Here is a 144179-nt window from a genome sequence, read left to right as displayed (position 1 = left end):
AAAATGGAAAATTCAGAGATTTCACATCTAGAGCCACCTGGGCTCTATCCGCCCCGTTGGCCAGTAGCCTCCCCTGTGAGGGCGCAGGAGGGACACAGACGCTTGTCTCTCTCCAGTGAAGGTGGACAACTCCTCTTCGGGGACTGCAAGAAAATGACTAGTCTCAGACCGTATTTCTGAAATGTCATCATCATGTTTAGCAGTAAATCATGGCTACTGGAAGCTGGAAAGCAGAGCCCCCGCATGAGGTGTTATAAATGATCTTCTTTGCAGTAGCAGTGGAATACTTAGGGCTGATTTTGTTTTCTTCACTGCATTTATTTGCACAGGCTGCAGACTTGAGTGATGGAAGAATTGATGCAGATGTTCCATGTATTCTCAGGTGACTCTTCCCCTGAAGGGGCTTGTGACTCACTTCTAGATGACAGTGATGTTCCATGTGATGCCCGTATGAGATCCCACTCATCAGGTGAGCACTAGAGAGACTCCTCCGTGCTGCATGGAATAAGAAAGCTGCTGTCTCATGAGATGGCCTGAGAGGACCATGGGGCAGGGACCATGCATGGGCAGCCTCTGGAGCAGTGATTTTCAACCAGTGTTCCAGTACTGGCCTACTGCAGTCTATGAAACTCAGGTCTATGAAACTCAGGTCAACTGGTGTGCAGCAAGAGGATCTTAGGAAAAGTTCAAAGCACAGTAAGTATATTCCTTTTTTGTTGTTTTTTTTTACTTTTTTTTTTTGATCAACAACATTTAAGTGTGCCTCAGACATTGAACTATAGCTTCAAGTGTACCGTGAGATAAAAAAAAAAAAAATGTTGCAAAACACTGCTCTCAATGCTTAGAGGGGTCCCCAGCTAACAGCCAGCAATATAACAGGGACTTCAGTCCTACAACTGCAAGGGACTTAATTCTGCCAAGAATCTGAGAAAGCCCAGAAGAGGGTCTTTTCCAAGTTAAGCCTCTGATGAGACCACAGCCCTGCTGACACCCAACTGCAGCCTGGTGAGACCTGAGCAGAGGCCCAGTTGTCCTGAACATCTGACCTGCTGAGAACACACTCTGAGGTGACAGACGTGTGTTGTGTTAAGTCCTAAGCTTGCAGTGATTTGTTATGCAGCAACAGATAAGTAGTATGTGTACAGGGAGCTCCCTCTCTTTTGAGAACCTGTGAGCCAAATTCTCCCATGAGTGTTGCAGACACCTCTTGTTAAGAGGGCGGTGGTCCTTAAATACGCATTGCCCACCATATCAGATCCTACAGTACATGGAGGGAGGCAGGCAGCCTGGCAGCCACAAAACGTCAGTGATGTTCAGCACCAACTTTAGAAAAGGCCACTCTGTGATGACGGTGGAGCAAGGCCAAATAAAGACCCCTCATTAGGCCCATCTACAATCATCAAAAATAAGAACATCATCAAAACCACAAATATCCCTGTGGGTATTCCCTGTCCTGGCTAATGTGAGTAACCACTGCTCTTTTACCAACTATAGCATCAGCCTCACTCCATTCTTCTCACCTTGTAGACAGAAGTGTTTAGACGCTCAATCACAGCATCACCTCCACTTCCAGGCAGGACCCAATCCCAAGCATGTCCTGTTCCTCTGCACCTCCCAAGATTACCCCACGGAAGCCCTTCAACACCTTCCCAACACCCTCTTCCTGAGGTGCCCTGTGGTCCCTTCCTGTCATGAATCAATGGACCCCGCTTCACCGGACTACAGGTATGCTCCTGGTCCTCTCCAGATGACAGAACTGATGACTAGGACCAAAATAATTTACATGTGTTCCAGGTCTAGCCTAAACATTGGTAAAACATTCATTTTAAATTAGCCCCATACCAGAGATTTCACAAAATGAGATCAAAATCCAGGACATGGTCGTAAGCAGTTCAGCCACATTCCTCCAAGATGTGTGCTGTTGTCATTGTGTCTGGAATGAACCATGAACTAAAAGTCTTCAAAAATCAAGAAATCACTCCGTGTACCATATTTATATGCAATATATCCCATAATTACTGTAAACTATAAAGCAGGACAGAGCAATAGTGCATTTTAGAAAGGTTTGGGTCAAACAAGAAGGAAGAGTGTTTCACCATGATTATAATTGCCAAAGCCTTCTGGTAGACTTGGATCTTACTGCATTAATCAGAAGCAGTGGACAGGCTTTTAACTTCATGGCACCTGTCATTCCCCAGCCTGGTTCTCTGAAGTGCTCACACACCGCAGCTGCATCATCAGTGAAATGCCTCCTCTGTCGCTGCTCTGGGCTGATCACACACGTTCCAGCACTGCCCCAGGCCAGCCTGCCCCGGACGTTGCCTTTAAGCTAACTGCTGAACTGCCCCTGCTGCTTCCCTCATTCCTGTGTACCTCCAGCTTCCTGGCCCCACACTATCATTAGTTTGTGTGAGATTTTAGGCCTTGAGACTGAAGGCTCAGAACCTCTCACTGATGGGAGAGAGAGAGGAGGGAAGCAGGGAAGGAACTTGCCACACCTGTGAGGAAGAAGCTGCTCATTTGCACAGGTGCAGTGGGAAAGCAGGGCTGACCCAGTGGAGGGTCACCTATACTGTCATGAAAACACATTTGAAAGGTGGTTCCAAACCTGTGTTCAGTCAAGATGTAAAAACTGCCGGTGGCTCCTGCAGTGATCACAGGGATGGAAAGACTCTCTTTTACTTTGCAAAGAAGAAATAGGTCTCTTCACAACACCAGGTGGAAGCAGAATTCTGGAATCATGCTTTGAGAATGCCTTTCCTTAATTAAACGTTCTAAGGCATTCTAGCTGATATAATTTGGGTCTTCAGAAAATTTATCAGAATTATCCAAATAATATTTTTTAAAATTTATAAAATCGTGTAAGGTTGGCTTGGTTACTTAGGGTCTTTTCTGATTCTATACAAAGTATAGAACTGTTTTCTAGATCCCAAATGGCGTTTTAATGGGAATTGTATTGAATCTGTAAATCGCTTTGGGTAGTGTAACCATTGTAACAATGTTAATTCTGTCTGTCCATGAGCATGGTATAGTCTTCCATCTGTTTATATCTGCTGCCGTTTCCTTCCTCCGTGTTTCAGAATTTTCCCTACTGGGATCTTTGTTAAATATATTTCTAGGTATTTTGTTTTCTTTGTTGCCACTGAGAAAGGTATCATGTCCTATATCTTTTACTAGATCCTCAGCTTAATTGTTCTTGGCATATGTGAAAGCTAATGATTTGTTTACATTTATTTTGTAGCCTGAGACTTTACTGAGTTTATTTATCCATTCCAGGAATATCCTGATTTAATCTTTGGGGTTTTTTAGATATAGGATCATGTCCTTGGTAAAGACCAATAATTTGACCACTTCTTCCCCCATCTGGATACCCTTGATTTCCTTCTCTTACCTAATTGCTCTGGCTAGGACTTCCAGCACTATGTTGAACAGAAGCAGAGATAGTGGGTAACCTTGTCTGGTTCCAGTTTTAAACAGGAATTCCTTACATTTTCCCATGTTCAATATGTTATTGGTGTGGATTTGTCATATACGGCCTTTACAATTTTGAGGTTAGTCCCATCGATGGGACTAATTTTTTTAAAAAGCAAGGAGAACATTTCATTAGCCATGTAGACCTGCTTTCACTCAGCCTGTGGCAAAAGAGTAGAGAGAAATTAACACACGAGCACTGAGATGATGACCATGACCAGTCTGTCCCCATTCGGCACCTCTTAGTCAGTCAGGTCCATTATGCACAGAAGTAACTCGTCACAACGCAAGTCCTTTTGGCCCCATTTAACAGACATGTCAATAAAGATCTTCCCCAGAAGTTTTCTGTTCAAGGCCACAGTAAGTGGCTGTGTCCTGAAAGTCTCAGTACTGGATGACAGCACACGGCCCTAGTATTTCTAAAAAGCTGGTCCCTTACTTGCTGTTCTGCTCACTGCTGTGCTGTGCTGGGTTTGCACACAGTGCACATGTAAGTCACATGCTGACGTAACTGATGTAAATCAGCTTTTGCATTCTGTGTTTGTGTTTCTATCCCAAAGAAAAAGAAATCTATCCCTAGAAAACTGCCTTCCTTGAAAGTCCAAATTGTTGTACAAAAGCCCTCCCTGCCCTTCTCTGACTTCCCACAACACACGATATCCTTTTCCGGGGAATATAAAGAACCCCCAAACCCAACTTTTGCTTGCTCTTTCCCCGTGACTCCGCAGACAAGCTTCCTATGTCTGTATGCTGAGGCCCCTAGTAAGCCAGTACTGCTATGCCAGGTGCCTTTTGCAGAACTGTTGTCTCCCCTGGGAGTGACCAGCTCTGTTCATAGCAAATCCCCTTCTGAACCCCCAAGTTGGTATTCAAGTTTCCCCTCCTTGGTGAAACTGTGCCTTCGTGACAGTGAGCAGCGGGGAGCACCCTCCCTGGTGAAGGGTGTCCCTGACCAGCAGGTGAACACCTGGAAGGCAGGGAGCACACTCCTCGGTCCCTGCTACCCTCACCAGCACCTGGCCTGGAGGCCACGCTCAGTTCACACTTGCTCACCGAGGAAAAATAAAATCAGGTAGGAGTATGTTGGTTTCTAATATGAACCCTTTCTAGGGAGATGTTTCCATGAGAAAATCATGCATTTTACTCTAATAACATATGGGAGTTTCATTAAACAGAGTGGGAAATAAGAATGTTCCCTCAGAAAAAAATTAGAAAGACTTTTAAATAAATGAATTGGAAACATAAAACCTGGCAGGAACAAGAATTTTTTTTTCTTCTTTTCTAAATTAGTACCACTTGGTTCAAGGACAATAGGTCATCTTCATCAAGTTTAAAATTTATTAGATTCTTTTTGCTTTTCTAAAATTTTACATCCATGACTTAAACGTACTTCATGAAAAAAATTACACTGTTCTCTTTACATTGCTATTTACCAACGAGAAACAAGGTGCTTTACAAACAACTGTGTACTGTGCAGGATTCCTGTTAAAGGAGTCAATATGCTTACCCCCAGTGGGGGGTCAGGAAATCTGAAATACAAATGAAAACAAATTGTGGGCACACAATGCCTGCATCACCTAGCTGATATCAGGGCATAGAGGATCTAATATTGCCTTCCAGGGGTGACTGTGTAAACTTTATTTCCCCAACCACTATTCCCAAGGGTTTGTTTCAGTTAAATGATTATGAATTAAACCCTGGTTGTGAATCAATTTTAACATGTACTGTGGAAACAGTGATAATCCGTGGCTCTCAGGATTTATGACCTACACGTTAAAGAACACTGGGCAGCTTAAGAGATAAAAAGCAAACAAACAAATATCCCAAAAGACAGCACAAGGCAGTGTGAGAGTAAGTGCCTGACTCAGATGTGCTCTGAACCCCGAGGAGCCGACAGGACCCAGCAGATACTCTGAGCCAGATGAATTCCGGGCATCATGGAAGGAGTGGACCTGAGCAGGAAGCCCGAGGAGACAGGATTCGGGTGGAAGGAGGGCGGTGTCTGCACAACGGTGCAGCCTAGGGGGCCTAAGATGGCGCAACTGGGGGGCTGAGAGCCCCTTTAAGGTACTGATCGGTAATTAAGCTTCAAGGATGCGCAGCAAACGGGGGGAAGTGGTTAAGCCCATCCATCCTATGGTGCTGGGGATTGTCTTGTAGGTTATCTTAGTGACAGAAGTTTAAAGGCAAGAGAACAATTTAAAAAAAAAAAAAAAAAGCCTGCTTTGGGAGCAGAAACATGCTGAAGCTCTGTGGGATGAGAGGAGATCCCCGTGGTGGGTTAGCTGGAGATGCTGGGGGTACATGAGAGGGGATGTAGCCTGGTGTGTTCAAAGGGAGGCAGTGTGGGTGTAAAGGAAGAAAAATTCAAAGAAAGCCAGAAAAGCACAGTGGAGTAAGAGCTGGTAGGACAGAGAGGTATAGGGAGGACCGGTCAGAAGTGGTCAGAAGTCCACATGGCGCAGGCAGAGCAGCATGTCAGGACGGAGAGGTGCCGGGAGGACCGGTCAGAAGTGGTCAGAAGTCCACATGGCGCAGGCAGAGCAGCATGTCCAGACGGAGAGGTGCAGGGAGGACCGGTCAGCCGTCCACATGGCTCAGGCAGAGCAGCAGGTCAGGACAGAGGGATGCAGGGAGGACCGGTCAGCAGTCCACATGGCGCAGGCAGAGCAGCAGGTCAGGACAGAGGGATGCAGGGAGGACCGGTCAGCAGTCCACATGGCGCAGGCAGAGCAGCATGTCCAGACGGAGAGGTGCGGGGAGGACCGGTCAGCAGTCCACATGGCGCAGGCAGAGCAGCATGTCCAGACGGAGAGGTGCAGGGAGAACCGGTCAGCCGTCCACATGGCTCAGGCAGAGCAGCAGCTCAGGACAGAGGGATGCAGGGAGGACCGGTCAGCAGTCCACATGGCTCAGGCAGAGCAGCAGCTCAGGACAGAGGGATGCAGGGAGGACCGGTCAGCAGTCCACATGGCGCAGGCAGAGCAGCATGTCCAGACGGAGAGGTGCAGGGAGGACCGGTCAGCCGTCCACATGGCTCAGGCAGAGCAGCAGGTCAGGACAGAGGGATGCAGGGAGGACCGGTCAGCAGTCCACATGGCGCAGGCAGAGCAGCATGTCCAGACGGAGAGGTGCAGGGAGGACCGGTCAGCAGTCCACATGGCTCAGGCAGAGCAGCAGGTCAGGACAGAGGGATGCAGGGAGGACCGGTCAGCAGTCCACATGGCACAGGCAGAGCAGCACGTCGGGATGGAGAGGTGCAGGGAGGACCGGTCAGCAGTCCACATGGCACAGGCAGAGCAGCACGTCGGGACGGAGAGGTGTGGGGAGGACTGGTCAGCAGTCCACCTGGCACAGGCAGAGCAGCATGTCCAGACGGAGAGGTGCGGGGAGGACCGGTCAGCAGTCCACATGGCGCAGGCAGAGCAGCACGTCGGGACGGAGAGGTGCGGGGAGGACCGGTCAGCAGTCCACATGGCTCAGGCAGAGCAGCAGGTCAGGACAGAGGGATGCAGGGAGGACCGGTCAGCAGTCCACATGGCGCAGGCAGAGCAGCATGTCCAGACGGAGAGGTGCAGGGAGGACCGGTCTGCAGTGCACATGGCGCAGGCTGAGCAGCACGTCGGGACAGAGGGATGCAGGGAGGACCGGTCAGCAGTCCACATGGCACAGGCAGAGCAGCACGTCGGGACGGAGAGGTGCGGGGAGGACCGGTCAGCAGTCCACCTGGCACAGGCAGAGAAGCATGTCCAGACGGAGAGGTGCGGGGAGGACCGGTCAGCAGTCCACATGGCGCAGGCAGAGCAGCACGTCGGGACGGAGAGGTGCGGGGAGGACCGGTCAGCAGTCCACATGGCTCAGGCAGAGCAGCAGGTCAGGACAGAGGGATGCAGGGAGGACCGGTCAGCAGTCCACATGGCGCAGGCAGAGCAGCATGTCCAGACGGAGAGGTGCAGGGAGGACCGGTCTGCAGTGCACATGGCGCAGGCTGAGCAGCACGTCGGGACAGAGGGATGCAGGGAGGACCGGTCAGCAGTCCACATGGCGCAGGCAGAGCAGCACGTCGGGACAGATGGATGCAGGGAGGACCGGTCAGCAGTCCACATGGCGCAGGCAGAGCAGCACGTCGGGACGGAGAGGTGCCGGGAGGACCGGTCAGCAGTCCACATGGCTCAGGCAGGGCAGCACATCGGGACGGAGAGGTGCGGGGAGGACCAGTCTGCAGTCCACATGGCGCAGGCAGAGCAGCACGTCGGGACGGAGAGGTGCGGGGAGGACCGGTCAGCAGTCCACATGGCGCAGGCAGAGCAGCACGTCGGGACGGAGAGGTGCGGGGAGGACCGGTCAGCAGTCCACATGGCGCAGGCAGAGCAGCACGTCGGGACGGAGAGGTGCGGGGAGGACCGGTCAGCAGTCCACATGGTATTTGCACATCTTCCAAAGCAACAGGACAAAGAAAGTGGCTGTATGGAGACCAGGTAGGCAGTGGCATGATTCAGCAGCTACTTTATTTTTATTATTATTTTTTAAAATTATTTTTTATTAAACCATAACTTTGTACATTGATGCATAAATGTAAAGATGCATAAATGCTTTGATATACCATGTGAAATGCTTACATTGAACTTAGTAACACATCAGCTACTTTAAACAGAAAGGCCTGTAATGCAGATTGCAGGCTTCCCAGAGGGTCAAAAGGAGCTGGCAGAGCGGTCTGTCAGCCCCGGAGCTCCAGGCCTAACCCTGGAAGATCCAAAGAGGAAAGATTATTCCAAGCACCAGACACAAGGAAAACGGAGGCCGGTGAATGTGGTCAATGTGGCTTTATTCCACCTGCACGAAGGTGGGGCCGAACCAGGAAAGGAATTCCACACGTGGGTAATGTTGGATGGGGATCTAAAGGGTCGGGGAGGGCAGCAATTGGGATATAAAGGGTGGGGGGGCAGCAATTGGCAGCATTCCTATTCCTGGGAGGGACATGAGTCTGACCCTGCCTGGGCAGGTCTATTTGGGCTGGTACACCTGATTCTATTGGAAGGCCTTTCTGAAAAGCTGGGTTTCCCCTACAAAGAGCAAGCTGGGGACTCAGGAGGCCAGCACTGGAATGGTGGCATCGTAGCTGCATTCCAGGCCCCAGGAAACTGCTTCTGGAGGAACTGGAAGGGAGGGATGGACAATGGGCCCCCACCCTTGGGTCCCTCACATTCATCATCCAAAATGGCCAGGGCAGCAGCAGAGTAAGCACAGCTTACTTCCGCCTGGTCACTCCCTTGCCACACTGTCTGCTTCTCACTGCTCTGAAGTTCACTTACAACCACAGCCCTGGGGGCTGGAATGGAATGTGAGGAATGTTGTCCCCACCTCTGACCTTGGGGAAGGCGCCTCAGGAAGAGGTTAGCATGGAGGTGGCGCCCCAGTTGGCCACAGTGCAGGGATCCATGTGGCCAGCTGTCCACACACCATTCCTCACCGAAGCTGCCACTGGACTGAACAGCAAATGCTCCTGCCCAACCCGAGGGATTTCTTCTTCACACAAATGAAAAGTAGCTCCATCTTCTCTGCAAAAGGAGATGAGGGAAAAATACCGTTCCATAGCACTGCCTTTTAATGCTTAACAAGACACATGCAGGTTTTGTTTGAATTTAGAGATATAAATTTTAAAAAAGAAGCTGAAAGAAATATGAAGTACAAAGGGTATTCTTAAGCAGCTCTTTTTGGTTAGATGGTTCCAAGCCTTAAGAACAGTTTGAACTGTTTTAAGCTTCCTTGGTTGCCTTAATACCCTTTAGTTAAGCATAATACTGAAGTCCCTGCCTACTGGGAAGCATGGAGCCTGTTCCACCTGCATCGATGTAAATATACAATGATGTGGGGAGAGCGAGGGAGGGAGAGAGAGAGCTGTGCACACGAGCAGGCTCTGTGTTCACAAACAGGCAGGGAGCCTGGATCCTGCTCTCCAAAGAACTCGAGTGCCACCCAGGAGTGCTCAGAGGAATCCCATCCCGACTGGTGAGTCACCTCTAATAACCTCATCTACCTCATCAAGCTGGATCAATCTGAGCTATTTCTTTGGTGTCTTGGCACTATCTCAGTTTGTAGGGCTGTTTTTCTATACCATCCTAGGATTTTCCTGAACTAGGAGAGCAATCCAAGGCCTGGTCTTCCATCACAATAGATGTTATTGCCCCACCACAATTGTAACTTCTGCAACCTAAGGACTGTGTGAAGACATTAACCAAACAAAGTGAAAAGAGAAAAGAGACAAAGCAGGCTAATGCAGCTCTCACGGAATAAGGAAGACATCGTAAATGTTACCACAGCCCTCACTTTCACACGTGCTCACAAAGCCATAGCTCTTGCGTATTATTTTTGTAATAATTATATGGATAATCTATATTTCTTTTTCCACTTCAAAAACACTTCAGCTATTTACTAGGGAAATAAAATGTTCGTTCTTGATGGGCCTGAGCTCTCTGAGGTCCTCCCTATAAAGAATTGCTGTAGTCACCAGTTAACGTTTTTTGCCATTGGTTTGGCAGTGCTGCGAGACATCCCTGACTATGCTGCCTTTAAACAAGTGAAGTTCAAAGTTGGGGGAGCAGGAAGCAAACATTGTGAGTGGATTATTGGGCATAACAAGGAAGGGAGCCACCTGTGCCCACTTCCAGCTGTCTGAAGCTTGCATATCTGGGCATTGGGAAAATAGTACCCAACATTGAAATACTGGTCGCCATTTCAAAGCACACACTGCCATCTCCAGGATCTCATCCCGCCTCACCTGGTGTCTCCTGAGGGAGGTCCTGTCAGGAAACAGGTCATCCCACTGTTATTTAAGGCCAGCTGCCTGAGTGTTGAAGTTGGTAGCAAAGCTACAGAATGGGGATGAGGCCACTGCCTCACTTCTCTTGCTATAAAACGAGTCATTAGGTCAGAAGCGAGGGTTTGGGGGACGCCATGCTATTAACTAAAGTGTTCCCTTCCTGGTGCCATCTGGAGCAGCATTTCCTGCCCAAAGTACGTGTCTGTTCTGGGAAGGACAAACCACTTTTACTTCCACCAGGAAGGGGGTCTGACGCGATCACCCTCCTCTGGGTGTCGGTCTGAACTCCCACAGAATGACACTGTCTCTGACACTCAGATTTGTCCACTCCTGGCAGGAAAAGCCCTGTGCTGGGCTGGGCCAGCTCCACCCTCAGGATGGGAAGCCCACGTTGTCAGACGAATCTTTACCTTCATCTGTGACGCCATGGCCATCGCGCTCCTGCGTTCTCTGGGGAAAGGCAGGCTGGCCTTCACAGGCTGGTCACCTGTCTGCTTGGTCCCTGGGAAACGTCTCCAATATTAGCACCCTTTGGAGAGCATTTGTACGGGACACATAGGTCTGTGCTTGTCTCTTTTCTTCAGACCCTTGTCACCAGTTTTCTAATCTTACTCCTTTCAGGTCCACAACTACCACCGTCTTCCTGTGAATCAGTTAGGAGCTGCACCTCTGGGCAGGTTCCTTAGGGAGAAATGAGACGCGGTCTTATTGCTCCAATTCTGCCCATGGGAGGTTTGATGTCTGCAATAAACTGAGCCAGTGTGGTTCCCCCTAGGATGGTAAGACAACTAAGTTTCCTAAGGTGACAAGGGGATGGAGAGTAAGAGTGCCGATGTCTAACAAAAGTAAAGGAGTCCACAACATCTGATGTATTTTGCCAAACTATTGTCACTTTTACCTTGGTTTAACATTTTTGTGACCCATTACAAAACACATTACCCAGATTCTTGGGTAATGAAGCATGAACAAATTAATTACATTAATTAGTGAATTAATTAAATATACACTAATTATAGCATGTTATAATTATTTTGATGAGTAAATCTTCTCTCCCTGGGTCGGATTCTATACCTTGAAGGCATGTGGGGAATCTCATTACCGGTCTAGAGGCAGGGCAGGAGGTTAAGTTCACCGTAGGAAAACTGGCTTTCCTTACAGGGTAACTCAGCCGGGCGATGGTAGGATGGGCCTCAGCAGACAGAGGAGGAGGAGCTTCTGCCAGCAGAGCGAGGGCCTCTCCCCACTCCCGTTCCTCTGTTCTCACTCTGCAGCAAACACGCTCCAGCATTTGATGAAGACACCCGGTGACGCTCTGAATTCAGCCTCGACTTCCATTCAGCCAAGTGCTCTATGACTCCATCTGGAATTTGTAGCCAGGTCAGGCCTGCAGCTACAAGGGACAAGCAATAGCCAAGGACCTAGAGCCTTGTCATCTGGTGTGCCTGGAGTTGAGAATGACATTTTCTGTCTCCGAGTTCTTCAGCCTGGCCACTGGCAGACAACCCACTTGCGGTGATCTTGCAGCAGCCGCTGGGGCCACTGTCTTGCCTTCAAAAAGCTTTTTATTTCTAGCAACTTTAGGTGATAACTGAACCGCTGTTTTCTGCGTTGTGCCATGCACACCCCCTTTCTCATTTTCTACTGGTGATTAGATCCTTATTCACCCCAAATCCAGCCAGTCCTACAGGAGGCTTATCCTTGGGGGGCTGTTGCCTACAACTACTTTGGCTACCAAATTCCATATTAGTGGGCATTACATTGCAGGAAATAAAAACAGGCACAGACAGACAAATACTGCATATAAGTGAGCTTATATGTGGAATCTAAAAACGTCAATCTCGTAGACACAGAGGCTGCAGGAGAAGAAGGGAGGTGGGAGAGGGGAGGTATTAATCAAAGGGCATGAAGTTCAGTTAGATGGAGGGGTAAGTCCGAGACAGCTGTTTTATATTTCAAAATTGCTAATAGATTTTTAATGTTCTCTCTACAAAAAAATAGTAAGTTGGTGAAGTGATGGATATATTAATTAGCTGGACTTAGTCTTTCTACTTTGTATACATAAATCAGAATATTTCACTGTACCCCATAAATACACAACCTTACTATTTTTCAACTAAAAATTATTAATTCCATTAATTAAAAAAAAATCCTATTCTAGGGCGGCGCCTGTAGCTCAAAGGAGTAGGGCGCCGGCCCCATATGCCAGAGGTGGCGGGTTCAAACCCAGCCCCGGCCAAAAACTGCAAAAAAAAAAAAATCCTACTTTAACCATGTTAGGTAGAAAGGGATTTAAAATCTTGTGTCCACAGACTTGCTAGACCCTGGGTTGGAAAGGGGACTCCAGAAAGAACTCCAGAAAACTGCAGACCCAAGTACATCCCAGGCTGCTTCCTGTGCCCCGTGGGGAGGTGTGGAGTCAGAGGGCAAGTGTGGTCTGGTGTCTTCAGCTCCTCCTCTCCCAGCTGGACAAAGGAGTCCCAGCCATCACACTCTGTAACGATCTTGACAGCTGGAACACTAGTGTGATATCCTGGAGCCCTGCGGGGGTCGGTAGGGGCGCAGGGCCCTCTTACACAGTCAAAGACCCCCAAACATACCTTTCCCTTGCTTGCTTCTTTCTCCCACAATTTTTGTGAGTGCATTGAATTGGCATTTACCTCACATTTGATGCTCTAGCTATGAACTTTGGCCAGGTGTGGTGGTCACTGTCCAGACCCTCTGGTCCACAAAAGATGCACCAGAGAAACGATTAAGGATGGAGTTTCCCGTCATCTCTCTCGGCCTCATCAAGCCAGGTTTAAATAGCAGAGACCACATCCTGTTTTAATTCAACTCAATGTTTCCTTGAGTAGGATTGGATTTTATTCACCGTATGTCATTTTTCTTTCATATGTAGAGGTTTGCAACTTCAGTGCCACTGGAGAAGAAGTGCATTTTCTTCTCTGATGGTTTGTCTCTACAATTTGATTTCACTGCCATTACTTAAGTTTCGGTGTCTTAGTGATAATTACTATAATCTAAACAACTAATCTCCAGCTGGGTAGTGAACTAAATGAGTGCCAAGCAAACGATTACTCAGTGAAGGTCAGATCCTTTGCTTTTGATATGATATTCACATAAAGCTCCTTAAATAAGTGCCCAGGTATAAAGCAATCATTTTTCCAATGACACTGTCCCACTAGATACACTGTGGCCCCTGCTTTCTGACGACTCCAATGCGGACACTCAAAGGGTCAGGGCCTCTGCAACCTGCCCAGGGTTCTCTGCCACCGGGGGTCAAGGCACACGGAGCTTGGTCACCTCCAAGTCCCAGCACATGCCATAGTGCCTGGTGTGTAGGAGCTTAACAGCTCTACAAAACACTCTCCACGATTGAATAAAGTAAAGGCTGGGCCTTTGCAGTACCTCCCAAGTCCAGTTTCCTTTCACTGTCTCCACCACTCAGACAGCTGTATTTCTGTCCTTTATACAAGGTGGAACCTGAAATTGAAAGGTACAGTCACCGACAGTGTCCACTGTAGTGGTCACAGGAAGTAGAGGAGCCAGGGCTGAGTCTTCCCCTGTCCCATAGGGGTGACAGACGCCATCTGGGTTTGGGGGCCCTGTCTGTTCATACAGCTCACAGGACAGGGCTAGGGTGTTCCCGTTTGGCAGGCCATGTGAGCCAGACCCAAGCTTCTCTAAGCTGCAGGGACTGGTAGGAAGTGAGCCAAACAGAGCAAAATATGGGAGTTTCCTGGTGGCAACTGGTGTGTGAGAGAGGGGTCCGGACCAGGGAGTTCTAACTTCCAACACATAACTGTGAAACAGGACTCAGAAGCCAGGGTAGCTCCTTCCTGGTGTGTGAGAGAGGGGTCTGAACCAGAGAGTTCTAACTTCCAACACATAACTGTGAAGCAGGATTCAGAAACCAGGGTAGTTCCCGCCTGGTGTCTGAGAGAGGGCTCTGGACCAGGGAGTTCTAACTTCCATCACATAACTGTGAACCAGGACTCAGAAGCCATGGTAGCTCCCGCCTGGTGTGTGAGAGAGGGTTCCGGACCAGGCTTCCATTGCATAACTGTGAAACAGGATTCAGAAGCCAGAACTACCAAGACCTGGATCTGACAAGTTACACGAGTCAATAAATTTCTTTAAAATAAAATGAGGTTGAATTCTCTCATTCTTACAGCTGAGGTATTTATTTTTTTTTCTTTTTGAGACAATCAGACTCTGTTGCCCAGTGTAGAGTGCTGTAGGGTCATAGCTCACAGCAACCTCAAACTCCTGGGTTCAATTAATCCTCCTGCCTCAGACTCCCAAACACCTGGGACTACATGCTCCTATGACCACACTGGGATAATTTTTCTATTTTTGATAGAGATGGGGGTCTCACTCTTGATTAGGTTACTGGTCTCAAATTCCTGAGCTCAAAGGATCCTCCCATCTTGACCCCTCAAAGTTCTGGGATTACCGGTATGAGCCATTGAACCTGGCCACAACTGAAGTATTTCAAAGTGATAAAACTACCTGACTGAAGGAGACCCTCTAATCCAAACTTCCCATGATTGTCCACACTTTTGAAAGGAGGAAGGAAGCATTGTCACACTGTCTCCCTTCCTCTTCCCCTCCTACATCTTTGAATTCTTAGCTAGTTCTTGAAAGCAAGGATGGATCTGACAGCCTGCAGCTTACACCTTCAGAGCTTGACTGGAACTGCATGTGCCTTCGCAAAATTTCTTCACGTCTTATTTCTAAATTTGCAAAGAGATCTTCACCTATGAAGACAGGATGATTAAGTTTGCGAGCGTGCCACCGGGCACTTACAGCAGCAGCAGTGTACAAACAGCTGGGTAAGGGTTGATCACCTGGGTATACGAGTGTCTCACAGCTGGGTGTATGTCCACATGTGACAGTGTTTTGCTTAGTGGAAGACACGTTTCTGTTTCTGTCGTAGGAATGTCACCACTTAAATTAGGGCCATGGGAATGTCAGCGCTTAAATTAGGGCCATGAACAAATGTCAAATTTCTTGTTAAACTCGCAAGAGTGGAAGTGAAATCAGGGACATGCTAGTCCATTATGGGGATAATGCCATGAGGAAAATGGCAGTGGACAAATGGCTTAGACATTTTTCTGAGGGGAGAGAAAGCATCACTGATGAAGCAAGAGACCAAGGAAATATTGATGGAGAAATAGTTATAAAAATCTTGAATCAAAAATCCTGGCTTGAAAAGGGTGTGTGCAAAACTGATTCCAAAGGAGCTCACTGATGGACAAAAGTGAAGGGAGTGGAAGATTGCCAGGACCGTTTGGAGAGGCGAGACGACGTTCCGGGCTGTTATTACCAGTGATGAAACTTGGGCGTACAAACGACCCTGAAATAAAGTGTCAGCATGCACCAGGGAAGTCAGCTAATTCTCCATGACCACAAAAGTCCTGTGAGTCCAAATCAGGAGTCAAAATAACATGGCTAACCTTTTTTGATATGAGAGGTATTATTCATTATGAATTTGTATCAGCTGGACAGTTAACCAAGTTTACTACTTGGAAGTGCTGAAAACTGTGTGGAAAAGTTACATGAAAACAATCTGAACTTTTCACCAACAACTCATGGCCCTTGCATGACAAGAATGCACCAGCTCACACTGCACTGTGCGGGAGTTTTTAGCCAGGAAACAACTGTATTGAAACACCCTCCCTACTCACCTGATATGGCCCTCAATGGCTTTTGTCTTTACCCAAAGATAATGTCTTTACCCTACTGAAGGAAAGACATTTTGATGACGTTTAGGACATCAAGGGTAATGCAATGATAGCTCTGATGGCCATTCCAGGAAAAGAGTTGCAAAATTGCTTTGAAGGGTGGACTAAACTCTGGTATCAGTGCCTAACTTCCCAAGTGTGATATCAAAGCTGACCATGATGGTATTCAGCAATGCTGTGTATAGAACTTTCTGTAGGATGAGTTTGCTAACTTAACTGTCAGACCTTGTATATGTAAAATTTCTTCTCAATACCCATAAAATCCCTTACCAGATAGAAAAATTTTTAATAGCAATTCAGAATATAACAACCAGTTTAATAAGACAGCTCTAAGAAACATTTGGGGTCAGACTTTTTTTTTTTTCTTTTGCAATGGAGAACATTAAGCTCTGGTACATGTTGAATAATTGTCTAAAAGTCTTGAAACTTCCAACCACATATCTGGAATGTATTGTTAGAGTTTAGCATGAGTTGTCTTTATGGAAAGACTTAAGGATGAGGCCACAAGAAAATTTCTGGCTAAAGAAGTTGCTCCAGTTTTGATATAGTTTGTATGTTTGCTCTCTCCAAATCTTATGTGGAAATTTCATCTCCAGTGTTGTGGAGGGGCACCTGGTGGGCAGTCGTGGGGCTGAAGGATTCCTCAGGAATGGGTTGGTGCCCTCCCATTCCTGAGGAATGGAGGGCATGAGTTGTCAGTCTGGAGGGCATGAGTTGTCAGTCTGCTAGTTCAGGGAGAGCTGGTTGCTTAAAGAGCCATCCCTCCTCCCTGTCCGTCTCTCACCATGTGACCTACCTGCCTCCCTTCACTTTCCACCTTGATTGGACACTCCCGGAAGCCATCACCAGAAGCAGATGCTGGTACAAGGATTCTCCCAAGGCCCGCGGGATCACTGAACAAATAAACTTCTTTTCTTTGTAAATCACCCCATCTCAGGTCTTCCTTTACAGTAGCACAAAACAAGCTAAGATAGGTTTGAAATTTTGTTCCCTCCAAAACTCAAGTTGAATCTTGATCCCCAGTGTAACAGTATCAAGAGGTGGGATCTTCTAGAGGCGACAGGTCATGAGGGCTCTGCTCTCATGAATGGATTCATCTGCCTGTGGATTAACAGATTAATGGATCATGGAGAGCTAGGGTAGCTGCACTGAAACCACACTGGTCCTCGCTCCTCCTTTCTCCTAACACCACTGCCAGGCCTGGGGCCAAGCTCCCGTCCTCCGTGGCCTGGATCATAATCTTGCACGTATGTGGTCCTTTGGTACCAGTATGTGATGTTTTTAATGTAAATCAGATAACATCACTCTGTTTCTTAAAACGCTTCAGAGCCCCCAAAACATTTCTTCTCTGGCTTACTCCTGCCTGTGCCCACTCCCTCCCCTCAGTCAGTCAGTAGGGAGCAGCTCCAAGTGCACAACTGTGACAAAGTCACTTGACCTGGACACTTTCCAGTATTACCTCCACTACCTGCACAAGTTTGCCCTTGGTTTTTTTGTTGTCATAGTTTTTGTCAATTCCACTTTGATGTTTTAGCAGTCTACACTCATCAAAATCTTGCAGAGGGTACAAAGAGTTCTTATATCCCCAGTACCCCACACCTGCAGGTCCCCGCCCCCATCACCACCAGGCCACAGTGCTGCCTTGCTGTAACTGACAAACTTACACTGACACATGAGCGTCTCCCAGGCCCACACTCTACACAGGGGTGCACTGGCTGCTGTACGTCACAGGGGTTTTGGCAAATGTCCTGACATTTACCCACCATGCACAGTAGTTGTCCTGAAGAGCCCTGAGCTCGGCCTGCTCACCCTCCCCTCCCCAATGCCTTGGCAACCACTGAGCTCTCTACCATCAGTGTTGCCTTTTCCAGAAGGTCATATAGTTGGAATCACACACAACGCAACTCTTCCAGATGGGCTTTTTCACTTACTAACAAGCATTTGAAATTCTTCCATGACTTCTCATGGGCTGATGACTCATTTCTTCTTTTTAAAAATTGATAACTAATAATGTGCATATTCCTGGGGTACACAGTGTGTCTTGATGCTCACAATGTGCAGTGACCACCTTGGAGGAGCCAGCACATCTATCATCTCGGATGCTTTTACTGCTTTGTGCTGGGAACATTCAATGCCCCTTTCTAGCTCTTGGAAAGTATGTAGTATGTTATTGTTAACTGCAGTCACCCTCAAGTGTAGAGAACACTTTCTTTTTAGCGGAAAAGGTCCCTTCCGTGATTCCCTGCATATCCCAGGTGCCTCAGCCTCTCACCTTGTTCCTTATAAGTTTTGGCAATTCTGAATAAAAGTGCTCAAATACACACATGCAGGATTTTGTGTAACGTAAGTTTTCAACGCATTTGGGTGAAGACCAAGGAGCACTATAACTGGACGCTTAGCTTCAAATCTCCCTGGGTTCTACTTTCATTCATTTATTCATTTTCTCAGCTCATGGTTCTCTCACCAATCATGTCTTGAGTAATTGCCACATATGACGCATGATCTGTGTGCCAAGGGCATGCTGTATAGAAAGGTCCCCACATCCTGGGGGCTGTCCGACTCAGGGACACTAGGTGGTGATGGGGATAAGGAGACAGGAAGCTGGCAGAGGACAGAAGCTGATGAGAAGGGCTACTTCAGACTGGCTTATCAGGTAGGCCTGGGCCTCTGGGCTGGTCAGCACTGGTAGCACTGGAGCAGAGCTAGGAAGGACATGAGAGAGGCCACCAGATCTTGGGGAGAAGAGAATAAGTCTGAATGAAGGTTGAACCCTGAGGAGACCCTGGGGAGGGAGAGGCCTGCCAGGCACAGGAGTGGGATGAGAACAGGAATGCACAGCTCTTCCAGGGTGAGATCCTACTCTTTGCTGGTACAAAGAGGACTCTAATCTGACCTGTGTCTGAAGGCGTCCTTTAGTTTTAACGTGTGTGATAGACGTTGGGCAGGAGGGTAGGAGAGGATGGTACACACGATGAGGAGTGGCAGGGCTGCACAGGTGCTGGCAGTGGTGGGGAGGCGGCCTGGGCTTTGGGCCCCAACAAGCAGCAGAGCAGGGTGCGTGTAGGAGTGTGCTGGACGGAGACACCCCTTGAGGGATCCGGGAGCCCACCACCTGGGAAAGCCTCACCACCAATGGGAGGACACGGAGAACACCCACCCACAGGACTCAAGGCTGCTTAGCTGTGGGGAGGGGTAAGGACGAACAGAGGACTGAGAATGACATAAAAGAAAACAAAACATTAGACACACAAAGCAGCAGCAAGGTGACTGCCCAGAGAGCCTGGACTAGGGGACTGGTCAGACATAGTTCCTGGGATGGCAAGAGGGTGTCACCTGTATGACAAGCCCAATCCTGCAGAGTGGTGGAGGGAGCAGTGCTCTGTGAAGGGTGAGAGCTGGGTCCGGGCACACACCCTGCATACATGCCCAGCCCACCCCCTTTGTCCCAGGGCTGGTGGGAGTGTGGCTCAGCCTCAAACTCCTCCCATTGCTCTCCTGCAGTCATCCTGTGGTTCCCTGGGAGTCAACCCCAGGCACGTGTCCAACTCTAAGTGCTTCACACTGTGGCCCCCTTGTTGGCCTCAAGTGAAGGGAAAACACGCCCCCCTCCCCTACTTCTTCTTGGGGGTAGGTGGGACACACCTTTGCCAGCTTCCCTGAAAAAATCCCCTCCTCAACTCTCTTCCACCTCTGCACGTGTTGCCTGTAAGCACTTGCCTCCTTTGTCTTTCAATCCTGGATGCCACAGGAAGCGTCTCACGTGACAAGCTGTTACAGGTGCCAAAGGTCTTCCCTTGCAGAGGACTACTTCAGTGTAACAGTCTTTTACAATTCTGCTTTAGGGCAGCGCCTGTGGCTCAGTCGGTAAGGCGCCGGCCCCATATACCGAGGGTGGCGGGTTCAAACCCGGCCCTGGCCAAACTGCAACCAAAAAATAGCCGGGCATTGTGGCGGGCACCTGTAGTCCCAGCTACACGGGAGGCTGAGGCAAGAGAATCGCTTAAGCCCATGAGTTGGAGGTTGCTGTGAGCTGTGTGAGGCCACGGCACTCTACCGAGGGCCATAAAGTGAGACTCTGTCTCTACAAAAAAAAAAAAAAAGAAAAAGAATTTAAGATAAAATTCTGCTTTAACAATCATGTCAGCTTTACATTCTAGTCTAACTATGAACAGTTTGCTTGAAAACACATGTGGTTTTTTTGTTTGGTTTCTGAGTAAAATCAATGCCTGGGGAGATGCAATATTTACCCTCTGGCTTCACATCAGTTTGAGGGGAAAATCTGAGCCTGCAAGCAAATTGCTGACCCTTAGGGACAAGTCTAAGCACCACCCCCAAAATCTAGAGTATCACAGAAAACTGAAGCAAGCACAGTGGACGTGGGTGGCAGAAGGCAAGGTGGTTCCTGCAAGATGCACTTGACCATAGCCTGCTCTAGATGATGGGCTTTTCCTTCCCCTAAGGAGAGTCTGATATGTCCCAAATTCAGTTAGAAATTCCACTTATGTAGAAAACAGACAGGGAAAGACAGACATCTTGTGGGCATATGATAGCATTACATTATAGGCCCGCAAATGAATACACTGCTATTTAATAGTATCACTGAATTACAGGTTGTTTTAAGAGTCACAAACTACGTGGTGAAACATCTCCTTGGTTTCTAAAACAAAGAATACATAGTTAATTTTTCTTATGGGTAAATGCATCAAATGAAGGACATACAAGAACTTCCAAAGAACAAACAGCTTTCTACTTTGAGTTCTCCCCAGTTTATATAATAGACCAAAGCTATTAGTTCTTTTGGTGGAACCCTATGTTAATAAATTAAATCATCAGGTACCTCTCAAGTATGTTATATTCCAAAGCTGTAGCTTTAAGACCTTACCAAACATCTGGAAGGTAATGAGGGACCTGGACAAGAACTGAGAGCTTTTTGATGGGATCCTCTCAACAGCTGACTAGACTCCACAGGTGCAGGAAATCCCAAGACCAGAGGGTGGAAGACACTCCTCCAGTCATGGGGAACTCAGGTAGAAAGACAGCTTTTCTTTGAAGTCTGAAAAGAAAAAAATTTTCTTAAAAAACTCTTTTCTTTCTATAAGTAGGCTGAAGACATAGTTATCTATTAAAAAACTCTTTTCTTTCTCTAAGTAGGCTGAAGATATAGTTATCTATTTTCCAAAATAGATAACACCATCAAAAAAATTATTAATACTCTAAGAGTAGTGAATTCAATGGATTGGGACTGTCCTTGTAACTTTTTACTTCAACTATAGTTAATCCTCTTATAGAAAACACCAGCACAACAGGACACTTGCTTGAGAACTTACAGATAGACATGCAGTTCCAAAGCCACTGCTCATCACATTCTGCAGTCTAGACATTATGTTCCCATCACAGTGACAAAATAGGCTTGTCCTATCATCTGAGAAAGAGGAAAATGTGAAATTATTCACTAAGAATAATTTTTACATTTTAAAAACGTTCTTTAAAAAACAGAAAGTAGCAAATAGGTGGCAGAGACTTGTGCCTGTAAAGCCTAAAGTACTTACCACATGGCCCTTTACAGAAAGTCTGGCCATCCCTTCATTAAATATAAACAAGACTTACTTTTAATGTTTTCAGAGCTGACTTTGAAAAAGGGAGAAAAAAGTGCACTTTCATTTTTGAAGGGAAATACTTACGCTTTCCTACCTTCAATCAGTTGCTGCAAATTTGATCATGCTGACATTCACTTCGCATCTTGCACAGCTCTTTGCAGTTTTAAAAGGAAGACTCAGCTCTAAGACATAACAATCACTATTATCCAAATCTAAATGTGGTGTTATTAAAAATTACGCAGGCGCCTATGGCTCAAGGAGTAGGGCACAGGCTCCATATACCAGAGGTGGTGGGTTCAAACCTGGCCCTGGCCAAAAACTGAAGAAAAAAACATTAGTCAGTATTAAGGGACAGAAAAAAAGGTATGTGTTACTTAGGGATGTGGAGATGGATATATGGGGAGGAGCCAGCAGTGACAATGCCACATTCCACAATAATGTTTTGTTTTTTGTGGCTATGGTTGGATGTAGACTTGTAGGGGTGTCCAACCTGTGGCCTATGGGCCATGTGCAGATTATTTGAGGCCTGTTTTGCTTACCTATGGTGTTGCATGTTGTAAAAATGATGCACAGACCTTTTTTTGCTCATCAGCTTTCGTTAGTGTTTGTGTATTTAATGTGTGACCCAATATAACTCTTCTTTTTCCAATGTGTGGCAGAGAAAAAAACAGGTTGGACACCTTTGATAGAAGGAGAGAAAGCTGGTGATTTCTCCACTATGAGACTTTGGTAAAAAAAAAAAAAAAAATTTCATTTAAACAACTTTAGATAAAAAGTTTAGATAAAAGGGAGGTCACTATGAGGTTGAATTTGTCTGGGAAGTCATCAACATCCATACAGGTCAGCTACCTTTCTCTTTACAGGGTCACATGGTCTGTCTTTCAAAGCATATAGCTGCCCTCCTGTGTATCTGTTCACTTTGCTTTTCTCCTTAAACCCTACTCTTGTTTTCTGCCCACTTTTCTCTGAGAGCCCAGAATTCTACATGGTTGTATCCTACCCAGGGCCTGTCCTCAGGTACAGGCTTGTCTTGCTTGGGTGTCAGTGGTAGGAAATCTAGCTGTGGCAGCTACCTGATTCCTCCACTGAACAAGTGGAAGAGTGTTTAAGCAAGGCTAAGTGTGCGAAATCTGGAGAAGAAACCCCAGGGAAAAATACAAAGTGCCCTTTGGGAAGGGTTTTCAGTTGAAGAGGCTGGGAAGGCCTGAGCATTTACTTAACACATGCAATGCTCACGCTGAAGGCTAAGAAATTTGGATTTTATGAACCAGACGATGGCAAGCCACCAGATGCCAAGCAATGTACTGATGGCAACTGGCTGTGATTATGCAAAAGATTATCCTGGTGATGATGGATAAGGTGGTGGCTGGAGATGGGAAAAACTTTGGTTAAGGCGTCAGATTAGGGCCTGAATTTATCTAGTAACTAGGGTCAGGGTGAGAACTCTTTTCTTTTTTCCCGTTTCCACTCACTCCCAAGAGGTATCAAAACAGGATTTGATAGTGGCGGGATAATGATCGAGTGGGTGACGACGTCCACAGCTGGGCCTAGGAAACCACCGCTCGGACTCACAAGTGGTCCAAAGCAGAAGCGCAGAGACCAGTAGCAGCAAGGCCGCTATCAGGCACTGAGACCCACAGGACACCGCCTAAGACAAGCTTCGACCTCCGCCTGGCGCGCGGTGTAGGGTAACTGCGGATCCCGCTCCTCCTGCTCCTGGTCCGGGACGGGGTGCAGGACTGTTTCGCTCCTTCTTATTATAAATCGCACACTTTCCTGTCCGGGACACGGGGTCCTTTTACTTCAGTAGGCGCGTAGAGTGACGTCATCAGCTGGTCACCTCCCCCTAGCTGACGCGTTCAGGTGGCTATGGAAAGCCCGTCCTGTAGCAAACGGACAGTAATAGGTTAAATCTTAACCAGTGGGAGGACTGAACTTCCGTTGACTTTATTCCACTTGGCTTTTCCTTCGCGGACACCGCCTCTCCCGCAGCTCCACTCTCTATTTTGTTCAGGCAGCACTGTAGGCAGCCCCACACCGCGGCGAGGGGCGGGGCGAGGCAGGGCGGGGCGGGGGCCTGGCTGAGCCGCGTCGCGCTCGGGGGCCGCGCCGGGTAGCCTTCTTTTTAGTGCCCGAGGCAGCTCTGGCTCGGAGAGCCTTTTGCCCACCTCACGGGGACCTCTGTGCACGGATGGACCCGCCCGGATCCGGCGGGAAGCGGCCTGGCAGGCGGCGGCCCCGGCGGTATCAGCAGAGAGAGGACAGGGCCGAAGCCGCGGGTCCTTGAGACGTGCATGCCCACCGGGCCCGGCGGCAGCACCATGATGCCGGGGGAGACACACTCTGCGGCTCCCGGGACGGCTGCAGACCTCTCGCGATGTCAGGGCTGTGCCTCCCTGCAGCAGGTGCGGCATCTCCCGGAGGCCGAGGGTGCAGTGGCGACTGGGCCGGTCATCCAGGGGTGCGGGGCTGAGGGGTCTCGCGGCTGCGCTTTAGCGCGGTGCCTCCACTTCGCAGTTGAAGCGTTCTCTCCCTCTTCTCGCTCGCTTTTCTCCCATAGTTGTTTTTGGGACGACTTCCTTTCCTTTCATTAGGCTTGGAACCCGTAATTCATTTACTGGGACGCGATGGTGGTGGGGGCCGAAGGGAGCGTGTTCTGGAGGACCCCCTCCCTCTTTACCCAGCCTCAGAGTTCCCTAGGACTGACTTCTAGGTTAGTAAGCGGTAGGTGAAGCCTTGAGGGTAGTTACCGCTCCAAGGATAAGGCTTTGATTTGATTGTCTGGCCCTTCCTAAGTATTTGTGCTTTGAAGGCGGGACCTTATGTGACATGTGGTTTGTCCGTGTCTGTAGACTCCAAGGCTTTGGGGAGGCATTTCTGCTCACATCTGATGAATCCTTCCAAGGCTAATTTTTTAAGTAAGTCAAGTAATTGTTTAAGTCAAATAGCATGTCAGTGTGATTAATCAGTTGTTCTGTACAGAAAGGGAGTTGTTAGAGTCTGGCTGCAGGTTTTATGAAGTTATTTGGGAAATATTCCTCATTTCTAGGGACTCTGTTAGCTGTTTGATGTGGTGAGTCTCATTTCACTCCCTATTATCACTGTCTCCAGTGATAAAATGGAACTCACCACTGCCATAGCTACCTCAAGTAATTATCACCTTTTGCCTCGTGTTCTAAGTACTGTGGACACCGTGGTGTACAAAATAGATGAGATCTGCTATCATAATATGTATGCATGTAAATATGACTTTAGAAGATTTTAAGGGTTAGGAAGTTGGAAGGTCTTGTCTCTTGGCGGGAGCGGTCAGGTAGAGTGTTTTTTTTTTTTTCAGACAGTGTCACTTGGTCACCCTTGGTAGAGTGCTGTGGCATCTTAGCTCACAGGAACCTCAAACTCTTGGGTTCAAGTGATCCTCTTGCATCCCAAGCAGCTGGGACTATGGGTGCCCGCCACAATGCCCGGCTATTTTTTAGAGATGGGGTCTCACTCTGGCTCAGGCTGGTCTTTAACCTGTGTACTCAAGAAGTCCACCAGCTTCAGCCTCCCAAGTGCTGGAATTACAGGTGAGAGCCACACAGCGCCTAGCCTAGGTAGAGTGTTTTTGAGTTGATAGCATTCAGAGAGGCATTGAAAAGTGGAAAGTTGCCTGTGGTGAGAAGCATCATGCTGTTTTTGATGAGCAGAATGATGTGGTTGGCATGAGCATAGTGCAGAGGGAAGATGGTTGATTGAATGAGACCAGAAGAGAGGTCAGGCTAGGCAAGCCATGGAGAGAAGCTCAGTTTTTATTTTAAGAGTGTTGTCAATGAACTGGTTCTAAACATTTTAAATATTGGAGGCAGGAGAGGGAGGAAATGTGTTGCCACTCTAGGTAGAAAGGGCTGATAGTCAAATCATTGTTTTTATTGAGCTGCATTGTGTAGGTGTCTTAGAATGTGCTGCTGCTCCCCCCCCCAAAAAAAAAAATCCAGGAACATGAGTAGAATTCTCCTGAATCTTCAAGAAATTGCATTTATTCTCTGAGCCGGTTCAATCAGTTAGCAAGTGTTAATTGATCATTTGCTATGTTTAGGTATTGCAGTTCCTTGGGGGGGGGGGACAAAAAGACAATTCTTGACTTCTTGGAGCTTCCATTTTAGGATGGTGTCAGTCTGAAGAAAATGAGGAAGTTATGTTAGAAGGTAGCAAATATATTGGTGATAAATTGAGGAAAGATGGGAAGGAATGAATGGATGAGGGATGGGCTGGGGGCTGTTGGAATTTAGATATGGAGCCCTGGAATGGTCAAGGGTGAGAGAAGGAGCTCTGTTAATATCTTGGGGGAAAAGCATCCCATACAGAGGGAACATCAAGTGTGGAGAACAGCAGTGGGAGCTGGATCAGTGTGCTTGGGAGGCGCAAGAAGGCCAGCTGAGGTTGGAGTGGAGTGGAGTGAATATTGGGAGTTGAATGAGATCACAAAGGTAAAAGGTGGCATTTGTAGGCTGTTGTTAGGGTTTGGGCTTCTCTGATTGAAATGGGGAGTCATCGAAGGCTTCTGTACAGGAGAACTATTGATGTGAATTATGCTTTTGAGTCATGCATCTGATCTTTTTTCAAAAACCTGGTCTAGCTTGTCTTATTTGAAAGTAGCAACTACATCTTTCTGGTTGCTTAGCCCCCAAACTAGATATTATTTTTAGTGCTGTTTTTTTCTCTCACAAATTGTATCTAATCTGTCAGCTGGTTCCGATGGCTCTACCTTCATTACTCACTTGCTTCCACCCTGGTGTGAATGCAGAAACTACTGCATTAGCCTCTTCAGGAGTCTCCTCCTTTCTACCTTGCCACATTCTCACTGTTGGTTCTGAAACAGAACCTATTCGTATTAAATCTCTCTGTATTCCAATTAAATCTCTAGATCCAGGGATCAGCAAACTTTTGCTGTAAGGGGCAAGATTATAAATATTTAGGCTTTAGGGGCTTAGTTACAATGATTGAACTCTGCCATTTTAGCATAAACGCAGCTATGGACATTTTGTAAAGGACTGAGTGCAGCTGTGTTCCAATGAATCTTTGTTTATAAAAACTGGAGGAGGGGCTTTGTTTGTAGAGCTCCTTTGGGTCAGTATACTCCATTGCATTTGGCTTTTCCGTGGCTTGGCATTGGAATGCCTTTAGGGGAGAAGAGTGGTCAGTTGTGAGTGGAGTCTTAAGAGCAATTGTGTAATTTTGCAAAGTATGGCTGGAAAAACAGGTTCCTGGCAGTTCAGAGGTTACCATCTTGAGTAGTAACCCATTCATAGGTATTAAACTTATGTCAGTGTTACGAAGTAGCAAAGGTCTTTCATAGTTGCCACGCTAGAGTAGGGCTTATAGTGCATGTAACAGTTGGTGGTAAGCAGGACCAAATTGGAAGGGTACAAATAGGTACAGTAAATTATTTTACAGTGTACACTATTGATAATAAAAGTTTGAACTAATTAAAGCTTTTTGGGAATGGAATAGAGAAGAAAAAGCTTCTGAATATGAAAAACGACAGAGAGCGGATGAATTCCATGTCAGGGAAATGAAAGGTCCAAAGATTTAAAACTTGAATGACCACGAGAACTGAAACCAAGGTGGAGGGGAAGCTGGAAATGTGGCACTGAATGACACCAGATCTGGGGATTTTCAGCCATTTTCAAATTTACTGTTTGTGAAGCATGGTGCCTCTGTAGGACACTTCCAGGGTAAGGAGGCAGCCAGGTTAGATGGACGCTATGTTCATTTGAAGAATTTTATTTGGGGGAGGGAAGATGGGGGTAGGAGATTGGTGGGGGGAGGGTAAATGCCCTCTCATTTAGAACAAACTTGAAACACTGATGTGCTGGTTCATGGGAATACATGCCATCACTAGAGTCGGTGAAGAAGAGACAGCTGGTGGGTGAGTGGCCTTTGATGAAGGTGAACATGGTGTGGTGAGAAAAAGATAAAGAGTGAGAGTTAAACAGGAGCTGTGTCAGAGGGAAGCCGGAGTGGAAAGATTGAGAATTGAGGAAAAGAGTTCTGTCAGCCAATTAGATGGAAAAGCACCTTTAGGAAAGAATTTTCTGCATGTATTACAACCACAGCAAGTACTGTACTTTGATTAAACTTGTGTGACTAACGAGTTTAGATACAGAGAGAAGATTCCTGCTTTAAGGTTGTTTTTTTGTTGTTATTGTTGGGTCACCCCTGCTCTCAAGATAGAGTCTCTATCACCAGGGCTTGAGTGCAGTGGTGCAGTCAGCTCACTGCAACTTCAAACTCCTGGGCTCAAGTGATTGTCAGCCTCCTGAGTCGCTGGGACTATGCCATGCGTGGCTAAATTTTTTTTAATGTCTTTTTACAGTTGGAGTCTTGTTGTGTTGCCCAGGCTGGTCTCTTAATTCCTGGCCTCAAATGATCCTCCCATTTTGGCCTCCCAAAGGGCTAGGTTAACAGGTGTGAGCCACCGCACCTGCCCCTGCTCTGTAGTTTTAGTGCACCGAAACTCATTGATCTGTGTAAAGTTTATGAGCAATACAGGAGTCTTTCCAATAGGAGACAGCAGTCGGAGGTGCTGTGACTATTCTGAACCATAACATTTGCCCAGCTGGGCTCTGTCCTGAATTGGGCAGTGGTTTGCTTGCACTGAAAACCTTCCTTTTGTGTGTTACTCCCCCTACTCTTTTTCCTTCAGTAGTAGAAGAGACAAGAGCAGCTTTGCTGAGATCTTCACCTGGTATGGAAGTGCATAGACTGACGGCACTTTGTGCATTTTTTGGCACTCACCAGTCACCTGGTCTCTGCTTCCTCACCCTCAGTGATGACGGTATCCCATCACTGATCTGTGGCACGGTGTTCGTGTGGGCTGCAGAGCTTTGGTAGCTGCATTGACCAGTGTGCGGCTTTTCTCTGGTGGTGTTATACACAGTTAAGTAAATCTTAAGTTGCATGATTTTAATCAAGCGAGTCACGCTGACATGTCACTTTATCCTTGAGAAGGAGAGTCCCCCTTTTGCCCAGCTTCACTACATTGCAGAATAGCTGGATTCTCTTGGGGATCCAGATGGGAGCTTGAAACACCTGGTTGTGCTGTTCAACTCTAGATTAAATTCAACAAATTTGGTGTTTGGCTGTGCTTGGGACAGATTTGAGCCAACTATTCAGGGGTGGGCCACATGAATTCTTTGAGGACTGTTTTGCTTATCTGTGGTGTTAGATATCATGAAAAGTATGCACAGACCTTTTCTTTTGCTCATTGGCTTTTGTTAGTGTTTATATATGATGGGTGGCCCAAGACAACTCTTACTCTTCCAAGTATGGCAGAAAAGGAAAAAGGTTAGACACTCTTCAGATTTATGCTGGATTCCCATTTATAATCGTCAGTGGTTTAAACTTTGTCTTTTGAGACTTAAAACATTTTCCCCCAGATATACTGATATAAATGGTCCTAATATAAGGAATGTTCACAAAAGTTGTAATGTATTCATTTACTAAACATATTTACTGAGCATCAGTGTGTATGTGATGCCATGCTGTGTTTTGAAACACAGTCATGAACAGAAGAGACATGGAGCTCATCCTCTCTGAGGTTACAGTTGAGTGAAAAAATAGCCACAGCCTTAAATAGAATGTAATGAGTATCACGGTGGGCCACAGACCTGCTCAGGGAGCGTGTAGAAGGGACAACTGTGTGGGACTTTCTGTGACCTCTGGAAGAAGTGATCTGTGTTTCATTAGAAGTGATTCTAAATTGAGGCCTGAAAGATGATTTGCAATTAACTAACATGAACGAGATGGAGAGAGTGTTGTAGACATAGGGAATAACTTGTGGGAAGAGTTGTAGGGGAGAAGGCTGCTGAGCACAAAGAGGTAGGGCTGATGGGGGCGAGGCTCCAGAGGCTGGGATTTGCTTTTGTGTGACCCAGAAGCCACTCGGCTGGTTTTCTGGGGGTGAGTGTGCCTGGGGCATAGTTGGAGTGGGGTGGACATCCCCATTTTGCTGCTCTGGTACAGTATGCACTATGCCAGAGGTTTTAACAGCTGGCAGGACACACTCATCTCCCCTGGAGATCAGTATAGGCTTTGACTGATTTTTAAATAAGAGCGATTAATTAACTGCAAGCCAGGAGAGACCGTGCTTTATCAGAGAGGGGGTCAAGCCAAACAATTGGTCACATTTCCCTCAGCAAGGCAATAAATGTGATTGGTGTGGTTTTTAAAAACAATTGTTTTGAAATAATTTCAGACTTACAAGAAAGTTGTCGGAGTAATATACGTAATTGTGCTATTCACAGATTTACAAATTGTGAACATGTTATTGCATTTGCTTCATCATGTGTGGCCACCCTGAGTCTCCAGAGAATATGCCTCTAAACATGCACACTGCCCAACGCAATCGCCCACAGCCCTCCTCATCGGGACCTTCACGTTGGTGCAGTACTTCTGTCTAATCCATGCACCTGTCCGGGAATAGCCTTTTCCTATATTGTTGAGGGTCCTGTTAGGAATATATGTCATATTTTATTGTCAAGTCTCTTCAACCTCCTTCATTTAGCCTTTGTTCATGTTTGTGAAAATTTCAAGAGGTGTCCAACTTGTGGCTCAAATGCTGATTTTGTGAGGACTTTTTTTGCTTATCTGTGGTGTCAGATTTTACAGAAAGTGTGCATGGACCTTTTTTTTTCCCCCTAACACCTTTCCCTAGTGTTTGTTTATTTAATGTATGACCCAAGACAATTCTTCTCATGTTTAGCAGAGGTAGAAAAGCTTGGAGACCTCTGGTAACAGTAGAGCCTTCTGTTCCCAAGGGAGTGTTTGGCAGCATCTGGACATCCGACGATGTTTTGGGCTGCCACAGTGTCGGCAGTCCCCAAGACCACGGCCACAGTCCCTACTCATGGACTTAGTATATAGTTACCCTCCTGAGTGTATTTACTCATAGTGAAAGGGCATAAACCAACGCAGTAAAGGAAAAAGGCAGGTGGTGCCAACTCCAGGGGTTCCGAGAGTCTCTTCCGGTGGAGACACACGGGACATGCCGATTGCTCCAGCCGTGTGGTATGACAACACTTGTGAAGCATTGTCTGCCAAGGAAGCTCACTGGAGACTCTGTATTTCAGGTGTTTTCTTGGCGGCTGGTCATAGAGGCACTCTCTCCCTAACATGTACCAAAATTCCAGACTCTTAAGTGGAAAGCAGGTGTTCAGTGTAAACCAGTGTGAACCTTAGTGCATGGTTTAGGCACATGGAGCCACTTTGATCAGTTTGGGGAATGATGGACGTACTCTCTGGAAGTCTAAGTTCCCAAATGCCAGTCAAGGGCCCATCTTACCAGCAGGTCTTGCTGTCCTCTGGCCTGCTTTGTTAATTCTTTGCTGCACACACCAGTTGAGGCTGCAGTCATTTTATGGCCAGATGGTGGAGGCCAGGAATGCTGCAGAACATTTTGTCTTGCTGCTCAGAATGTTAGTGGGGCTTAAGTTGACAAACTTCTTGCTCCTATTTATTTACTTAACTTTTCAAGCTGTCTTCTTATCCCATTATCATCTGTGCATTTACTTATTTGCTATGTTATCTATATATTTTACTTATTTACTTAGTACAACCATTTTCCCAGCTACAGTGGCCATCTGTTCCATCTCCCCCTCTCAGCCCGTAGGCCTACTGACTTGACCCTTGCCCTGTGTGTTCAGCCCATGTTGATTCCATTTTCCTAAGAAAGGAAGGTGACATGGGCAGCACTATTCACAGGGACAGTTCCAGAGGCTACTGTGTAAGTAAAATCAGAATGGTCTGCTTTAGGAAAGGAGTGAATGGGAATAAACCATCTTGAGTGAGAGAATGGGCTACTCTGGGAAATCACCCAGAAGGCAAAGAAAAACAAGAGGTGATAGGAAAAGAAACAAGAGTTCGTTGAGAATATATTTAGGCAATATAATAGAAGATCCAAAAGAGGCCTGTAATAATCGAGGAAATGACTCTCAATATTTCCTAGTGAGGAAAACCCCCTTGAGCTTCCTTCCTTCCTTGGAACCTGGACACATGCAGGAATGTATATGGGTCAGAAGAGCCTCCGCGCCCCCCACGTGGGTGTACCCTGCTGACATTCACAATTCCAAGGTTTATTATTTCGAGAGCTGGCTTCCAACCAACCTAAGTGACATATGAACCTGATTGGAGTTGAAAAAGATAGGGTATTACAATATCTGACCAGTGATACTACAGTCTCTGCCCAAATTTGAGATGATGTGTAGCTGGGCCTCAGGAAGTAATGTCAGGTAGGGACTGGAGTGTTGTGGATAACTAAGAAGGGTTCTTTGTTTCCTTTGTTTTTCTGTATAATGCTATGTGTTGTGATTTTTTTTTAATTTTTATTTTCATCAGAGTTAAATATGAGTATAGTTTAAGGAGACAGCTAGATAGATACACAAAATTTGTTAAGTCAGCTGGTAGGCAGCCCCTCCAGCTCCATCCTTCGCCTGTGTCCCAAGAGTCAGCCATTTCTAACTGCACACATTGTGTGTTTTACAGTTAGCTTTCTTACAGTTAAATAGTGCGCTGACTTTGGAAGGCGATGACTGCCCCACACTTCATACCTGAGCATGCTCCCTCTGTCCCCATCTTCAGCCTGGTTAGGATTTTAGTTAGCTTGATATGTATATGATTCAGAGCTAATCTCTGGTGTAAATTATTACTTTGCCTTTCCTGCATGGTTTCTTGTTTTCCCTGATTAATGATTATATCTTTAGTTCAGCTTTTCATCCTGAACATGTTAATGAGTTCTTACTCTGTGCCAGGGACTGGAGAGAGTACTTGACATAGCTCATCCTACTTAATCCTGGTAGCATGCCAGTTATTTAACCTCTTTGTGTTTTAGTTGCCCTATCTATAAAATTGGAAATAGTACTGAGGCAGAGAAAGGTTAAATAAATTTGCCCAAGGTCCCTCCCAGAAAGTGGAGTAGGATGTGTGTGACTGGAGCCTGAAGTGTCTTTGATGTTTCTGGTGTGGCACTTGCTGTTACAGAGTGACATCTGGAAGCGAGGTGGTGAGGTCAGGTAAAATAGCAGAGCACTCAGAATGGGGACAAAAGAGGAAGAGTCACTTCTATTTAAAAAGGAATAATTTATTATTTTTCTAACCAGAAACATCTTTATTTTAGTCTTCAAAGAAAAATTCTTTTCTTCTTTTTCCAAGATAATAATGATTAACTTAAATGGGAAACTTTGCTTTATAGGATCTAAAAAAAAATCTAAAAAAAACTTTTTTTTTTTGTCATTATAAGTCAACACAGAATCTAGCATAGGAGTAAATCAAGGAAACCCATTTATACCTCAGATCCTTCTCCAGAAACCAGCATTGTTATATCATTTCCATTTAGCAGAGTTGGATTTAATTTAGTCATGCTTCCTTCTGGTGTGGTTTCAAACTCAGGGACATCTTCTAGTACAATACTAACAAAGTCATCAAATTCTACAAGAGGACCAGCAGTTTCTTTATTGCTCTTCATGCATTTGTCCACAACCCTGTAGCGCAGCAACTGCCATGGGCCACTAAAAAGTAATAATTGTGTGATTGAAAAGCCCCAGACTACATTCTCTTGCACTCTTCTGCTAGTTAGGTATAAATATCCTTTAATGTTTTCATTCCCACCACATAGCCCGTTATCCTCTTCTCAAGGGAAAGCGTTCCCTCCTGAGCCCTGGGCCTGTCTGGTCTGTGCGCAGCAGCCTGCCTACCTGACCTTTCCACCCGGATCAGCAGCCTGCCTACCTGACCTTTCCACCCGGATCTTCTGTTGCCTGTCACCCTCTCTCTTGGTTTACTCTCTTCTTCAAAAGGAGCATGTTCACGTCCTTGAGTACCTCCCTGAGAAAGCACGTCTGGAAAATAAGTTCTTGGAGACCTTGCACACTTGAAAATATTTATCATAAATAGTTTCACCTTGGAATTCATTTTCCTTCAAAAATTTGAAGGTTTGCTTTCTTTAATTCTCAGTGTTGCTGTCGGAATCTGAAGCCATTCTGTGCTTCACTTGGTTGTCTGTCTGGATTAATATAGAATCTTTCCTTTATCTGTAATGTTCTGAAATTTTGTGGTGGTTTTCAAAGTTTAGATCCTGTCTGAATCTGTATGCTGGGCACTTTCAGTTTAGACAATTCTGGCTTCAGCTCTGGGAACTTTGAATATTGGTGCGTGCATATTGATTTTGTCTCCATCTTTTCTTCTCTCTGGAATTCTTATTCTTGGGGACATGTGTGAGACTCTTGAACTGACACTCTCATTTTTATTTTTCTTCCTTAGGTCTGTTTTGTTTAAGCTTCATTTTGGGGGGTTCTTTCAACTTACTGTCAAATCTTTGGAGCCCTTTTTTTGTACTTTAGCCATAACAGCATTCCTGTTTTTAATTTAGCTGTAACAGCATTGTTAAAACATAATTCACATGTAATAAAATTCCCCCTTTCAATGTGTATAATTCAGCACATTTGCAACCATCTCCATTACCTAGTTGTCAAATGTTTTCATCCCCTTCTCTTCCCCACCTTCAGAGCCCTTACTAATTGCCAGCCATTTCCTGTCTCTCCTGTTTTCCTCCAGCCCCTGGCAACCATGGTCTTCTTTCTGTCTCTGTGGATTTGCCTGTTACGGACGTTTGTACGAGGGGAATCCTGGACTAGATGTGGCCTGTTGCAACTGGCTTCTTTCGCTCAGCCCGATGTTCTGAAGGCCCAGCTGTGTGGCAGCCTGTATCACATGTATCATCCACCCCTTTTCATTGTCAAATAACATCCTGCTGTATGACTATGATATTTTGTTAATCCATTCATCCCTTGATGACCATTTAGTTTAATCCAATTTTGGCTAGTTTGAATAATGCTGCTACGAATATCAGTGTACAAGTTTGGCATGGAGGTGGGTTTTCAGTTCTCTCGAGTATATTCCTAGGAGTGGGGCTGCTAGAGCATGTGGTAACTCTATCTCACATTTTGAGGAACTGCCAACTATTTTCCGCAGCAGCTGTACCATTTCACATGCCCACCAGCAATGGTCTCTCCACGTCCTACCCACACTTGTTGTTGTCTGTCTTTTTAATTTTATCCATCCTTGTGGGTGTTTCTTAAAATCACTTTCTAAGAGTTCCAAACATTCCTTTTAAAATTAAGCTCTTGTTTCATGAATATGACATCATTTATCTCAGATCATATTAATAAATATTTTTGAAGTTTTATTCTCATCTTTTGTTTGCTTCAAGTTGCTTTTGCTTGTTTTGGTCTCCCTCTCTGACCCTGCACCTCTGTGTCTCGTGTGTGGAAACTTCTTATTGTCCATGTTAGGAGTGTGTGGCTCATCTGCTGAGGTGTGAGGCTGCAGTCTAGTTGGGCCAGTTAGTGTTCAGAGAAAGTCCAGTGTCATTATCTCTATAGATCTTATCTCAGGGGTGGTTTCCATTCTCCTGCCTGGAGGACAAAGGGACTATACTGTTCGGAGGGAGCTAAATGGAGAGAGTCAGGCAGCCAGTCTCAGATCAGTGTGCATAGTTTTACCTAATACACACACATCGTGCACCTAACCCAAGTGTTGCTGGTATTCCCATCAGAGACCTTCTTCAAAAAAGGAACCTTCTGCTGAATGGGGGACAAGTGATTTCTCCAAGATGTAGTGGGTAATTGGTGACTGGGATTACTACGTGTATGTTTATCAGAAAGTTTCCAACTAATGCTTACTTTAGTTCCATCCCCTTTAACCTTTCTCTCAAAAGAACCCGTGTCAGTGATTCCTAAGCCTGTTGAAGTTTTGCAGTGTAAATCGAGTTGGTTCTCATTTTTCCCCACTATTGGATTTCCTGGGTGCTAAATATTATGCTTTCAAAACTGCTTTCCAGTTTCCATTTGTCTTTTATCCTATTCTCATCCTTGTTGGTGTAGCCTTTGGGGAGAACAAAAATTCTTTGGTGTAGTTTCAGCTGGTTTTAGGGAGGAAATAAAAGCGGTTACATGTATCCACCCTTTCTGCCTAGGAATCTGGGTTAGGTCTCACTCTAATCCAGTATTACCTCATCTTAAGCTGATCGTATCTGCAAAGATCCAATCTCTACATAAGGTCTGAAATGCTGAGGGTTAAAACTTCAGCATGTTTTCTGTGGAGCAGAGCAAACAGTGTAGGCATACCACTTCTAAACGTACATGAAGAAGAAAGAAAAAACAAGTAGGGTAGTGAGACGCTGAATCCAGCAGTGTATTTAAATAGAATTAAAATAGCAGTCAGTGATTTTTTTTTTTTTTTTTTTTTTTTTTTTTTGTGGTTTTTGGCCGGGGCTGGGTTTGAACCCACCACCTCCGGCATATGGGACGGGCACCCTACTCCTTGAGCCACAGGCGCCACCCGCAGTCAGTGATTTTTATCTCCAGGAATGAAAGGTGCTTTAATATTAGAAAATCCATTACTCTAACCCACTGGAATACAAGTGGAATACAAAGAAAAGGAGAAAAATACACATTTAAACTAAATAAATATGTATGTATATTTATTTGATAAAATTTAATACTCATACATGATAAAATCGTTTAGTAAAAATGTGTAGAAAGTTTCATAACACGATTAAGGGTATCAAACAATACGCTCGAGTTCAGCCATCTTGATTAATTGCAATTTGAGACACATCCGAGAGAAAATGTGGATAAAATATTTAACAATGCTGGGTTAGCTTTGCAAATATTTTATTTAGCCCTTTTGCATTGATGTTCATCAGTATGTCAATGAGCAAGTCTACTGTAATTAAGAAGTTAAAAATGAGGAATATTTCTGCATACTCATAAGGACCAATTAGAAAATATACAGAAAAATAGCAGCATACAGATGGTGTTTGTGCTGATGATAAAAACAACATGACCTTGGAAGAGAATCTAATGGGGGATATAGAAAACTAGCATAGAGGGAAAATAGAAACTTACTATAATACACATTTTGATTTTCTTATATGCTGCCAAAATGCTCTTTAGATACTACACATATAGTTTGAATTTTCTTTTGGGCATATTGTCTATTCCAGATTCTTCATCTGTGAATTGACAGTTTATATTTTTTACTTTTTAAAACTAATTATCTGTACTTCTCAAATTGTTTTGTGAGAGTAATTTATATATTATGGGTTATTTCCTTTATATTTCGTAAATATAAGACTGTTACATTCCTAGTATTGAGTATGTAAAAGTTAAAATTTTGACATCGCTAAATGTGATGCCTCAACACACTTGTGCTTTGGTGTATAATTTAAAAATCCTTGCCTGCCTTGAAGTAGTAAAGGTATTATCCTGTTTTTTGCCTGATAGTATTAAAACTTTATCACTGTAGGCTGTATAATTTATTTTGTATATAATGAAAGATTTGTTTTAGATATGGAAAGCCAAACACACAAATGTTATTGGCTAGTCCATTGTTGTTTTTTTGATTTATGACGGTTTTTAAGAGTCTCTGTATCGTAGTGTACATGAAACTAAATAATAAGAGTTAAAGATATATAAATACAAGACATTAAGAGCATGAAGTACTAGAACATCTTGGGGTGATGTTTTCTTTTGCCATCTTGGGGTGAGATGGAACCTTCTAAATTTTATGTCAGGAAACAGGTTTTTGAAAAGACATATTGAACTGTATAAATTTTAAAAACTTTTGCAGGCATGCGTGGGTTTATTTTAAGGATCAGTTGACAAACATGGATATATTTGTAACATTTGGTGAGAGGTTATTGTGTCTCAAATATAAGAAAAGTGCAACTAGAAGTGTATAATTGAGCAAATGATGTTAACAGGCCAATAATAAAAGTAAAAACATGAATAGCAAGAGGAGATGAAGGTTTCTCAATATCACTAATACATATTAATGAAAAGTATCTTTAAGATCATCAAAGATTCCAACTGTCACTCATGGAGAGAGCCGGTAGGAACCTGGGAGCTGTGCATGAGCATGGCTGACCTCCAGAGTGCAGCCTGCCGCTAAGTACTTGCATTAAACATCTCAGTACACACTCTGGTCCAGCAATGCCACTATTTGGACTTTATTCAAAGGAAAAATAGAAATGTTGTACAAAGGAATGGGCCAGAAAATTCATTGTATCTTCTTAGTAAAGACTGAAAAGGGACCTAAGTATCCATCAGCAGAGAACTGGCAAATTTAGTACATCCAAATGTATTTACATATGTGGTGACAGTTCTGAAAGGTAATGAAAAATTTAAGAATGATTTTTAACAGGTAGCAGGACTCTAGGGGAACCTGCAATTTTTACTCTCTATATTTTAGGTGTAGATTTTTAAATGCATATATTACACACATAACTACAACAGTGCAGAGATTGTCATAAATGGAAATATTATAATTATCAAAATCATTTGCATTATCTAGAAAAATACATTTTGGGAATAATCCATGAAAATTCAGCATAACTGGATGATGTTATTAATTAATACTTGCATTTGGTGTGAAAGGGCTATTGTGGTTATGTTTAAAGGTAAGTTCTTATTTCTGAAGTATTCATTGATGAAAGAAAGGAGAGATCAGTGAGAAGAAGTCAGTTAATGTAAAGAAAAATCAGCTTATTTTTAAACCTTACGGATATTTGAACAATATGGCTAATGGTGTTTCCCCTTTCGTGTCAGTAGCATTAATTTAGAGCTAAGTCTGTGGTTGGTCCCTACAGTGTAATACAAAGCTTTGTAAAATGAATTCTTTTTGCTTAATCTTGGCACCATTGTAATATTCCTACTCATCTCTCCCCATTTTATTTCATTTTATTTTTGCTATTTTTTTACAATCTGTGTGTCTTTTGGGGGGTAGTTTTAAAACTACCCAGAAACAATGCAGAATCAGTTAACTAAAATAGTTGATGTGACTAAGTGCACACAGTAAAAGAATCTTCACAGTTCCTTGCTGTTAGAGGAAGTAGTACCATCAGATCAGGAGCCAGGTTTAGAGAGGAGCAGAAATTCGGCTCAGATCATCTGTTTATATACAGTAGATGTGGAAGATTTATGTAGTTTAATGTAGTGGGCCCACACGTTTATATTTCATAGATGCTACAGAATATAATTACATTTAATTGTGATAAAGACATAAACAGCTGACTGTACCTTTTTGTATTTCAGAATCTGAATGAATATGTTGAAGCATTAATTACCTTGAAACAAAAAATTATCAATACGGAGTAAGTATATTTGCATTTGTTTGGCAGAATTTTGTAAACCTGACAAACTGGCTGCAGGGTGGTTTTAGGCCCCTGAAATGCAGTGTGGAGGCTTGGGTGGCGCTGACTATAACCAGAGTGCCTGTGAGCCTCTTCAGTGGTGGGAACCTTTGGTTTTTGGTTCATAAGCCTTTAAAATGAGGCTCATGAGTTGGCAGGAAGTAATTTCAGCTACAATGGAATTTTTTTAAAAGCTTTTTTCAGTGTTCAAAACCTTAGCTTTAGGGCTTGACCTCATATTTCCTCATGGTATTTTCATAACCATGTGTAGAATTTAATTTCTTTAAAAAATTTGTAATAATCTCATATATTTATAGGCAAAGGTATTACTCAGATCAAAAAGATTTTAAATTAAGAGCTTATATATCAGTATGATGCTTTTGAGGAATTTAGGGTGATATATATTAATTTAGCATAAATTTGTTTTAGGAAATCCAGGAAGAGAGGGTGCCTTGCATGTTTTGAAATATGATTTTAACATGGACTATTTTCTAGATAAAAAAGTAACCTAATTCTTCTTTTCTTTGTTATAGTAATTTGTTAACAGAATATCAGAAGAAATGTGATGATATCCTTTTACTGGATTTTTCTGTTGAATTTAGAATTAACTTATATCTTAATTCCTAAAAGATATGTGAGAATCGTTTTTTATACCTATCTTTTGGAAGTCGTAATTTATAGCTTAAGTAGGGAATGCTTCTCCCAAGCACAGTAAACTGCTAGTCCACTATTAATGGATGTTTAATAATAAGTTTTAAAACGAGGGGATCTAACTGTCTCTTTTATGCTTTTGTTTTTGATTTTGATTTTCTTAAGATCTTATAAGCTTTTTAAATGAGGTTTTTTTTTTTCTCACTTGTAAAGACTGCTGTAATTTAGGATGAATATGGTATAGTTCTTGACCTTGAGAAGCTTACCTTCTAATAGAGGAGGATCTAGATATGTTTTTTAGGAACAGGCATATGCTGTATTATGGTATAATCATAGAAACTCATAAGAGATGAAACTTAAAGAAATTATATTTTGCTACTTTAGAATAATTTGCTGGCAGTATGAGATGGAAAAATAAGTTTATCAGATTGTATAAATTATAAAACTGCGGGCTTGGGCGGCGCCTGTGGCTCAAAGTGGTAGGACGCCGGTCCCATATGCCGAAGGTGGCAGGTTCAAACCCAGCCCTGGCCAAAAAAAAAAAACCCACAAAAAGAAAAAAAAAAAGAATAAAACTGCGGGCTTGCGTAGATTTTATAATGTCTCTGTATTTCTTTTCTAATTGTAACAAACTATACAAGTGATCCCTAAAAGTATAGTCTTTGTTTTCTAATTGTAAAGTATAGGTATATATGGTTTTTGTAAGTACATAACTTGCTGGAATTATTCTCTGGACTAGTTGATAAATGAAGGATGTGTTGTTTGGGGATTCTGATATATATATAAAGAAATCAAGGTATTTTTCTATTAGTTGCATATTGATTTGTCTTTATTTTTGTAATTTAATTCTAATTAATATATTCAAATAATTTTTCTTTAGAGAAATAAATGTTTTAGCTTTTGATAGATGTTATGGTAAAGGAGTAACTCAGTAAAAAGACTTAGTTTTGTGTTAATACGTGGAACTTTGAACATCAGTTGTTAGGATGTTTTTATGATCTTTCTTGTGTGCACATTGAATATTGATTACTAATGGTAATTGTAATTATTGTATACTTCCGGACACATATCAAAAGATATAATTCTCAGAGTTTTCTTTAATAAGTATACAGCTGCAGTTTGCAAGAAGGTAAGCCAGCCTGTTTTCACAGTTGATGATACCACCTGTTTGAGTAGTTGGGTTGAGGTACACATTTATCAGAGCAGATTTTTAAGTGAATTCAAATGAAATGTATGTAGGATTGACCCGTAATATAGAATGTTGCTCAAGTCCCAATAGTGTATTTTTGAAGCAGCTTCAATTGCCCGGGGGGGTCCTTCTCATAAAAAACTCGCCTAACCGTGGTATATGTACACCATGGAATACTATGGTGTACATATACCAGCCTTATATGGTGTACCATATCTCCAGCCTTAAAGAAAGATGGAGACTTTACCTCTTTCATGTTTACATGGATGGAGCTGGAACATATTCTTCTTAGTAAAGTGTCTCAAGAATGGAAGAAAAAGTACCCAATGTACTCACCCTTATTATGAAACTAATGTAGGACCTTCACATGAAAGCTATAACCCAGTTATAACCTAAGAATAGGGACAAAGGGGAAAGGGAGGGGACGGAGGGGGCAGGGAGGGGAAAGGAGGGGGATTAATGGGATTACACCTGCGGTGCATCTTACAAGGGTATATGTGAATCCTAGTAAATGTGGAATGTAAATGTCTTAGCAAAATAAGAAAATGCTACAAAAGCTATGTTAACTAATGTGATGAAAATGTGTCAAACGATCTGTGAACCAAGTGTATGGTGCCCCACGATCATACTAATGTACACAGCTATGGTTTAATAAAAATAAATAAATTAAAAAAAATGTTGCTTTGATGCATATGAAAAGAAGATTTGTGTTTTCCTACTATCAAATTGTTCAAATGAATTTATTACTAAGGTCTTAAATTACAACCTGGTTTTTCACTTTTCAATAACTTTTACTGACAGCATTGCCATTCAGATGATTTAAATGATTTAAAACAGGCTTACTTAAAATGTTGGCAGTATTTCATACTCTGATTACATCTGTCACTTAGAAGAAGACAAAACATGGTTATAAACTAGATCACTAAATTGCCTGCACTTATTTTGAATAAATGGGGATGAGTTCAAAATTGGGAGAGCCAAGCTGTTTTTGGCAGATGATCCTCTAAGGAGCCCTTCAGCAGTCTGAGCATCTCCTGTACTCGTTTTCAAGTTGTGTTTTGGTATGTGTGTATCCGAATAGACTAAATAGACTACAATGCCTAAGAAATGTAAAGAAATATGATGATTATAGAGAGAATATATTTAAAAAGAGAGATTTTTCCCATTTTTTTGTTCTGTTAGAAAATCTAAAATTATCTGTATATATATTTAATAATGCATGATAGATACTTTTACATAATGTTAATACACTGTTCCTTTCTAGAGAGAATACCACTCTGCATCACCAAGTGGAACAGATGCTTCAGAAAATTTCTCCTCTGCAGAAATGTCAGGAAGAGCTGGGATCTTTAAAAGCAGAGCTAGAAGAGAAAAAGGTACCTGAAATTATTTTTCTGAAAAGCCTTATAATCAATACATTAGGATCAGCCCATTCACTGTAATTGGGATAAGGGGAGCTTTTATATGGTTAAAAAAAGGAAATAAATATTCGTCAAATATTCTAAGTGTATTTCTATCCTTGTCCTGAATGAATTGGTTCTTGGCTTCGTCTTGCCAATGATTGTGAGCTTTGCAATACTGTGTTAGCTGCTGTGCTTTGGGGGAGGATCAAGATGACTTGAGAAAACTTACAGTTGTGAACTTTTATGTTTTTATGTATCCTGCATTAATTGTTTTTTCATATTTCTTTTGCATGAAGTGTAAAATAACATGCAAAAATTTAAATCTTAAAGGTAGGGGAATTCTTCGGTGGCTCTGGTCCAGCCCTGGAGAACACAGTGGTAAATGAAGCACTCAGGCAGGGCCTCTGCCTTGGTCTGCATGAAGGAGCCCTTTGCAGAGCCTGCTCTGTCCGTGCCTTAAGCAGTGTCTATATGCTTTTACCTCCGTAACCCTGCCAACTTAGTTTGATTCTTTCTTGTAATCATGTTTGGTCCCTTGCAGTTTCTCATTGTCTATGAGGAGACAAAACGAGAGTCTTTCAATAATATACCACAGGATCCTATAAGAAAGTGTTCAGGTTAGAGGTTATTTCTTGTGCTTTGGAGGGCGATGTGTTTGATCTTTTTGGGTGATGCTTACAAGCTGAGATGGATGCTGGGAGAAGATGTCCACTTCAGATATGAAAACTGATAAATGTATCTTTACATGGAGGCTCTTCTTTTCAAATTGTAGTAAAATAATTTGTTTAAAATGCTATAAAATTGATTTTCTACATAAATTTGGTTTATTTCTTACAGAAATCTTAGAAGAAAATTCATCACCTTTATAGATAGAAACATCTGAAGTCCATAAATTTAGGTGGTTTGAGGGAGACAGGCTGTAGCCACCCAGAAATGATTCTCACTTCTGGGGCTCCTCTGAGGAGAATGTCTGTGCTTTTCAGTCTTCCTCAGACTGTGCCGTTTTAGTAGTTACATGTAGCTGTGTCAGGTCTTTGATAGTACATGTTTACTTTCCTATTTATATAGAAATTGTTAGATATTCATGTTGTCAAAGTTAATCAAAATATTCAGTTATATCCACTCTGATTCTACAATCTCTTCAGCTATATTTGAGAGGAAACATGAGCACTGGAGTCGATCCTTAATGATAATTAGAGTTATACCTTAATAATAAACCCACATTAGTCAGTCACTGTCACTTTGGAAGAATAAGACAACCTGTCAAACCTCCAACTCATTTGTAGAAAAGAGTTGGTAAAGCTTCTCTCTCAGAAATATCACATACATAATAGAACTCTCAATAATAGTGTCCTTCCTGTTTCATTAGTGTTTTGTTCTCCAGTATTGTTAAGTATAATGATTTGTTCTATATTTTCCATGGCTGTACAGATAAATAATATTTATTAAGCTCTAAAATTTATTTAGGTTACATTGATTTTAATTGGTTTAGAGAAAAATATTAGCTATCTGATGTTTAAACCAACTATTAGGAAGATTTAGAATTATTGAAAAATGAATATATTGTTTTAGGTTTTATAGTTTTTGTTTGATTATAGTGTTAGTAATATTGCTTCTATTAAGAATATGATTACATACATGAAAATGTTCAGTGAATTATGCTTGGATTTCCTGCCTAATGTATTTGGTTAATTTCACACTGTTGAAGGTTATCAAGATCAAAACAAGTTATGGCTAATAGTTAGTGACTTTCAGTTTCATAATATTTATCTCTTTCTTTTTTAGAGTTCTCTAAAGCTGTATCAGGATACTCATCAGGAATATGCTCGGGTAAAAGAAGAATGCTTAAAAACTGATGCTCAGTAAGTGGTTTTAAAGTTACTCTAGAAATAGGGTTTTCATTTTTGAAAATGGGTTATCTTTAACTTGATCCCAGGAGTTTGAAGCCAGTCCCAGTGACAGAGCCAGACCCTGACTCAAAAAAAGAAAAAACAGTTGATAATCTTTAAACCAGTAGTATTTCTTTTTTATCTGTCTTTGGATATTTTGCCATAATTGGCTGTGTAATTTTGAATTAATCTCTAAACCTCGGTTTTCCACAGCTTTAAATTATTATACCTACTTTGAAGGGCGACAAAGAAGATTAAATAAATTGTCATACATTAAAGGGATGCACAAAGAACTTCATACAAGTTCTCATGTATATATGCACGCGCATGTGTCTCTGTGTGTCAAAACAGTTATTGACTCCTTTCTTTTTTGTACCAGAACTTTAATAGATACCACATGGAATGGGTGTCTTTTTACCATTAATAAAAAGGGCTGTTCAAAAGCACCTTCTTGATTTTGAAGTTTGATACTGTATGTATATTATTCACAAAAGAATACATGTGAGCTATATATGTAGTAGTTGAATGTGGTTGTGATACAGCTGTGACTCGAGTCATTTGCCTTCTTCAGCTCTCAGAAATCTACTTTAAAGCAAGTGCAGTTCTCCAGCCACTGCCCTCCATAAAGTGGTGCTGTGAACACAACACCATTTGTACTCCTGAAAAGTAACAATGACTCATTAGATGCTGGACTGGCTTTTGGAGACCATCTGGACACATCTGCTAGGCTCATCAATAACGCCAGTGCAGTTTATGGGAGGTCTCAGATGTGCTTATAGCAGAGCCTAGAAAGGTGCATAGCATGTGTTTCAAATGGAAAGGACAAATGGTTTTAATTCACCGTAGAGACACTGCACACTGAACAGTGTGTTACTCTTTCTTAGGTTTATACCATCAGAACAATTGCAATTTTAGTTGTCGACATGGAATATTAGTTGTGACTGACAATTTATTTGTTGTGTAAATCTTAGTTATTAAAAAAAAGTACAAATGTACCACATGTAATATTGCATTTTTTCTGTTAGATTATTTTTTTGCCATTTAACTTTGAAGATTTTATTTTTAGGAAGAAGAAACTAGAAGCTAAGGTGAAGAAGCTGGAAGGTAATTGGCAGTATTGTCACCTGGCTAATGGGGTCATTGGTCATTATGCAGATCGTTGGTAACTGTGAAGTTGTACTACTTGATTGTGGTTGAGTTGTCATGTTTTCTGATGGCACATCCATGGGTGACTTCATTACGGGGTTTGTTAGAAAGAAGTATGTACATGGGTCATCATGCAAGTTTTGAGACACACAAAAATCAAGAAACATAAAATCTGCACAGATGGAAACGAATGAAGCCCTCCCAGCAACACCAATAAGCTGAGCAAGGTGAAATTTGCACAGGTGAATCAGAAAGGGATGCTGTTGGCTGTCTTTCTTGGAAGTGAAATAATGGACCATAACACAGTCTGTCTCAAAACTTTCCAAGTGACCTGTGTAACTCTCCTTTCAGTCACCAGGTAGTTACATAGAGATGGAGTGGGGCAAATCCCTGAGACATTACTGCCCTGAAGTAGTAGAGCACCCGTACTTTTGCTGTAAAAGCAGCAATTAATGAAAGGATTTAATTTTGAAAGTTGAATCTCATGAATATTCTTACTGTTTTCTAATAAAATGTTATAGTTAGTAGAAAAGGTTACTGTGCTTAGTATCAAGATAATGGGTATATTTATACAGTTATAACACACCCATAGAGAGGTCTCTGTGTGATTCTTTACATTGGGGATTGTCTGATTTGTACCTGATCCTCCACATACCCACGGTCTTGTCAGGGTCTTCTAGTCTACAGTGACAAGGCAGAGTGCAGAGGGGCCACACGAATCTGTGACGTCTGTGCCTTTCAGCTCATAGCCCTTTCTGAGTCCTGAATCCCTAGAAATCCAACTCGGGATCTTTCATTTGCTTTTTCTTCCCTTTGTTGTGTGGTTGGGACATGGACATAATGTCAGGTAGAGACAGCAGGGCCCACCAGCTCCCTCCTGTCCGTGGTCCTCCTGTGCTCCAGCCTGGACAGCAACATTCTTCACCTGCTGTGGGTTTCCGCCCCTCGGTACTGCTGGTGCTGTGCCTCAGAGCTGCTTTAGTGTCATTTAGAGTGTGCAGTAAGAGTTTAAATTTAGAATAGTAGTTGTTAAAAGTATCTCCAGTCACTAATTTTATGTATATTGAGCCAAATAGTTTAGACTTAAACTCTGTAAATACATTGGTAAGAATTTTTCCTTGAATGTGATTGTTGCATTACCTTGTAGTACGTAGTACAACATTACTCTGTTCTTTCTGAGTGTTTCTTTGCTGGATGTGTTTACGTATTTGAGAAAATGTTTCTAAAGAGCCCTAAGATGCCTGTGAGACGATATGCAACGTTTAGAATAGACTCTGTGTGGAGCAAAAATGTGGCCTTTATTTTTCACATAATAGAAATATATTTTTCTTGTAAATGATAAGGCATAATAAAAGTAAAGAAATACTTGAACTGTTAGAGGAATCAGGAGAGAATTGTTACTAAGGTGTTTTAGGGGATTTTACCAGCATATTGCTGTAAAGCTAATACTAGTCACATACTTCACAGTGTGTCTGAACCGCATAGTGCTTTCCAACCAAAAACTGGATAAAGGTGCTGAAGGGTCAGAGAAGAGCTGTAAAAATAAGTAAAAAGAGGATGCCTAGCTAAAGTATTAGGAATGATGGTTAGTTAACTTGGAGAGTTCCAGGGACAAAAGTAGTGTCTACAGCATAACAGGCATTGAGAAGATCTCTTGCCACCTCCGGCAGGTAAAGACAATGGTGTGAACTGTCTCCTGAGGTGGAATCACAGTTCTAAACCTTCCCACTTTAAGGTTGCTGTTTATTGAGCTGGGAAGAACACGAGGTACCATAGCACCTCTCTCTCATGCATTGGGGTCTTGTCTGACTGGAAGGGTTTGGAATTGCTGAGCCTAGTGTGGCAAGGCTTCATAAAGACCATTCTAATTCTTTGGTTTTATAAATGACAGTGAAAAAGAAGTGTTCCTGCATTCAGCCCTGCTTGATAAAATATGAAAGAGCAGTAACTTTGTATAAATTTTTATTCAAAATTTTAAGAAATGAGAAAAACTTGTAATAGATTAGATTTTGAGTATTTTATTAACCATAGTAATAAAGTTAGTGAATTGTTTTTCTCTCTTTGTTGCTTTATTTCAATTTTTAAATGAAGAGGCTGCTGTCAAGCAAATTCAGGACTTCAAGCAACTGAGAAATGAAAAGAAAATACTTGAAAAGGAATTTAAGAAGACACAGGTACTACACAAAAGCAATGTACACACATCTTAACTTCTGGCTTCAGGGCTCCTGTCGTGTAATAACTGAGTAGGAGCCAGGCCTGAGCACCTGCAGAAGCAGTCCCGGTTGCCTGTTAAGTTGCCCTCTTTATATTTGGTGCAGAGTGACTATATTTCTTATCCAGCACAAACACTAGTAGTGTTTTGTTTTCCACAGGAAAGGCTTGATGAATTTTCTAAACAGAAAAATGAAAAGGGTGAGTATTTAGTTAATATTTACATAAAAATTATTTTGACAAAAAGTTTTTTTTTTCCTTACCTATTTTTCCCCTCATGTTTTTAGAGTTGAGACATATTGGAACACAAATTTCAAGTGATTCATATGGCAGCATAGATAAAAGTGAGTATGTTACAGCTTTTGTTCGAATGTTGTAGATCACTTTCAGTGGTCTGGGAGGTTGCATGTTTTTCCTACATGTAATTATGAAAATGCCAGGGCTTATTCTGTGTTTTCATTAGATCTAAATATATGATTAGCTTATTGTCTTATAAAATAATACAGTGAATGAAAGCATCAAAGCAATGTTGTTGGGAAAGGAAAACTAGAGAGATAATTTCTGTACCGTTTAATTTTAATCAGAGTTGATTTTCTTGCCAGGTTATAATTTATTAACATATTAAATTTCCTAGGTGCCAAATATATAAAAAGTGTTGAAGTTAAATAGGAAAATTGTAGCACCAAAGTCCTGTAGTATATTTTCAGAAGATAGAAGAATTTAGGGAAGACTCACAGTTTAAAAGAAAAGTAAACTGCTAATAATGGCACAAGGGAAGTACCCAAGTTTACATGCACTTCTTATTACAGAGTGACTCACAGATGGGAAGGCCTAACTCGAGAAGATGAAAAATTGCAGTTTTCTTTTTTTTTTTTTTTTTTTACATTTTTTTTTGTAGAGACAGAGTCTCACTGTACCACCCTCGGGTAGAGTGCCGTGGCGTCACACGGCTCACAGCAACCTCTAACTCTTGGGCTTACGCGATTCTCTTGCCTCAGCCTCCCGAGCAGCTGGGACTACAGGCACCCGCCACAACGCCCGGCTATTTTTTTGTTGCAGTTTGGCCGGGGCTGGGTTTGAACCCGCCACCCTCGGCATATGGGGCCGGCGCCCTACTCACTGAGCCACAGGCGCCGCCCTGCAGTTTTCTTTTTAATACTTCCATTTGTTATGTGACCCTTGGCCACTTACACTTTCCTTTTTGTGTGTTTTTGTTATTCCTCTTAAAAATGGAGATTATGAATTTGAATTTCCACTCTACCTTTCAAGATTTTAAGGGGGGATAAATTTTAAAAGTTTAATATGTAAGTAATAATAATTCATATCACTATGTGTCGTTTTTCTCTAAGTGGAAATGATTTAAAACATTTAACTTGGTTGTATGCAAGTGTATAGTGTCTCTTAAGTCACCATTACCTTTTTATTTCATTTTTAAATCTTTTTTTTTTTTTTAGTTTAATTCAGTGCACAAGTTTATGTTTTCCTTGGCTCTAATAGTTCACATCTCTCAGCTGCCTGGGCACTGATTGCTCAGTCCCTTATCACTATCACTAATACATGATTCCACGTGCTTTCTACTATGTATGGAAAGTGGGGCTTTGAGATTGCTGAGACGAATAGAAGACCTGATGACTTTGGCCTTCCCTGCCAACAGTCAGCTGCTGAGTTGAATTGTCTTCTTCTTTGGACTGACAGATCCTCTCAGGATTCAGCGGCTTGCAGGCCTGACTCTACCCCGCTCATGGCTGCTCTCTATCCCTGCATTCTGTGTGATGTTTTTCAAAGAACTTGTTACTGTCTCAAGAAAAATAGTTTTCTGTTTAGTTTTTATCTACCATCATGATGAGGGCAGGGATATTGTTTGCTGTGTATTTTACTTCTTCTAAATAAATAAGTGAAGTCCTTAGGCATCTGCTGATGGTTTAGGTGTGGACCTTGATGGGTTCGATACCTAATTCTTAAGTGTATGGTTAGCATTCTTCTTCGTTAATTATTGACTTCTGGAAGAGGTTTGCAAGATAGGCACTAAAAAATATCAGATCAAAATGTACAAAATGTGCAAAATGGCTACTTTGCCTTTTCTTCATTTCAAATTCTAATAAAATTTACCAAAAATATAGCTAAATACATAGTTTAAAAGTTTCCCATCTGTAGAGGAAGTTAATGAGGAAGACACACAGGAGATGGTTCAGCTGGTGACATTACGCATAAATGCACAGAAAATGGCAGCACTGAAAAACCAGAATTTTCAAATCAAGGTTGGCAGGGTAAGGAGCAGGACATTAGTGTCTGCCAGGTAATTGATTAAAGGCCGAAGATTAGGACAGCCTGCTGCTTTCAGAAATGGTTTCTGGCCTTTGCCCATAGACTGGCCCAAGTTTAGTTTTCCAAAATGTTAGCTATTACATGGGAAGTACCCAGAGTAGCTGTGGATGGATAGCCCTTCCTGTCCTCAGAAAATACAGTGTTTATATACTCCATGTAAACCCCCCAGTTATGTTCACTTGCCACTGCTTCCTCTTCCAAGGCAGGCTTCTATAGGTTTAGGAAACCAGAATGTGTGTTTATTGCCAAAGGAATAAGACTAAAAATGTAAGCTGAAGAAATATACTTTGGCAACCAAATATGTTCTGCCTCAGTGCAGCTACAACGTAGGGAAAAGCAGGGGCAAGAACGGCATCAGGTGCAAGAAGACCGTGGGAACAGCCCTCGGTCATGAATGAGGAGAAGATGCTAATCACATTAGTGCTCTTGGGGAAATGAAGGAACAGATCCATAGGCTGCGGCTATGGAACCGACCACTTCGGAGTCTTGCAAATTAAAAATGCAATCTCAGTACTGTGAACCCAGTGGGAAAGAATAATTGTCAGATGGACAAATAGAAGATCATTTCATTTAACCAAGAGGTTAAATTTTAGATGCCTCTGAGGAAATGTTGCAAATTGACAGACAAAAGAAAGGTCCTGGAGATATTTAAGATTTGGAAGTTAGAGTCAGGTGTCTCACTGTTAAGGACCTCTCAGAGGAGAGAAGATGTAAAAAGTTATGGAAGGAAACATCCCTGAACAGAAAACACGCAGAATATTCATATTTGTAGGGCTTGTCAAGCATTTAGTGTGGTTTTTGTGTATAGTCTCCATCTCTGACGTGTTCAGGAGAAGTATATGTAAAATCAAATGAAACAGAAAGTTTGAATATAGAACGATGGATACAAATATTTCAAGCAGTGCTAAAAAAGCAAGTGTGTAAGGCAAAAATTAATTCAAATGTAGAAATGAATGTCCATGATTAAATTGTTGGTGAAAGGTACAGTTCACCAAGATACTCTATTATGTGCCTAAAGGAATGAAACCGCGTCAACCAAAACCCTTGGAAGTTTTAGGGAGAGAGCGCATCATGCAAAGAAGCTTCAGTGTTGCTCAGAAAGAAAGAGTGAAAGCAGGTGAGATGGAATGGAAATCACAATTCCAAGATCCACATAGAACTTTTTGTAAACCACATACCTAGAGTTGTTTAAAACATTTTTCAAACATATATAATAGTGAACTAGTAGATAACAAGTCTATGATTTAATATAATATTAATAAAAATCCCCCTCCCTCTACAAAAACAAAACGTATAAAATTTACCTGGTAACTAAACACACATAAACCTCTCGGGTAACAGAGAAAATGAAAAGTAAACTACTAAACTGTTGTGGAAATAAACAACAGGGTGGTTATCTTTTAAGACCTTCCAGATGTAGCCAATTTCTTTGATACTCAGTTTTTTTTATGTTGCCATAAGTGATCATTTTAGAAAGGAAGAAATACAGAAAGTGATATGCTTAACTTAAGAAAGGAATCGATGAAGGCGCAAGTAGAAGTTAACTGAAATGGGAAGTACAGCAGTTGATTTGGGACCATTAAAGCTGATAGCTGTTGTCTTTGCTGTGCTAATGAAACCAACTCTCAGGCAAGGGTGCCCTCTAAAGGAAGGATGAAAATCCCAACAGCATCAGGACTGAGAAAGCTATAAAACTATTATGGAGAAATTTCTTAGTTCACAAGTTCATATTTAAATGTGAGGAGATAGACAAAATAGACCTTTTTCTAGGAAAACGTGCTCAAATGGACTTAGAATAGTTGCTAAAAATTTAACACATGATAAATCCAGATGGTTTATGTACAAGCTCTATAAAGCCATCAGCGAAAAACTGGTGTCTTTATGTTTCAGAATTTAGAAAATAAGAAATGGTTTCACCTTATTCCTATTGGAATAAATAGAAGCAAATAATTTGCACTCAAGAAAGTTGAAAAGTATAGTCAGTAGGGTCAGAAACAAGGTAAGCATGGTTTTTGTTACTTTCATCGCTTACATACTGGAGGCCCTTACATACTGGAGTGCAGCAAAATAAACACGAAAGGGGAGGAGCTGTAAACATTAACAAGGAAGAATGATTATTTTAGATTATATAACTAATGCAGAGAATCACGAAGACATGAACTGTGAACTTACATAATGTGACATTATTAACCTGTTAGAAGTGGAGTAAGAGCAGCCCATTCTCCATGGGTTGAACCTGCAAGGGTCCCTGGGAAACACCTGCCAGCAGTGTGTATCCTCTGTGAGAGGGCCGAGACATCCTGAAGAGCATTAAAGAAGAACCAAATACATAAGAATTATGGGAAGACTCAGACTAAAAGATGTAAATTTTCCCCTAATATATTTATAAATATAGAGAGTCGCTCAAAAATCCCATTGAGCTTTTCTGTAGAAAAGGAAAAGCAGATGGTGAAAGCTTACTGGAAACCATACTCGTTTGGAACAGTACAATTTTTTTTAAAAGAAAAGAAACTGAGCCAAGATTATGCCCTAACAGATACTACAAGATAATTGTAAGCCTCTCACGGCTAAAGAAGTGTGATGTTGATACAAAAACTGGCAATGGAGTAGAAAAGAGATGTCATAATGCTTAAGTCCAGAAATACTCAGAAATGCCCTTGGGTTTGATAAAAGGTAGCATTCATTTCAAAGGATTAAGGAAAGATGTGATTAAATTTAATGAGATTTTCCCATCAGAACATAAAGCCACACTGAACACTGAAGATTTTTTTTTTTTTCTCCTTTGTTTGGAATGGATAGTTTTTTCTTTTTTTTTTTTCTTTTTTTGGTCAGATCGGAAGTACTGAGTTATCAATTAGAATAGACATAGCTCTGGTTAATAGCCTCCATAAGAATGGATAAGTAACTTTTTTTCTTTTTTTTTAAGGTTCCTTGTTTGCTGCTTTGGGTATACGTAATAAGCAGGGATCCTGGTCAGGTCACTTAAGCAAAGGGGATTACATTATTTGGAAGCAGGCTTTTGGGTAGGTTAAATCACAATGTAGATAAGCTCTGTGATCGCTGAACTTAAAAGTGGTGTGCCTTACACACAGTTATGATCAGGAGGTTGGTTTGGCTCAGGAGAGGTTGGGAATGTCCAGCCTTTCAGACTTAATGTTAACCCGCCCTCTACATTTGTCCTGGTCCTTTTCTGTGGACTTCAGTTTTTACAGTAGTGCAATTTGCCAGCTTAAATAGGGCTGACCTGTTTCAAAATCTGAGTCCCTTTGGTTTAAAAGGTTGGTCTTTGTAACCTCTCTTGAACTAGATGAAATATTTCACTAATTTTAAAAAATGCATAAAGTTAATTTAAAAACTTAAGTTTAAGGAAACTGTAATAGAACTTGGAGGTGACCTGAAATTTACTTAATATTTAAAGCTGCTTTTAGTCGAAGTTTAATCAGTGTTGGTTGTCTTTTTGGACACATTTCACCATAAGCTATTCATATTTATATTCTCTTGAATATTTTTTGCTTTGGAAAGTTTTTTTTTTTTTTAATTTGGGTACTTAAAAAAGCTTTAAAACCATAGTTTAATATCTTAATGTTATATTAATTTCGTTAGAACTGTTTTAGTTACAACTTCCCTGGGCCTTTCAACTTGAATTAGTGGTTCTTAACCATTTTAGGAATCCAGACTCCTTAAAAAAATTGTAAAAATTCCTTTGGAAAGCATGTACCTCTCTCTTAGCGTGTGCGTGTGGTTATCCACCCTCTCCACGTGTTACACACACACGTTTCATCTTCCACCTCATTTCTGTTGATGGATTTTCTATGACTTGTGAACCCCACCAGGTTAATTACTGCGTGGTCAACTCTTGCTAACAGCCTCATGTAACGGTGGGGTGCTTCTCTTCTTTTCTTATAGAACCCGTAGAGCCCCAATTCCTTATTGTATTGGTCATTCACGGCTTCCTTCCCACTCCGTACTTTAGGGAGGAAATGCTATGTGGGCCAGAGATTAATTTGTCTAAAATGTTTCAGTCTTTCCATTAATGAATGGTTGAGTTTGGGGAAGATGTTTAAGTTACCTAGTTTTCTAAGTCCCTAATAAACCGTGACTTACAGAGGTACATTTTAGCCTTGTGTATATTGATCCAAACAATATGTCTTTAATGTTTTATTCTTTTTCACAGGAAAAGTGAAACTGCTTCTGAAGGAACTCTGGCTCTGTGTGAACACAACCCATAGACTACCTGGTGAGGGCAGCAGGTGTGTCCCAGGTGAGAGTGGAGCTTATAGACGTACACTTCGTACAGGAAATTGAAGTATGTGCTATTGATATTGCAGACTTTAGTTTTCAATACTCCAGATTCTACATTAAAAGAACCGAATAAACTAGAATGGGTACTTTAATTATACAAAATCCTTTTCCCTTCATTGTGCCTTCTACGCTCATTAAATAGATTTAGCTTTTAATTTTTTAATAGCAGCTTCCTCAGAGAACATTCAGAGAAGCTGGCAGGACAGTAGAGGCACCCTGGGCCACTATGTAGAGACGACACGGAGGGTGGGGGGTGTTTCACGTCATTCCCTGTGTCAGACCCTCCCCCAGCAGTGTAGCTTCATTTATTTTTTATGTAGCTACCAGTCCCTTTGGTTGAATATCTTGATTTGCAGTAAAATGTCACAGACACATTCTGCCAAGTTCACAGTTATAGTTGAGTAAGGATTGGGAAACTGATATTAGCCAAATATCTATTTGGAAGAGAGGAAAAGTAGAAGATAACTTCTTGTTTATAAGATTAAAGTGCTTCTTCATTAACTTTTTGTCATTTCACTAATTTCTTAGGATTAGCTGCTGTGAATTCACAGATCATTGAGGATCTGAATCTATAGAAATGTGTGTCTAATTTTCCTCTCAGGCTTCTGAAGACAATGTTGCCTCAGAAAAATATTAATAGGCAAATTACTGATTCACATTTATGCTGAATTTAGAACTTGTCAGGTATACAAAGGCATATTTGATGGGATTCCTTTAAATAGATTTTTCCTCATTTAACTTACTGAGTAATAGCATTGAGATTTACCAGCTGGTGCCTACAACCCCTAAATTCATCCCTTCAGTTCAGAATTTCTCTATGTTTTTAGGCAGCAGCAGCCTGGGGATCAGTCTATAGTCTGTTTTAAGCACTTGATTTAATGATGTTGTTAAAAGCACTATTCTTTAGTTAATAATCCGATGTTTTTATTTAAAAGCACAGCTTTGAATCTGTTACTTATGTTAATTTTTCCAATGCAGAAAGGGAAAATGTGGCATTTTGGAATCTTACTGTATCATAAAACATATTTCTTTGAAAAAACTTTCACTTATTTTCATATGCGAACAGTTAGAAAAGTAGTTCAGAGAATTTCCCTGGACTCTACCCAGATTTCTGAAATTTTCACGTTTCCCATTACCAAGGACCCAAACCAGAACATTTGCTATGATCCTGTGAACAAACCTGTAGGTTTCACCAGGTTTTCCCCTGATGTCCTCCTTCCATTCCAGCCTCCAGAACCTCTGTTGCCTTTGGTAACCGTGCTTCACCTTCTCTAGGCTGACAGCTGCTCAGCCTTGCCTCGTCTCCCATGTCTTTAACACTTGGGGAGAGTAGTATTTTCTAGAAAGCCCATCCTTCCAGCTTGTCTGATGTTTTCACTTGTAGATTGAGGCTGTGTGTTTATGATAAGGACCCTACAGATGCCTCCCTCTGTCTGGGGCATGCTGCTGAGGGGTGGTCTTACCTCTGGGGACAGTAACCTTGATCCTCTGGGGACAGTAACCTTGATCACTTGCTTAAAGTGGTGTCTGCAGGTTTCTTTATCAAAAAGTTACCGTTTTTTCCTAATTAAATAACTTGAGAAAGATACTTTGGTAATATGCAAATCTCTCCAGTTGTCACCCACTGATTATAGCATCCATTAGTGGTTCTTTACCTTCTGTAGTTACTGCCTTGGTGTTTGTATCTCTCATTCCTTTTGTATTTACTAATTAGAATTCTTCTGTAAAGAAGAGCTGTCCTTTCTGCATCATTTATTTATTTATTGTTGACGGCAGTACAGTGTCATAGGTCCTCGTTTTACTCTGCACATTATAATTCACTGCTCTCATTATCTGTTGTTCAAATTGCTGTAGCTTTGGTGGGAACCTCTTCAGGTTGGCTTGTGGGCCCTTCAGACATCCTCCCTCTTTCTGAATACTTTACTTTCTACTGTCTCAAGATCTTTCAGACTCAACTTGAGTTTTCTGTCCTCACTATGTAATCAGCCACTTCTCCAAGGAGCCTTGGACTCTTTGTAAAAGTTTTTGTGTTTGTTTTTTTTAAGCTTTTAAATATCACAAATTGTCAGGGACTCATTTGTCTTTGCAAAGAAATAGTATCACTGAAGTTCACCAAAATCAAGACCCCAAAGGACTGGATTTTTATAGGCACTTTTCTGTCGCATTATAATATGAAGTATTCATGTAACCTTGTTCAGTCTCTGAATTAGAGCATTGTATAGATGTGGCCATGGGTAAGCTTGATATTGGTTGATTTCAGATTACTTTTTGGATAGAGAAAATAGCATCCCTTTTAAGATACACGCACAAAGTTGTTTCTCTGCCAAATTCTGCTAGTTATAAGGTAAGATTCACCATGAGAATGGGTGAGTTACCACTTATGTAGATGCCTTTCCAACTGTGTGTTAATGCTGATGGGCTGGAGTGTCGTCGCATCCATCCTCCTGTCTGTCTGTCTCACTTTCCGTATCACAGAAGTAGCTTACTTACGTGAAATATAATCGCATCTTCTAGGGTAATGTTTCCAAGGCAGTAGGTTGCCTTTTTTTTTTTTTTTTGGCTGGGGCTGGGTTTGAACCCACCACCTCCAGCATATGGGACCGGCGCCCTACTCCTTGAGCCACAGGCACCGCCCAGTAGGTTGCCTTTTTAAAAATGTTTCTATTTATGGAAAGGGTAAGGGTAGGATGAAGAGAGGTTGGTTAATGGCATAAAAATACAGTTAGAAGGAAGAAGATGCAGTGTCTGATAGCACAATAGGGTGACTATAGTTCACAGTAACTTACTGTATAGTTCAAAATAGCCAGAAGAAAAGAACTGGAATGTTCCCAACATAAAAGGTAAATGTTTGAGGTAATAGATGCTCTTGTCACCCTGATTTCATTGTTACACATTGTGTGCATGTAGCAAAATATCCCATTTACCCCTAATGCGTATAATTATTTTGTGTCAATAAAAAAATGAAGAAAAATTCAGTAGACATAAAAATATTTTCCTCTTGGATTTAATATTGCAAGCATGTTAAACTCTTAGAATGAGGATTTTTTTTTAAAGTTTTCTTGATACTGTAAATATTTGCTATTTATTTTTTTACCCTTCCACAGAAAAACCTGCCACAGAAAATACCAGATCCAGAGTGTCCAGGAAAGATGGCACACTACCTCCAGCACAAGGAAATCCTCTCAGCACCTCAGATGTGCAGACATGCCTCACAAAATTGTCCATGGAGATAGAGGGTGACTTTTCTTCATGTAAAAGTATGGACAAAGAGAGACCCAGTGGAGCCCATCACAGTCTTGATCGTGTTTTTGAGGAGGATGGGAATCCTGAGGGTTTAATGCAGAGTCATAATGATGGTGACAGTACCGACTTTTCCGACCATGATCATTTTTTGGATGACGATCTTCAGGCTGCAATTGACTTCTTCAAACTTCCCCCTCCGCTTCTGTCTCCAGTGCCCTCCCCACCTCTGATGGCATCGTCACATCTGGCTTCCTTACCTTCTTCACTTGCACCTGTGAGTTTTTCTCTCTGAATCCGAATTACCAAATGAATACATTGTTTAGCCTAACACGTCATTGATACTCAAAGGATTATTAGTGATATTCTGGCAAAGACTATTAATTTTAGCCAGTTTTTTTTTTTTTTTTTTTTTGTAGAGACAGAGTCTCACTTTATGGCCCTCGGTAGAGTGCCGTGGCCTCACACAGCTCACAGCAACCTCCAACTCCTGGGCTTAGGTGATTCTCTTGCCTCAGCCTCCCGAGCAGCTGGGACTACAGGCGCCCGCCACAACGCCCAGCTATTTTTCTGTTGCAGTTTGGCGGGGCCGGGCCTGAACCCGCCACCCTCGGTATATGGGGCCGGCGCCTTACCGACTGAGCCACAGGCGCCGCCCTAATTTTAGCCAGTTTTATTAAGAGGTAACATGAAAGTTTAAAAAGGAATGCCATTACCCCTCAGATCAACATATATGGTATGATTTTTTTTTTTTTAATTTCATATAGGGTATTGTTCTATCTTCTGGGTTAGAGTATAGTGGCTTCATCTTTGCTCACTATAGCATGAAACTCCTGGGCTCAAGTTATCCTTCTGCTTCAGCTTCCCAGGTGCCTGAGACTATAGGCACCTACGACCGTGTCCAACTAATTTTCTGATTTTTTTGTAGGAATGAGGTTTCATTCTTGGTTAAACTGGTCTTAAACTCCTGTCTTCAAATGATCCTCTCACCTCAGCCTTATAAAGTGCTAGTATTACAGGTGTGAGCCCTGTGCCTAGCCTGAAGTTTTCCACTTTGTATTATGGTTCCATTTCTATTTGTCTTTACACACCCAAAGTATAAGTTGCCTGTGTCTTAATTCTTTGTTCTTATCTTTAGTGCCTGGCACAAAATACATACGAAATGAATGAATTAAATAGGAATGTTTAAAAGTTATAAGAACAAATATAACCCTCAATCCTGTGCGGAGTAGTAGGGTGTGGATCTTGGGAGGGTGTCTGATAACTGGAGGGGTGGCCCCTGGGGAGAGGGGAGTTGTGCCAGAGAGGGAAACCTCCCTACCTACTATCAGATGCCAGAGCCTAGACTGCCCTTCCTTAGATGTGATTTAAGTTTTCTTTGGGAAGGATGAACTTTTTTGTTTTAATGCATTTAATTGATAGTCTTGTTTAGTCTGTTGCATTAGTGTTTTACTAGTACAGTTTTTTTTTTTTTTTTGAAGGAAACTTACTTTGAAGAGTATACAGATTCTAGCGATAATGACTCAGCCCAGCTTAGAAGTTCTACTGAGTATGTTTCAGAAGATGACACAACTGAATCACAGAATTATTTTGGCTCATTCAGAAAAAATAAAGAAAGTGGTACATGGGAGAATAAGTCCAAATCACATGGACCTACCCAATCTCTACATGCATTGGAAATAAATAAAACGACAACTCTTGGACTTGAGACTTTACCAGCAACACTGAGAGAACCTTTAGCCCATGAAAAACACCGGACAGTGTCATCTCAATTTGTGAGTGATAGAAAAGGAGAAATGTTTCAAGAGGCAAAAACACAGACAGAGATCAGGGAGAAGGACAAGTCGGTACAAACTGAGCGGACATTTCCTAAGCGCACCCGAAGCCTGTGTGTCGAGCAGTCACCTGGCAGCCCCACCCAGGGGGTGGACGCTGCCCCGGGGGCATCAGCGCTGTGGCTCTCTCCCCTTGGCAAGAGGCCATTGCGTGAATGCAGTGAATCTGAAGAAGAAACTCTAACGTCCAGAGCAATAGGGTCACCCAAATCAGAGTTTACTAAGTGGACACTAACTAATGAAATAACTTCTGAATCAGTCTGTAGCACAGGTTCTGACCATTTTCAGAGAGCATCTAGAGAAGTGGAAACGCAAACCGAGGGTATGCAAGGGGTTGTTTTGGGAGAATCCCCTGAGTCAGACGATGCCGACGCCACAGGTGGTGCCACGGACACAGAAGGGCTCGGTGCCGACGCCAGCGTCTCCTCCTCTCCTACCTCAGCAGCTTTGTCTGTGTGCAGCAACCCCCAGTCGTTTTCTGGGTTAGAATCTGTTAATGATATAGATATTCCAACTAACGTGTTCCCTGCAGAACTGCATCGTTCAAAACAAAAATTACAAACTAAAACTTTAAGCACATTACATCTGCAGTCTGAGCCACCAGAGTGTTCTGTGGGAAGAAACAGCCGGGCGGGTAGCTTGCCTGCTGTGAGCCCTGAATTAAGAGCGTCTCATTTTAATGATCAGAAGAGCAGTGATATCGAATGTACAAAAGTTGTAAAAGGCATGACCAAAATAAATTTACTTCCCCAGTCAGTATTTATGTCAGCTGCAGGAGACAGGCAGCGTGAGAATCAAGATCCTGGAGCGCAGCTCACCCTGAAGAAGCCAGACTTCCTTCAGGCCGGCCTGGGCTTTGTAAGAAGCGCTTCATGGCACCAGAGTGATTTGTTAAGGAAAGGTGTCCGAGAAGGTCTGCGAGCTAAATCGGAACAGGAGCAAAAGGCAGCACCATCCCTGCAGGATAAAGGCTCCGGACCCGAGCTCTATCTTCGCAGGGAAAACAGTGCTGCAGGGTTTACAATGGCTGCATCCTTGCTGTCTAATCAAGTGTCAGTTATCACAAAGCAGGCCAGACCTGAGAAGATTCCAGGTGCTGAACTGGAACATGTGAGCCTCCAAAGGAACGAGCCTGCCCCTGCAGCAGAGCACGGCAGTGGTGCAGCTGACCATGTGCCGTCCGCAGCCGAGTGTGGCGGGGAGCGAGACAGCGCAGCACAGGACAGCAGGGAGGCGGCTGCTGTCAGGAGCACTTCCCCAGAAGTGTCTGCCTCCAGGGGAGAGTCAGATGTCAGTTCTCCAAAGGGTTCTCTATCAGTAGAAAATTCTGATTGTTCCACAAATACTGAATTATCTTTCTCTTCTGAAAACATCTGTGTCCAAAACCAAGACACCCTTAGGGAAGCTGAGGAGCAGAGAGAAGCTGTGGTGCAGAAGGAAAGGCAGCTTCCTCAGGTCACAGATCCAGACTCAAGTGGGACGGGTGGCAGTGAGCCTCCAGCCTCAGAAGGGACAGTGTTAGGAGGTTTTCCTGTTGAGGAGAAGCCCTCTGAGGCCCTGGCTATTGCAAACAGTCCTCCTAGTACGCAGCAAAATGCTAATGAACTTCTGGAGTTGGAATCTCAAACTCCTGGTGGGGCACTTCCCAAATATTTGGTCACTATAGACACTTCTTTGTCTTCAGTGTTTTGCAGAAAAGTTGGAGAGGTGCAGGATACCACCCCAACCAGCCTTGCTGGCACTTTATGTAGTTACACAGGCATTCGGGAGGAACGGGAGGACACCGAGGTAGAGGAGAGTGAGGGGCCCAGCTGCAGTGAGGGGGAACAGGAGCCTGAAGCCGTGGTGGGGGGCAAGCAGCACAGTGCACCTGCAGACCCCCAGGGGGGTGCAGGAGATGCTGGTGCTGGTGAGGCCGAGGCGAGGCCTTCTTTAGAGGTAGGTTATTTGACCTCAGCTTTGCAAGATTTCAGTATAAGTGCTTTTTCTGAGCTTGACAGACTCTCCACATCAGAGGTTGTTATGTTTCTTGAGAGTTGTCAGTTAAGAGATTGTAGTTCAGGGGACTCTGTTTCAGAATGTTCTAGTAAAGGAACCCTAAGTAAAGAAATGAACAAAGAATCAAAGCAAAATGAAATATTAGGAGAAAAATGTGGAATGCAGCCTTGTGAAGAAGAAACCCTTGGAACTTGTGAAGAATGGATTGAATCAGAAGATGATGATTCTTTAAAAAACACAAGTCAGCTCACTCCTTGTTCTTTGGAAACACTGTCTGAGGTTCTCACCAAGATTGGGCAGGAACTTCAGACACATCATGAAGATTGTAATGGTAAAGATCCTGGTAATGTACTGCTCTTAAATGAACACGACAGCATGACAGCTGACGGTGTCAAAGAGGAAGTTCCACCTCCGGAGGCCGTGGGCTCCTTGTCACACGCTTCAGAACCACCCCTCCTGGAGGCTGACTTGGACCCCAGAGCCAGTCCTCCTGTTAGCGGCAGACCTAGTGATGAAAACACTCAGGGCCAGCCTGAGGACACTGCAGATGCAAGTGGACAGGCAGACGGTGGGGACAAGGACCAGGTAGAGCCGGCAGAGGGGGAAGCCCTGTGCGTGGATGCCGCGGTAGAGGCGGTGATAGAGCAAAGTGCTAGTTGTGAGGTCGAGACAACATTTCAGTGTCAGATATCGACAGTGACCTCAGAAGTTATAAATGTGCTTATCAATAAGGATCAGAATTTAGTCATTGAGAAGGGGGACAACTGGACAGTCATCAGTGGTGTGGCCGTTATTCCACATGTAGACCAGGTCACACTGTATGATCCTCCTGAAGACCTCCCTGTTCCTCAGGACCAAGGAGGACTAGAAGCTGGGTGTGTCCCAGTGACTTGTGTTGAGAAGCCCCCAGAGGGCAGTCCTGCTGGCCCTCCAGTTCAGGAACCTCCATGTAGCAGTAATCTTTCATGCCCCCAAGAAGATGTTTCAAGCAGTGGTCAGAGCACCAACTTTGATAAAAGTCGTTTGCGGAATAGACCTGTTAAGCCTAGTATATGGGTTAGTTCTCAGATATATGATCAAGACTTTGACTCTCAGACTGTGCCATCTGATCACACGTATTATAACTCGAAATTGGAGTCATCTGGCAAAAATAAGAATCGGTCAAAGAGTTCAAGCAAAGATCAATCACACAAAGCAGCAAAGACTTTAGCATCAAGCAGAATCGAAGCTCATCAGAGTGAAGTTTCTCAGTCATTTTCAGGGGAAAAAGGTAATACAAAAACTCAAAGAAGTCAAACTCAGACTATTTTAGCAAATGCTGATACCTCTACAGATTGTTCTCCTGATACTCTGAGTAAAATACGGCAAGAAGTGGGGCCTCCTCTGCCTCCTCTGCTGGCTCCTCTGATAGCCACACCGCCAAGGACTTCACAGCCACTTTCTCCCCTGCCAGCGAGTTCTAGTCCTTCCTCACCAGCCTCTCCTGTCGATCCGATCTCTCCCTTCTGTGAAATCCCAGTTCCTCCTGTGATGTCTCCATGGCCAGAAAAGCCCAGGCGTACCTCTCCTCCGGGCCCTTCTCCATCTCCGTCTGCTGCAGCGGCAGGTGAGAGGATAGTGTCGTCTCCTCTGCAGTTCTGTGCAGCCACGCCAAAGCACGCACTCCCAGTGCCTGGCAGACTGCCACCCTGCGCATCTGGGCCTGCTGCTGTGGGAGGGCCCCAGGAGAATTCCGTTAAAATCCTTGACACCATGTACCCTGAGTTATCTGCCAGGGCCCGAACCCTCAACATCCTCAAAGGGAATATTCAGTTCACTCGAGGGCCACCCACTAACAGTAAAAATTTATCAGGGCCTGTAAGTGCGATGATAGGATTCAAAGCAATCACTTCAACATCAACTGCTTTTGTCAAAACAGGGAGCGGCTCTGGTGGCGACCGTAACCAAGATAAAGCAAGAGATGTGGGGACTCAGCAGAATTCCACCGGGAAGAGAACATTGTCAGTCTCTGCGCCGAGGAGCGCTAAGAGATTGCGCCTGGACAGTGGGTCCCCAGAACCAAAAACCAGGGGGGCCTCTGCAGAAGGAATCCGCAAGAACCTTCAGAGAAATGTCCCTCAAGCTGAAGAAACAACAGAGGAGGAAAGAAGTTGTTCTAGTCCAACCGTCGGTGCAGTGTCACAGTTGCCTTTAAACCCAAAAGAGACTGTGGAGTCCCATGATAAAGCCATAGCCAGTGCGCTGAAGAAAATTGCAGAGTTCTCCTTCGATCTGTTACCTGTCATTCGCAGTCATGTGTATGTGGGAAATATCTCCAAAAAGCCTGTAATGAGAGATCAAGAAAAAGAAGTTGTTTTTGAATTTAGTACAACAAAAAAGGTATGTGGTTGCCTTTCTCTGTGTGCATTTGGAATTAGATATCCTCAAAGACAGGCTGTCTGTAAAAGGATGTAGATGATCTAGAGCAAAAGTTATATTTCACTTTATGACAAATGCTTTATTTCTCGCTTTTATAGATTTGAAACATAAGACACTGAAGGTTTGATAATGTGTATTCCTCAAATGACTTAAAATTTTAAAGAAAAAGTATCAGGACTAAAATTGCTCTTTGCCATTCAATCCTGACTTTTTTAGAGGTTTAGAATTAACTCTTTGAAAGTATTCAGTTGTTACTATGTAACAGATCTCTTTTAGAAGCAGCCTGTACTTAGTTAAGTGTTTTGAGAGTTTTACAGACTCCCCAGTAGTGTACATCACAGACTGGAACAGGACCACATGCTAAGTTTCAAGATAGGAGGGAGGGCATGGTGATGGTGCACATTTGTTTGCATGGTCATCAGGGTTTTTATAGTTCTGGACTTTGGATATCCATTGGCACTTTGTGTGGGTGATTTCCAGTGCTCAGGGGATCATAGCTATAGTGGTTATCTGCATGTACTTGGAGTCATTAGGTATAAATATTTATTTATTTTTATTTGCAGAGGGCATAGAAAACTCTAAGCAATTTTGAAAGGAAATGAACAATGTATCGTATTATCATTTAGTGCTTCTCTTTCTGAGCAAGAACAATTTTATTCATTTTAAAATTTAAACAATTTATAGAGTAAATTAGAGTTTAGAAAACAAGACTGAGAGTAGAATTACACTGGGTTTAACATATACACATACAGGTAGATTATTTTAGCAAACCTAGGAAATTATCATTTAATGTGAGCAGCAGGCACCCAGGGGTGTTAGACTTGCATCCTGGCACCTGCAGCATCCCCAGACATGGGAAACAGACAGCTGGGGGCCTTTCTCAAACGCCACACCCCCATTCTGGAGCTTACCAGACTCAGCAAGTTTTGACCAGTTATTGCTGTCTTCTACCTTCTGATAGGGTGCACGTTTTATGTTTGCAATAGATGTTTTATAACTTTTAGCTAATTCTTAGGTAAGCTGAAGGTAAATGAGAGTATACATTGCTTTTTATTTTTTTTCCAATCCAGCATTTAGCAGAGTGCTTGCTTCACTCTATTCTCTCAGAACTAAAAATTCAGAAGATGTCTACAGACCACAGTTACATTCACGCCCTCTGCAGAGTGTATGTGGGCATTTGTCGGCAACTTGGAGACTTGGAAAGAGCTCGCTTGTTTTGCTACAGCCTACTCAAGGAAGGTATGTTTATATTGTGACATTTTTTTGTACTGAAAATACTGTTGCCTTTCTACTGTGTTATATCTGTGTTTTCAGCTGTGATTGTTGTGTGTTTTTAAAAATTATATTATGTTTTTTGCATTTAATAGCTTTAGCTATACCTGGCTGTTCCTGCTTTTCAGTGGGAGAATTTTCTTGAACTTACTTATAGCCATACATTTCCCCTTACAGATTGACTGTCTCTGTCCATTGTGTGATCGCCGCATATGTGTTCTGTGCCCAGTGCAGCTGCTTTAGAGTCAGGTGCACTTTCCATAAACTGTGGAAGTCCTTTCAAAATGAGTGTCAAGCCAGACTTCTGGGGTGCTAGCTAGAAAGGATACCAACTCTCAGATGGATTCATTAGCTTCAGAGAAGAGTGATCAGAGAGCTTTAGGGAAGGAGGGAGAGGCTTGAGGGCTGTCCTCTGGTATCCCTTCTCTTCACTGCTGTTTCTGCAATCTCTGCTAATGGATCAGATTGGGAGGCAGTCTTCATGATATCAAATCATAAAATGCAACAATATTACATCAGAAAGTCTTATCTTTTACTACCATGTTTATGGGGTTTGTAAGGAGGATAGTTGAGTATATCCACCACTTCTAGTGTTGTGATAAAGCTGCTGAGCGTTTCAGTTGCGCATTTCATCTCTGTTTACTCTTTCAGCCACTCACCTGTTCACATCAGTATGGCACTCATGCGCAGTGTTAGGAGCTCTGTGAAGAACAAAGATGGCTGCAGGTGTGACTGTTGGCAGGGCTGGCAGGCTGCAGTCACAGCACAGAGCACAGGCAGGCAGCAGTGGTGGGGTGGAGAGGGGCATGGGCTCAGCACAGACCACGGCAAGCTCACTCTCAACTCAGATGCTTTCAGGTCTCTCTTTCTGCTTCCCGTGTCCCTGGACTTTGTTGTGGCTCAGTCCATCACTTTGCATGCTTCCCTAGCCATCCTGCATCCCTTGTTCTCCTTTATTTGCCTCGTGGTGCTGACCGCTCCTTAGTACATCCTAAGTCTGTTTAGCTGTCTCTCTCCTCCACCAGACTGCATACGCTGTAAGGACAGGAATTGGTCTTGTTCCTATGCTATCTACACTCCAGAAAAGGGTATTATTGTTGGCAATGATGAAGTATCTGTTGAATAAATGAATTGTACTTTGGAAGGTGGATTTGCAGTGGTCTGAGGGGTCAGGGGAACTTTCCTTACTAAGGGAACTTGAGGTGGAAAGATGCCCAAAAAGTACATAGGTGAAGGGTGAGGAGAGAATTCTGGGAGAGGGAGACCATGTGCAGAAGTCCCTTGACAGCAGGGAGCGTCGCCAGGTGTACTTACAGTTTAAAATTAACAGATCAGAGTAGTGAGTTTGTTGGTAACTTTGAGCTGCCCATTCTTTTGAGACACAACAATAGATAAAGTAAAACAGAGAAAACTAAAAAAAAAAAAAAAAAAGCATTAAATGATCGCATACTCTTCATCCATACAAAGAAACAGACTGCTCATGTGAGCAGAGCCACGTGCAGTACAGGGGTCTCAGGGGCGTGATGCTGAGCAGGGAAGCCGGACAGAAAACAGCACCCAGGACATGGATCCATTCATGAGTATTTGAGAAAAAGTAAGCGGGCGGGTGCTCTGTGTCTGGGGTGAGGTGATTTCACTGCAAAGTGCCAGAGTGACAGAACTTTTGGGATGATGGGTATTGATTATGATGATGGTGGTTACGGGGATTTATTCATTGTCAAAATTCATTGAATTGTTTACTTAAAGAGAGTGTATTTTATTGTATGTAAACTATACTTCAGTTAATTATAAAAGGAGAGACAAGCCAGAGTGTGAAAGTATTTATAACAAAAGGATTCCCACCCACTATTTATAAAGAATACTTCTTCAAATCAAAAGCTTTGCATGTCCTATGAGTCAGTTAAACTTATAAATGTGTAAAACTGCCTGTACTGACTCATATCAAATGGGCAAATTCTGGTTCTGAGGAAGTTTGAGAAAGAATTTTTGCCTTTTCTTTGAGTTTTTCTTTTTTTCATGCAGAGCTGTATATTTGTGTACTATTGATATTTTACATATATGTTTTCATTTATACTTTTTGGCTCATAATTCTCATAGCCCTAGTTATAATATTGGGGTGCCTTAGGCCTCGGGAAACAGAATCTGTCCCTCCGACCTGTCCTCTTTTCACCTGTCCAAGGCAGGATTCTAATCTGATTTTGATTCTAAGGCCCTTATGTAGAGAAGGTCCTCCCATACCCTGGAGGAAACTGCACAGAGGGGCCCAGAGGTGTCAGAGTAGACAGGCCTCGCTGGGTCTCCCTTCCCCACCCACACTGTTAGAGAACAGGATATGACATCATACCCTTCTATACAGTCACCTTGCGACACCATTGTCATATACCTAGACAACGGAGCCTCCACAAAAGTCCCAAAGGACTGGGGTTGGAGAGCTTCTGGACAGCTGAACACGTCGGGGATCCTGGAGGGTGGTGCCCAGGGGGCCGTGGAAGTTCCCAGTCTCTTCCCTGTACCTCAGCCTGTGCGTCGCTCGGTCTCTGTCGTTTATGGTAAACTGGTAAATGTAAGTATATCCCAGCAGTCTGTGTTGGAATTGGATTTGAGGACACCAGCTGGTGTCTGTTGCTTGGTGTGTGGGGAACTCCCTCCCTTACATGTGGTCACAGAAGTCTTCCATGTTAACTTGTGGGGTTTTTTTTGGAAAAACTCAAAACATGGTTTGATCCCCCCACCCCAAAACATTTATATTTAAAATTTAACTAAGGAAAATTGGCTAAAAAGGAAATAAAAAGGCTGGAGATTTTGAAATAACTAAAACCAGAGCCTCTTCTGGGCTACCCATTTGCAGTCCCTTCAGCCTCAAGGTGCTTTGCAAGGCACCAGAGGAGCTAATGATATTCTTAGTTTGTAATGTAGTCACTTGATCTGACTTAAAGGTTTATTTCATTATTTTCTTTCTCATAGATTTTCCAGAGTCTGAAAAACTGACTTTGTTCATTGCAAACATGTGGCATGATGTGTTTCTCTCTCAATCGGTGATAAATAAAGCCATGCAGTTGGTTGCCAGGCAACGTGCTAAAGGGGAGGTTCTGAACTGCTTGAGAGCTTTTCTTAATTGGGAAAAGGTGAGCTTTGTTTTCTTGTGATACCATACTTGTATATCTTAATAAATGTTACGTGTTTAGTTTTGTATTAGTTCATAGGCATTTAAGAGATGTTTTTCTTCATATTAGCTCTTTTAAATCTCTAGTCTATACATTTTGTTTATTAAGTATGCACAACACATCCCAGGAAGAATTGTAGACCTGTGGATTGTGTTCATTTAACAGAATTTGTTTCATACACTAATTTGTGGCTGTTGAAATCCATACATAATGGATATATGTATGTAGGACTTGGGGGAACTATGGAACTATTATTCTATGATAGGCACTTAGGTGCAAAAGTTGATATCTTCGTTTATTTCTATTAGTATGTTTTTGAATCTAGTATTTGTATTTTTCTTTTCAGTTGATGAGTACTTTGCTCCCCTCTACCTTTTATTGTTTTTTCTTTACTTCATGTTAAAGTAGGACATATCCAGGTGGGTCGTCTTTCATTCATGGATTTTGCCTAGTGTGAATCCAGTTGACAGTAGACTTTAAGAACAGGTCCTGAAGTAAATGTGGGGTTATTTTTTTTGTTCTGTTCTGTTTTCTTTTCTTTTTTTAAACTAAGCATGTATACTTCTCTCTTTTAAAAAAATTCTCCTAGGCTGGAATCCAATATACTCAATTCTAATATGAAGGTAATAGATGAGCTAACACAAGGTGGGGGTAGGGGAATGAGGGAGCAGGGAGAGCGGAGGAGGAAGGGGGGATGGGGGTCACTCTGTGTGGCACACCTCTTAGGGACGGGGCACAATTATAAGAGGGACTTTACCTAACACATGCAATCTGTGTAACCTGATTCTTTGTACCCTCAATGAATCCCAAACAGTAAATAAAAAAATTGTCCTGGCTTAGTGTGGAGTGGAGTTTTATATGCTGTTTTGCTTTTTGTTTTTAGTGCTTTTTGATGTTAAGAGTCGTTAGGCTTTTATCTTTTATGACAAGAAAGGAAAGAGTTAATGATGGTTAAAAATTAGGTAAATATTGAACAGCATGTCTTTTATTATCTTTTCAGCACTCTGTCAGATGCACCCAAGTATATTCACACATGGTAGCGTCACTGATTCCACTCAGTCATTAAACATTGGAAAAGACCTCACAAACTCACACCCCTGGACACTGGCAGCCATGCACTTCCTCTCTGGAGAATTAACCTGTCAGGGGTACCCCTGTTCTCTCCTGGTCCTTCCACTTGCAACCAGAGCCCAGCTCTTTTTGCCTGTTCATAATTTACCAGGATATGGTGACTTGATGGTAAAAGACACTACTTGGGAAGAAAATATTATTTTAGTAAATACATAAAGATCATAGCAAATAAAAATATGAAGTCAAAACTGTAAGAAAGGCCAGAAATACTTGGGGAAAAATACCATGATGGTCTAGGATTTTTACATACTCTTTTGTAAAATTAAGCAGATCTGGTCTACAAAAGTAAATAGGACATAGAAGTCTAAGGACAATGCGAGTAAAGAATATATTTTTCTTTTTTTAGGAAGAATATATATTTTTCTTATATCCATGACACATTGACAAAAATCAGGCATAAATTTGGCTACATAAACATTAATTTTTTTAAAATAAAAATCCTACATTCTAAATTTCTTGGTAATAATTCAGTAAAATTAAACATAATTTCAAGCTCCATTAAAAAAAATCTTTATATTCACTTTGAGATATGCAGTCTTGGACAATCTGGGAACAAATAAAATAGGGAAAGTAAAAACCACAGTCTTTTGAAGTCAGATAAAAGGAAATCTCTTAAAAAGCTCTCGTTTTTTTTGAAAATGCTTACTCATTAAAATATTTTAAATGTCTTCATTGTTAAGCGAACAGTAATTGAAGTTGACATCTTAAAAATTAGAAACATGAGAAAGAATTTAGGAAAAAGGAAAAATTTAAAAAGCAACAGTCGTGAAGTAGAGGACAAACAAAATACAAACTAGGTAGAAACGCCGCCTTTAAGGAGTGCTCACAAGATAGATAACCCAGTCGGGATTAGCGGAAGAGGAGAAAAGGAAAAATGTTGGAGATTCGCCATGGGAAAGAAGTTGTAACTGTAGGCGTGGATTGAAGAAGGGAAGACTGCTGCCTGTGGTCCTGTAGCCACAGGTGGAGACCTGGAATGGCTTCAAATAAAATAAAAAATTTCAAAAGTGTGTTTGGGGTAGAATGAGTTAATAGGCTCATTATTAATTATAATAGAGGAGTTGAAAAGATGATTAAAAATTTACTATACAAAAAGGACCTGTATAGGTGCTACCTGAGTTTGATCTTTAAAGAACCAAGTACAGTAATTGCTGTCTATTTCATCTGAAAGAAAAATTAATCCCTTGTTCATTTTTAAAAATTAACCCAATAAAAAAATACCTTAAGACCAAAAACCAGTTTTTAGTGAGGAATTTAGTTGCGAAAATGTAAATACAATGGTAGATTTTAGTAATACTTCTTAAAATATTAAAGAATAATACTTCAAATGGAGTTTATCCTAATAAAACAAGGAGAATTCAGTATCAGGAAATCAATTTTTATTTCCTTATTTTTATTTCTTTATTAGTTACTAATAAAGAAGAAATACCATAAATTTATTCCTAGAATAGAAAATAGAAGGAAACTTGTTAAAATAATACTGTTAGTTATTAAGAATCAAAAGCATATATTTAATGCAAATTACTCTATTAAATTATTGATAGTTTTTAAAGTGAGGAATTAGGGTTTCCTACTGTTGCCGAGGTGGGAAGTATTTCTGGGTGGTACCTCTGCCAGGTTTTTCCATTGGATTTAATAAGATCTGTAAGGGTCTTCCATATGTAGAAGTGACCACTTGGCTTAAGTCCCTACTCAGTTTTAAAGTTGTAAATTTATATGGTTGCAAAACTAATGGAAAGGAAGCAGGTGTGTGTGAGGGATGTAAATTGTCACCTAACGGGTACTGCGCACACTGTCTTGTTGATGGGTAGGCAAACTTAGAACTTTGACTCGGACTGCACAAAAGCAATCTGTATAAGCAAAATGGTTTTACCTCCATAATTTTCTGAAACAAAAAAAAAAAAAAATGTTTTCATCAAGAGAAATTGGATAGCTGAGTGTGGAAAAAGAAAGGAAGACTTATATCTACTTTTTTTTAATTCATTGTATTTTGTACCATGTCTAGGTATTTAAAAACTGAATCACTGAAAAACTGTTAAAAGATTATTTAAAGGGAAAATATCAAAGTAAAAAGGCAAAAATAAAAATTTGGAAAACTCAAAAAGCCCTTAAATTCATAAATCTTGCTTCATTTGTAAATCAAGTAACCGTGACTAATGTTAGCAGTGTTTTACTTTTGTTGGTGATTAATGTTACTTCAACTCATATATTCAACATATTAACATCCGAGTAACTAGTCATATTTATAAACTTCATATATTCATAGACTTAGGATATATTCTTCAAAACACTTGAAACTAGACCCTCAGATCTAATAAGCAGAATCTTTCTAAGCACTTCAAACAGTTCTTGAATGTAAAATGTCAAATTGAGGATATACAAGTTATAGCAAATATTGAAACACTATTTATAAACTTAATTATGTTCTCAAACATTTCTAATTAAAATTATGATTCTAATGTTAAATACTTCAGACTGTAACCCCAGCATAAATATTGCTTATTCTTGATACTTTTATGTAGGTAAATAACATACATGCAGATTATCTCATGCTCTTGAGTCCTGCAAAATATATTCTTAAGTATGTAACACAAAAAGCTAATATGGGTTTAATTTTCTTTGTGTTTAAATTTATTTCTGTATCTTCTCAGCTTGCAAAGTCACTGGCTTCCATAAGGGGTGGGGGGAGGTATTCACCGTTTTGGCTGAGTTTCAGCTGTCAGGTAGATTCCTTTGGATCAGGATTTGGTTGTGGACTATGTGATAGAAAGCTCAAGAGATTCAGATCAGAACCTTTTGGAAGATTTATGCCCAGGTCACAGGTTAACATACTGAGCTCTTTATATAGTAAAGCAAATTTCCAAGCCTGAGGTTTGTGTTGAGTATGCTAAGCCCGAATTACGTATGTATTATTTTATACTGAAACTGTGATCCAAGGCTGGTGGAAATGTTCACACAGAGACTTACACATGGAACTTCATAGAAGCGTAAGTAACAATAGCAAAAGCTGGTAATAACCCTAAAGTCTTGTGATGGGTGAGTTGATAAACAGTGCTATATCCATATGACGGACTGCTGTTCTGCAATGAAAAGGGGTGTGCACACTGCTGATGTACCTAACAGTGTGATAAATATCAAGAGCATTCTGCACAGGTGTGCGGGAAGCGTGCACAAACATGCAGAACTGTCTGGTTCAGTGTTAGGAAAAAGGCAAACTGATCTACAGTGTCAGACGGATAACAAAATTGAAAGAATTTTTAAAGGGTTTAATCTTTTTATTATAGTAAAAGATAATTATGGGACCTTGTGCAAGGATCCATCTATATACAATTGAATATTTATATTTGAGTTGATGAAAATGTAAATTCCAATCTGGATCCCAGCTCTGCTCTTTGTTAACCTGATTGGGTTCTGTACCGTACCTATAGCTGTAGCATCTGGCTGATCACTTGCATTCTAAAAATCACCTTATGATAAATATTATGACTAAGGTATAGTTTCCTATTCAAATACAACCATTTCAAAAAGTTTTTTAAGATTGTTATTATTCATCTGATACTTAGAATACTCTTTGAGATAATTAACATAATATGTGTTATATTTAAGATGCCAAACTTTATTTTTTCTCTTTTTGCTAGAATGCTCCTGTCGATGTTGGCTTCATGGTTTCTAAGCTGCTTTTGACCATACAGTTGTGTCCAAAAACAGAATTTCAGTCTAGTGAAAAATTTGGTGAAGACCTAAGTGATAATACGTGGGAATACATATTTGCCATTGATCTGCTCTGCTGCCATCAGAAATGGATTTGGACACATGATAACATCATAAGGTTAGATAATTTGCTAATTTACATCAAGATGGGCATTTGTATTCTAAGGTAGTCTTTAGAATGCTGAATTGTGGGGTTGAATCACTTTTGTTGTTTAAGGCAGCTTAAACATTTACAGATGAGTTTTTATTTGGATAAGGATAAATAAAACTACCCGTAAAATACCCATAACACTGCCATATTCCCTTGCTTTACTTTTCTTTACTACCATTCACTACTTTTTGTTATATTCTGTTATTCTCTCTGTCCCCAGTAAAAACGACTCAGGAAGTGGGAGTGGAATGGCTTTGTGTGGGTGTGGCATGTCCCCAGTCTGTCGAGCCATGCCCACATCTGTGGGCGCTTGGCAAACCAGTGCTGAATGAAGTAGAATGATCATTATCTTAATATGCAGATACTGGGAAACGCAGAGCAACAGAAATGTTCAGAATTATAGGTTAGCAGTTCTATATCCTCCAGGAGAGAATTAAGGCTCTCAGGCATCCACTGTGTCTAATAAATTCACTTTTTCCTGTGCACCTGTAACTCTGGCACTGGCTGTGTACCATCTCTGAAAGAGTGGGGAAAATTGTCACTCAAGTAATTTTTTCTTAGATGTTAATTATACTGAGAAAGGGTAGTAGGAGGGAGTTTGTGACATTAAAAGGATGCATCAAAGTGTTGATAATCTGTATCATTTAGATACTTGAAGGATATATTCTATGGAAATGACTTGTGCAAGGATCCATCTATGTACAAGGATATTAGTCACCCTCTCTCCTTGACAGTAAGAATAGACATCTAAATGTCAAACAAGCTATACGATGAGATAATAGCTACATTAAAATACATAGTGAAATGTGGATTTTTATGTTTTGACATGGAAAAGTATTTCATAGTGACAGAACAGTGTATCCAGTGCCAGTCTAGGTGGTGGTGCGAGAGGGCTGCTGTGGACTTCCTGTCTTTTTGGCACATCATGGGGGCCCAGGAGGCAGGGCCCTTCTCTCCCTAGTTGTGGGGGTGCTGGGCTGATGCTGTCAGGTGCTTTGTCCACCATCCCCCCGCCAGTGATGAGGACAGCATTAAATGCCAGGGTCTCTGCTGAGTGACTGTGGCCCCTATTCCCTTCCTCACCACTTGATGGCTCTCTCCACATGGTTTACATCCTTAGAGAAAGCAAGAAGTAACCAGAAGAAAAGCCCAAAACTACAAGAATAGTAATTTTCAGACTGGGTTATTTGAGGTGCTTTTAATTTCCATACAGATATCCTGAGTAGTTGGAGAAGATGTAAGTTTCCTGTTTCCATTTTTTTTTTTTTTTTTTTATTAAATCATAGCTGTGTACAATAATGCAATCACGAGGTACAATGTGCTGGTTTTATATATTTTCATCGAACTGGTTAACATAGCCTTCATGGCATTTTCTTAGTTATTGTGTTCAGGCTTTTATACTCTACATTTAGTAAGTTTTACCTGTACCCTTCTAAGATGCACCGGAGGTGTATTTCAAGAATAGAAGAAAAAGTACCCAATGTACTCATCCCTAATAGGAAACTAATTTATAGCTTTCATACGAAAGCTATAACCCAACCTCAGCACAAGAATATGGGGAAAGGGGCAAGGGAGGGGAGGGGAGAAGGGAAGATGGGTGAAGGGAGAGAAATTAGTGGGTCCACACCCACGGTGCATCTTAGAAGGGTACAGGCGAAACTTACTAAATGTAGCAAAGTCTGTTCCCATTTTTAACTTAACATGCTAGATCTTTAGGAGTTACTCTTCTTCACTAACTCTATAGCCATTTAGAAAGTGAGTTCTTACTATTTGAGTGATGGTGAGTATACATCTTTTCATGTTGTTTTATAGTAAGGAACTGTGGCCTGTAATGGATAAATGGATAAAATACAGAAAAGGACATGCAAATATCGCATATATTCCTGACATCATTATAGCATCAATACTGAGGCTCATTGGTGAGTTATCTGTTTTATTGATCTTTTTTTTACTGTAACTGATGATATCCTAGTGGGGGCGTAAGTGTGATAATAAATGATAACTTCAGAGCTTCACCATCATGACTGATTTTACAACCATCAGAGCAGATACTTTTATGTGTAATTTCCTCCTTTCTCTTTCTTTATAAATTAGTATTTCATCCATTTTTGTCAGATTACATTACAGATTTTTACATTAGTACATTTTATTTATAATTGAATTCATACTTCTCATTTGGTAATATTAATGTGTGTATATACACATGTACATAAATACCAAGATATAGGAATTGCTATAAATTATCTCATTTGGTTTCTAAAGTAAGATACCTTCATATCCCTTGCTTCAGTGTTTTCATACTCATCCAATAAGGATCACTTAAGTGAATTATAGAAATTAAATGATTACTTAGAAATATTTTAAATGAGACATAAATTCTTCTTAACCTCAGATCTAAAGTTCTATTCCTTTTCTGTTGCCCACAAATCTTTAGTTTTTATTTTTACTTAATGTCTTCCCTCTTTATCTCTAACAAGCTGCTATTGACACTCTGCAGAATTATCAGTGATGAGATCTGCTGATTATTAGAAGAGTCCCCTGATTACAGACTGCCTTCTGCATCTGCAACACGTGGGCAATGCAAAATAAGGCTCATGCAGTTTCTGTGTTATGGCCATTTAAATATTGGAAGATACTTTTCGTGACTTTTTTTAGGTATTTATGTAAATTAATTGAAAACTCAAAGATGACACTAATTTGAATAAGGCTAGTGTTTGAGTTATATAAATGTTAATGTAAGTTTGAGTTATATAAGTGTTATGTAAGTAAGCCTTATAAATAGTTCACACAGGAAAATACAATATCCCTGCTAATTTTTACTGTGTCAGCAAATTTACATTCTTCTTTTGTGTGTGTGTCACAGGCAGATACAGTGAAATTGTGCCAAGTAAATACATAAAATTGTTGAAGACAAAAGCCTGGTTATCAGGTAGATACCTAATTTCACTGGAAATAACCAAAAACACACTTGAAGTTGAGTTAGCAAATAAAGAGTCTGAGAACCAAACGATGGCTAAAGATCATGTGAGAATTCAGAAGAGATATGTCAGAAGGTAGCAGAGGCACAGACGTGGGGATGAGTAACTGCACCCAGGGGAGCACAGGCCCAAAGTTGTTGTGCTGAGTGCCTGAGTTCAGTGTGTCCTCAAGAAAAATATGTGTCCTAGATGCAAATTAGTTAGGGAACACAGAAGGACCAGGAGTGTCATTTCCAACAGTGAGGTGACATCTGTATGTCTGGAAATTTCAGTTTAATTGCAGCTTGCCTTAGGAATTTAAAAAAAAACTGTTCACACTTTGAACTAACTCATTCTAAATTCTTAAATCTTTTTGAGAATTAAAAACATTAGGAGTGATGTTTTAAGTCTAATGTCACACTTTAAGATGTGGTAATTTTTGCTGTTTATTTTGGAATGGTTGTATTTCTGTATTGATTGTAATAAGAGAGGGAATAAGTGACGATTGTGGGGGATTTTGTGGTCAGCAGCCTGTCAGTGTCTATAAAGGAGGGCCAGCTGAACACGCGGGTCTTCTTACTGACTTGCCCACTGCCTTTTCCGGTTAGCACTTATCATCTGGCATTACCAAATTTAGGTCTTCATCCAAATTGCCTAAGAAGCTTTTTCAAAAATACAGATTCTCAGGCTTCATCCTCCGAGTTTCTGATAGGATGACTTTAGAGTTGTGTCTGCAAAGCCCTGCAGTCATGTCAGTGATGAGGTAGGTTTGGAAAGGTAATGATTGCCTTAAATGAGATAGCACCTACAGTCAGTCATACGCTGTAGACATATGTGAGGAGGCCCCATGAGATTATAATACCAAATTGTTACTATACCTTTTCTGTGTTTGGGTGTGTTTAGATTTACAAATAGTTACTGTCCTGTTATGGTTGCTGTACAGTTGTGTAGCCTAGGAGCAACAGGCTTTAGTGTGTACCCCAGGTTGTACCAGCGTGGTCTGTGTAGGTGCCCTCTGTGGTGTACACAAGACAACGTTTTTTAGTGATGCATTTCTGGGATTTTATCCCTGTTGTTAAAAACACATGGCTGCATTTTGGTTAGATGTCATAAAACTTTTTCAAACAAAACTATACAAAATTATAAAAGTACTTTCAAATATATACCTTAAAGTTAAACCATAGGTGAATTTTTTTTTATTGAGCAATAATAATAATAATGATAATGCAAAAACAGTGACATTTACATTGTCAAATAAGAATGTGTTTATTACAGAATGCTTTGACTCTGAGGTTCAGTATGGAGTCATCAGTTAACTTCTTATTTTTTCCCAAAGTCTCAAAAATTAATTAATTTATAAATAAAAATAAAATATATTCATATTTATAAATAAAAATAAAAGATAATTTCAAAAAACAGATTATGCCAAATCTTACAGACATTAGAAAAAGATGAAATACTTCAAAATCATTCTGCCATATGTGAATTAATGAGAATATATTAGTAGTTTTAAAAAAAAGAATGTATAAGTATAGGAAAAAAGCTTGACTTGTAATTTTTGTGAAATTAAGCAGTTTATGCTTTAAATCTTTAAAATTTTGGCTGTTGAAAGATAGCCAAATAATTTACGACTAATTATACACATTTAGAGTAATTGTGTGTATTTACAGAATAGTGATATATAATACAGTTTTATAGAGAATAACGTATAAATAACAATATGTATAATTGGCATGCCATATGATAAAATGATACTATGTAAATATAGTAATATAGATTAAAGGATGGGTAATTAGAGGGAAAGTGTAATGTGGAAAATAAAAGAAAGTCAGGAAGAATAAGTGTGACTTGCATCTGCTGGTGGAGCAGACCTGCATGAGCAGGATGAGCCTGGGGGCTGGGACACAGCGGGGCTGGCCAGTGTGGGGGTTGTTGCTGGAGAGTGGCAGCTCAGCTCTACCCTGCTTGGTTTCTTGGTCCTCTTCATGTTGCAGTACCACACCCTGACACCAGCACTTGCTGGGTGGTAAGGACAGGCGAGGAGTCCAAGTAAGGGCTGTTTTTAAGAAGAAACTCTTTTAGGGTACCTTCTCACTGTTTATGAACCTGATCTTACTGAAGAGCTGACTGAAAAATTAAATTGGTATGATTTAACTGAAGTCTCATACTAATCATAAAATAAGGGAATTCTCTTTATTCTTTATTTAAAAGTTTATGTTCTTTAATTAAAATCTTTATTTGCAAAGTCTTATAATGAGGTTTTTACTCCATGGAAAATAAAACAGGCTTTTGGTCAATATAATTCAGTGTCATCTAATGTCAGGTTGAGATGTGGTCATTGCTATTAGCAAATCTATTGAAAACCATTTTGTGGAATGCCTGATTGCTTTAGATGCCTAGAAATATGGAGGAGTGACGGCACTCAATCTAATCTTCATTCTTCTCGCTTGCTGGCAGAGTTGAGGTCTAGGAACGTTAAGCCCTCATCTGAGGCCAGTCAGGGGGATGTGGCAGGGCTGGGATGAATTTGCCCCCCACTGGGTTCAATCATGTTTCTGTCCCCAAAGAGCATATAAAATTTGGAATAAATGGCCTATTATTTGGAACCTCGAAGCTAGGAAACTTGTCTCACATTTCTTCAGTCAGACTGAGGTAGCCATTACTTGTTGATTTATAGCCATTCACTTGTGAGGTCTTTTAACTCTTTCTTTGAAATTGCCTCAACCTCGCCTTTCCTTAGCAAACTTGCACTAATCTTCAATGAAAGCCCTGGTGTCTTTATCTCTAATTCTGCCTTGTGGACTCAACGTCAGCAGGCCGTCATCAGCTCCAGCTGCCTTGTCTGTGCTGTGAGAGCTTTGTCTTCCACATGGAGATGAGCTCTGCGCTTCTTACTTGGATTCTACTTGAGAGGGCTGGTCCTGACTACCTCACATACCTTATGTAGGGATTTTTTCTTCCCCTTGTTGAACCAATTTGTCTGTCATCCTTGTCAAGTCACCATATATTGAGTCTTCATCCCCAAATCACCTACCCCCGACTCTTAATTTCCTCTTATTTCATTTCTGATAGCTCCATTAATTTAAATAGCTTATAAAACCCAGTTTCATTATGTGCTGTTAATTGAAAGAAAGGGAGCCATTATAACATGGCCATATATTATCTGGGAATAAAGTGTACATCCAGTGGTCAAATGATCCCACAACTGTATTAGACACACATCCTTTCTCTGCAATTAAATGCGCTTGGTAGATTGTTTCACAGGACAGTTAGCAATTTTATCTAATTGCAAAGATATATACATATATCTATTTATTTTTGAGACAGGGTCTCATTCTATTGCCTCGGCTAGACTACATTACAGCTCACTGCAATCTCAAATTCTTGGGTTCAATAGCCCTCCTGACTCAGCTTCCTGAGTAGCTGGTACTACAATCATGGCACCATACGCTCCTAATTTTTGCACTTTTTGTAGAGATACGGGTCTTGAGTGTGACTCAAATTCCTGGACTCAAGCAGTCCTCCCACTTTGGCTTCTGGAAGCATTAGGATTATAGACATGAGCCACTGTGTTTGACCTAAAGAGATATTAATATTTAAAACTGGTCACTAACCTGAAATTACGAGTCTCAAGTAAATTAGCATCTCGATGTTCTTTGATCAGTAATTGTTCACTGAAAATCTGCTAAATGTCAAACAAGATGGATGCGTGTGAGCAGCAGAAGATAAAAAATAATACAAGTTACTTACAAGCTGTATGCTTCGGTTTCTTCATATTTAAAATAGAGTTGTTTTTGCCTCACTCGCCCGCGAACTGTGAGCTCCCGGCACTTCGCCTCGTTTCTGCACTGCCGGCTGCTGCCGCCATGGCCCAAGCTGACATCACACTGATTGGACTGGCTGTCATGGGCCAGAACTTAATATTGAACATGAATGACCACGGCTTTGTGGTCTGTGCCTTTAACAGGACAGTCTCCAAAGTTGATGATTTCTTGGCCAACGAGGCAAAGGGAACCAAAGTGGTTGGTGCTCAGTCCTTGAAGGAGATGGTCTCCAAGCTAAAGAAGCCCCGGAGGATTATCCTTCTTGTGAAGGCTGGTCAAGCTGTTGATGATTTCATTGAAAAACTGGTACCATTGTTGGACACTGGTGACATCATCATTGATGGAGGAAATTCTGAATATAGGGATACCACAAGACGTTGTCGAGACCTCAAGGCCAAGGGGATCTTATTTGTGGGGAGTGGAGTTAGTGGTGGAGAAGATGGGGCCCGGTATGGCCCATCACTCATGCCAGGAGGAAACAAAGAAGCTTGGCCCCACATCAAGACAATATTCCAGGGCATTGCTGCGAAAGTAGGCACTGGAGAACCCTGCTGTGACTGGGTGGGAGAAGAGGGAGCAGGACACTTTGTGAAGATGGTGCACAACGGAATAGAATATGGCGACATGCAGCTCATCTGTGAGGCTTACCACTTGATGAGAGATATCCTGGGCATGGAGCAAGGCCAGATGGCGCAGGCCTTTGAAGAGTGGAATAAGACAGAGCTAGACTCATTTCTGATTGAAATCACAGCCAATATTCTCAAGTTCCGAGATAACGATGGCAAGTACCTGCTGCCAAAGATCAGGGACAGTGCTGGGCAGAAGGGCACTGGGAAGTGGACGGCTATCTCCGCCCTGGAATACGGCGTCCCTGTCACCCTCATCGGAGAAGCCGTCTTTGCTCGATGCTTATCGTCTCTGAAGGATGAAAGAATTCAAGCAAGCAAAAAACTAATGGGTCCCCAAAAGGTCCAGTTTGAAGGTGACAAGAAATCATTCCTGGAGGACATTCGAAAGGCCCTCTACGCTTCCAAGATCATCTCCTACGCCCAGGGCTTTATGCTGCTAAGACAGGCAGCCACTGAATTTGGCTGGACCCTCAATTATGGTGGCATCGCCCTGATGTGGAGAGGGGGCTGCATCATCAGAAGTGTATTCCTGGGAAAGATAAAGGATGCATTTGATCGAAACCCAGAACTTCAGAACCTACTACTTGATAACTTCTTTAAGTCAGCTGTTGAAAACTGCCAGGCCTCCTGGCGGCGGGTGGTCAGCACTGGTGTCCAGGCAGGCATCCCCATGCCCTGCTTCACCACTGCCCTCTCCTTCTATGACGGGTACAGACATGAGATGCTACCGGCCAACCTCATCCAGGCTCAGCGGGATTACTTTGGAGCTCATACCTACGAACTCTTAACCAACCCGGGACAGTTTATCCACACTAACTGGACAGGCCATGGCGGCAACGTGTCCTCCTCTTCATACAATGCTTAACCAGACTGTTTGTATTACCCTCCATGATTCCATAGACCAGGACATTCCACGTGCGCACAGCACTGCTTACACGGCCCTTTGCCCTATTTTCTGCTCAGATCTCTTAAAGTTGTGTTGTAAGACTGAAAAAGAGCTTATTTGTAAAGTGGTTCTGTGGGGACTGTCATGCCTTCTGCCCTCGCCTCTGGGAACTCCCCAGGAGCTGATCATGTGTGTGACTGCGGGAACCTGCTCCTTTCTGCGGGTCCCCTGTGGAGTAATGAGGCTCTTGTCATGTGGATGGGAAGGGTGTTTGACATTTTAACAAACTGGAACTTCATATCATGCAGCTGAGTTCCCTTTTCCCTTTACTCAGTAAAAGCCACTTTATAAAAAAAAAAAAAAAAAAAAAATAGAGTTGAGGCTCATGTTCTGCGTTCACTGTAAACCTGTGGAATGTTCGTAGTATCAAGAGAAAACATGATGTCAAACAGAAAAACCAAAACTCTGTGTAAAATAATTTTAAAAAGTTTATTCTAAATTGAATGTGTGTGACTTTGGCCCAGGAAAACATACCCTCAAGAGTTCTTGAGGAAATGCACCTGAAGCAATCAGGTTGCAGTTTGGTTTTAGATATTCATGGATAGAGGAATTACAAGTAAAACCATAAGTCAGCACATGCAAGGTAAACGATAGTTCAGCCTGAAAAGGCAGGACATCTTGAATTCGGGGGCTTACAAGTCATAGGTGGATTTTTAGGGATTCTTTAATTGGCACTTGGTTGAAAGAGGTGAGCTTTGTCTAAAGAGGCAGTAGAAAGGAGTGAATGGTTAAGATCGCATCTGCTAGGATGCTCGAGTTAAGGTGAGGGGTCTTCTGTCTGACATGTGTTGTTACACCGGAATCAGGTTGGAAAATAAACCATGTTATACTGGGTTAATAAGGCCCGTTCTGTGAGCTTTTATTTGTAGGCATGACTCATTAAGGCCCCTTAGAAAGGAATTTGGGCAGGAGAATAAAGGTCAGAGTTCAGTCCTCAGTGAACACAGAACAGTGAACATACATTATAATATTATCATACAAGTGTGTCCCAGATATGTTCCAGAGCCTTTCAGAGGAAGATGTGTGCCACAGTCTTCTTTTTGATCTGTTAGCCCATCGGCCTTTTCACAGTGCCCCTACATTCTTTCCTGCAGATTCCATGTACTACATTGTAACGTACCTGGGAAAGCAACACATTGAATCTCATCACATATGTTTGGATAAAAGAGGGATGATGGGGCATTTTGATCACCTCCTCTAAGACAAATGCTTCAAGTTATGAAAAGCTGATCATCATTTAACTAAAGACTCTTCACATTTTGCTTTACTGTGTTTCCCTAGGTCGTTTAGGCCAATTGGGTTTGAAGGAAGGATTTCCGTCTGCTGTGAAAAATATTAGTTCGGTTATTGGTATGTTTATACAGCACGCTCAGGATGAAGGTAAAACTCTTGTTTGTTAAAATTCCTTATGAACCACTTGTGTTTCTCTTATTAAACCATGTTTGGAGTCTTTGCTGTGTGCCGTGCTCTATGCTTCTCTGGCTGCCTTGCAGGCTGGGGGACGTTTGCATAAACATTTTCAGCATTAGTATTTGAATGTGTGTCTGGGCCTTGTGTTTGTTTGTTTAATGGCAATAATTCCCCATTTTGGGCAGTGCTTCTTCCCTAAGAAGCGGGGAACTCCCTTCTCCCCGTGGTGCTAGCATTCTGTCTCAGAAACTCTGTGCCACTGATCCACAAGAAGTGTTTAATGCCGGCTCTCTGGGAGGCCTCGTGGGTGCAGGTGTGTCCCGAAGGCCAGAGGAGGTCACACGTGTAAAGCACAAGTGCACAGTGAGGTGCCAGCTACCACCGAGGACTCACCCTCCAGAGAGCTCTGCACTCTGGAGACTGAGCAAGGCTTCCTGGCAGGGCTTTCTGTCACATTTCGGTGTGTGCAGCATGTAACTCGATGTTTTACTCTTCTGTGGGAAAACCTTAACTAAAAGTTACCTTTTATAACGGATGGATCTAGTCTCTGTTTTGAACATTGCGCAGTCAAAAAGTAATGTAGTTGAACAACATCCTATCAGAATTGCACAAAATGACATCTTAAGTACTGCATGACACCCAAGATAATCTTAACGTGGCGGGTTCTTGGTCTTCAGTTTTCAGTGGGAGACTTGATGAGCACAATCTCCCTTGCTGAGGTGCTTTCTCTGAGGTCCCCTCAACTTCAGGATAGCTGCACGTTCTTCCATATAAAAATGTGCTCTTTTACCATTTAGAATGAATACTGACATGAAAGTAGCTGGGGCTGGGCAAGATGGCTCTCACACGCGTAATCTCAGTGCTCTGGGAGGCCAAGGCCGGAGGATCCCTTGAGCTCAGGAGATCAAGACCAGCCTGAGCAAGAACAAGACCCTGTCTCTACTTAGAGTAGATAGAAAAAATTAGCAGTGTGGTGGTGGATTCCTGTAGTCCCAGCTCCTAGAGAGACTGAGGCAGGAGTAACATTTGGGCCCAGGTGTTTGAGGTTGCAGTGAGCTGGGGTGGGTGTAACGTAGAAGCTAGGAGTGTGAGGAGGGAGGAGAAGGTCATGTTGGGCCCTGTTGTAGGCGAGACCCTGTGCCTGGAGCTGCCCCACGGCATAGCAGGATGCCTAAGGCAGTCTCCCTTATTTTACACACGGAAAAGGAAGCCCAGAGAGAAGAGTAATCTGCTGAAGGTAGGGCTCAGCGGTATCACTCCAGCTGTTCATCTGGTCTGTCTGACTAGAGCCCGGGCTCTGTAAACAGTGCACGATACTCCCATTCACTCACATTGTCTTTGTAGCCTCTGCTTTCTTGCACTTGTGTGCTGTGCACTGCTGCGTCCCCGTTCCTTGTAGATCAGAGGGGGACAGTTGTAAGAGCTGCAGTTCTGCAGCTTTTTCAGCACTGAGGTTGGACGTGTGGCTTTGTGACGTGTGTATGGTTTGCCCTGCTGGAGAAAACTGATAAGACAGGATGACTGTTCCTTAAGTGACTTGTTTGGGACCAAAAATGTTTTAGATTTTGGAATATTTGTGAATATCCCTAATATGAAAATCCAAAATTCAGAATGCTCCAAGGTATATTTCCTTTGAGCAATGATGCTCAAAAAGTTTTGGATTTTGTGGAATAGGGATACTCAGCCTGTATTGTCATTAGTAATAAATTTTAAGTAAATAATTTTTATATGTATTGTTTAACCTAAATTAAGTAATTTAAATCTTTACTAAATTAAGCTTTAATTTAACTTAAACTTATCCTAGAAGAGAGCTGCAGTAATATACTATAACCTATTTATAATCTAGAATCATATGCTGTAATCTGGTATGTGAAAGTGTGGTACAAAGATAGGTTTTCATTTTATTTTACTTAAGTTCTCATTTTCTAAGTCCATTTATAAAGACTTCAGGTGGATATGTAATAGAGACATATCTTTGATGATTTTATTTTTATTTGTAGCCAGGTCTTAACTTTTCATTGTGAGCTTGATTTAATTGTTACTGCTGGCAAAAGCAGAAACCTTTCTGTATTTGGATAGTATTTCAGTAAATAACCCTACTAAAATTTTAAGTAGTAGATATTTTATTGTATTATAACTGATTTAAAATTTCTTTGCAGACATACCGTGGGGAATACAGTTGGCAGCTGTATATGCTCTTTGTGACTTGAGTCCCAGCAATCCCGAAGAAATTTCCAAGATCTTGGAAGCTTGGCGGAGAGAGGCCTCCAAAATCATCCCTTCTGCAATTCTCAGCTACCTGGAAGAAGTCAGTGCACTGAGGGCAGAAGAGCTCGGCTGACACAGGCCAGGCCAGGTGGCTGGAGAAGTGCCTTGACACATTTTGAATATAAATAGATTAATCAGCTTTCAGATATAAAGGAAGGTTTAAAGAAAAGGCAAAATAGATAAACTGACAAGAGGCTTTCCTTATTGTGTGGCAAGGAGGCAGGAGAAACAAACAGTTGCACAGTTGTTTTTCCCTAAATCACATACATTTCAGTTAAGGCTATTGTGATCATGTGGCATATGGATTGTATTATCGTGTCTTGGTCAAACAACAAAAACTTGAATTTAGCCCTTTTTTTTGCTGCAGAAAGTGTCCTTTTAGTGGCTTTTTAAAATTGAGTGGCATTTTATAATGAACTTACCAATATAAAAACATGATTTGGTTCCTGAGCTGTTTGGGGATTTGTGCTCAAACAAGTGACTAGGAAGAAATAAATTGGTAAAACAAAGGCCAGGAAGAGCTTTCCACTTCTTCACTGGAAATGGGCTACAAGAGTCTTCTCGAGATGTAGTGCGTAATTGATCAGAGTGAAACACGGAGGCCCCTAGCAGAAACTCACTTTAATGCATTTTCTTTGTATCTCTAAATTCCTTAAAAATATTTAACTATATATCAGGAAGAGGAGAACTGAAGAAAAGTTCCCTGGCAGGTTTGTCTATCAGTGACGTGTTTTAACGACTCAGAGGTGTGCGCAGGCCAAGCCCTGTGTGCTGTGTACATACAGACTGTGCTATGATGTGTCTCACATTTGATGATGTTCCACTTTGGGAATTCTAGTATTTGTATATAGAAAATGGGTTTAATAACTCACCGTGGTTCTGATTTGTCTTATATTCATCATTTCTTAAAACTCTTGTATGTGTTTTATAATAAAAAATAAAAGTAAGCCATGCTTGTTACTGTTCTGATTAGTAAAGATGAAGAAAACACTCTAACTACAGAAGAAGCGGCCATTTCTCAGGACACTTGCTTTCTGGCGCTACACATAGATGGGAGATGCTGGAGCCAGTGTTCAGCTGGTTTTGAGTGTTCACTGACAGCCCTTCAGTGATAACAGATACCAGATGATTAAGTGCTCGTGATTGGATCTTTTATTTAATTACATACAATTTGACAACTATTTTGTTATCCCTCTTTATGTTTTCTTAAGTAACTATAACAAAGATAATTGAAATTCACAACTCACTCAGTCTTTGGGAAGCTTTCTGTTGGTTTGGAGTTGTTCTTTGCACCAGCGTGTGTGGAGCTTGTTCTCCCTGCGAGTCACCTTGCTGGTAAGAGCCAAAGAGCTCTTCTCAGAGCCGTGCACTGTGGTGAGAGGAGAACCCTAAACAGGTAGTCACCTAATAAATGGAACAGTTGTCAGTTGAGGCAACTGCAAAGATGAGATCGTGTGAGTCTGCAGTAGAGAATGGCAGGGGAGATTCCTCTTCTGTGTGCTGGTCAGAGAGGGTCTCTCAGGAGGTGACATTACAAGGACCTGGGAGGAGAGAACCAGCTTTGAAAACAGAAGCCCTGCTGGACTGGTGAGAGCAGCCCTTGGAGGAGTGAAACCTCTGAGTGCCAAAGCACAGGGCTGATGTCTGTGAGGCCAGCCAGAGGGACAGGCCAGTCACTGACCACCCCTGGTGGCACAGTCATGCTGAATGGTAGTCAGAGCTCACAAGGGAGCTGAGCAGGGTCCCCGGGGCTGAACTGAGGCAAAAGGATGGTAAAAGGGTAAGAGGTGCCAGGGAGAGGCTGGCTGGCAGGACTTGGTGGGGCAGAGGGTAAAGAGCAGATGGATTTAAAATGTGTCTCAGTGGCAGAATCAATGCCGTGCTCATGAAGTCGGGGCAAGGGACAGGGAAGAATCAGGATTGCTGGGTTACTGAGTTAACTCCTGGAGTTAGGGACAGGCGGGCAGGTATGGTGGTGGGAATTATCAATGCCAAGCTTCTCATTTGGGACATGGAACCAGGAGACATCCAAGCGAAGGTGGCCGAGAGCCTTTATAGACAATTCTGTAGAAAGGATGAAGCGCTTCGGAAACTGGCCTCGTGTGGAGGCTGTTCAAAGCTGTGTGTGTTTTGTGTTTGCTTTGAGGGGAGAATCCCTCCTGCCAGGTCCTGCCGTAGGCTGAAGTGATGTGGGAGAAGTGGACACAACAGAAGGCCGTGCTGGAGGTGTGTCGGCATAACCTGGGCAGTTTCTTGGCCAGCACCAGGCTCCTGGGAAAGCTGGTGAGGTGAGTGTGGGTGAGTGACAGTGACCTTGGTGAGCATTTCGCACGTAGTGACAGGCGTGGAGGGGCTGCAGACACGGGAAGTAGTAAGGGAGAGCAGCGCAGTGCAGCTTGCTCACACAGTTGTGGAGGTTGTGCCTAGTTGAGGGGATTATCAAGGGGTTGAGATGTATTTTAACTAGAACAGTTCTGTTCCTGATGATTGCAAAATGTGTGCAGAACTGATGGTTTCCTGCTGTGGCAGCTCCTGTGCTGTCTCCCGGTCACCCTGTTCTGAAGGCCATGGTGCCTTCTAGACTTGTCAGCTTCCATTCCGTGTGTGGACTCGTTACCTGTGGTACTGTCACCTTGAGAGCAAACTGGGTTTAAGCTGTTTGTGATTTTTGATACTCGAGCACAACTTTGCTGTGAGGTTTTTATCACTTGACCAAAAAAAAGAAATGTATGACTACAAAAGTAAGTGGAGTCCTCGTCCATGTACCGCACGGGTACTGGGTCAGTGCAGTGCTAAGTGTAAGAGGAGACTCAGAGCCAGGCTGGCCCAGCCACAGTGGCTGTTCTAGTCCTTGTACGATGATGGTGCGGGAGCTGCTGGTCGAGTGCAGGAATGAGAAAATAGAAGTGGGCAGAGTCCTGAGCACACCTGCCCCTTCGCACTGATGCATAAGCCTGGGCTTTTCCTCCCAAGCACAAAATCAGCCTGTATGTGACCAACTGGTCATATATTTCAGTTGTAATTTTCCAGAGAGCACTTTGTTAGTTACATTGTTTAGTTTGTTTTTTAAGATAGGATGTGGCAATGTAACTCAGCAAATTTAATTTAAAAAAAACAAAAATTTGTACTTGGGACTGGAAAGAATTGCACAGTGGCCATTAGAGGGCTCTGTAGTCCTGCCGGTGAGCAAACACTGCCAGATGGAAAAGGCCCAGAAGTTATTTGGAAGCCCCTCTCCACCAGAAGTAAATGGGAAAAATGTGTGGAATGGTAACGTGTAAAATTAAAAAAAAAATAAAAACAAAAATACAGTAAATTTTACGTAAAAGCATATTGCAAACAAAATGAATACTATGCCTGTTTGGTCAATGTTTTTTTCTGGTGATTTTTTTTTTTTTTTTTTAGTGATCCTAAAGCAAAAAGTACTTTGACCAAAATAAATAAAAATGGCCAGGTGGGTAACTGGGAATTGGTCATGACAGCGTTTCTGTCACAACTCACCAGTGTGCCAGCAGGCATAGAAAGCCCTAAAGTAAATCATCTTGCCTGTTTTCAAACAGCATCCCTGACACGTCTTGTGTAGCATATTTCTAAGAATTCATAATGTTAAAAAGAATTTGTGGTGTGGTAAGAGCTCATAAGTGTGATGCATCGGAGTTTCAATGAGAGATGTCTTAGAAATTGAGGTAAAGTTGTGGAAGGCAGACAGATCCGTAAACTTTATTCTGTCTCTTGCTTCCCTCTGTTTACTTGACTCTAAACAGGAAGTTCTTTCTCCTGCCTCTCAAAGGGAATTTTAAGGAATTAAAGAACCATCACTTGTATTGCAATCAGTTTGTTTCACACAGTTACATAAGTTCTAATAATACAAGCAAAGATAGAGTTGTGAGTGAAAAGCCCGGGAGAGATGGGATAATTCAGTTTTATGAAAACGAATGATTTCACTTGTTTTTATGAAGGAGCTTGGGCTCCTAAGACAGCCCATACAAGACGTGCCTCTCCCAGGGTGCCAGTGCCCACAGGAGCCCAGCCCTCACCCAGGTCCTACTCCCTGCTGGGTGCAGCTGAGGCCCCCCTGAGAGGGGGAGTGGGAGGCTCACCCATGCTTAGCTTGTTGGAAATGGAGATTCTGAGGCTTCAGACCCCCTGAATTTGAAACTCTGGGGTGTCTCCAGGTGATGCCAGTGATCCTAGCCCTGGGACCTCTGAGTGCTCTGCAGGCCTTCCCACACCTGCCAGAGCAGCTGCTCCCCTGTCTTCACAAGGCCACATGAGGTCACACTTCTGGTCTCTAGACAGATGTTCTAGCTATTTGGGAGGATGAGGAGGAGGTAAGCATGTTAACATCCTTCTATCATTTTGAACTGGATCCATTCTCTAGCTTAAAAAAAAATACATTCTCCATACTCTTTAAGAATGCTGTTTTCGGGCAGCGCCTGTGGCTCAAAGGTAGGGCGCTGGCCCCATATGCCGGAGGTGGTGGGTTCAAACCCAGCCCTGGCCAAAAACTGCAAAAAAAAAAAAAAAGAACGCTGTTTTCCTCTTAACAGCTATTAACTACTGCCCTGAGATAATCTCAACCTAATTCTTGAGTATATAGCTGCCAAACTCAAAAGGCAAAGTGAGGGCCGAAAATGTGAACCCTGAACCACCGCAAACGGTGTTGTTTTTCTATGTTAATTTGTATTGCATATCTGTTTTAATAGTTGTAACTCAATGTGTGCTAGTCTTTAATATTCTCATATTAACTTTATATTGTATGCATGAGCAAGAAACTAAGTCAGCAGGCGCTGGGGTATCCTCTCCCTGCTGCCCAGGCCCTTCCCAGGCCGCCCCAGCGAGGCCTGGTGCTGGCCCCGCCCATCGCCCCACCCCTCTCCGAGTCCTGCTCCCGCCTTTCCCTTGCCCCGCCCCCTTCTCTAAGTCCCCACCCCGGAAATCACCAATCACCAAACCTATGCAGGGCCGGGGTGCCGGCTCATGCTTCCACTTGGAAAGTTGTCCAGGTGTGGAGGGGCTTCTGGTGCGGCCTCGGGTTCATGGTCGCCCCTGAAGCTGGAGGTGCTGGGAGGGCAGGTCTGGGGCTGGGGTTCTCCAGACAGGTGCTGCCCCTGGGGCTGCGAAGGGGACGCCTGGGTGGGCGAGGGGCGGTGGGCAGCACTTCGCGGCTACCAGGTCCAGGACGGCTGCACCTCCACCCTGCCCAGTGCTTAAGTCCAGGTCGACACCGGTTAGACTCTCGAAACCAACATTGGTAAAAATGCGCCAGAACCGCAAATTAAACAACTGCTTAGATTTCTGAATAATAATCACATTTAGAATTTTGCCAATGGTTGTGTAAGAAAATAACAAGGACACCTAGAAGTGGAGTTTCGAGGCAAAGGCATGTTTGTGCCGAGGCGGCCCGAGTTTCTGTCTCCACCCCTGCTTCGCTCTGTCCGCCCTGCTTTTGAGGCTGTCCTGACCTTAGAGACAGGATGGAACTGGCGTTTAACAAAATAGTTGACCATCGAGAAGGCCGAGCTATGTGTGCTTGGCCCTCTGCCCTTCCTAGAGCACGGCTCCAGTTGCCCGCGAAACTGCTCCCCCCCTTGACCACTAGTGGATAATCCAGGACTGACTTTATTTTCGTGGAAAACAACAGCCATGTTTGCAAATGACTGGACAACGCAACCTGACCTCCAGATGCGCTTCCTGGACACCTGTGCACGTGCTGCGCCGGGAGGATATTCCTTCCAACCTGTATCCTGGTATTTAGACCAATACTTTGAGGAAAAATTAAGTTTCTGGAGAAAGATGATGGAGTTCTTTATAGAAAGGCTTTTAGTCTACAGGAATATCTTATGCTCAGTGGGGCCCAGTGAGGTACCGGGACGAACAGAAAAGAACCTACAAGTCCAGGAACTTGCCAACCTCAGGGTTAACCCGGAGTCCTGTCAGTGCAGATTGGGTTAAGGATTTCCAGGCAGCAGCCAGTCCTCTTTAGATAAAGACGTGGCACTGTCTTCCAGGAGACAGGTGGTCTCCAAGGGAGAAACCTCCGAGAAAACGAAACACAATGCTGTCCCTCCCTTAAAAGCGAAAGAAGTGCTGTACAAAACATGACGTGCCTCTCTTGCAGGTTATTTTTTCCAAATACAATTTGTGTAGTTATTCTTCTTGCTTGAGAGACAAGAAACACACTGATCTTTCCTGACCCGCCATCTGCACTGGCTTTGAGACACCTTCCCTGGAAACGGTGAACGTGGCCTTAGGGTCTACACAGGGTGTTCCAGCAACTTCAACTCCAACTGTTTGTAACTGAGGGCCGTCCGCTAGTTGCATACTGAAAACCTGTTCTCTGAATCTGCAGTGGGGCAGAAAGCAGAATTTTTAAAGCATTCACTACTGACCTTTGCATTTTCAAAAAGAAAAATTTAACCCATATCACATTTGCAATCATCCAGAATAATATTTTAAACGCAGCTTTTGTTTGTGAAGGTTATATAACTTAGTGGTGAGGAAGTATGTTTTCTGGATTTTGATGCAAATTTGAAGTGGGTAACTTTAATTTCAAATACAAACACTGGCATTGGACAAGCTGAAGTTGGACAAAGATGACTAGAGAAACTATAAGTTTAATCTGATTTTCTGGCTTTCTATAGCTGTATATCACCGTTTTTTAATTTTTTTGTAGAGACAGCACAGTAATTGTGAAGGGTTTGTTTTGATTCATAAATCGACCTTTATGTGGTGTTCTTTACCTGACTTTCTTTTCATTCCAATTCCACAATATGGTCAAGTGGAGAGAAAGGAGTCAGGAAAACAGAAACTTTAAAATTAAGAAAAAAAAAAAAAAGTAAAAGGTGGCGCCTGTGGCTGAAAGGGCTAGGGCACTGGCCCCATATGCCTGAGGTGGCGAGTTCAAACACATTCCCGGCCAGAAACTGCAAAAAAAAAAAGTAAAAAGACCTTAGCCTGGTTCTCTAAGTTTTTTTTTTTTTTTTAATTATCATCATTTCTAATCCCATACAAGAGTGTTCCAGGGAAAATGTGTGGGCTCAGATGGCTCCCTCTGCTCCAGCTGGAGGCCTACAGCCCCTCAGCTCCCCAACAGGGGCGAGCTGCGCTTTGTTCCCAAGCTGGGCTCTCTGTGGTTCACTGAGGCCCTCCTTCCCTACAGCAAACACAGGTGTAGGAGAAAAGAAATAAAAAGAATATTTCAAATCAACCCAAAGCCATACTTTTATACTGTGATCCTGGTTTATGCTTTAAAGGGGGAAATTTCCACAGGAGCTGGGTGGCAACTCTTAAATCTAATACAGCCTACCTGGCAATGTCGTGGTACCCCCATGTCCTGCAGATGGAGGTTGAGAAGGGAATCTCTGCATTCTTTCATGTGGCTCCTTGCATTCCTGGGATCTGCCTTCTGCCTTGATAAAAGGCAAATGATGAAACAAGTATGCCATGAATAATATTTTGGTAGGAGTCACCCAAAAATGTTTGGTAGTGCTTAAAACTCTTTTCTATATAAAATACAATGCCCCTAAGGAGTGCCCATTCAGATAATGAGGATTTAACCTTACAGGACATTTTAGGTAAGGAGAAATTTCTTGCCACTAACCAAGACCAGGCTGGCAGAGGCCTGTCCTTGTGGTCTGTTAGTATATAGACTTAGTACTCTTTCACCACTGGAATGGAATGATTTTGATTTCATTCTGTCTTTATCTTTGTTGTTTCTGCTTTATGGAAAATGGTGTGGGAAGGGATTTGCATTAAATGTTCAATAAATATTTGTTGTTAACTATTGAAAAAACTTCATGCCACTAATTTCAATTAATTAATCTTTTAAAATCTTTGCTTGGTAGAGTTTTCCAGTACAAATTAGTTTTTTGTTTGTTTTTTTTTAACTAAGGGATATTATGTCTCTGTCTTCCTTAGAATATGCTTGAAAATGAGGTATTATCATTACAGCTGCTTCTAAAGCTGAGGCACAGGCAGGCCGAGTGACCTTAACATCATTGAAAATATAACTGGTTAAAAAATAAAAAGCACTGAGTATGATTTCCTACACCTGCCTGCTGATTTGTGTATCCTCTTGAAGTATCCAATGGCCAAAGATGAAATGTGTTCCCTGCATCTCAGACCCTGTGTTGTTACCATGTTAAACTGAGCACAAAAAATGAGGAGGGATGGTGGCAAGATCAAACTTGATGTATAGCCACTTCCGTCATCTCTTGGTAGAAGAAAGATGCTGGTTCACCCTGGCCAGGAGAGAAGGAAAGGGAGCTGACCATGTGAAATGGGCTCTGTGCAGGAGGAGCACGTGCACTGTCCATCCCGGCAGCCTGCAGACCTGGGCAGAGCACAGAGCTTCGAGCAGCCTCCCGAGTGGGATCTCACCATTCGTGGAGAGTGGCGGAAACAAGTTACAAACTGAGTCTCTTGGTTGTTCTCCAGAAATTCCTTATTTCCCCCTCACCCATCATACCTTCTCGTGGCCTCATTCTGTTGTAGACATCTGCATGTGAGATTTCTCTTTGCCTTTGAAGGAAAGAAAGAACAAAACATATGAAGAATTTCAAGATGATTTTCATGCTATTAAATAGATGTTACACCAGATTATCTCACAGAATTTCTACATAATTCCACACTTGACTGTATGTTTCCCTTCCCACTTCTGAAGCTTGCACAGATTGAGTCAAACAAACTTTTGCTTACAAGTATCAACAGTTAATACAGACAATTTCTAGTCGTCATATTAAAATATGTATTCCTGCTTAATGATTCATTCAAAATTAGAAACAAAGGCTAAGAATTGATTTTAAATCATAAGCACTTGTTTGACATTTAATCTTGGTAATAATGAGTTTTTAGAAATGATACATTTACTTTTAAATTTAGCCATGCCCATATTTATTCACTTTAACATTCACAGTGACCAAAATGAAAGCTAATGTAGAAATCATGTTAATCACAATACTTGTGAGGTTGTGACCCATGGGAGGGGCAGGGTCCCTCCTTTGGAGCCTGACAAGGTGCACATTTGGATGACTGTGTGGTTACCTTCTCCAAGAAGGACAAACATCTTTGCAGCGCGTATCCAAATCCTGAGGTGTGCTTTAAAAATATGGAAACCACAAACCTGCCCACTTGTGTTGTCAGTAGACCCCATTACAAATAAAAGATAAATATGAAAAATCTGTAGGTTGTAGGCTAATAACACAACCAAAAATGCTCATTTGAACTGTCAGAAAATAAGGGAATTTCTTGAATGTGAGAAAGGGTAAGAAAGCTTTAAAGGGGAAAAGATCGCTGTAGCACGGGCCCCTGATGGGAAGGGATGTGGCATAATGAGACGAGGTCTGGGGCCAGAATAAAGGATGTCATGTTAGTAACAAACCCAGCCCCCAAAGCCAGGGCTCACATAGTGAGAAATCATTTACAAAAACAAAAAAAAGCCACATAGAGAAAGAAGGTAAGGATCTTACCATAACATCATCCTAGCTCTGAGTGGATCAGAGAGAAAATACATACAGCAATGTCTCCCATAAGTTTCTAACTCAGCTTGTGAATTTGGCCAGGATTGGAGACAACTTGTGGGGCTCAGTTTCCTCAAAGTTGTTCACAGGAATTCCAGTTTAGTAGTACTATCAAGTAAGAGCAAATCCTCATTACAGGAAATTTATTTAAATGCATTTATTAAAGAATTCTCATGGATAAAGTTCCATAAATCATGAATTCATACTCATACCCACAAAAGTTCTAAAAAGATGGGAAATAAAAATCATGACATTATGAGAGTATCTCCAGGAACAATGATGCTTCTAGTCACTTTTACGGAGTTTGTGGATGTTTTATTTATCATGTTTAGAATACATAAAACATGCACATTGATATGATGAAAGGAAGGAGGAATATGAAATTATGACAAGAGAAGATTGTGAAAATGTACTAGACAGATTTAAACAAGAACAAAATGGAACTTTTTAAAACAAAAAAATGCACATAAATATTTTAAAGTATAAAGTGCACAACAGGATAAAAGCATATTAGTTGCATATGGTGACAGAATTTATGCAAGATTCCTCTGAAAAACCCAGAACTCAGCTCAGAGAGACAAAACAATAGACAACAGAGCTAGAGGCAGGGAAAGGAAGACACCTCTAGAATGTCGCAAATGACAGGAAACTTAATAAGCCACAAAAATGATAGACTTTCTAAAATCAGAGAACTGAAGATTAAAAAGTGAACTAATCTCTAGAAAATAGAAGATTTTTCAGAGGACAGAAGAAATTCCCATTCTTGATGTAGGTGTAAGAAAAAGAAATCTGCCATAGACAGGGATGAGGAGAAATTAGGATGAGTCTTAACAAACTTACAAGGGCACAGGTGGGTGACACAGTAGAATCCTGAGGAGCCCCAATAATGGAGTGTGTTGTCCTCACAGGTCCGGGTCAAATGCTCAGGGTCTGTATGCCCAGCCTGAGGGGAGGGCCACACCTGGACCTACAGGACGCCCCTGAAGTACACAGCATCTCCTCCCAGTTCAAGGTGACCCCTACTAAAGGAGAGAAAAGCAGGGCAGGAGAACTGAGAAATATCAGTGTGAGGCAATCTCCATTTTCAGTTGCCAAGGTCTGGGCATAAACCAGAGACCTGGGGGAATCCTCCTCCTCAAAACAGTCTTTCAACTAACAATAGCTGCAAGTGGATGGGAAAGGTGAAAAAAAACCCTAAGACATTCCATACACAGCAACATCACACCTGTCCAACAACCAGAGCTGTCCTAGAGAGCCAGGGAATTCCCAAACACTGCACAAAGCTGTCATTGGAGTTGCAAATAGGAGAGAGATCACTTGTGATTTAGAAAATTGGTGATTTACATGACAAGAGGAAATTCTGGGAGTCTTGCTAGTGCTCAGACCCCAAGGGCTTAAGAGTGGAAAGTCCCAAGCCCACTTGCAAAATACTTGAAGCTATAACTGAATTGAGGCAAACTTCAAAGAAAGTGTAGACACATATTAACCACATAATAAATTTATCGAATCTCACCAAACTGGGGGCAATTGAAACTGGCACAAGAAAAGGAGCACCCTTTTCTGAATGTAAATATCATTTTCTTCAGTCTCTACTGTTTGGGTATATTATGATGAAAAAGGGCACAGTTACTCTGGGAGGCTGAGGCAAGTCGATTGCTTGAGCTCACGGGTTTGAGACCAGCCTGAGCAAAAAGAAAGACCCTATTTCTACTTAAAATAGAAAAACTGAGGCAAGAGGATCACTTGAGCCCAAGGGTTGGCAGTTGCTGTGAGCTGTGATGCCATAGCACTCTACTAAGGGCAACAGCTTGAGACTCTGTCTCAGGAAAAAAAAAAAAGAAAGAAAAGAAGAAAAAGGACACAGTTAATAGCCATAAACCATAAACTTAAAGATGGCCCAGATGTTGGAATTATTTGACAGGGGCTTTAAAATAATTAGGAATGTGTTGAATGATCTTTTGGCAAAACTGCAGCATACACTACACTTTTTAGGAGATGGCTAATTTCAGCAGAGATACAGAAGCTATAAAAAAGAATGTACTAGAAATGCTAAAAATGAAGATATAGTATCAGAAATAAATACTGTATTGGGCTTGATAATAGAGTGACTCAGCAGAGAAAATTTGAGAACAGGGTAATAGAAATTATTCAAAATAAAATACAAAGAGAAAAAATAGTAAACGAAGAATGAACATAGCAAGACTTAAAAACAGAATAGATGACAGTGTCTTTGTGAGAGGATTAAATGGTCCAACATATGTATAACTGGGGTGCAAAATGGAGAAGAGAGAATGAGAAAGAACAAATGAATATTTAAAAGATATTTGCTGAGAATGAGCTAAAATTGGTGAAAACATAAACCACAAATTAAAAATAAGCAGAAGACACCAATCAGAAAAAAAAAAAAAAAAAAGTACGTAGGCACATCCCAGTTAATTGCTAAAAACCCAAACTAAGGAGCAGAATTGTAAAATGAGCCAGAGAAAAAATACATATTACATACAAGAGAACCAAGATAAGTATAATCATTGATTTCTCACCAGATACAATAGTGGCTATAAAACAAGGGAAAGATATCTTTATTTTTTTTATTATTTTTGTAAATTGTTTTTTATTAAATCATAACTTTGTACATTGATACATTTATGGGGTTCAGGGTGCTGCTTTGATATACAATGTGAAATGCTTACATTGAACTAAGTAACACATCCATCCCAATTACATGGAAAGATATCTTTGAAGTACTCAAAGAACACAGGAGAGCATGCATGTTCACATACATACATAAGCACTCATATACAAGTAGGCATCATCCTAGAATTTCATATCTCACAAAAATAGCCTTCAGAAATGAAGATGAGCTGATCTCAAAATATTGCATATTGTATAATGTTATTCTTGGAATGAAAAAATTACAGACAGAAGGGGAAGATAGATTAATGGTTACTCAGAGTTATGGATGAGTGTAGGGAGGAGAGAGATGAGAGTTACTAACAAAGGGAAACACGAGAGATCCTTGTAGTGATGGAACTGTTCCATATCTTGACTTTCTCAATGTCTGTGTCCTGGTTATGCTATTGTACTGTAATTTTGCAAGATGTTATTATTGGAGGAAGCTCAGTAAAAGATATGGTATCTCTCTGCACTTTTTACAATTGTATGTGAATGCATGAAAAGATTAGTTTAGAAAATGAAGGCAAAATAAATACATTTTTAAAAGATAGAGGCTAAGAGAATTTCCACCAGAACTTCTCTTCAAGAAATACTAAAATTATTTTTCAAGCTAAAGAAAAATTATAACCGAGTCAATCCTGAATCACAGGATGCAATGAAGAGCACCAGAAAGGATACATATTTGTAGAAATACATGTATTTTTAAAAACTCTACAAATATGTGTGTGTGAGAGTGCTAGAATACGTATGTATATTCTTTAAACTGTGCATCTATATCCATAAATAGTAAATTTCACAATTTAAAAAAAGTAGAGAGAAAAAAATCAAGGGAGGTGATACCATGTGGAGAATGTCTGTCACATGGTCTGTGCTACGCATAGGAAGGATGGAAGTGCTATTTTGACAGCGAGGAGACCAACAGTGATAAATACATGTAAGCCAGAGTGGTCTCAAGTTGAGCTGGAAAACCAAGAAGAGTTGAACGACATGAGTCCATCTAACACTGCCAGATGCGTCAAACTGGTTTCCAAGACCTGCGCTAATGCTCAAATTGAAGAAAGTGCACATCCCCACTCTATTACAGGTGACTCTTAAACAACACACTTCGGTGGGTTTTCTTCTGCCTCGGCCACCACTGAGACACACAACCAACTTCTCCCTTCCTCCTCCTCAGCCTGCTTTGTGCAAAGATGATGAGGATGAAGGCCTTTGTGCTGATCCACTGCCATTTAATAAATAGTAAGTACATTTTCTCTTCCTTATGGTTTTCTTTCTTTCTTTTTTATAATTTCAGGTTAGTATGATGGTACAAAAAACCAGGTCACAATATTTGAATTTCTTAGGTAGAGTTAATCTTGTAGTTGTCCCACACCCAAAAGGTATGCCAGACACTCCTACAATGTGCCCATTCAGTGGGAGGACACTCCCGTTCCTCCTGCCTCCATCCTCCCCCATTTACCCTTCCCCCACCTTGAATTGATTTGAGTTTTACTACTATGTGGGCATGTATTAGATTGTCTACTGGTTTCATATTAGTATTGAGTACATTGGATACTTGGCTTTTCCATTCCTATGATACTTTACTTAGAGAAATGTGCTTCAACTCCATCTAGGTTAATAAAAAAGATGTAAAGGCTCCATCTTTCTTTGGCTGAATAGTATTCCATAGTATACATATACCACAGTTTGTTAATCCATTTCTGGACTAATGGGCATTTAGGTTGTTTCCACATCTTGGTGATTGTAAATTGAGCTTGGATAAACAATCTAGTATGAATGCTTTTATGATAAAATGATTTTTTATCTTCTAGGTAGAGGCCTAGTAGTGTGCTTGCAGGGTCAAGTGGGAGATCTAATTTGAGTTTTGTGAGGATTCTCCATACTTTTTTCCAAAAAGGCTGTATTAGTTTGCAGTCCCGCCAATAATGTAAAAGGTTCCCTTCTCTCCACATCCACACCAGCGTCTGCAACTTTAGGACTTTGTGATATGATGATCTTACTGGGGTTAGGTGATATCTCAGGGTGGTTTTGATCTGCATTTCTCTGGTGATTAGTGTGGAGGGAATTTTTTCTCAATCCATGATCTGACTTTGACCTCTGGGGACATGAAAGTGTCCAGATTTCCTGAACCAAACACAGGAACATATGAAGCTTGGAGGCATGCCATCAAGCAACTCTGTGTTCCTGTGAGAAGGAAGGAATCGTGTAGATTAGAAACCAACAAAGTTGTAAAGGAGAGAAACTATGTGCCATGAGAACTGTGACCTGTTGACAAAGCATTGTAATACTATCTAATAACACCCCTGTGGGAGCAGAGGTGAGCACTCTCTGCAGAGCGACAGTGAGCCTCTCTCCCTGCAATTTGTACTGATCATCTGTGTCCTGCGATCCGTTTCCTCAGAGAAACTGCAACATTTGCTGTAGTTGACAGGATCCACTACTGGGACCAAAAGGGAAATTCCGCTTGGGGTAAGTGAAACTTTCAGAAGTATTCAAGGAGAAGATTACAGGGAACAATGGGGGAATTCCCCATCATTAGAATCTCAATATATGAAAGTTCTCAAAACCCTTCTACAGAGTATGGGGTAAAAGTGAAACAAAAGAATTTTGAGGAATTATTCAAATATGTGCTCAAGCACTGCTGTTGTTTCCAACCTTCAGATAGAGTTTGTTTGAATTAAAAAACTTGGAAACAAGTGGTGCGTGCTTTGTGCTGTGTTCATCAGCAAGGTGAGAACATTCCTGTGTTGGGGTGATCTCTTTGTAATCTTATTACTTTGGCTTTACGCTATTGCAGTCTGAAACAGAGAAGGAGTCTCACAAAGGGTTGGTTTCTGACCATGAATTGACAAAGATAAAACCATTTTGTGGAGGGAGAGGCTATGAGTCTACTGATCCAATGCCCTCCCAACCAGGGCCTTCATTGCCGATGCAGAAAAAGGAGGCAATTGAGCAAAAGGGAAAGCACAGAATTATGAAGTACAAACTGAGATCGAATCTGATGTGAAGTGTCGTAATATTAGTAAAAAGGAATCCAGCTCGGAATCTTTATCTGAAAGTGGATTTGAGGGGATAGATGCATCTCCTAACTATAAAATATTGGTAGCACAATTAAATGAACTGTCTAAACATTTGGATAAAGTTCACTTACCCAAATTAGACTCACAAAAAACCTGTGAAAGTACTTCAAAGAGTGTAGGGGGGCCTCCAGAAATACCCTCTGCCCCTCCTGCTCTGATGCTACCGGAGCTCCGCCACTGTGTATCCCTGTTCCTTCAAGCTGTATTGGAAGGAAGGAAAGCAGGGGATATTAGTGCTTTCGATTCTAAAATTTTGGGACTCCTTCCAGTAACTGTTACTCAACACCCACCTAATGAACAATATCCTCAGAGTTTTGTTCAATATAATCACAATCCCCTCACTTTTAAAACTATCAAAGATCTTAAGCTGTTACTCAGTATGGTATGCAATTTCCTTATGTGAAAGGTTTGATCCAAGGTTTGGGTTCAGAAATGAGACTCGTACCCTATGATTGGGATGTAATCACTCGTACCATTCTCGAGTCAGGTCAATATTTGCAATTTTATCTTGGTAGAAGGAGGAGGCTGCTCAGTTAGCATGACAGAGTCGGGCTAGGGGCACGCCCATTACAGAGGATCAGCTGATGGGCAGTGGACAATGGGTAGAGTTCAGGGTCAGTTACAATATGATGCTGTCGCCATTGTGCAGACTCGTTTATGCTGTATGAGAGTTTGGGAGTTTGGTGAGGTCACTAGATCTTTTACAAAAATATTACAATCTAATGGTGAGCTGTACATGGACTTTTTTGGTGCAGCTCCGAGAAGCCCTTACAAAGGCAGTTCCTCAACTGGGTGTTCATGATCTCCTCCTGAAAACACTCTTTTGAAAATGCTAGTGCAGCGTGCCAGAAGGCTTTATGCCTGTAGCCTGCTCAAGGTGCTCCTTTGGAAGAATATGGCAAGGCTTGTTCTGACATTGGTTACTGAACCTTATAAGGCTAACTTGTTGGCTGTATGTTTAAGAGAAGGGCTGTGACCCACACTTACTAAATGTTACAACTGTGTAAGATGGGTCTTGTAAAGAAAGACTTCCAAAAAGGGCAGACAGCACTAAATAATCAACTCTGAGAAACGAACAAAGCCAGAATAAACTTCCGGGGCCTTGTCAAAAATGTAAAAAAGGCTTTCATCAGGCTAATGAATGTAGGTCACACTTTGATAAAAATGGGAATGCACTTACTTCGGGAAACTCCCTAATGCGCCAGTCCCCGGGCCTGAATCGAAAAAATACAGGGATATTTCAGTTTCCAGTTCAACCCAATGCCAATCCATTGAATCTCTCCTCCATGCCACAACCGGGAGTGCTGCCCTCAACCTCCCACTAAAGGATAATGTTCAGTTATTACCCCATCAAGGAGTATCTAAGCTACATACTGGAATATGGGGACCTGTACCTAGAGACACTGTGGGTCTTATACTTGGGAGAAGTAGTCTCACATCTAAAGGTATATTTGTACATAGCAGAGTTGTTGACAGTGACTATAATGGTGAGCTCTTAGTCATGATCACCCTGACTCAAACCGTTCAATTGTTAGCTGGTCAGCAAATTGCCATGTTGTTAATCTTACCATATCATAAAGCATCTACTGCTCCAGTGCAGAGAGGGGTGGCTTTGGCAGTACTGGTCAGTGCATTGTTTGGCAAACTCGTTTAGGTGAACAGAGACCCCATTTAACAGTCGTAAGTCAAAATAAAACATTTACAGGTCTTATTGACACAGGAGCTGATGTTTCTGTTATGGCTCTGAGCCAATGGCCACCAGAATGGCCTAAACAAATATCTAATGTAAACTTCTCTGGAATTGGTACTTTATATAATGTATTTTAAAGTACTAGAATGTTACTTTCTAAAGGGCCGGAAGGACAAAAAGGTGATTTATAGTCGTACATTGCTGATATAGCCATTAATCTGTGGGGATGGGATTTGTTGTCCCAATGGGGAGCTAGGCTCTCCATTCCAACTATGAACCCGCTGGAGAAGAAACTTCTTTTTTTTTTTTTTTTTTTTTTTTTTTTTTGTAGAGACAGAGTCTCACCTTATCGCCCTCGGTAGAGTGCCGTGGCATCACACAGCTCACAGATCCTCCAAATCCTTGGGCTTAGGCAATTCTCTTGCCTCAGCCTCCCGAGTAGCTGGGACTACAGGCACCCGCCACAACGCCCGGCTATTTTTTTGTTGCAGTTTGGCCGGGGCTGGGTTTGAACCCGCCACCCTCGGCATATGGGGCCAGCTCCCTACCCGCTGAGCCACAGGCGCCGCCCTGGAGAAGAAACTTCTATTGAGTGACTCAAATTTATCACAGACGCTACTGCTCTAGGCTTTGCCCTAAGGTTATCTTGGAAATCTAATGATCCGGTATAGGTGGAGCAGGGGCCCTTAACTCAGGATAAATTAGAAGCCCTTTCAAGTATTATACAGGAGCAGTTGACAGAAGGTCATATAGAGCCTTCTACTAGTCCATGGAATTCTCCTATTTTTGTAAAAAAAAATAAGTTGGCTTATACACAGTGGTTATAGCGTCAGCCACATACACTAAGGGTGGAGGTTTCGAACCCGACCTGGGCCAGCTAAACAACTCTAACAACATAAAAAATATAGCCAGGTGATGTGGTGGGTGCTGTAGTACCAGCTACTTGGGAGGCTGAGGCGACAGAATCACTTAAGCCCAAGAGTTGGAGGTTGTCGGGAGCTGTGACGTGATGGAGCTTTACCGAGGGAGACATAATGAGACTCTGTCTCAAAAAAAAAAAAGTCAGGAAAATGGAGAATGCTTATAGACATAAGAAAGGTTTATTCTCCCATTCAATCTATGGGTCCATTACAGCCTGACCTGCCCTCTCCTTCTATGATTCCTAAAAATTGGCATTAAACAGGAGGCCAATTCACTGTCCCTCAGACTGTTGGAGGGCCAGACTATAGTTTAAAAAAAAAAAAACTATGAACAAATTCCTATGCACACTGCACATATCTTATTTTGAAGTAAAAAAACAAAACGGGAACAAATACAATCACACCACCTCATGTGGCCCGTGGGCCGCAGTGTGAGGACCCCTGATTTAAAGGCTTGCTTTTTCACTATTTATTTACACCCTGAAGATTGCCTTCACTTTGCCTTTTCGGTACCTTCCCTTAATCAGCATAAGCCTCATCATCAATATCAACCTTTACAGGACATAAGAAACAGTTTCCCTCTGCTCTTATAATTCATTATATGGATGATATTTTGTTTGCTCATACAGAGATCTCTACCTTACAAGATATACTAAAATAGACTTCTTCCATTTTACATGAGTATGGCTTGCAAATAGCTGCTGATAAAATTCAAACTCAACCTCCTTTTTCATATTTAGGCTATAAACTTGATTCCCAAGAATGTGGCCCCAAAGAGTTACATACTGATAAACTGAAAACACTTAATGACTTTCAATGACTCTTAGGAGATATTAATCGGCTTGGACCTTCTTTAGGTATCCCTACTTATGCCTTAACTCATTTATTTCCTACATTAACAGGTGATTCTGATCTTAACAGTCCTTGCCATGTAACCCTTGCAGCAAAAGAGGAGCTATCGGTGATTTCTCAACCATTTTCTACCCATAACCTTGATCGTGCAGATCCTGAATACTAAAGTTTTTTCCTTGTTCTTCCCTCAGAATATTCACAGACTGGCCTCATTTATCAGACTAATTCAATTTTGGAATGGGTATTTTTACCTAATAAAACATCCTAGAGGTTGTCTACATATTTGGAAAAAATCTGCCACCTAGTGTTAAAAGGTTGTTCTTGCACTAGACAGTTACTTGGTTTTGATCCAGCTTCTATTACACTCCCAGTAACATAACGATAAATTCATGATAACTGGAAAATTAATCTGGATTGGAAAATTGCTTTCTCTTCGTTTCTTGGATCTATTAGTTATGCTTACCCAAAAGATAAGCATATTCAATTTCTAAAGAAAACTTCTTGGATCTTGTCTTCATGTGCGTGCTCTGCTCCTGTTTTTCACACAGACAACTTTTACACAGGTGCTAATAAACTTGAAATGGTAGGATATTCTAATGGCACCATTTCTAAAGTCCAGCAAGGACCCTCCTCTTTAGTTTGGAAGAATGAACTATTTGCCATTTATCTTCTATTATTTGACTCTCATCTCCCCTCAATATTGTAACGGACTCACAAAATGCTGAGACTGTTGTTTCTCACATTGAAACTGTTTCTCTCCCGCTATCACATAATGATGATCTGATTACGTTGTTTTCTAAACTCCAAACCCTCATGCATTTGTGCTCTAACCCTCTTTACATTACTCATATCTGTGCTCACACTGGACTTCCTGGTCCTATGGCTTCCTCCGATGATTACATTGGTAAGTTATTAATTGGATATGTATTTACTGTGTTGCAATTTCACATAGACCCTCATGTTAATGCTAAAGGCCTAGCCCAAAAATTTTCTATTCCCATCAAACAAGCCAAACATATTGTATCACTGGTCCATCTTGTAGCTAACTCAATAATCCCACATAGTCCCCTGGAGTAAAACCCCTGTGGTCTATATCCCAACCACATATGGCAAATGGATGTTACCATTATTCCCTCTTTTGGCAAGTTAAAGTATGTGCATCACCCAGTGAACACTTTTTCTGGTTATTCTTGGGCTTCAGCTCTCCCTGGTGAAAAATCCACACATGTCATCACCCATTTAATAGAAAGTTTTAATCACATGGGGCTTCCCACCCACATAAAGACAGATAATGCACCCAGTTATCTGTCCCATCCATTTTAGACTTTTCTTTCGCGTTGGAATATCTGTCATGCTACTGGCATCCCTTATAATTCGTCAAACTATCACTAAACACAAACATCACACTCTCAAAGAAATGTTACTTAAACAGAAAGGGGGAGATGGATACAACACACCAAGATTTCTTTTACAGAAAGCACTCTGTACTTTAAATTTTCTGATTAGAGCTGTGGACTCTACTATAGTAGCAGAATGCCATTGGAAATGCAGACCCTCAACATTCAGTTGAACTTAATCAACCCATATATTATAAAACTCTTGATAATTCTTGGAAACCCAGTTTAGTTTTAAGATGAAGGAGAGGTTTTGCTTATGTCTCCACAGACTCAGAAGGCAAGCAGTGGTCACCTGCATGTTGGATCAAACCTTGACATGAACAAAAGACCACGGCATGACTTTGATGAGTTGCTCCTCTCTGAGGATTTTCAACATCTCACTTTAGGATGTACTACAATGTGGTGCCCACTGTCATCAACAACACGTGACACCCTGTCTACCTGGGGGCAGGTTAAGAAGCTCACACAAAGGGCTGAGAACATGGTTCACCAACAAGGCAATACAACAACACCAGAATTCCCCTTTGTGGCCATGCTGGCCCTTCTTTCTACCCAGGTGTAAATAGTAATAGTATAGCTAATTTTACATATTGGGCCTATATCCCTAATGCTCCATTGAATAGGGCCATATCATGGAATGATCCCACTATTCTTGTATATGTTAATGATTCCAGCTGAAGGCCTGGACCTTACGATTCCCGTGAGCCACTAAGACCTGGGGAAGAAGGCACAGTCATAGCCAATTATATTGTAGGTATTCGAGGAGTCCCCATCTGTATAGGTAATAGAAGTCACTGTTTAAAGCCTGAGAATGAGGCTTGGCAGTCCACAATAAGAAATAGTACCAGGACTAAGGAAATCAAACTGATTTATATTTTATAAACAAAAGGATGGAAGGGTAATGACAGTCATGAAGGATCTGCTCCTCCCGCCCTTGCACACTGTTCCTTGCCTGTTGCTACACATCTATCTGAGTGGGCACAGTGGACACTTTGTCATCGAGAAGTACCTCAAGTGTTAGTTAATAATTCCTATGGAAGCGTTATTGATTGGGGCCCCATGGGACCACTTGAGACAAAGGAGTAAGAGCAGATTTAAGAGGGCATAAATGTATTAATAGTATATCTACCACAGCCCATCATTCCCTTGTATGGCCTGGTGGTGGTATGTCCCCACCAATGCCATCCATGTATGGCCCAACTCAACAACATCTTTGGAAATTAGCAACTTCTTTATCAGGATTATATGCTTGGAAAGGAGATATCACACATAATACTAACAATTTTTCTACCCTAACCTTTCACAGAAGTGAATCCCATTATGTATGTGCTGTGTAAGACTGCCATATATTTTAATGAAGGGATTTACCCAGTGGCATCCCAAGGAGTGTGTTATTTCTTGTATAAATTGTTTTTAACTCCTCAGTTTCTTTTAATCATAGTCAAGAAAGCATTTATATTCTAAGAGCTGGAGTCAGAGTTATGGATGCCGGTTTGGATGGGGAGGCCATAGCAAGATTCACTTACAGCCTTTTTGTTTCAACATCTTGTGGACTCTATCAAGAAATGTAATAAGTGCATGATTGGGCTTTTGATATCCATTATTATTGGACTTATTGCTATTAGGGCTACTGCAGCAACTGCTGGTGTAGCTTTACAACAATCTGTCCAAACTGTAGAATTTGTTCAAAATTGACATAGCAATTAAGAAAGATTATGGACAGTCCAGCCCAAAATAGATTCTGAAATTAATAAAAAATTAACAGTTTTAGAAGAAGCTCCAGTATTGTTGGGGGATTAAATTGTAAGTCTACAAAGACAAATCAAGTGGCATTGCGATTGAAATATTACTACATTCTGTGTAACCCCTGTTCCTTGGAACGACACTCATTTTAATTGGGATAAAATTAGAAAACCTGTATTGATTAACACTTATATGACTGAAGAAATTATAGAATTACAACAGCATATTTCAGAAATGTTTGCACATCAGCTACATTTGCTGTCAGGAACAGATGTATTACAAAGCATCTCTGATGGTATTAGCTAATTATCTCCTATTAAGCAATTGAAAGCGTTTCATTTTTATGTTATTAATCATTTGTATTATCATGTTTTGTTACATAGTCTGGAGAAGAATCTCAAGAAAATCACAAGGAATAAAATAAAAGGCTGCAGTTTTTTCTTAATGCTTTAAAAAGAACAGTCAAAACAAAAAGTGGGAAATGTGGATGGAATTTTTCTCAGTCCATGACCTGACTTTGACCTCTGGGGACATGAGAGTGTCCAGATGTTCCTTATGCCAGCACAGGAAGATATGAAGCTTGGAGGCATGCCATCAAGCAACTCTGTGTTCCTATGAGAAGGGTCAGGTAGCTCAAAGGAATGTTTATGTATAGATTAGAGACCAACAAAGTTGTTAAGGAGAGAACCTATGTGCCACAAGAAATGTGACTTGTTGGCAAAGCATTATAATAGTCTCTAATAAAAGCCCTGTGGGAGCAGAGGTGAGCACTCTCTGCGGAGTGACAGTGAGCCTCTCTCCCTGCAGCTTGAACTGATCATCCACATTCTGTGATCCATTTCCTCGGAGAAACTGCAACAATTATGGATGATGAGCATTTTTGCATGTTTGTTAATCATTCATCAGTCTTCCTCAGAGGAAGGTTCTGTCTTTTGCCCAGTAATAGATGAGATTTTTTGCTCTTTTTTTGTTGATAAATTTCAGTTCTCTATAGATACTAGTTATTAAGCCCTTGTCAGATTCATAGCATGCAAATATCTTTTCACATTCCGAAGGTCATCTATTTGATTTAATTGTTGTGTCCTTAGCTGTGCAGAAACTGTTCAGTTTAATTAAGTCCCATTTGTTTATTTTTATTGTTGTTGCAATTGCCACAGATGTCTTCTTCATAAAATCTTTCTCCAGTCTGACATTCTCAAGAGTTTTTTCCACACCTTCTTCTAGAATTTTTATTGTTTCATGTGTTAGAGTTAAATCTTTTATCCATCTTGAGTCAATTTTTGCAATTGGTAAAGGTAAAGATCCAATTTGAGTCTCTAACATGTGATTATCCAGTTTTTCCAGCACAATTCATTGAACAGGGGTTCTTTTACCTAATGTATGCTTTGTTTGGTTTATCAAATATCACATGGTTTATAAGACACTGGTTTCATTTCTTGGTTTTCTATTTGGTTCCATATGTCTATGTCTCTATTTTTGTCATAATACTGCATGCTGTTTTAATTACTGTGGACTGTAAGGTAGGCTAAAATCTGGCAGAGTGATGTCTTTGGTGTTGTTTTTATTACTAAAAATTGCCTTGGATATACAGGATTTTTTTTCTGGTTACATACAAAACAAGGAACTATTTTTCACAGTTCTTCAAATATTGGCATTTTAATGTGGATTGTGTTGAATCTGTAGATTGCTTTGAGTAGTATAGACATTTTGACAATGTTGGTTCTTCCCAGTAAAGAGCATAGTTTTAAAGAGCATAGTTTTTCTTCCATTTTTAAATGTATTCTACTGTTTATTTTCTTAGGTTTCATAATTTCCTTTGTAAAGGTCCTTCACATCTTTTGTTAGGTATATTCCTAGGTATTTCATTTTCTTTGAAGCTACTGTGAAGAGAATTGTGCCTTTGATTAGCTTCTCAACTTGACTGTTATTAGTGGATATGAAGGCTACTTATTTGTGGACATTGATTTTATACCCTGAGATGTTACTGTATTTCTTGATCCTGGAGTATCGTGGTTGAGTCTCCAGGGTTCTCATTAATACCATGCACTAACCGATTGCACAACGGGAGCACTTCCAGGGTTCTCTAAGTGTAAGATTATATCATCAGCAAAGAGTGAGAGTTTGACCTTCTCTGCCTGCATTTGGATGCCCTTAATGTCCTTCTCTTGCTTGATGGTATTGGCCAGAACTTCCAGAACTATTTTGAAGAATAATTGTGATAGAAGACATCCTTGTCTAGTTCCAGTTCTAAGTGGAAAAGCTTTCAGTTTTATTCCATTCAGTATTATAGCTAAGAGTTTGTTATAGGTGACTCTAATCAGACTGAGAAAATGCCACCTTTACCTATTAAGTGTTGTTATTAGCAAATGATACTGAATTTTATCAAATGCTTTTTCTGTGTCTATTGAGAGGATCATTTGTTTTTGCTGCTATTAATATCATGAATTACTTTTATGGATTTTCATATGTTAAACCAGACTTGCATCCCTGGAATGAAGCTTACTTGATTGTGTTGTATATTTTTTTAAATTTTTCTGTAGTATATTAGCTAAGATTTTATTGAGTATTTTTGCATCTATATTCATTAGTGAAGTTGGTCTGTAGTTCTCCTTTTCTTTTTTTTTTTTGTAGAGACAGTGTCTCACTTTATCGCCCTCAGTAGAGTGCCATGGCATCACACACAGCTCACAGCAACCTCCAACTCCTGGGCTGAAGTGATTCTCCTGCCTCAGCCTCCCGAGTAGCTGGGACTACAGGTGCCTGCCACAACGCCTGGTTATTTTTTGGTTTGCAATTCAGCTGGGGCAAGGTTTGAACCCGCCACCCTCGGTATATGGGGCCGGTGCCTTACCGACTGAGCCACAGGCGCCGCCCTGTAGTTCTCCTTTTCAATTGGGTACTTTTTTGGTTTTGGGATCAGTGTGATGTTTGCTTTATAGAACATGTTGGGGGAAAAGTTCCTTCCTTCTCACTGTTTTTAGAATAGTTTCTGCAGAGTAGGTACAAAATCTCCCTTGAAGGTTTGAAAGATTCTGGTGTAAAACCATCTTGTCGAGGGCTTTTTTTGATTGGAAGAGGTTTTTTTTTTTTTTTTTTTTTTTTTATTATTGCTTCTTCCATCTCAGTGGTTGACATCAATCTGTTCAAGAGACCTATTTTTTCTTGATTAAGTCTAGAAAGATGATGTGATTCTAGATGTTGGTCCATTTCCTCCACATTGTCAAATTTCTGGGAAAGAATTTCTTGTAACAGTCAGATATAATCTCTTGTATCTCTGTGGGATACTGCAAAAGCAGTCTTAAGAGGGAAATTTAAAAGACTGCAAAAGCAGTCTTAAGAGGGAAACTTGTATCTGTTGTTATTTCCCCTTTTTCATTTCTGATTGAGATTATTAGAGATTTTACTTTTCTGTTTCCTGGCCAAAGGTGTATCAGTTTAATTTATCTTTTGAAGAGCCAACTTTTTGTTTCATTAATTTTCTGAATGATTCTTTTGTTTTCAATTTCATTTGTTTCTGATTTAATTTTGATTATGTATTTTCTCTGCAGGGTTTGGGATTGGATTGATCTTCCTTTTCCTTTCCTTAAGATGATTCGTTAGGTTGTTTGTGTGTTCTCTTTCTGTTTTTTAGATGTAGGTATCTAATGTGATAAATTTCCCTCTTAAGACTGCTTTTGCAGTATCCCACAGGTGTGGTAACTTGTAGCTTCTTAATTGGTAAGATGTAGTACTTTATTAATTTCCTCCTTTATCTCTTCCTTGATCCAACTGTATGTAACTCAGCATAAGGTTGTTTAATTTCCATGCCTCTATGAGGGCATAAAATTTTTTGTTGTAGTTAATTAGAGTATAATTTCAATTCTTTCAATTTTGTTGAGGTTTGATTTATATCCTATGATATGATGTATTTTAGAGCATGTTCCATGGGCTGATGAGAAAAATGTATATTCCTTAGCTTTGGGATGGTGTTTTCTGTATACGTCTATTAAGCTCTTTGGTTCTAGGGCAGTGGTTCCCAACCCTCCTAATGCTGCGGCCACAAATTGAGAACTGCTGTTCTAGTGTCATATTTAAATCTTTTCTATCTTTTTTTGGTTCCAGTTATGCTGGAGGGTTGTTAAAGTCCCCAGATGCTATGGTGTCATAGGATATCATATTGCTCAGCCCAATCAATCTCTGTTTCATAAATCTGGGAACATTTAAGTTGGGTGGATAAATACTTAGGATTGCAATGTCCTCTTGTACCCTTGACCAGTGTGAAGTGACCATCTTTGTATTTCTTAGTATTAGCTGCTTTTAATTTACTTGTATCTGAAAGAGGGACAGTGACTCCTCCTTTTTTCTGATTTCCATTTTCCCGAAATATTGTTTTCCATCCCTTTACCCTGAGTCTTGTTTTGTTCTTCAAGGTTAGGTGTGTTTCCTGGGACTGTATATAGTTGGCTTGTGCTTTTTTATCCAGTTGGCCAGCCTGTGGAGAATTAAAGCCATTAACATTTATTGAGAGAATTGATAAGTGTGTCTGAGTTCTATTCATCTTATATAATGAAAGTCCATTGCTTAGTTTTGTCCTTTGAACCATTGTGCAAGCTGAGTTTTGTCCTTTCATTTCCGGGTGTTTACTTTGCTGGTGGTCCATTTTGATGGTCAGTATTTCCTGTAGAGCTGATCTTGTTGTGGGAAATTTCCTCCATGCTTGTATATCGGTAAAAGATTTGATTTCTTCATCAATTTTGAAGCTTAGTTTAGCAGGATACAGAATTCTGGGCTGAAAGTTGTTTTATTTAGGAAGGTTAAAGGTAGATGACTTGAAAAGTTTCTTCTTCTGGCTTGAAAATTTTCAGCTAATACGTTCCCTGTCACCATGATGGATCTGTCCCTATAGGTCAATTTTCTCTTTCATCTTGACTTTGAAAAGGTTCATTATAATGTGTCTTGGAAAGACTCTATTTGTGCTGAGACAACTGAGGTTTCCTTTCTCTAAAAAGAGTGTTTTGAAATCATTAGTGAAACTTGGGAAATTTTCATTTATGATATCCTCTAGGAGGGCTTCTGTTCCTTTGGGACATTATTCCTTCAGGGATACCTATAATTCATATGCTTAAATGCTTCACGAAGTCCCATAATTCTCTGAGCAAATGTTCTGGTTTTTTTCTTTCTTCTTTTCTACCTTTTTAACTACCTGGGTTAGTTCAAGAGCTCTATCCTCTAGCTCTGAGATTCTTTCTTTTCCATGATCGAATCTGTTACTTATACCTTCTATTGTATCTTTAAGTTCCCTGATCAACTCCTTCAATTTCTTAAGCTCTGCCATATCCTTCCTATATTCTTCATATCCTTCATTCACTTTTTGTTCTGTTTTTTTTTCTACTTTCTTATCAATTCCCTTTATTGCCTTTACCATCCATATTTTAAATTCCCTTTCTGACATTTCCATTAATTATTTATAGGTAGAATCCTTTGCAGTAGCTGCCTCATGTTATCTTGGGGTTTAGGGTTACTCTGTTTTAGTTTTTCTTGTTGCTGGAATTTTTCTTTCAGTTCCTTCTTAGGTGTTTTCACTTCCTTACCCTACTTTTTCCTTCTCACTACCTCCTTCCCTTTAAATTACCTAGCTTCAGAGCTTAGGTGTTGAAGTGGCCTTTTGGTATAAGAATGATAGGAAGAGAAGGGTAACAAGCTAGAAGGGACAAGGCAAAGGAAAAGATAAATAGAAAAAAATAAAAGAGATGGATGAGGTGAAAGAAAAGAATTGAATACAAGGTGAGAAGGACAGAAAAAGAGAATGAGAGTGACAGGAGAAATCATTGTGATCAGGAGGGTGCTATGACCACACCTGCAAATCTAGGCCTTTGGGGGAGCAGATGAGGAGGTCCGTAGAAGTCAGAAGCTCCATCACAGCCTGAGGGCAAAAGCAAGACCCTTCACCTACCAAATACAGAAGAAAAAGAAAAGGAAAAAAATCAGCAGTATGTCATAGTGGGACCTTCCAATACCATCTTTCCAAAGGCCAAAACTAGAAGAACACCCTAGACTTCGAGCTTGTGACCTTATTGAGCCAGGAAAAATGCTGTGATCCAACAGCACTCAGAGAAAAGGAAGAAAAAAAATCAATAAATAAAATTAAAAATATAATTATAAAAGATTTTTAAAAAAGGAGAATAACTTAGTTGTATGAAAAATTTATTTGGGAAAGATGAGAAAAATAGAAAAATCTCTACCAAAGAAGATAAAAAAGGAGAGAATCAAAAACAGAGGAAAATAGGAAAAGGAGGTTTCATTTTCTTTTCTACACTTCACTGTAAGAACACAGTATATAATACATATATAAAATAGAAAAATAGAAAAATCTCTACCAAAGGAGATAAAAAAGGAGAGAAGTAAAAACAGAGGAAAGCATAAAAGGGCTGAAAAACTAACAAAAATGGATGAGCCCTTGCTAGTGAAGAAAGTAAAAATGAAAAGAAAAAAAAATACAACCAGACCCCAAACAAGAACAACAACCACAGCAATGAAAAAAGAGAAAAGAAAAATTAAGAAAAAACTTGTGAAAAGGAGCAAAAAATGTAAGAGATATATTTGTATGTGTTTTTTTGTGCATACATATAAACATAGCAATATATTGCTTGGACACCAGAAGGTGCTGTGGTGTTAAGACACGGAGAACATGCACGCTGATTTTGCTGTATGTAGAATGGAAGACAGAAGCCACTTTCTAGTTGCAGAGGAAATCGTTTCCTGTCTTTGTGACTTATTTGTCCTCAATCAGGGCCTATTCACTTTGTCAACATATAGCCCCCATGTGATTGGGGTCAAGAAGCCCTGATAAATTTTCTTAGGAGACATGTCAAATAGTGCTCCCTAGCAACAACGTGGCCTTCTGGAGGGTGTAGGGTCTGCTCAGCTCACCCAAAAGATGATTGAGCTTAGCTGTGCATTAGGACCTGAGAACTGCTTCTCCAGCACAGCCTTTCCACAGTGGCACTGCTCAGTTATCAGCCAAGCTGATGGGAGATCCACCCCCCCGGTATTCAATTTTGGCCACTAGACACTGTTCGAGTCCCCTTATTTGTATAAGCAGTTTAACCTGCTCCCTGAAGCTATTTAGTCCAAAATCAATAAGCTATAGGAAAGCCCTTTCCTATCCCTAGACCATGTGAAGGCAGGTAGGCTAGCCTCTCGTCATACGCAAGTATGTGTCTCTGTGCCAGCTCTCCTTAGCTCCGGACCTCCTCATTTACTCCTGGAGTCCACCACTGTTTCACTGTGTCCTTGGAGTGATGTCCCTGTGTAAGTTCCTCCAGCCAGGGGTATCTGGAGAGCTAGTTCTCCTGCCTCACCACAAGTGACTAGTACAAAGTAGTTTCAATCTGCCATCTTTCTCTGCACCCCCCTTTATGATTTTCTTAATAACATTTTCTTTTCTATACCTTACTTTACTGTAAGAACACAGCACATAATACATATATAAAGTATGTGCTAATTAACTGTTTATGTTATCAGTAAGGCCTCCAGTCAACAGTAGGCTGTTATTCAATTTTTAGAAAGTCAAAGAGGTATGTAGAGTTTTGACTGCATGGGGGTGTCAGTGACTCTAATCCTTGTATTCTTTAAGGGTCACTTGTAATTAATAGATTAAAAAATGTGTCTTGTAGTTGGAATGCTTTCTGTTGTCTGTTCTAGGTAGTGTGCCTGGAGTTACCTTTAATCTTAGATATTAAAATAATGTTTCAAATTCAACAGTACCCCCCAAAATAGGAACATAGTGACAATAGTCAGTGGTCCTTTGTGATTATGTAGGTGTCTTCCATTCTTTCTTTTTATGTTTGTTTAATGATGTTGTTTATTTAAGATGAAGTTTTTTTAAAGGTATTCATTTGTGGAATGTGGATGTTTCAGGAGTTGTGGAATAGTGGTCTTCATATGTTCAATCCTGTCAAAATTAAACAATTGCAGTGTTTGGGGTTTAATTAATCAAATAAAGACATGGGGTATTTTTCAAGTTTAAAAAAATAAAAATGTATCTTGTGTGAGAGCCATTAAAGAAAGAACCTTGGGGCAGTGCCTGTGGCTCAAAGGAGTAGGGCGCTGGCCCCAAATGCCAGAGGTGGCGGGTTCAAAACAACCCCTGGGCAAAAAAAAAAAAAAAAAGAACCTTGATAACTAATGTGAAGTTATCAAGTTATAAACCTTGATAACTCCATATGAAGTCAATTCGACATGGATCTCAAACATTATAAACAATCATGAAACTTGTAAGAGAATACACAGAAAACTATATCTCTGATCTTAGGCAAGGAAAGATTTCTTAGGAGACAAGTGGCATACTCATAAAATAAGAATAATAAATTAGACTTCATTAAGACTAAAAATTTCATCAGAAGTCATTATCAATAATATAAACAAAGAAGTCACAAACTATGAGACTATATCCATATGACAAAGGATTTGTATCCAGAATACAAGAAGAATTCTTGAAACTACAAAAAACAACACACTTTTAAAAGAGACAAAAGCAAAAGGAACTTTATGAAGGAAGATATAAACATGGTGACAAGCACATGAAAAACTGTGGACCTTCCTTAGTTGCCAGGAAAATGCACATTAAATCCCAGGGAGATAGCCCTGCATGGCCCATTGGAATGTCTGCAACGCACCAGGCTGACCACAGCCGGCACTGGGGGCGCTGTGGAGTAAGAAGCAAGCTCACTCATTGCCCTTAGGAGGGTAACGCGTTACAACGCTTTGGCAAAGGCTTGTCTCTTAAAATGTCAAATACACTTTTACCCAATACCCAGTCCATTAGAACTGCCACAGTTGACCTCCTCCGTACATTGACCTCCTCCTTAAGTTGACCTAATTTGCACAGATCGGACAATACAGTAGGCCTAGTTCCTAGGTTGACCACGTGCATATGTTGACCAGTTTTTTACAGTCCCCTGGGTGGTCAACTTATATAGGTTCTATTGTAATTTCACTCCTATGTATTTGTCCAAAACAAATGCAATATATCCACAAAAGTCCCTTTTATAAGACTTTTATAATAGTCCAGCCTGGGTTGTTTATTGACAGAATGGATAAGCTCTGCTTTGTGCACTTGACTGTGACTCAGCAGTAAGAAGGAACGAAGTGCGGAAATAACAGGCAGAGAGGAATAAGCCAAACAGAAAAACCCATAGGCCATATGATTCAATAGATACAAATGTGTAGATAAGCAGAAGAGTCCGATGTAATAGGAACCCTCAGCGCTGGCGTTGGGTGGAAGGGATGGCCAGGGCAGCTGGGAGAGCACTCTGTGTCCTGAGGGCCTACCCACCGTGCACTTGGCATGGGAGCACCTTACCATGTGGAAACTACACTAAAAATAAGGTTTTCCTTGTGTTAATTTTTATGATTTCATTACCCCTGAGGCTGAGAACGTATATCTGGAGTCACTTGGAGTCACTTCAACAAAGAAATCGGGGTGGTGGGGGAAGAGCAGCAGTTGAGCACTGCATTACACCAAGCAGCTCCGTCCGCCTCTCCCGACCCTCTTCTCTCTGCAGTCTCCTGCGGCTGGACAGAGACAACTGTTCTCACTCTGTGGAAATTCTAGAAAGAAGGAAATACAGACAAGTGGGGGTCTTAAATTTTATGTGTCAATCTGGCTATGCTATGCTTCTCAGTTGTTGGATCAGATGCCAGTCCACACAGCTGTGAGGGAATTTTCTAGGTGTCACTATTGTCTGAACTTCATTAAAGGAGATGGCCTCAGGGATGTCTAAATTAGCTGAAGGTCTCAAGAGCAAAGAGTGAGATTTCCCAAAGAACAGGCAATCTGTCTCAAGACTGTGATAGAAACTCTGACGAGTCTCCAGAGTTTGCCACCAGTCTGCCACCTGGTCAAATTTGACTCAAAATGTCAATTCTTACCTGAATTTCCAAATTCTGCTGGGCTGACCCTGGATTTCAGACTAGCCAGCCTCTAGAAGCATGCAAGACAATTCCTTAAAATCTCTCTCTCTCACACGCTGTCTGTCTCTCTGCTATCATCCATCTATTGATAACTTCGTCTGCATCGCATTAGTCAGAGCTCCCCAGAGACACAGAGCCACCTGTCCCTGACTAGTAGTGTACATCCTATGTTCTGAGTCTGGGGAACCAGACAAATATGCATCAGCTCTATTTCCCTCTGCACCAGCATGGTGTCCTGGCTCTAAGGAGCAGGTGGTTGGGTGTGAAAGGGCATTTATTTGGAAAGAAACATTCCTGAAGTGATTGATGAGGGTGTCCTCCAGCTGGCATATTTGGAGACAGGGGCCTTCATATTTCTGAGTCCAGATTCCCCAAAATGGGACATTGTACTGCTCATCACATAATTCTTCATGATGTACCTGTTCATTATTTCCTCCATGAAAAATAGTGGTCTGCTGCAGAATTGTTAAACCGCAATCTCTCTATCTCAGGCTCTGTGGGCTTTTTAATCACAATATGCCTCTTTCTCCTCAAGGGCAGTTATGTTGTTGATTACTCCAGTGTGAACTCAGCATGGGGTGAAGGTCAGGTTCTCAGAGCCATTTTCGGATTCATTCCTTGATTGGGGCTGGAACCCTGAGTGGAATGGGTATGAGGGCTTCTTCCGCCTAGCTGGGCCACCCCACCAGGTCCATGTCAACACAGGGGCTCACTTGCCCCCTGGCTGCCCCTCTCCTCCCCTTGGGATTTACTAAGCCCTTTGCTCCTGTGTCCCCAGGTAAGAAACTCCTCTCAGAAGCCACCCCTTCACCCTGCAGGAGGTTGCCACACTCCTCTTCACAGGGAAAGCCCTAGGCTGATGGCACAAGCCAGCGTTCAGTCCCCATCATGCCATCCTCGGGGCATCAGACAGTGTGGGGCATCTCTAGTAACAGCAAACGCTGAATAAAGAAAATTCCTCCAAACTGGGACAGGCCAAAGGCTCTGAAGCACAAGGAAGGAGAGGGGCAGATCATTAGGAAAAAGGAAGGGCGGAGTGGTAGAGGGCCCCTGATTCCCCAGGGCCTCACCTACCCGCTGCCTGCCCAGCCCTCTGTCTCTTCTCCTTCCGTCCTGTTCAAAGGCACAGAAAGGTTGGGGCTGGCGGGGCTCTGGGGAAGCCTGGGCCTTTGCCGGTCATCAGCACACTTAGTTTACTCTCTCCGCAGAACAAATGAGTGCTCCATGGTACCTGTTGCTTTGGGTTCGCAATTTGGCAGGGCCCACCAGTGAGGACCAATGTCATTGTCACTCCTCCCTCTCCAGACTCACCTACTGTCACGCCTGGCCCTGACTGGCTGGGAAGTGGGTTGGTTATTGTCAGCAGCAGCCACTGCTGTTCCACCCCAGACGTGGTACATGATATTCCAGGTTGGGAATTCCCTTCCACTCACACTCTTGGGCTGGTACTGTGCTACCCCAATACGGCCCATGGGGCGCCCCTCTTCCCTGCCGTCCTCTTCTCCCCTCTCTTCCTCACCCAGGCAGGTGTCCCCTGGGCTGTGAGTGAGGACCCCACGCTGCCCCTTCCCAGTGGGCTGTGCCCTGGAGCCCTGGCCTGTGCTTCTGCCCAAGAACCACATAAAATAGAGTCAATGTCCCCAGCAAGAATTTCAAGTGACAGGAAAACAGTCAGACTTGGATGACTTTTTACCAGCAATGATGCTTTTTGTTATGGTTGAAAGGGCTGGAGCTGGAGCTGAGGCCCAGGTGCCCTACGTGAGCCACATGGAAAAACTGAGGCACCACGGGTGCTGTTCATTCCCACAGTAAATACGGAAGATGTAAGAATTTCTCTCTTTTCCTGAGATCAGCAAGCCGTCTGCAACACTGGTAAATCATAAAGAGTCAAACCTCAGAAGTTTGAGTGACTCTTCAGCACTGTAATGAAATCAGTATGCAGCGAGTAGTTTCGAGATAGCGGCGGCGTCCAGGGAGAAGTTCATCAGGACAGGCTCTCATGCGTGTGTCAGGATGTCGGGGAGTAATTTGACGGCATGTGGTGTTCAGCCCACTCACTTTCCCGTCTCTGAGCCTCAAATCCAAATGTGGCAAAGCGCTTACAGAAGCTATCATGGAGAAAGATGCAGTTCCTGGCAGGAAACACCCATTTCAGGTTATCACACGTTCTAGTGCAAAGCTGTGTTGAAATAAAGAAAGTCGATGTTCTGTCCTAGCTGTAAACACCCTTTGAGAGAAGAGAAGCCGTGTTTATTGACCAGTTCCCCGTGTAGTCTGGTGCCCTTGACTTCACAGATACCCCAAGTTGGTGGATTGTGAGGAAGCCACTCACCTTCCTGCCGGGGAAGCAAGGTGGCAACAGAGCCACCCCCACAGCTTGGTGGGGCTCTGGAGACAGGGGCAGTGCTCAGGGGGTCAAGTGCACAGCAAGTGCCCACGAAGGTCAGCTTCTGTATGTTTCATTTAATTTTCATGGCAAGAGACAGACCTGAGTGCTGAAAATTCAGCCTGTGTCCTCCAAAAAGGCAGCCCAGTTCCAGGTGGGGGACACTGGACATGAGCCCCACTTTGCTGCCTTTCTCACACTTTCCCCTCCTATACCTACCCCTTCTTCCTATTGTCAAGGTCCCTGTGCAGCCAGCAGGGCCTTTGCCCTACCAGCACCTTCCTCGTTCTAGGTTCCAGCCAAATAATGTTAACAGCCACGTGAAATCAGTGTTGCCCACACGGGTATCTCAGTCGTGTGGAAAGAACGCAAGTTGGAAAGAAAACAACAGCCATCCCTGCTGAGTGCGAGAGGCCACTCTTTGCTCCTTCAGAGTGCCAGTGAAAACAGGACAACTCTTCAGAAAACGGTGTGGAAGGTGGTCTCTCTGTTCCCTGAGATCTTACAAAATGGTGTATTTTTCATGAGCCTGTGTTAGGTTTACTCTGAGAACTGAAGGAGAGGAATTCACAGTGGGGACTGGAAGATGAAAATGAGGCCTCGACTGGACCGCAGGCCTGCAGGGGAGGGACAGGCCCTACCGCTCTCGCCACAGCAGATGCAGGCGGTGAGGTGGGGGTGGCCCTGAGTTCTGGAACCCAGGGCAGGGTGTGGGGAGGGTGACAACAATTTGAAAGAGCATCACAGGGCGCCTGTGCGGCTCCTCCGGTCAGCACCCAGCTTCTCTCCTGTAAGCAAATGATTGAATTTATCCAGGGTCAGCATTGTCAAGAGTGGAGATATTAATATAATGGCTTTTTGTCAGAATTCTCATGCTAATGACACAGGATAATACTTAGATGATCACTGTGCACACCACAGGTCGGTGTGCAAATATTAACAGTCTTCGTTAATGGCCAATCCACACACCTGGTCTGTCAATATCATGTATGCTATAAATCAGAATATTTCATTTATCCATTTTCTGGCCAAGTAGAAGATAAAATTTTAATTTGCTCGTGCATGTGAGATGGATGTACTGAGTGCCTGACTGTCATCTGGGGGGAAATGTGCTTCTTTCCGCAAGTCCAGTAGCTTCCCTGGGAGGAGAACCCTGGGAGACAGAGGTTTCCCCAGCCCCTGTGGGAGAGTCTGAGTGAAACTGGCTATTTTATCTCTTGTTCTTGTGTCCTCTTGTTTAGAAGACATGATTAGTGCTTTAATCCACATCGTTCTTGGAAAAGCTGGGTAGCTGATAATAGCAGTTTCAATGGTGTGATGCATTTTTAAGCAGATATTTATTTATATACCATGCGACTGCCAGCACCACAGCTCACATAAACCAGATGTTTTTCTCCCAAGCCTTTGCTGCCTGGGGTAAAAATAGGACAGTGCAGACCATGACCATCACACGGTGACAATTTCAAGGAAAACTCTTTAAAATGCTTTTTTGAATATTTCCATACATTTCTGAGTTCTAGGAGCTCCATTTACCTAAAAGAAGCTGAAATATTAGTTATTTTGGAAAATGATCATGAGAATAAAGTAGACCTCCATAGCTGACCACCTCTGTATACTGACCACCTCCTTAAAGTGACCTAATTTTCACAGACCAGACATGCACCACTTGTGGGCTTTCATACAGAGCCTGTAGTTGTATATGTTGACCACGACTGTGTGTGGATCACTTTGTTACAGTTCCTTGGATGGTCAACTTACAGTGGTTTTGCTGTACTTGAACCTGCTTCATCAAATTTACTCTCAATACAAACATTTTCATTTTGTAATTTTTTCCCTAATGCTATTTTTCTTTCTTTTTTTTTTTATTAAATTATAGCTGTGTACATTAATGGGATCATGGGGCACCATATACTGGTTTTATAGACCATTTGATACATTTTCATCACACTGGTTTTATAGACTGATACATTTTTTTATTTTTATTTATTTATTTTTATTGTTAAATCATAGCTGTGTACATTAGTGCGATTGCCTGTACCCATTCTAAGATGCACCATAGATGTGGCCCCACCCATTACCCTCCCTCCACCAAAACCTCCCTGCTCCCTTCCCCTTCCATCACACTGGTTAACGTGGCCTTCCTGGCATTTTCTTAGTTATTGTGTTAAGACATTTACATTCTACATTTACTAAGTTTCACATATACCCTTGTAAGATGCACCGCAGGTTCCTAATGCTATTTATCTAAAGCATCTGCTCTTCCCTCTAGCCACCTTCTGGGAGCCATGGCTGTTAAACATGGTGAGCACTCTATTGCCATGACTCTGCTGGTCAGGATTCTTTCATTCTCTTGTTTGTTGTTGTTGTTTTTTTTCCTAGGCAAGAACTTCAAAGAACTGAACAGTTGTCAGCATTAAAAATCAATGCAGGAGATACAAAATACCATCTTATGTCAGAACATTTCTCATGTTGGCTACAGTGCGGGTCCTGCTGAATTCAGAGTGACTGGCAGGTAGGTCTACCCTGTGATGGGCCCACGGGGGCTCTGGTGAGCATGGGAGTATTGCAGCATGAAGTTCCCTTTCCCTGACAAGTGGCGGGAAGGAGAGATGAAGGGAGTGCACTCAAAAGGAAGCGGGTGAGACTGGGGACCCTGTGCAGACAGCACTCGCAGGGGTCCCTGAGCCCAGGGCTCAGAACTTCAGGGGAATGACGGAGTACTTGGGCTGCTTTCTGCCCAGTGCTTGTCAAAGCTCAGCTGCACCGCAGCCTCCATGGCCTGGATCTTGGCAGCGCTGTCCCCATACAAACACTTCATGTGGACCTTGCGCCACTGGCCCGGCCTCTCAGTTGGGGGCTCCGCTGACCGGTGGGTGTTGTAGCCCAGGTCATGGCCGGCATTCACATAGTCATCCAGGCACTATGTGTCCAGCTGCTGTGGCCATCGCTCCTCTCCGTGCCTCTCAGTCTCTGGAGAGTACTGGCAGAGCTCCTCCGTGATTTCCATGCTGCTCAGGTCACATTCTACCTCCTCGTCTGACTCAGTCTCTACCTCCTTGTCTTCAGAGGAAGCTTGGTCTTCTCTTGAGGATGCCTGGATCTTACTGCTAACATGGGGCTGCTGCCCAGACCTTCTGTGAACTGCAGTGAGAGTTTTGCCAGGCTAAGTGATGGTCACTGAAAGACTGAAGATGTCTAGCCTCATTATCATAAGAGCTTTGGGGAAGAACTGCAGAAGGGAGGTACCATGGAAAACTGAAATAATCCCATTGTCCCATGATAATGTTGCTGGGACCTCAAACATGCTGGGTGAGAATACCGAGACTCAGAAGCTTTTGATGTTGGTGCCTGGGCTTCCATCCTGACTGTGAAAGTCCAAATGGGCACTGAATCTCCTGGGCACACAGCTTGTAGATCCTGGCGGTGGGCGAGAAGGCACCTGTTTTTCATGGAAGAGACTGAAGGGAAGTGGGAGGAGATATTGCAGGAGCCACTGGATTGTTCTCATGTTCTTAATGACTCTTGTCTGGTCTTGGAAAGAGCTTGGTGGAATGATCGGAGCTGTGTAGTTGCTCAAGTTTCTCTCCCTCCTTCTGCACGTTGGCCTTGCCTGGGGCTCTGAGTTTCCCTTTTGCTACATTGCTCCACCTCTCTGTCCCATCTCATGCTTTCTCTGTCTCCACAGGTTCAAGGGTTGTGTTTTTTAATTTCTCTCTTTGTCTAAGTCCTAATCCATCTGTGTTTGCATCCTGTGCTGTGATGCACCTTTTGTGACTTGTCTTTCCATATCTGCATGTGTTTGGGAGATAAATAAAATTGTGAGTTTTATGCTTCAAGTTAGTATTTTTCTTAGTTATACAACTTAATCTAGCTGAAGAGAGTACAGTGACATAGGCATGCTCATATATGATTGGTGTCACGATGAATAAATATTACTCTTCGAAAATAGATTTGGCAATATGCCTAAGTCATTAATCCCCTTTAACCTAGAAATTGAAATGCTGAACATCTATCCTATAAAACTTACCTAAACCCAAGCATAAAATTGCACACAAAGATATTCATAATATTAATCGGATGCAATTCATAATTGCCCCAAATGGAAAATAATCTAAACATTTCATAATAGTAGAATGTCCTATAATAGTATAATAAAAAGATTTATAAAATAGAAGCAAATTCAACAAGATATTATAATGAGATTAGTGTTAAATGGAGTGGGTGGTAGAGTGGAAAAATCACATAAGAACTCACTCAGAGGAGGAAGGGTCGGGATAGGAACTGACTGAGAGGTGGCACTTAGGCCCAGGCAAATAATGTGGCCAGAAGTGTAACTGGTTCCATAAACACAATTTTGTAATTCTCAAGTGTCTTAGTTCCCTTATACATGGTTTCAGTGTTTACGTTAGGACTGAAGCTAACAGCGAGGTGGCCTTGAACGGACAGGACTAAAACAGTGTTACATCAGCACCAGTGGCCCAGCAACTGTGGTCTTAGAGCAGAAAAGGTGCAGAGAGGTCTCAGTAAGAATTGCTGAGTAGAACTTCGTAACTTTCTCTCCACTGATTCCTTTCAAGTTTTTTTCCCCCAGAAAGCAGAAACTCTTTGCAGCCCTGAGATAACTACAGCACCTATTTGACCAGCAAAAAAATAGAACAAGTGACAAGAAACCACAGATTGTGCCCAAGGACCACTGAGCCTGAACACGAAACTAAAAGAACGAACAATATTAACTCTTAGCTCTTTATAATATTACAATTCCTGCCCTAAGGAGAGATTTCTCTACCATTTTTTTGTTCATAAGATGTATTTAAGTCATTAATCCCCTAAACCTAGAAATTGAACTTCTGAACATCTATCCTATAAAGCTTACCTAAACTCAAGCATAAAATTGCACACAAAGATATTTGTAATATTAATAGAATATAATTCATAATTGCCCCAAATGGAAAATAATTCCATTCTCACTGATCTTGCATGCACCACACTCTACCCCAAACACACAATGATGTTCACTCCCTTTATGCATAATTCATTTTTACCTCCATAAAAATCCCTTGATCTGTTAATCAGGAAGGTGGATTTGAGCTAGTCTGTGCCTCCCCTTCCTAGTTGTCAAGTCCTCTGAAATAAATCCTTTCTTCCTGACAATATTTGTTGTCTCAATAATTGGCTCTCTATGTGGCCAACTACATGGAACATTTCCCCCTTGGAGGTTTGAAAACAGAAGTAATGTTGAGTGTTGCAGTTACCATGTGCTAAATAACAAATGACACCAACTTTAGTGGTGTAAAACAACAGTCATCTTATTAATATTATGCTCACAAACTGTGAGGGCCAGGAAATTATAGAGCTCATGGAAGGCAGGTCTCACATCTCAGGCACAAGGACTCAAATGACTGGAGCAACCCAGACGTCTGGTGTCCACCGGGGACAGTATGCAGGCTGGATGCCACTCCAATGGCTGAACAAGGGCTTACATGGACTCTTCAAATGACTCCAGCTTCTCTCTGCCTGGGGCTGGGTTCTGAGAAGGACATCCAGATGATACCATATTCTTCTCCTCCTGGGTGGGTTCTTGGTCTCTGGAATCTGAGAATGAATTTACAGACACAGGCAAGCAGAAGTGATAGAGTGATAGATTATTAGACGATAGAAGAGCTTCCAACACAAAGGAAGGAGTCATAAACAGATTGCTACTACAGCTCTACTGGGTTTGCTTTTATGCCTTGTCTGCCCTGCCCCGACCTGCTGACAGTGATTGGATCCTTCAAACCTGGCTGGCTTACATTGATTGGTTGCTTTAATCCTGAACTGACTGGCCTCTGTTGATTGGCTGTTTATTTAGTTGGAGCACTTTTCCTCCAATCCCCAGGGGCATTGCCTGCCTTGCAGCCTTGCAAGGCTGCACAGGTTGTCCTAAAGTGTTCCCCCTTCTTTCCCAGTCCCTGCTTAGAGCAGGGGGACTTAAAGGATGGTTTGACAGGCAGGATAGTTAGATTTGCTAATTGGCTAAGTTTGGGGTAAAATTATAGGGACATGGAAATCATTGTAGGGGTCTGAAAATGATCTTCTTGTTTTGCTTCAGCTCACAGGGTTGTGATTACAGTTGAGTCAGTTTTTTGATCAGGGCCACTGGTCTGGGCTGGTCAGCCAATCTACTGGAATGTGGGGCCTGGAAGATATCTTAGAAACTTTCTTTAGGGTTATAAATTGTGATAGTATCTATGGAGAAAAGTTGAGAATCTTTATAACCAGCAGGTGGAAGTAAACAGAGAACAGGTGGCTGATGATTATCGTTATTTATTTATTGAGACAGAGTCTCATTCTGTGGCTCTGTCAGCACAGCTCACAGCAACCTCAAACTCTTGGGTTCAAGCGATCCTCTTGCATCAGCCTCCCAGTAGCTGGGACTACAGGCACCTGCCACAACACCCAGCTAATTTTCCTATTTTTAGTAGAGATGGGATCTCACTCTTGCTCAGGCTGATCTTAAACTCCTGAGCTCAAGCAATTCACCTGCCTTGGTCTCCCAGAGTGCCTCCTAGGATTACAGGTGGTGAGCCCCTTTTAGCTAAGCCTGTTTCAACACAGAGGTTTAGGGCCTTCCTCACTCAGTTCATACCTTGCACTGTTTGTGCAAGGGTGATTGTAAGGGCAGTTTCAATGACACAGGGCTTTGGGCTGCCCTCATGCACTCCTGCCTGTGAGTGCTTCTCTGTTCATGCACAGGAAGGAGCTCCGCCACCCCATCTCCATGCCATAGGGAGCCCCCCATCCAGCCTCCACACTCAGCTGACTGTTGGAGTCCAGAGTGTAGATATGGCTGGGAATGGGGGTGTGTACACCGGTTGGTTCAGGAGAAGGTTTCAACCCAAACTCATCATTCACTCACATTCTCTGGGGTGGATCTTGAGGGCAAATAGATAATAAATAAGGCTCTGTAGGACTGACTTGCTTGATTATATTTCTCTGATCTGTCATTTTCCTTTTTTTAATTAAAATTATTTTTCCCCCCTGAAAATGCATCAGTGAGTTTAAGGTTAGGTTGTACATCTTGAAACCCCTTATCCTGCTCCAGCCACTACCTGGAAACTTCCAATTAAGTAATCTGGCATGCTCTAATGAGAGGTGGAAATTTCCTAAGAACATAATGTGATGACAAATCCTGAGAGATTTCCTAGTTTAATAACAACATTAACTCTGTAGGCCCTCCCTGACACAGAAAGAGGCAAGAAAACAAACTTTGTTAAGAAGATTAAGAAAAGATTAACATTCCTGAAAGAAGGTGCTAGTGCATTGAACTGAGTCTTTTGCTCAGTGGAATGTGTCTTTCTCTCCATCTGCCATAGGCCGATGGGCTAGGAAAGCTTATAAAACAATCTATGTGAAATTGCTTTAAGCAGGTATGAAGTGACTCTTAATTCTGTTAATGGAAGACTGGATAATGGAGACCAACCTTTCTACCAAGAACAATTAGAAAAAGTGAACACAATATAAAGCTCCCCCACTCCCCCCAAGGCCTGTGTATTGAAAGCCATTAGATAATTCTTACATCAGCAAAAACTTGAGTGATAAGATTTTGGAACAAAAGAACATCAAATTGAAGAAATCCTAACATCAGGTACCATTTTTCCTTCAAGGCATTTGTAGTAGTCAGAAGTTTGAGCACCTGAACAAAGCTGGCAGTGGTCTCCCATCGGACCACAGATACCACTATGAAGAAGGGACCCTGGGCAGTGCTCTTGGCTTCAGCTTGAGATCTTGCTGAGTAACACCTAAGAATAAGGGTTAACCAAAAACAATGCTGGCCCCTCGAAGGTTGAAGCTCAGCTGTATGTCAGCTCAGTTCTATTTCAGATTATGGTAATCTAGCCCTATCCTGATTGCCTTCCCTAAAGTGTGATAACATAAACCAGGACCTCTGGTGATCTTCAATTTTTCAAACATAATGTCTTACATGCAGTTAAAAATAACGAAGCGATGGAGAAAACAGATAAAAATGGACCATAAACACAGAAAAAACTGGACAACATGAAAGAAGCACAGCAAATCCAGTTATTGAAATAAGACAAAGGTTTAAAAATCATTATGATTAATATGTTCAAGAATTAAAGGAGAATGCTCACTCGGAGAATTTTGCCAAAGAACTAGATAACAGGTGAAAAAAATATACAGAATTTTTTTGTGTATTTGGAATATACAGAAAATGTGGAAAAAATAAAGAGACATATTGGGAAAAAAATGCAAGGTCTAACATTTACAGGATTGGTGCCTACAAAGGGGAAGAAACAGAATAAGTCAATGGGGATCTGAAGATAATGCCTGAGAATTTTCCAAAATGAATGAAAGACATCAATTCCCAGATACTAGAAGCTCAGTAGCAATTAACACGTTGTGATATCCATCAAGCTGTGTACACCTGAATTCTGACTTTTCTGTATGTAAGAAATAGTATAATTAATTTATAAAAAACTCAGAGAGCCCTTTGAAAAAAGAATTAATACTACTAATAAAAATAGTGCAATGCAAAGTGATATGAATGGCACCAGGGTATAGAGACTCTACAGAAGATGTGAGTAGTAGCCATAGATGGAACTCCGTTCCTTAACAAATAGTGAGAGAATATGGGTGTGGGAAGATAAAGTCAGCCAGACCTGGATTTAAATTCCAGCTCACTGTCTCACTAGCTCAGTGACCTTGGGCAAATTCCTAATTCAGTTTATTATCTTAAAGAAAAAATAATAATACCTCACCACCAAAAAATTGAACATCTTGCTCCACTCTTTCTGCTCCTTACTTACTTGGCAAAGCCCCATCCTCTGGCCATGCTGCCTTCATCTGGGAAGCAGAACGACTTGGACAGAAGCCCACAAGTGCACAGACTCTTCTCTCCCTAAATCCATGACCAAGGCTGACCTCACATGAACTCGGAGAGGTACCTGGCCATGCATGACACTCATGATGACTATTTTACATGTCTCCTTTATCTTGAAAGCTCTTACCCCATGCTTTACACCAGCTGATTTCTTCACTTCTTTAGTTTCATGGAGGAAACAGGAGTGATCAGAAAGGAATTGTCCCAGCTCCCTCCCCTCACCCACCCACCCACCCTGCAGGCCCCACCCGCTGCCTTTTGTCTCCTCCTACTAAGGATGAATGTTTGCCCTGAATCCTGTCTCCTCTTACCTTCTCAAGGACATCACTTGTGCAATTTCCCCCCTCTCTCCTTCATGATCCATTTCCCTCTCCCTTTTGGGTCATTTCCATTAGCAAACGAACATGCTATTATTTTTTTCAATGTCGAAACAAAACGCTTCCTTTTATTTTATTTTTACCTCTGGCAGCTGTTCTAGTTTTGCTTTTGAAATGACTCAAATCAGGCTTTTGTCTCCACTGTTCCAATGGTCTCCAGAGAAGGTCACGGGCAATGGCCCTGCGGTCACCTCCATGGGTCAGTTCTGAGTGTTCCCCTCAGCCCACAGCCCTACTCATAGCTGATTCCTGATGAAGCACCTTCTTTCCTTGGCTTCCAGAACACACAACTGGCTTTCCGCCTGCCTTCCATGTTTTCCTTTTGTCTCCTTTGCGGGATCCCTTCCTCCCTCCTCCCTGGTCTCTAACCCTTGGTGTGCCCAGTCCTTTCCTGCCTCCTTTTCTAGCTGTGCTTAGGACTCTAAGTAGCCTGTGTGCACGGGGAACGGGGGGGCTCCCAACTTCTCTCTCTGCTCCCTCTTGTCTTCCCCCTCCACAGCCTGGGCTAGTCTGTTAGGACATAAGCCAGCAAGTCCCTTCCTTTATGGCAAACCTCCTAGTGTGCTTGTTTATTCCTAATGAAAGTAGAAGTTCTTGCCTCGAACACCAACGCCCACCTCAGTCTTCACAGACCCCCTTCCCAGTGAGCCTTGCTGGCCTCTCAGGCCTCTGTGGCTCCTGGCCTTTTACCTGACTGTCCTCACCATTCAATACACAGTGGATTTTATCATTTCTGACTTTGTTCTGAAATAGAAACTCCCTCAGGGGTTGATCCACTTGGTCGGGCCTGTGCTGAGTCACATGGCCACCCAGTGGCCCAGTCAGGACTGTAATGGTTACATTTTACAAGTTACAAAATGACCAGCCCTGGTCCTGGGGCCCCCTCTGCCTAGACAGTCTTAACAGAGAACCTGCCCTCCCTCCAGCTTGTAGCTTGTGCCCCCGAGCTGCCCAGAATCCTGCTGAGCTGCCTAGCAAGTTGCCTGCTGCCCTTGCTGTGCCTCTCAATGATTTCCACCCACTCGCCCACTCGCTCTGCTCCTTGGCTGTAAATTCCTTGTCCTTGTTGGTTTCAGAATGGGGCTCAGTTCTATACTGGGGTCTCCTTTCCCAAGTTGCAGCTGTTAGTGTGAGGGTCTGTGTTAGCACTCCAGGGAGCGCCATGGTATGCAGGAAGCTCTGCAGGTGCCACAGTTGGGAGGAGGAGGCAGATGACAGAACAGACAGGTCTGACGGTGCTGTGCGTGACTGCTAAGGCTGCATTGGCTTCTGGGGGCCCAGAGTAGCCATGTGGAGGGGTAAGAGGCCTCTTACAGAGCAGCCTGGTCTTGATCTTCTATTATGACAGTTAACCAAGAACAAGGGCAGGAAAGAGAATTATAGCCCTACTCACCCTTCCCTCCTTAAAACAGACAAAAAGAAAAACCATGCACCAAATAAAACGTGCCGCTCTGGTCTGCGGCCTCCACTTGGTCCTGTATAAATTTTGGGTGTTGTTCCAGACAAGGACAGAGAAGGGGAGGAAAGACCCAGGATTGGGAGAACCATGTTAATAAGGCCAGAGGCTTGGGCTCTCTCCTGCCTGAGTCGGAGCCAGGAACAGGTCCTGAGCAGGGGAGGGCAGTGAGGAGAGCTGTGTTTCGAGGCCAGAGAACAGGCAGTGGACAGGATGAGGGGAGGCTGAGGCCAGGTGTGAGGGTTAGACAAGGTGGAGGCACAGGTGTGACACTCACCAGAGCACCGTGGGCATAGACACAGGGCCAGAGGGGCCATAAGGCTGACTCCTCAACCGGGCTCCCCATTTCAAATGCCTGGTGCTGTCAAGGGAGCTGGGGCCAGAAAGAAGCGAAGTCCTGACCCCCTGAGCATATGGATGCAACCTTGCTTGGAGATAGGTCTTTGCAGATGTGATCAGGTTAAAATGAGGTCTCATTGGGTGGAGTCTCACTTTGGGTGGATTAATCCAATGACTGGTTGTTGTCCCCGTAAGGAGAGGCATAGAGACCAAGGTCACACAAGGAGAGCACCAAGTGCCCACAGAGGCGGTGATTGCAATCCAAGGAGTGTCCAGGACTGTTGGTGGCCAGCAGAGACCAGGAAAGGTGAGGGGCTTTCCATAGAGATGTCAGGGACCCTGGTGACACTTTGACATCAGACTTCTGGCCTCCAGAACTGGGAGAGAATAAATTTCTGTTGTTGAAAGCACCTCAGTTTGTGCTGTTTTATTCCAGGAGCCTTAAGAAACTAAAAACAGCAGAGTAGGACTTCTGTGACGACCCCAGGGACTGCAACAAACTGGTGAACACACGGCAGCGATCAGCATGAGGCACGAGGTCTGCTGCACCGAGACATCTGTGTGGCGTGTCTGGTCTATGAAAATTAGGTAACATAAGGAGGTGGTCGGTGCAGGAAGGTAGCCAGCTATGGAGGTTCCAGGGTACTTGGCCGTGAAGGATAAAGGTGTGAGAGGAAGAATGCAAGATGGCCCAGGGCGGCCACACATACATGGAGACACCTCAGTGCTGTGGTGAGGGCTGCGCGGGCAAAGCCAGGAGAGGAGAGAAGAGCCTGGAGGAAAGGGCGAGTGTGGAAGTAGCAACCTGTGCAGGGAGGCCTGAGGAACAGGTGAGAATTCCAGAATCTCAGCTGATAAACATTTCTGCCAGTGAAAGACATCCAGGGCCTTGGACAACTCAGGCTACACATTAAAGAGGCACCATTTTCCATATGCCTCACCAAGAGGCACCATTTTCCATATGCCAGAACTCACGGTGCCACATGGTGAAAGAAACTATCTGTCAACTCTTGATGCCCTAATGACCTCGCGGAGGGGATGCGTTGTTTAATCTGCTCCCCTGGTGCCTTCTGCTCACAGACGTCCGAGGGCACTTGAACTCTCAGTGTTGGTGAATTCCAGCAATCCAGTCGCTAGGTGGTGGAGGAATGGTGAGTTAGTTTCCTAGGATTTATGTAACAAAGTACTTCAGTTTGATGGTTTAAAAACCACAGAAATTCATTCTCTCATATTTCTGGAGTTCAGATGTCCAAAATCAATGGGTCAACAGGGCCACACCCCTCCAAAGGCTCAGGGAAGAATTTTTTTCCCTCTTCCAGTTCTGAGTGGTCGCTGGTGAACCTTGGCTTGTGGACGCCTCACTCCACTTTCTGCTTCTGTCTTCAGAGGGCGCTGCTTCTCTGTGTGTCTCTTGTCTGTCTTTTCTTTTTTATTTTAATTTTTATTAAATCATAGCTGTGTACATTAATGCATGGGGTACAGTGTGCTGATTTTATATACAGTTTGAAATATTTTCATCGAACTGTTTAACATAGCCTTCATGGCATTTTCTTAGTTATTGTGTTAAGACATTTATATTCTTCATTTAGTAAGTTTCACCTGTACCCTTGTAAGATGCACCGTAGTTGTGATCCCACCAATTACCCTCCCTCCACCCATCCTCCCCCCTCCCCACCCCTCCCTTGCCCCTTTCTCCATATTCTTGTGCTGTAATAGGGTTATAGCTTTCATATGAAAACTATAAATTAGTTTCATAGTAGGGCTGAGTACATTGGATACTTTTTCTTCCATTCTTAAGATACTTTGCTAAGAAGAATATTTTCCAGCTCCATCCATGTAAACATGAAAGAGGTAAAGTCTCCATCTTTCTTTAAGGCTACATAATATTCCATGGTGTACATATACCACAATTTATTGATCCATTTGTGGGCACTTGGGATTCTTCCTGACTTAGCAATTATGAATTGGGCTGCAAAAAATATTCTGGTACAAATATCTTCATTATAATGTAATTTTTGGTCTTCTGGATATATACCTAGTAGAGGAATTATAGGATTGAATAGCAGGTCTATATTTATTTATATATATATATATTTTATTAAGTCTTTTGTACATAGATCCCAAACACATTTATGCCATGTTCAATGTGTTGATTCTTTGTACAAATTGGAGTGCTTAAATACTAATCAACATAGCTTTCACCTCATTTACCCAATTATAGCATTAGGACATTTGTGTTCTACACATGATAGATCCAACTTGTATTTGCAATGTGCTCCCATAGTTGTGGTCCCCCTACTATCCCCTACTATCTCTCCTAACCCCTCCCCTCCCTTCTCCCTCCCCTTCCCTCCTTCATCCTAGGCTAAAGTTGTGTTTCATTTTTCATATGCAAGTGTGAGTGATTATAAATCGGTTTCACAGTAGTACTGAGTACACCAGATACTTTTTTTCCATTTCTGAGATACTTTACTAAGAAGAATATTTTCCAGTTCCATCCATGTAAACAGGAAAGAGGTAAAGTCTCCATTTTTTTTTTTTACTGCTGAATAGTATTCCTTAGTCTACATATACCACAATTTATTAATCCATTCATGGGTCAATGGGCACTTGGGCTTCTTCCATGACTTGGCAATTATGAATTGAGCTGCAATGAACAATCTGGTGCAAATATCTTTATTGCCAAATGATTTTTGGTCCTTTGGATATACACCTAGAAGAGGAATTACAGGATCAAACGGCAGGTCTACATTTAGATCCCTGAGTGCTCTCCAATACTTCCTTCCAAAAGGAACATACTAGCTTGCATTCCCACCAGCAGTGCAGAAGTGTTCCCTTTTCTCCACATCCATGCCAACATCTGTTGTTTTGGGATTTTGTGATGTGGGCTACTCTTACTGGAGTTAGACGGTATCTCAGAGTAGTTTTGGTTTGCATTTCTCTGATAATTAAAGACAATGAGCATTTTTTCATATGTCTGTAGGCCATGCACCTGTCTTCTTCAGAGAAGCTTCTGTTCATGTCTCTTGCCCACAATGAAATGGGATCACATTTTTTTACTTAGTAATGAGTTTGAGTTCTCTGTGGATTCTGGTTATTAGACCTTTGTCGGTAGTATAACTTGCAAAAATCCTCTCCCATTCTGAGGGCTGTCTATTTGCTTTACTTAGTGTGTTCTTGGCAGTGCAGAAGCTTTTTAATTTGATCAGATCCCAGTAATGTATTTTTGATGTTGCTTCAATTGCCCGGGGTGTCTTCCTCAAGAAGTATTCTCCCAGGCCATTTTTTTCAAGTGTTCCCCCTGTACTCTAAGAATATTTATAGTTTCATGTCTTAAATTTAAGTCCTTTAACTAGTAAGAGTCAATTTTTGTTAGAGGAGAAAGGTGTGGGTCCAGTTTCAGTTTTCTACAAGTTGCCAGCCAATTCATCCAGCACCATTTATTGAATAAGGAATCTTTCCCCGAATTTATATTTTCAATAGGCTTATCAAAAATCAAATGACAATAAGTGTCTGGGTTCACCTCTTGGTCTTCAATTCTGTTCCATATATCTACCTCTCTATTTTTGTGCCAGTACCATGCTGTTTTGATCACTATAGATTTATAGTATAGTCTGAAGTCTGGAAGCGTGATTCCTCCCAATTTGTTTTTATTTCTGAGTAATGTCTTGGCTATTTGAGGTTTTTTTCTGTTTCCATATAAAACAAAGTACTAATTTTTCCAGGTCTTTAAAATATAACAGAGGTGCTTTAATAGGGATTATGTTAAATCTGTAGATTGCTTCAGGTAGTATAGACATTTTAACAATGTTGATTCTTCCCAGCCATGAGCATGGTATATTTTTCCATTTGTTAACATCTTCAGCAATTTCTTTTCTCAGAGTTTCATAGTTCTCTTTATAGAGATCTTTCACGTCCTTAGTTAGATACACTCCCAGATATTTCATCTTCTTTGGGACTATTGTAAAGGGAATAGAGTCTTTGATTGTTTTTTACCCTTGACGATTGTTGTTGTATATAAAGGCTACAGATTTATGAGTGTTAATTTTGTATCCTGAGACGTTACTGTATTCCTTGATCACTTCTAGGAGTTTTGTAGTTGATTCCCTGGGTTTTTCCAGATATATAATCATATCGTCCATGGAGAGTGACAGTTTAATCTCCTCTGGTCCTGTTTGGATCCCCTTGATTGCCTGATTGTGGTGGCTAAGACTTTCATTACAATGTTAAAAAGCAGTGGATACAGTGGGCATCCTTGCCTGGTTCCTGATCTGAGTGAAAATGATTTTGATTTTACTCCATTCACTATGATATTGGCTGTGGGTTTGCTGTAGATGGCCTCTATCAGTTTAAGAAATGTTCCTTCCATACCTATTTTTTTTTAAGAATTATGATCAAGAAAGGATGCTGGATATTGTCAAAAGTTTTTCTGCATCAATTGAGAGAATCATATGGTCTTTGTTTTTTAATTTGTTTATGTGATGTATTATATTATTTATGGATTTACGTATATTGAACCATCCTTTGGAGCCTGGAATGAAACCCACCTGGTTGTGGTGTATAATTTGTTTGATGTGTTGTTGGATTCTGTTTGATAGGATCTTATTGAATATTTTTGCATCAATATTCATTAGAGATATTGGTCTATAATTATCTTTTTTTGTTGGGTCTTTTCCTGGTTTGGATATCAGGGTCATATTTGCTTGATAGAATGTGTTGGGAAGTATTCCTTCTTTTTCTATGTTTTGGAAAAGATTAAGTAATATAGGTTCTAGTTCCTCTTTAAAGGTTTTATAGAATTCTGATGTGAAGACATCTGGTCCCGAGCTTTTCTTTTTGGGGAGATTTCTTATAGTTGATGCTATTTCAGAGCTTGTTATAGGCTTGTTCAACATTTCCACTTCTTTCTGGCTAAGTCTAGGAGGGTGGCATGTTTCCAAGTGTTGATCTATTTCCTTCAGATTTTCATACTTCTGAGAGTAGAGTTTTATGTAGTATTCATTAAGGATTTGTTGAGTTTCTGAGAAGTCTGTTGTTATTTGGCCTTTATCATTTCTGATTGATGAAATTAGGTATTTTACTCTTCTGCTTCTGGTTAGGTTAGCCAAAGTTTTATCTATTTTATTGACCTTTTCAAAAAACCAACTCTTTGGTTCATCTGTTGTATGATTTTTTGTTTTCAATTTCATTTAGTTCTTCTCTAATTTTAGTCATTTCTTTTCTTCTGCTGGGTTTAGGGTTGGAAAGTTCTTCCTGTTCCAGTTGCTTGAGATGTCCCATTAAGTTATTGACTTCTTCTCTTTCCGTTCTCTTGAGGAAGGCTTGCAATGCTATAATTTTTCTTCTTAGGACTGCCTTTTCAGTATCCCATAGGTTCTGATAGTTCATTTCTTCATTATTGTTTTGTTCCAAAAATTTGGTAATTTCCTTCTTAAACTTGTCTATGACCCAGCTATTGTTCAGCATGGTTATTTCATTTCCTTGTTTTTGTATGTGTGTTGAGATTTCTGTTGTTACTAAGTTCAACTTTTATTCTGTGATGGTCCAAGAAAATACAAGGAATGATTTCTATTCTTTTAAATTTGCTGAGGTTAGACTTGTGTCCTAAGATGTGATCAATTTTGGAGGATGATCCATTGGCTGATGAGAAGAATGTCTATTCAGTTTTAGTAGGATGAAATGTTCTGTAGATGTCTATTAGATATAAATGTTGAATGGTTAAGTTTAGTTCTAAAATTTATTTGCTTAGCTTCTTTTTTGAGGATCTATCCAACACTGCCAGAGGAGTGTTAAAGTCTCCAACAATAATGGTGCTGGGAGAAATCAAGTTGCTCATGTCAGTTAGAGTTTCTTTTATAAATTGAGGTGCATTCTGGTTGGGTACATAAATGTTGATAAATGAAATCTCATCATGTTGAGTGTTGCCCTTAACAAATAAGAAGTGACCATCATTATCTTTTCTTACTTTAATTGGTTTAAAGCCCATTATATCTGCGAATAAAATTGCAACACCTGCTTTTTTCTGATTTCCATTTGCCTGAATTATAGATGATCATCCCTTCACCCTGAGTCTATGTTTATCTTTAAGGTAAGGTGATATTCTGGAATGCAGCAGATGTCTGGCCCAAATTTTTGTATCCAGACAGCCAACCTGCGTCTCTTTAGAGGTAATTTAAGCCATTCACATGAATTGAGAGTAATGTTAAGCCAGATAGAATTTGGGGTATTGAATTTTTTGAAAGTCCAGTGGACATTTTTAATCCTTTCACCACTATGGAAGTTGGAATTTGATCAAAAGTTTCTGAGTGAGTTTACTTTGGTGGTGGAGGATTGTGTTATTCATTAAGGAGGATAGGTCTGAGAATATCCTGAATAGCTGGTTTGGTTATGGCAAATTTCTTCAACATGTGAATGTCATTAAAGTATTTAATTTCTCCATCATAGATGAAACTCAGTTTAGCTGGATACAGGATCGTGGGTTGAAAGTTATTTTGTTTAAGGAGATTAAAGGTTGATTACCACCCTCATCTAGCTTGAAAGGTTTCAGCAGAGAGATCTGCAGTCATTCTAATGTTCTTCCCCTTGTATGTAATGGTTTTCTTACGTCTTACAGCTTGAAGAATTTTTTCCTTCATATTAACTTTAGTGAAATTAATTATAATGTGTCTATGAGAATTTTTATTTGGGTTGAGTCGTGCCAATGTTCTAAAACTGCTATATGAATTTCAGAATCTCTTGGCATGTCTATAAAGTTCTCTTTAATTATTTCATGAAGCAAAGCATCTGTATCCTTCACAGCAACCTCATCACTTTCAGGTATGCCTATAAGGTGAATATTAGATCTCTTTGAATTATCCCAGAGCTCTCTGAGACAATTATCCATTTTTGTTCTCCACTTTTTTTTCCTCTTTGAGTGTTTGGGAGCATTCAAAAGCCTTGTCTTCAATGTCAGAGATCCTTTCCTCTGCCTGCTCCATTCTGTTATTGAGGGATTCTACTGTATTTTTTAGATCTTTGAGGGCTGCAAAATCTTGCTTCAATGTGTCAAAATCTTTGGTCATTTTGTCTTTAAATTCATTGAATTCTTGAGACATCTTTTGAATTTCTGCTTTGAATTTTAATTCCATCATTTCCTCCATTCTGTTGATGTTATTTGCTATCCAAACTCTGAACTCAATTTCTTACATCTTAGCCATTTGTTTGTGAATGGGGTCTTGTGCTGTGTCTGCTTGATTGTTTCTTGGGGAAGTTGATCTACTCTGATTGTTCATGTTGCCAGAGTTTTTCTGCTGATTCCACCTCATGATTGTTTTTCACTGTTGGCTAGGTGGTCTGGCAAGGTGAAATTGGATTGGGGTTTCCTGGAGTTGTGGTTAACCAGCCCTTTGTTAAGGATCTGGTACTGATGGCTGCAGCTTTTTCCCCTTTAGCTTTGCGAAGGACCTGTACAGTATTACAGTCTGAGGCTGAGGAAACCTGCTTGGTTTGGTGAGGTTAGGTGGCTCTGTTTTGTATTCAGCTGGTTCTCATCCGATCCTGGTGGATCAGTGACTCTGGTAAAGTCTTAGCTGTGGAGAAATACAAGCAATTAAGACATCCCCCCCCCCCCCCGCCACATGGACAACAGCTGAAGGGGAAAACCAGCACTTTCTGTTACTGCACAACCGGGTACCAACTGAGAGGGTCTTTGGGTGATTGTCCCAGGTTAGGGGTTCTGAACCAATTGACTCAGTCAGTACGAACTCTCAAGTGGGAGAGTTTGAAAGGTTTCCAGCAGCTAGATGGCATAGGTCTGCTGGCTGCTCAGATTTGGCTTACTCCGGTGCTCTATGGAGTCAGAAAGGCCCTCCCAGTAGCCCAGTTGGACCAGGGGGCTGAGTCTCTTCCTCCACTTTGCTCCTTTTTCACGCCTAGTCACTGGTGACCCCACAGGGCTGCAGTCCTGCTCCCTCCAATAAGCAGAAGTGCCAGGCCTTAGCGCCTGTCAGAGTCAAAGGAAGGTCAATACCCCCGTGGCCTGGCCACTGCCCTCTGCTACCAGCCAGCTGGGGGAGCTGAGGCCTGCCTGCCTCGAGTGTTCAATAGCCACTGGCGAGTGTTCCACGTGGGCTCAGTCTAATCCTGGGGGTACCAGGACAGCAAATGCTTTTCTCCTTCATCCACCGTGCCTTTGCCCCTGCTGCTCTGTAGCACCAGTATCCCTGTAGAGTGAGTTCTGGTTTCCTCTGGCAGTACAGAGTTGGGGAGGTGTCTCTTCAAGATTAGACGCCGGCAGGATCACTATTATTGCTAGATCTTTGTGGGAAGTGACCCTGTGCAGCCAGGGAATTCTGGCTGTAGGAGCAGCTCCAGGAGCATGGTGCACACAGGTCCAGTAGCAGAGTGGGGACACTGCATGCAACTCTGGCAGTGTGTCTGGTGCCCAGTGACTTCAGCAATGAGAGCACCACTCCACTCGCTGCTCGCTCAGGCGGGGGCCTGGCACAGAGGCAGGGCGGGCACAGCGCTCGGTGGGTGCGGCAATCGGGAGGCCGGGAGGGTGCAGGGACCTCAGCTCCAGAAGACTCTGTTGGGCGGGGCACGGTGTGGAAGCAGGAAGGGTGCCAGGGGCAGGGCTTGGGATGCACAGCGCAGCACAGAGACAGGGAGGGTGGGGGTGCAGGGCTCCAGATGATTCAGGTGGGGGGGCAGGGCACTTGGTCCAGCAGACCTGGGGGGGGCATTGCTCATGAGTCTCCTCCCTCAGTCTCAGCAGGGATTAGGGTTCTGGTTTATCAGGTGAGGGGGAAAGGGTGGACTGGAAGTTCAGAAAGGCAGGGAAAATGTTAGTTCAATTTTTCTGCCTGGTAAGAGTGTTCAGAGTCACCACAGGGTCCCTCTGGAGGAAGTAGTTCCCACTTCCTACAGCTCTCACCTGTGGGGTGAGATAAGAGGTCCTCAGTTCACTACTTGCCTGTAGAAAACCTACAGGAGCAAACGAAGAGAGAAAGGAAAAAGGAAAAACAAACAAACACAGCTTTCTTGGGGACGAGTCGGATGCTTTTCCATTCAGATGAGTTTTGTACCTGAAGATTGCTTTCTTGGAGTCGCAGCTTGCCCCAGCAGAGGCGGCCTGCAGCTGTCTCTCTTCTCTCTCTGCTCAGCTCCCAGTCCTCAGCTTAATTGGGTACTTTCTGGACGTTATCCTTCCCTCTGGACGGGAGCTTCTGTCGGAGGCTGCTGCCAGTCGGCCATCTTGCCCCTTCCCCTCCCCACCCCTGCAGGTCTATTTTTAGATCTCTAAGTGTTCTCCAAACATCTTTCCAAAAGGAACGTATTAGTTTGTATTCCCACCAGCAGTGTAGAAGTGTTCCCTTTTCTCCACATCCGTGCCAACATCTCTGGTCTTGGGATTTTGTGATATGGGCTAATCTTACTGGAGTTAGATGATATCTCAAAGTAGTTTTGATTTGCATTTCTCTGATGATTAAGGATGATGAGCATTTTTTCATATGTCTGTAGGCCGTGCGCCTGTCTTCTTCAGAAAAGTTTCTCTCCCCTGAGATGGGATCCCTTATTCTTTTCTTGCTAATACGTTTGAGTTCTTTGTGGATTCTGGTTATTAAACCTTTGTTGGGTACATAACCTGCAAATATCTTCTCCCATTCTGAGGGCTGTCTGCTTAAGATGTCTTTTCTTTCTATTAGCACACCAGTCATTAAGTTAGCACCCAACCTAATGAAGTATGACCTCATCTTAACTAATTACATTTGAAAAGACCGTATTTTAAAGTGTGGGCTTATTCTGAGATTCTGGATAGACAAGAATTTTGGGGAGGCACTCTTCTGCCGTGAAAAGACCTTAGGACTTCCTTAAGGTGTTATGGATTTGGTGGTAAGGGTCATTTTAGAATGGTAAAGCAAGTAAAGAGATGCTAAGTTATGTCTGCATCCACACAAACCAGTTTTGGAAAAATAAAGTTGTATGTGAGTAATCAGTAACATGGAAATATGGTAAAATTTTTCCAGTCCAATCGGGGGTAGAAACCACAGTGACAATAAGTTTTCTATGCAGTATCTGTCTTTTATCTTTTATAAAGTTATGAAATGTGAGTGTTTTAGGAACTTGAATGTTTTTTCTTAGCAACATCATTAAACACAAAATCTCTCGCTCCTGCTTGTTGTGAAAAATGTGCTGGCTCTGTCCTGCTGCAGCCTGGAAGACCCTAGAGTTTGTGGGCATTTGTGTTTGCAGGTTTCTCTAGGAGAGAAGCACAGAGGTTGATGTGTTTCTTATTCTCTGAGTGTCATTACCTATTTGCCTCTGACACCCATTGTTACCATGTGGGATAGAGCAGGTGGCACCCCCCAGACCTTGGAGTGTAGTGTGAAGTCTGCTCTAAATGTACAACATGGACTCGCAGACACGTTGGGTTTTGCTGTTCTATTTGGCCTTTGTGTCTTCATATTTCAGCAATTGTTGTTTATATTTCTCCTATATGCATATTCTGTGTTTACCCTGTGAAACCAAATTTACCCCGTGGCAGCCTTAGAGCTCGGTGGCCTTGCCTTCAGTGTCCCCCGCGGAGCCAGAAGGAACTGTGTTACTGTGCTGTGTTCTGTACTGCGGCAGCCTCGTCCTTGCCTTTCTTTTCTTTGCTGATTCCAAAAGACAGAACTATTCAAGTTTTTATTGTGAAATTAGGAGCATATAGATTGCTTTTCAAGAGTTTTCTCTTTTCAAAGGAATGTTAAGATTAAGGTGTGCACATCTGCAGTCTGTAAAAGGCCTTGAGGATACATCTTTTCAATAAAAAGATTGTCTTTTTATTTGCTTTGATTAAAAACAGCAGCATTCCCTGCTGCCAAATAACTCACCTGGGTTTCATCTCACTCATCACCATCAATAAGCGGAACAGGCATGCATCACAATGAGCTTCATTCAGAACATGAAGGCAAACCAGACGCAGAAAGGCTCCCTGCAGGCTGCGAGTGGGCTGCACTTTCAAGATCACAGGCAGGCAGTTTCTTAACATCTTTATTCCCAGCCATCTGGTCAGATTGCCTCCTGGGACTGGAGGGGGAAGCTCCTGCTCCGTGTCTGTTGAGCTTGTCCATGGTGTGTCTGGCCCGTGCTGTGCACGGCTGGTTGTTGACACGTTTCCCTGCCACTTTCACATGGTCAGAGGGGAGAACACACCACTTTACCGCTTCGCCAGAGTCTCTGTGATGGGGACGATTAGCTGCATTTAGTCCTAAAGTTGGAGCATTCAGAAGTGTGGGAGGTAAAATTTAAAAAACAATCTACGGTTGTAGATAACAGTAACAGTTCAATGACGGTTATGATGGGTGGTGGGGATGAGGGTGACGGTGATGATGTTGGTGAGGGTGACGGTCATTGCCATGGGTACTCATCATAGAGCTTAGTCTGGAGTGTCTACCTCTAACTTAATCTAGTTTAAGACTCAAGCCTTGGGATATATGGCATTTATTCTTACCAGCCCAATTTCACAGACTTGGAAATGCTCCTTGGTGGAATCTTACTCCCCCAAGTGGAGTTATTTGGTAAAGCCCTCAGGTAGCCCTTGGAAGGACCTACCCGTGAATATATATATCCTCCCATGTGCAGTGTTGAAGTCCAGACACTTTCCCTGTCACATGACCTCATGGGGTTCAGAGGACAAAAACATTTAGGGGTGGGTGAGAATAGACAGAAGCGTTTAGTGACCCAGCCTTTGCCAGAAGTTTCAGAGTGCTTATGCCAGCCAGTACATGGCCTCGCAGTCACTGGTGAAGACGGATTGTCATACGAGAATATCATGGCTGATCATACTTTTTTTCTTTTTTCTGGAATAGATAAAGCCTTTCCTGACAGGCCAGAGAAAAAGAGGCACCAGCTCAGGGTGGTAATTCTCCAGGAGACCTCAGCAGAACCAGCCGTGAACCCTTGTTCTCAGAAACTCAGTACTGCAAGGCGCACTGCTCCTCTGTCATCTCTCTGTGCACAGCCTCAGTGACCCCAGAGCTGGGAAAGGCCTGATCTTGTGCCCTTCTTGGAGACAGTTGGACCCCCCTGATTTCCATCATGGTTCCTCCACTCTTATCATCCCCAGGGATTCTGAACATACAACTACCTGCATTTCATTTAAAATTCATATGAATAAAGCCCTGTAGTTGTGAGATTTTATGATTTTTAGAATGATAATCTATGTTTTATTTTACAGACTAAAATGACTGCTAGAGCAACATCATTTAATGGTATACTGGGTCTAAACTACAAATTTTTCTTTTAAATTTCAGATTCCCTGTTATTTTGTCTGCTCCGTGAAAGCTGCCACTATATATATGTATATGTATATACACTTTGGCGTAATGTTCACCTTGCAGAAGTCAAGGGAGAATCCGACTTTCCAGAATGCCTGGGCCCTCTCACCTGGTGCTGGTTTCTGGGTCAAAAGACACACCTGGACTGTGCTGGACTGTGAAAGGCCCCTGGGGAAGGACATCAGGGAGGACCTCTTCATTCAGAGTGGGTGTGGGTCTGCCCTTTCTCCCAGAGAACAGCAATGTCCTTTTTATGCTGAAGATCCATTTATTTATTCCTTTTGTGTCTTTAGAACACCAAGTACAGGCACTATACCCAGAATCTATTTAGAACCACACATCTCAAATCTGGTCCAAAGCTGAAGGTAGAGGTTCTCAAGAAACTTACTTCCAACCTCTACTAAATATTAAGGTGCTTACACTTTCAAGTTTGACAGTGGAAAGTACATTTTTTCTCTCTCTTTTTTTTTTTTTGGTGAAATGTTACACACGATAGCCAATATTATTGCCAGTTGAATACCCATGTGCTAATCGACACCTAGATCAAGGTACAGAATGTTGTCAGGACCCCCAAAGCCCTGCTCACGCTGCCCCTGAGTGCTACAATCAAGCACGTGACTTCTGACACCTCAGAACAGCTGTGCTTGTTTTGAATTTACGTGGATGGTATGATATGGTATAATTCTCTCGTTGAAGGCTTCTTTCACTCAGCTTCTGTCCCTGAGGTTCAGCCATGTGGTGGCATATTGCTGTAGACTGTTTATTGTCATTGTTCATGACATTTTATTGTGTTTCCCACTATTTGTTTATTCTATTGATTGATGTTGTAATTGTTCCCATTTTTGGCTCTTACGAATAATGCTGCCACAAACATTCTGGGGCATATCTCTTGGTACATTTGTGCAGGTATTTCTTTTGGGTACAGACCAAAGAATATAATTGCTGGGTCATAAGGCAGGCATCTATTCCAAGTCAGAATGTTATGTCGGAAGATTTCCAAGCCAGATGTGCTGATGCTCATTATGGTCAACCTTTTAGTTTATCCATTTTGAATGGTGTGTCCTGGTATTTTCTTGTGGTTGTGTATATATTTCCCTAGATGGCTGGTAAGAATAAACACATTTTTATGTGTTTTATGTATTTATTAGCCATTTATTTAGGAATGCTCTTTTTTTGGTGAAATATCTGTTCAAATTGTAGGGGAAAAATAATCCCCTGTTTTTTTAGTTGGAATGGACCTCTGTGACCAACAACAGTTTAACCAGAGGAAAACAAACAGAGGCGCCCAGGGAGCTGGCAATTCCTGGAGAGGTGGCGTTGGGTTCCAGCTTATGTGGCATCTTCCACAAAGAACAATGCAGTTTGGAGAAGTGACAAGACAAAGGAAGAGGACGTTGAGTCTCTAGAGGCAGCGACTTGGGGGAAGACACATAACGGACAGGTGCAGGCTAATCAGAAAAGCCTGGTCACGTGGGTTCCTGGGCCTCTCCAGGCAGAGAGGGTCTGCAGGCCGTAGCCCTTGTTCTCGCTGGTAGGAGGGGTGGGGCAGGACATCTTCCATCTTAGTAAATCCATGTCCTGCCTTAGGTAGGTAGAGGGTGGAGAATGCTCTATATGCTGCTTAACTGCCTCCATCTCAGCAACCTTCAGGTTCTCAGGTGCCGTTTTCTGGTCTCCCAAGG

The 144179-nt window shown here is 42.0% G+C and overlaps 3 protein-coding genes and 1 pseudogene across 7 annotated transcripts; 2 read left to right on the top strand and 2 right to left on the bottom strand.

Moving 5' to 3' along the window:
* Positions 1-23732: 23732 nt before the first annotated feature.
* On the top strand, positions 23733-85882 carry ICE1 (interactor of little elongation complex ELL subunit 1). 4 transcript variants are annotated; one of them, XM_053593257.1, is made up of 21 exons: positions 23733-24037; positions 38762-38820; positions 39393-39428; positions 40622-40639; positions 41964-42075; positions 43888-43964; positions 45058-45095; positions 47229-47311; positions 47510-47549; positions 47636-47692; positions 50692-50790; positions 53848-53934; positions 57080-57492; positions 58697-62654; positions 62967-63427; positions 64537-64705; positions 67703-67863; positions 72672-72862; positions 74708-74814; positions 82533-82631; positions 84821-85882. In XM_053593257.1, exons 1-21 carry the CDS (start codon positions 23927-23929, stop codon positions 85000-85002), a joined length of 6558 nt encoding a protein of 2185 aa, XP_053449232.1. In that variant the 5' UTR covers positions 23733-23926; the 3' UTR covers positions 85003-85882. The 4 variants fall into 4 exon arrangements, with proteins under 4 accessions (XP_053449232.1, XP_053449214.1, XP_053449223.1 ...); XM_053593239.1 differs by having other exon boundaries at positions 58697-63427; XM_053593248.1 differs by lacking the exon at positions 50692-50790 and having other exon boundaries at positions 58697-63427.
* LOC128587295 (U6 snRNA-associated Sm-like protein LSm5) lies at positions 32950-33132 on the bottom strand. The gene has a single exon (XM_053593302.1). The coding sequence runs from the start codon at positions 33130-33132 to the stop codon at positions 32950-32952; it is 183 nt and encodes a 60-aa protein (XP_053449277.1).
* Positions 79644-81540, top strand: LOC128587292 (6-phosphogluconate dehydrogenase, decarboxylating-like). 2 transcript variants are annotated; one of them, XM_053593288.1, is made up of 2 exons: positions 79786-79878; positions 79947-81540. In XM_053593288.1, the coding sequence occupies exons 1-2, from the start codon at positions 79786-79788 to the stop codon at positions 81168-81170; spliced, it is 1317 nt and encodes a 438-aa protein (XP_053449263.1). In that variant the 3' UTR covers positions 81171-81540. The 2 variants fall into 2 exon arrangements, with proteins under 2 accessions (XP_053449251.1, XP_053449263.1); XM_053593276.1 differs by having other exon boundaries at positions 79644-81540.
* A 35956-nt stretch (positions 85883-121838) lies between the features above and the next one.
* Positions 121839-122519, bottom strand: LOC128589953 (gem-associated protein 8-like; annotated as a pseudogene).
* Positions 122520-144179: the final 21660 nt, after the last annotated feature.

This window comes from Nycticebus coucang, chromosome 1 (assembly GCF_027406575.1).
Source record: "Nycticebus coucang isolate mNycCou1 chromosome 1, mNycCou1.pri, whole genome shotgun sequence".
Classification (NCBI taxonomy): Eukaryota; Metazoa; Chordata; class Mammalia; order Primates; family Lorisidae; genus Nycticebus; species Nycticebus coucang.
The sequence above is the reverse complement of the archived record's forward strand: the minus strand, read 5'-3'. Positions and strand labels throughout refer to the sequence as shown.

What these genes read in the sequence shown, in the direction of transcription:
- ICE1 (XM_053593239.1), top strand. Translation starts at nt 23,927, where the DNA reads ATGCCCACCGGGCCCGGCGGCAGCACCATGATGCCGGGGGAGACACAC. An exon ending in TGCTTAAAAACTGATGCTCA is followed by an intron (nt 43,965 to 45,057) that starts GTAAGTGGTTTT and finishes TTTTATTTTTAG; the next exon opens with GAAGAAGAAACTAGAAGCTA. An exon ending in CTACAGCCTACTCAAGGAAG is followed by an intron (nt 64,706 to 67,702) that starts GTATGTTTATAT and finishes TCTTTCTCATAG; the next exon opens with ATTTTCCAGAGTCTGAAAAA.
- LOC128587295 (XM_053593302.1), bottom strand. Translation starts at nt 33,132, where the DNA reads ATGAAGAGCAATAAAGAAACTGCTGGTCCTCTTGTAGAATTTGATGAC.
- LOC128587292 (XM_053593276.1), top strand. Translation starts at nt 79,719, where the DNA reads ATGGCCCAAGCTGACATCACACTGATTGGACTGGCTGTCATGGGCCAG.